At 39.0% G+C, this 123,017-nt stretch overlaps 1 protein-coding gene across 3 annotated transcripts; it reads right to left on the bottom strand.

Moving 5' to 3' along the window:
- Positions 1 to 2,418: 2,418 nt before the first annotated feature.
- On the bottom strand, positions 2,419 to 122,684 carry LGI2 (leucine rich repeat LGI family member 2). 3 transcript variants are annotated; one of them, XM_053704086.1, is made up of 8 exons: positions 122,375 to 122,684; positions 113,088 to 113,159; positions 86,510 to 86,581; positions 75,116 to 75,187; positions 62,064 to 62,135; positions 14,504 to 14,673; positions 5,872 to 6,036; positions 2,419 to 3,854 (listed from the first exon to the last, which is right to left on the bottom strand). In XM_053704086.1, exons 1-8 carry the CDS (start codon positions 122,656 to 122,658, stop codon positions 3,037 to 3,039), a joined length of 1,725 nt encoding a protein of 574 aa, XP_053560061.1. In that variant the 5' UTR covers positions 122,659 to 122,684; the 3' UTR covers positions 2,419 to 3,036. The 3 variants fall into 3 exon arrangements, with proteins under 3 accessions (XP_053560061.1, XP_053560064.1, XP_053560063.1); XM_053704089.1 differs by lacking the exon at positions 86,510 to 86,581; XM_053704088.1 differs by lacking the exon at positions 113,088 to 113,159.
- Positions 122,685 to 123,017: the final 333 nt, after the last annotated feature.

Here is a 123,017-nt window from a genome sequence, read left to right as displayed (position 1 = left end):
TTTTTTGGGGGGGGGTTGGTGGGTGGGGGTTTTTACTGTTAGGGGGGACTTTGTTTATTTTTAATGTAAAAAAGCTGTTTAACTTAGGGCAATGCCCTACAAAAAGCCCTTTTAAGGGCTATTTGTAGTTTAGCATTAGATTAGGGGGTGTTTTTATTTTGTGGGTCTTTTTTTTTTTTCTTAGGGATTAAGTTTAATTTATTTTTTTTGGATAATGTGTTTATTATTTTTTGTAATTAGATTAATCTAATGTAATTTTTTTTGTATTTTTTATTGTAATGTAGTTTATTTTTATTGTAATTAAAGGGGTTAATTTAGGGGGTTTTAGGTTAGGTCAGAGGGCTTAGTCTTTAAATTAGTTTTTTGTGTTGTGGGGGTTGGCGGTGTAGGAGTTAATAGGTAAATTAGGTTTAATTCGTTGTGGGGGTTGGCGGTTTAGGGGTTAATAGATGTATTAGGTAGTTTGCGATGGGGTTTGCGGATTTAGGGGTTAATAATTTTATTAGGTAGTTGTTGTTTTTTCTTAATACTTTGTACGGGCGGTTATTTATTTATTTATTTTTAAATACTTATTGCGGGCGGTTCGTTTAAAAAAAAAAAATACTTATTGAGTGAGGTTAGGTGTTTTTTTTCATACTTATTGCGGGTATTTTTTTCTTTTCTTTTTTTTTTTTTTGTAATGCTCCAATTGCCTTCGCTGCATCCCGGTGGTTTCCGAAAATGCCAGGGTGCCTGCCATTTACAGAATCCACCTGGATGCAGCTTTGCTGCATCCAGGTGAATTATTTTGGCTGCGTTGTGGTGCCAACATTCCTTTAAGGATGCATGCGCAACTGCCGACAGCGACGGACATTACAAACGCAATTATAGTATAGATATGTTGGCATCCAAAATGGGGAACATTATAGATTTTTGTTTTTCATGTATTAAGAAGACATTCCGTTTAATATGTTTGTATATACAAAAATAAAGTCACAAACTACTATTTTTTCTGCGCCCCAGTCTTCTCTGCCTATGTGCTTGGTTTTTGTGCTCTAAAATGCTAATAATAGTCTAGATTTATTTAAAACAACAAATATTACCTTTCTGATTACAGTGCTGTATTATCTTTCAGAGGGAACTATGTATACAAAAGTATTACATATTATATAAACTACCCTTAGGTTACATATATAAGCTGAATTATGAGACCTACATATTGCCTAAATGACATAAGATATTGTTGTTTACACTTGGTTATAAAGTACAAAAGGAAAGAGGAAAGGAAGAGAGGTTATGGGTGCACTAAGTTTCCTAAAACTTAACTTTTACTTGGTAGAATCTGTCAAGTGAAGTAATAAGAGCTTTTGAAAGAAAAATTGGAAAAAGCCCCAAAAGGAACTATAAATCACTTTAGCCTTTCAGGTGGCAAAAAAACACCTTGTTTAGAAGGGCAATCTGCCTAAGCAGACATTTTCTTATAGCACCTTGTGGGAATTATACTATAACCAATGGTTTACACTAGGAAGTGCCAACTTGATTTACCTAAGTTTTTGTTTACACTTGATCCCACCCCTCTCCAAACTGTCCCATTTTCAGAGGCAAATGTTCTAAAATCTAAACTATTCCGAAATCCAAAGCTTTTCTGTTTCAGTTTGGACAAAGGGTATTCTACATACATATATAAATGTAAACATATATAAATATATATATATATATGGGGTTTTTTTGTGGGGTTCTCACCGGTACTGAGTACCACCACCTCTGCCATCTCATAACAGGTAATATTGGTAATCATCATGTAATTCGGGTTCCCCATATAGCTTTATACAAATAGCACTGTCTGGCTCCTAAATATCCTTGTTCACACCTAATTTTTAAACAAATTTGTTGAGCACTGATGTAAATACTCCAGAGGGATTTGCAAAATATATCAAGCTTTGTAAATAACTTTGCTTTTCTCAAAATGAATGAGCACAATATATGAATCAATAATCACTTAGTACTGGTACCTTCTCTTCAATAGGACAATCCTTCGCAATTTTTGTTCCTACAGAGGAGTGGGCCGCACAGCTCTGCACTGGGTGTACCACACACATTGTCATAGAAAAAAAAATATGTTTTACTAGGGGCAGCCAGCTGGTTTACAGAAAGCTATTACTTTTAAAGATATATATATATATATACTCATTAAATATATATGTTGTATGTGTGTAGTGCATAGAGTAATAGAATACTTTTCGAAAGCATTATTTACTATCACTTGACTTGTTTCTGAACAACTGAATCTGCACATGAAAACCATATTGATTTTGTTTTTAAAGACAAGTTTCACAAAAAAAATCTGAGAAAAAAAAAATTACGTAAAGGAGGTAAAATTGGTGAGAACCTATAAAATAAATTGTCCTATTCATTAATGAGACATTAAAATAATCTTCATTATAACTTAAATATTGTCATATATTTTATACGTACCAATGTATATGTTAAAATCATTCAAAAGCAGTGTATCAATATTGAAAATATACTGTACTTGGTCATGCAGTTAACAAAATCTGCTTTTCCTTATGTTATTTTCTTTTAATTCAGACCCTTCCAATCAATATCCAATTTTCTTTAATAGATGCATTCAGGATCTTTTCATTAATCAACATCTTTTCTCTACTTAAAGGAACAGTAAAGTCAAATTTTAAACTTTCATGATTTAGAAAGAGCATGCAATTTTAAACAACTTTCCAATTTACTTCTATCAAATTTACTTTGTTCTGTTAGTAACCTTTGTTGAAGAGCTATCTAGACTTAGGAGCAGCAATCCACTGCTAGAAGCTGCTAGCTGGTGTTTGCTACCCAATCTGTTCAGTTAGCTTCCTCTTCTTCATTTCCTAAGCCTACTTTTCAACAAATGATACTGAGAGAACAAAACTAATTTGATAATAGAAGTAAATTGGAAAGTTATTTCAAATTACATGCATCTAAATAATGAAAGTTTAATTTTGTCTTTACTGTCCCTTTTTATATGTTAGTTCTCACAAGTAGGCCCCTTAAAAAGTTTAGCTTTTACAAACTCAAGTCAACAATAATATGTTCAAAAATTTGTGTGTTTCCCTTGAAGCTTGAAGCAAAAACAAAATCTCTGCGGTCAGTTGACACAGGAGTGAAGGAACGAGGAGCTTGCACATAAATTTCTTTGAATTTCTTGAAAGTATTCTTTTCTGTGTCCCATTGATAAATCTGCGAGAAGGTATAATCACTTCCCAATGCTAAGTAGTGTCTATTTTTAAAGGAGAATGGTTGCAAGGTCATAGCCCCACGAGATGGCAGAGCCTGAATATCTAAGAATTGCTTTCCATTCCACTTCATGACTTTGGAGTCTCCAATAAATCTGGTCAAGGAAATGTAAAGTTCATTTTCCATTCTGAAACTTTTTACAGCCAGAATGTCTTCCATGTTTGGTATATCACTGTGAGGAATGAATTTTTTTGACACGGTGTTCCACTGCAAAATCAATGGGACTTGTGAGCGACTACATAAAATAAGATGAGGTTTATCATCAATCTCAACATACTCGGCATCGGTATCTCTGAACCATTCATGAAGAGACTGATATGAGTAGAATCCTTTGCCATTCCATTTATATACTGTAGTAAGACCAGCTTTTGAGCTGTCTGCAATGACAAAAAATCTTTCACCATCAATTTCAAACAACTCAATATCATTTGGTTTTGAAATCCTTGAGACTTCTATGTCCTGGAACTTGGTAAACTTGGTCCAACTTTCGTCATACTTGTATATATGAGAACCTCCAAACAATTGTGCCACTACCATGAACACTTGTTCTTCTATTAGAATCGCTTTGCATCCGACGATTGATTGGCCTACCAAAAATAATACAGGGATTATATTTATTTTAATCATTGTGTTCACATTTAGTTCATGTATGTTTTGTTAAATTATTAAGGCTGAAGCTTTGATACAGTTTTCTGACATGACACTCCATAAACAATGTCAAATTTACACATCTCATGAGCTTTGTAATTTGCTATAAAACATATTTACCATGTTGATATGTTTCTTCCATTTTGAATTAAATTTATGGCTGTAGGTACAGTATAGTGTAAAATGCTTTATAGTGTAAGATATATTTCCAAGTAGGTAGACTGCAATTTAACAGTAGAACTTTAAACGCTGATATGAGAACATAGTTGTTCTATTCTCATATTTCTCCTATTTCCCAACAGCCTCAAGTAAAAATAGCGCAAACATTGTATGTATAAACCTTGATTTAGCTCAGGGACATACATTTTTTATATTGTTAGACATGCACACACGTATATTACATTGACAAACCTAATAACAAAATATTAGATGCCAACTCAATAACATCCAGGTTCCATTGGCTTAGAATAACTTGATAAATATTGTTCAGTTGCTTAGTTAGTTATTTTTATGTTTAAAGTGTTGGTATCACTATGTGCAAGGAACAAAATGTATATATTTAAAATTACTTTCATATTGTGTTTATGCTCATCCTTTTATGTCTGAGGAATTTGCAGTGTTTGAACATTATACTGGGTCATTGATATTTTAATAGGACAACCTGCCCTCCATATTTCACAGACTTTGTGTCTGGAATCCTGATTAAGGATGTTTTTATTCCCCAGAGTAAAGTCAAATTAAAACTTTCACGATTCAGATAACACATGCATTTATTGTAATTATATATATATATATATATATATATATATTCCACTTTACTTCTATTATTACATTTGATTTGATCTTTTATTGAAGACTAAACCTATTTAGACACAGGGCTATGCACAGGACTAGCATTTTCTAGCAGCAGTGCTTAAAACAACGTATAACATTGTTGTAAACACTACTCCCATAGAGTGCTAAAAAGCATGTAAATCTTTGAGCCTACCTAGTTTTTTTTATTGTATGTTATGTCTAAAGTTTGATTTTAGTTTTTCTGTCCCTTTAATTATCAGGTAACATACAATATAACCTCTGTGGTTTGAGCAGTGTCAAAACTTTAATTGATTGTGTCTGGTTTGGGGCTGGCCACCAAATAGATATACTTTCCTGGAGGGTGGTCTATTAAGTGATCCAAAGATTTAATATTTGTATCACCTTCTTAGTAATTGTCACAACACATCAAGGGATCTTATTTGTCTGCATCTGCTCTTTGTGTGAGGATCACTAAGTTATATAGGTTTTGACAACCTACCTATGGTACATTTTGGTCAATATCTGGCTAAATTACTGTTGTATCTGCTGGCCTCATTCAGTCTGCTAAGTCAGCCTTGTTTGACTGTCTTCTATTACCAGAGTGACTAACATATCCTCAATCTACACTGTTTGTTGGTTGTCCACGTGTTACCACTGCCTCTGTTCTGACTTTAGTCTTATATAGCCTGTTTTTCTTTGGTATTTAGAATTATTTCTGCTTCCCATAGATAAATTTCTGTTATACTTTAACCTCCAAACCGTCAGCATTGGCAAACATTCTTACTTAGATTGTGTAAATTCAATCCTAGAGCCGTTATAGCATATGGAGTATATATATATATAGGTGGAGTTTACTGGCATGCACTAATCCGCTAGGCTAGAAAGAACAAGTTCAATCTAAGAGCAACCTTTAAATAATTAGGTTCAACTTCTGTGGACATCACTAGCAGTGAATTTGTTCTTTCTGATGGTTTATTGAAAACTGCCACAGTTTAATCTCCTCCAGCATGTTATCCTGCTAGCCTGCTTGTTGAACTGTTCTGTTAGCAGTCTGCAACAGCCTTGTACTTCTTGTTCCAGCTACCTTATTTGCTATATTTTGGATTAAGTTTGTATAACCAGATTGCTCCAGCTTTTCAGTACAGTTTGTTTCACTTATACCTGTAATATTGTCATAACTTCTGAAATTCATTTCAATATGATCCCATTCTAGAATCATACAGTTCTCCATGCTCGGCTGTGCAATTGCCACGAAAACATCATTCTTATAGTGAAATGTATCCACTGAAACTGAGTGATAAGGCAAGATCTGAGGAACAACAAAATCTGTAATTGAACAGAGAAAAAGAAACATATAACAAATGTTGATGCCATAGTGTTGCAAATTAACATTCTCAATTATGTTAAAGATTGTTTTGTATTGTTAATTATAACTGATATGGATGTTAGAATTAATCATAGCGTAAATGTTACGGTATAACCCGGATACCAAGGGTTAATACCTGATGAAAGATGCCCTGAATGTGGGATCAGCAACTCACAACACAGCCAATACCCCCCTCAAACATGAGACCAGGCTCCACATTGAAGGTTAAAACAGAATGCACTTTATTGAAGGCTATATGCCCAGTATTTATGCAGGTCTGACCCCAGATGGGGGGTTGAAAGAATATTGTACATTAGATAGAGGGAAAACGCCCTTTAACATGATACAATAGAATTACATTACTTAAGCAGTTAAACAATTTAGTCTTTCTTATCACTTGGGCGTCTGCTCTCTGGATGTGATTAAACAATGTGAATGTTTATCACTAAACTTAATTACAGTACTCAATAGCTGAGGCTAGCAACCTTGTCTTTAGAAAATAGCTTCTTAAAGCTGAACAAAGTTAACTCTTTCAGTACTGACAGAAGGGTCTGTCACATAGCTCCCCCCTTGTGGAACACTCCGGCAGACCCGGCTTGACCCTTTGGCGGGTCAACCTGGGGATGACCGGACTAGGAGGTGGTAGGCATGTCAGTTTGCCGGGACAATCCATCTGTATTCCCGTTATGAGAGAGAATTCCTGCCCGTATAAATAAGGGTTCAACTTCTTCAGTGCCCAGACTAGGGCTAAACAGTCCTTCAAAATCTCATCGGCTTCTTTATGTGGTTTTTGTACCTGCTCTTTATAGGTATCCACAATCCCTTCATACTGACATAGGGTGCCCTTGAGTTGCTGCACCTCACTATGAGCCAGCGTCGGCTTCTCCTCCAGTGTCGCTAAGTTTGTCGTTAATGTTTCATGTTCCACTCTCAAGCTGGTGTTTTCTGCAGTCTGTCGGTGCAGCTTGTCTAGCAGAGATTCACGTTCTAAACGCGCTTTTTCCTCTGCGCTCCTCTTCTCTCCCGCTAGCACTGTTACGTGATTGTTTAACGTGACCATTTCATCCTCTACTTGACTCTTCTCCTTCATCAGCGCATTGTAACGGGACTTCCACGTATCAATAGCGGATAGAGATTTACTGAGCTCAGCGTCCTGGGGCTTAGCAGCAGGTGAGTCAGTCTCTGCTGCAGGATCTGGGCACGGGTAGTCACAGGGTTAACATCAGCGGGACCCATATGAGTGTAGGCAGAAACAAGGGGGGCCAAGTTATTTTTAAGGAGAACATCAGCTGGTAAGTCCTTCATGATAGCACCAGTATCCCATAGACCACTGACCTCCTTCCCATTCACTTTAACCAGTTGCCGGTTATTCCGGTGGGCAGCTTGCACAAGGTCTGCTTCATGTAGGATGCCCCAGCATTCTTCCACCTCTACGCAGTGGGCCGCAGGCTGAGGGTTACGTGGGATTCCGCCGGCGGGTCTTCTCCAGGACTGTGCTTGGTTCGCTGCATTTAGGGGACACTCTGGTCTTTTGTGCCCAAGTTGCTTACATCCAAAGCACCGAATAGGCTGTGAGTAGCCCCGTGAATTGAACCAGACTCTCTGAGGGTAGTTCGTGGCGGAAGGCGATGTGGTATAGCGGTGGCCTTACATGCCCACTCGACGTAGGAATCACCAGCTAATTTAACAGTGACTCTGAACCGCCTCCGGTATGCCTCCGGTGTAACCGCATACCTGGAGAGCAGAGCCTCTTTTACAGTATTATAATCCCCGACTTCCTCATCTGGAATGGCCCGAAAAGCCTCGCTTGCCCGGCCGGATAATTTTCCGGATAATATCGTGACCCAGTCCTCTGCGGGTACCTTGTGTAGTGCACATTGCCTCTCAAAATCCGCAAGGTACCCATCAATCTCTCCTTCTGTTTCCAGGAAGTTTTTAAAAGCTGCAAAATTTACTTTTCCCTTTTCCACTGGGGTTGCTGTGACTTGGGCTGCTGCTGCGCCACTTTGGCGAAGTAGGTTTGCCTCCACAGCTGCTATGACCCGGTCGATAATTTCGGTAGATGGGTTGGGGCCATAATATGCCAGTCTTATTTTAACCGCCCGATCAAAGCTTACTTCTTCGGGGGTTCTGTCTGATATGCTGGGCCCATTGGTTCCTTCGGTCCCTGGTACTCCTTCCATCTTAGTCAGTGTTGTAATAATCCCCCTCTTCCTGAGGTTACTGGCTTGTGTAGTTGCTCTTCTGGGCGATAAGGATCATCCCGTCGCTTGCCACAAATGTTACGGTATAACCCGGATACCAAGGGTTAATACCTGATGAAAGATGCCCTGAATGTGGGATCAGCAACTCACAACCCAGCCAATACCCCCCTCAAACATGAGACCAGGCTCCACATTGAAGGTTAAAACAGAATGCACTTTATTGAAGGCTATATGCCCAGTATTTATGCAGGTCTGACCCCAGATGGGGGGTTGAAAGAATATTGTACATTAGATAGAGGGAAAACGCCCTTTGACATGATACAATAGAATTACATTACTTAAGCAGATAAACAATTTAGTCTTTCTTATCACTTGGGCGTCTGCTCTCTGGATGTGATTAAACAATGTGAATGTTTATCACTAAACTTAATTACAGTACACAATAGCTGAGGCTAGCAACCTTGTCTTTAGAAAATAGCTTCTTAAAGCTGAACAAAGTTAACTCTTTCAGTACTGACAGAAGGGTCTGTCACAATATTCATATACTATCTGTCTAGATTCACTAAACCTTATTAAAACTCGTGACTTAAAGTGAACTGTAAATATATGCTACAAACTGTGCAAAAACACTGCTGCTACCTAGTGCTCAAAACTGTATGATAATGTTAAAATCATTGATGCAAACCCACTGCCATATATTTCTACAGACATATGCATGCTCACGAGCCTACCTAGGTATGCTATTCAACAAAAGATAAAGTAAGTTTGATAAGAGAAGTCAATTAGTAATGCAGTAATGACTCCTAGTTTACCTAGGTATGCTTTTCAACAAAGGACATAAAGAGACCAGAGCAAATAGATAATAGAAGGAAATTGGAAAGTTTTTTAAAACTGCATGATCTATCTGAATCATGAAAGGTTCATTTTAACTCCTAAATAAGTTAAATGTGCATTTTGTTACAAATGTTGTTTAATTCTGTTGTGTGTGGTTAATTTACATGTGATTAAAATATGAATTTAAGTGAAATAAAATTGGTGTGTGATATACACAGTAGTGTATTTAAAATATAATTGATGTATTTTGCAATGTAAATGTGTTGTAAAGGTATTATGATATATAAAATGCAGTTCTTTTATGTCATTGACATTGATCTGATTTGGATCTTAAAGGGGCAATGTGCTGAAAAATTGTGTTCCCTTTAATGTGTTCCCAGTGATTAATTTTACCTGGTGTAGAGTATTAAATTGTTAACAAATAGCTTATTTACCTTTATTTTTGTTGCTTGAAAGAGCTACGTGCATTACAATTTCAGTACTGCAGTGTTGTCTATAAAAAACTGTGTAAACAAAAGGCAGCAGCAGAAATACACCTCCCATTGGTGGTTGGAAAGAGAGCCCAGCCCATATGAAAGAGTGTTCCTGCAGCAGCATTGAATACAATTAACTCTTATTAGTTGCTTGCTTCCCTAGTAGAACACCAATCTGACACAAATACATCTAGCACTGTCAAGGCTACTCTATAGTTAATAGTGATATATTAGTATTATTATGATGATGATGATGATTATTATCAAAACAGCAACAATAACATCTTATACAGCTTTTCTCCGAGAAGCGCCCCTTTGAAGCATGGGCGTCCGCAGAAATTTTGCCAGAGGGAGGCAAAAAAAAATAAACTACCCTAAGGATAATAATATTAGTGGCAACATGTGAAGCAGACAGAGTTGCTTGTTGTACACATTAGCTGCACATCATTTTAATCATGTTAGCTCATTGGTGTCAAAAGAGTGACTCAAGTGAGTGCTTATACTTAAAGGGACACTGTACCCAAATTTTTTCTTTTGTAATTTAGAAAGAGCATGCAATTTTTAAGCAACTTTCTAATTTACTCCTATTATCAATTTTTCTTCGTTCTCTTGCTATCATTATTTGAAAAAAAAGGCATCTAAGCTTTTTTTTTGGTTTCAGTACTATGGACAGCACTTTTTTTATTGGTGGATGGATTTATCCACTAATCAGCAAGGACAACCCAGGTTGTTCACCAAAAATGGGCCGGCATCTAAACTTACATTCTTGCATTTCAAATAAAGATACCAAGAGAATGAAGAAAATGTGATAATAGGAGTAAATTAGAAAGTTGCTTAAAATTTCATGCTCAATCTGAATCACAAAAGAAAACTTTTGGGTACAGTGTCCCTTTAAATATAAGACAGAGTGGCCGACGGCGGTGGTGGGAGCGGCGGGTTACATCTCATGGCAAATCGATGTTTTAAATGGCACCAGGCAGGGGTGCCCCTTGTCACCCCTGCTGTTTGCTATATGTATAGAGCCACTTGCCGCATATATTAGGAACTCGAGGGACATATCGGGAGTTCAGTTGGCATCCTCGGAATATAAATTGATGCTATTTGCTGACGATGTTTTATTAACATTAACCAAACCTTTGAACTCGTTAACACACTTATACAAGATATTGAAGGAGTTTTCAGATATGTCAGGGTATAAGATTAATAACACAAAATGTGAAGCATTGTCCATTGGTCTGCCATCACACACGAAAAAAGCGATAGAGATAAATTTTGAAATTACATGGGCTAAAAGTTACATAACATATTTAGGGATTAAATTGAGCGACAATGTATCAAATCTATACAAAATAAACTATACCCCTATTTATAAAATTATTAGAAATGACTTAGGGAGGTGGAAGAAAGGTAATTTCTCGTGGTACGGGAGACTTATGTCAATAAAAATGAATGTCCTTCCGAGGTTAATGTATCTTTTTCGAGCTATCCCAATAAGTATTCCTATTCAGGAACTAGAGGCCTTGCAGGGTGACTTGGTGACTTAGTGAAATTTTTGAGAGGAGATGGGAAGACAAGGATAGCGACACAGCTGTTGAAGCAACACAGACAGGTAGGGGGGGTGGGGGTTCCGAATTTAGTTGAATATTACCAGGCATCGAGATTAGCTCAGGTGGTACTCCTAGCGAAAAGGGACTGCAAACTGGTTTGGCCAAAAATAGAGGTGGACTTAGCGGGAAGTAATAAGGCAGCAGACATCATATGGGACTCAGGGTACCTCATAAAAACAAATGATTTTAAGTCACCAATAACTGTGGAAGCAGTCAGACTATGGAATAGAATCACGAGAGGGCTGAAACTGTGTGGGAAGGATTCCTTGCTAACACCCATAACATTTTTACTCTCTAGGGAGTTGAGAGGGCAACTGGGTAAGTGGGAAAATAAGGGGCTGTATAGGGTGGCGGATTTCTTATGTAACTCAAAATTGTTCACATACAACCAGGTTAAAGAGAGAGTGGAACCGGAACACCTACATTGGTATTTGTATTTGCAGGTCAGTTCTGCAATAAATGCATTCATGTCACGTAGGCAGTCCTATCCACTCACAGACCTCGAGAGAATGCTGAATGCCCCGTTCAGAGGGAAAGGGTTGATGTCCCGAATCTATTTAATGATTCAAAAAGCTAAATGTCAGACTAAGTCACCATTGATGGAAAGGTGGGAAAGGGATATTGGGGATGTAAAGGAGAAAGGGGAATGGGAGGACCTGCTGTGGGACACCAGTAAGGGGTTGGTTAGCGCAGATTTGAGGGAGAACGCTATCAAGGTAGCGTTTAGATGGTACCTGACACCTGTTAGAACAGCACACTATGCTTTAGCGCACGATGGAAAATGCTATAGAGGTTGCAATGAAAAGGGGACATTCAGACACATGTGGTGGGATTGCCTGAGGGTTCAGACTCTATGGAAGAGACTTTCAGATATGATAGGGAACCTGTTGGATGGGAACATAACACTCACAATCACACAAGCACTATTGCATGATAGGGTGAGACCATTTAACAAGACAATCAACTGGCTTATCAGAATTCTCTGCACATGCTTGAGAGTCTGTGTCGCCAGACACTGGAAAGTGGGGACTCCCACCTGGCAGGAAGTGGTGGATAAAATAGAAGATACTTATAATTTGTCAGAAATAGCAGCATGGTCACAAGGACAGTCAGAACAGTTTCAAAAGGTCTGGTTGATTGGATTTTAAAGAGGGTGGAACTACGAACAGTGGCAGTACAGGATTGACAGAAGGTGACATGGGGGTGACAGCAGCTTTCCACGAGCAGGGTAGAGAAACTATGAGGTAGAAATATTACCCAGACTATTTCTTGAAACACTTAGCGAAAGATTTGTACTCAGGCATATTTTCTTTTCACTATATTAATAATCTTGAAGAGAATTCTGTCGGCACTACCTGGGGGGGGGGGGGGGGGTTTCCAAAAGGAGGGGGGGTCATTTAAGTTCTTGGTTTTATTTTGTTATATGTACAGGACGGAAGATGTAAGGGAATACGGTACCACTGACCAAAGATATTCAACATTCAATGTAAACTGGAACAAATGTTGTATCGTCTTACATATACAAAAGATGTGAAAAGTTTATATCCGTGCATCCATGTTTGTACAAAAGACAATAAAAATTATTTCAAATAAATATAAGACAGGGCATTAGAAATTCAATTTGAAAACTAGGGCTGCAATATGATGAGAGAACATTTTATTTACATATATATATAAATATATATAAAAAAGATAGAAAGTCTGGCACTCTCTTGCAAGCACACAGCTAGATTAAAGGGACAGTCAACACCAGAATTTTTGTTGTTTGAAAAGATAGATAATCCCTTTATTACCCATTCCCCAGTTTTGCATAACCAACACAGTTATAATAATACACATTTTACCTCTGTAATTACCTTGTATATAAGCCTCTGCAGACTGTCCCCTTATTTCAGTTAATTTGACAGACAGTAAATTCACGTGCGTGAGCTCAATTTTATCTATGTGAAACACATGAACTAATGCCCTCTAGTGGTGAGAAACTGTCAAAATGCTTTCAGATTAAAGGCGGCCTTCAAGGTCTAAGAAATTAGCTTATAACCCTCAGGTTTAGCTTTTAACTAAGAATACCAAGAGAACAAAGCAAAATTAGTTAGTTTAGCCAAATGGTGAAAGGCCTAGGGCCACGTCAAGAATCCTTCCTCCCTGGGTCTCTAGCCTAGAACCACATAATACATGCTTTTAATCAGACACACTAAGATAGACAATTAAATAATTTGTTTAACAAAAATAGTAGCAATGATTTGCCAGCTATAGGTGCAAGTAATAGTTTACATCACATATATGCTATTCCATACCTTTTCATGCCCCTGTAGCCCAATTTGTGCAAAATATACATTCAAATGAGACATCAGCTCAGCAGTATGCTCTAATGAGAGATCGGGTCCGATACATGGCTGCTGGACAGCCTAAATTAGATAGCTGAACAGATGCATGGTCTTAGTAGCCCCCTTTATTGCTGCTATATAACAAGTTAAGACCTAATATTCATTCTTTGAATCTTGCAGGCCGCCACTTTATGCCAGCTCTGTGCCCAATGAGATCTGAGATCAGATACATAGTCTCTGTGGACCCATCATGCCACCTATATACCAAAATTTGAGTTCAGATCAGAGGCATAACTTCTGAATATTCTTCATAGCCAATATATGCCCAAATGACATTTTAGATCATGTACACCACCCCTGTAGCACCCAGCATTCTCTTACTCCAGTCAGTCAGGCCCAGGAGTCTTAGGCACACAGGTAGATGTACTGGCTCCTTTAAAAAAAATCCCAATCTAAACACTGCAACCCAGTTTTGCAATATATGCTTCTTACAACATCCACAAGGCACACGTTTGCTCACACAGACACTCAGGAACAAAAACACACTTTATTACCCATGCCCCAGTTTTGCATAACCAACACGGTTATATTAATATACTTATTACCTCTGTGATTACCAGCCTGCCCCTTATCTCAGAGTTATTTACATACTTACATTTTAGCCAGTTAGTGTTGACTCATGAGTAACTCCACAGGAGTGAGCACAATGATATCTATATGGCACACATGAACTAACCGTGTTTTGCTATGAAAAGCTGTCTGTAGTGGATTAGAAACAAGCAAAAATTTAGAGGTTTAAAGGTTAAAGTATTTTATTATAACAATGTTGGTTTTGCAAAACTGGGGTAGTAAAGGCGTTATCTATCTTTTTAAACTATAACAATTGTAGAATAGACTGCCCCTTTAACAAACATTTAGCCAAAGCAAAAATATTCCTTAACTCATTGTGCATGTAATATCTTTTGCAAATATTAAGACATACCTGTGGTTATACACTCAGAGTCAAAACTCATTACTCCATATAACTTTTTCCCTTGGTATTCAGGGGGCCCAAGACACAATACATCAGATACAGTACAATTGGTCGTCTTCAGCCAGGAAAACAGCCACTTAGCTTTGCAGTCACACTCAAACCTGTTGCCTCGTAAGTCTCTGAAAAATAAATCAGACAAGCAAGTGTAAATCCAATGGAGACCTGTAGTGGCCAATCAAAGCTTTTACCTTTCTAATTGTGCACACGATTTCTTTAATTGCGCAATTAAAAAAAATAAATCACAAAGTGGTCACTTCAGGCTCCAGAAAATACAGTCAAAGCAAAGAGAACTTGACAACACACGTGAGGTTTACATTAATAGTAAGGGGGCAAGTGCTAAGAATTAACAGGTAATAATTACCACAATTGGTAAAACAATTAAAAACATAATTTATGCTTACCTGATTAATTTCTTTCATGGTGGTGAGAGTCCACGATCCACTACTCCTGGGAATTACTCTTCCCTGCTACTAGGAGGAGGCAAAGGTTCTCAAACCCCAAGAGTTCTATAAAACCCCTCCTACCTCACTTGGTAACTCAGTCTAACATTTAGACAAGCAAAAAAGGTAGGTAAAAAGAACAGCCAATAGAATGCAAGCTCAATCCTATTGGCTGATTGGATCAGCCAGTAGGATTGAACTTCAATCCTATTGGCTGATTGCATCAGCCAATAGGATTTTTCCTACCTTAATTCCGATTGGCTGATAGAATTCTATCAGCCAATCGGAATTGAAGGGATGCCATCTTGGATGACGTCACTTAACCCCTTAACGACATGCGTCGTACAGGGTATGTCTTGCACAAACTGGTCTTTAAAGACCAGCGACATACCCTGTACGACGTTGGGGATTAAAGGGGCTGTAAGCGATCCTGAACGCTTCCAGCCGCTTTATGGTTATTGTAGTGATGCCTCGATATCGAGGCATCCTGCAATAAAAATTTTCCCCCATCCGATGCAGAGAGAGCCACTCTGTGGCCCTCTCTGCACCGGCATCGATGGCCGCAATCGTTGGTGGGTGGGAGCCGACGTGGGAGGCGGGTGGGCGGCCATCAATGGAAGACTGAAGAGAGAGGGGGCGGGGGGGGTGTGGTTGTCGGGAGCATGCACGGGCGCGCGCGGGCATGTGCACGGGGAGGGAGCGGGTGGGAACCGCTATACACAGAAAATGTGGATTAATAAGTGGGAGAAAGAGGGGGAAACAACAGAAAATGAGCATTGTAAGGGATCTGGGAGGGGGTGGTGGTTGGTCTATGGGGGGGAAGCTACACTACAGAAAAAAATAATAATAATAAAAAAAAAAAGGTATTTTTTTCTAAAATGGGTACTGGGAGACAGCTGCCAGTACCCAAGATGGCTCCCAGTAAGGTAGAGTTGGAGGGTTATAGAGCTGTTTGGGGGATCAGGGAGGTTGGGGGCAAGGGGGGGATCCTACACAGCAGCATATGTAAATATGCTATACAATTTTTTTTTTTTTACAAATATACATTTTATTTTAGTACTGGCAGACTTTCTGCCAGTACTTAAGATGGTGGGACAATTGTGGGATGGGGAGGGAAGAGAGCTGTTTGGGAGGGATTCTGGGGTGTGATGTGTCAGGTGGGAGGCTGATCTCTACGCTAAACCTAAAATTAACCCTGCAAGCTCCCTACAAGCTACTTAATTAACCCCTTCACTGCTGGGCATAATATATTTGTGGTGCGCAGCAGCATTTAGCGGCCTTCTAATTACCAAAAAGCAACGCCAAAGCCATATATGTCTGCTATTTATGAACAAAGGGGATCCCAGATAAGCATTTACAATCACTTATGCCATACTTGCAAAAGTTGTTTGTAAATAATTTCAGTGAGAAACCTAAAATTGTGAAACATTTTACGTTTTTTTTTTAATTTGATCACATTTAGCGGTGAAATGGTAGCATGAAATATACCAAGATGGGCCTAGATCAATACTCGGGGTTGTCTACTACACTACACTAAAGCTAAAATTAACCCTAGACGCTCCCTACATGCTCCATAATTAACCCTTTCACTGCTGGACATAATACACGTGTGATGCGCAGTGGCATTTAGCGGCCTTCTAATTACCAAAAAGCAACACCAAAGTCATATATTTCTGCTATTTCTGAACAAAGGGGATCCCAGAGAAGCATTTAGAACCATTTATGCCATAATTGCACAAGTTGTTTGCAAATAATTTCAGTGAGAAACCTAAAGTTTGTGAAAATATTTGGGAAAAAGTGAACAATTTATTTTTATTTGATCGCATTTGGCGGTGAAATGGTGGCATGAAATATACCAAAATGGGCCTAGATCAATACTTTGGGATGTCTTCTAAAAAAAAATATACATGTCAAGGGATATTCAGGGATTCCTGAAAGATATCAGTGTCCCAATGTAACTAGCGCTAATTTTGAAAAAAAAAAGTGGTTTGGAAATAGCAAAGTGCTACTTGTATTTATTGCCCTATAACTTGCAAAAAAAGCAAAGAACGTTGGGTATTTCCAAACTCAGGACAAAATTTAGAAACTATTTAGTATGGTTGTAGATGTGTAACAGATTGTGGGGGTCAAAGTTAGAAAAAGTGTGTTTTTTTCCATTTTTTCCTCATATTTTATCATTTTTTTTATAGTAAATGATAAGATATGATGAAAAAAATGATATCTTTAGAAAGTCCATTTAATGGCGAGAAAAACGGTATATAATATGTGTGGGTACAGTAAATGAGTAAGAGGAAAATTACAGCTAAACACAAACACAGCAGAAATGTAAAAATAGCCCTGGTCCTTCAGGGAAAGCAATTGAAAAATGTCCTTGTCCTTAAGGGGTTAAAGGAATCATCATTGTTCAAGAAGACGTCGGATGAAGAGGATGCTCCGCGTTGGATGTCTAGAAGATGGAGCCGCTCCGTGCCGGATGGATGAAGATAGAAGATGCCGTCTGGATGAAGACTTCTGCCCGTCTGGAGGACCACTTCTGCCCATCTGGAGGACCACTTCTGCCCGTCTGGAGGACCACTTCTGCCGGATTCGTTGAGGACTTCGGGCTGGTGGGATTGGGTGGGTTTTAGAGTAGGGTTGGTTGTGTGGGTGGTGGGTTTTAATGTTGGGGGGGGGGGTTGTAATTTTTTTTTACAGGTAAAAGAGCTGATTACTTTGGGGCAATGCCCCGCAAAAGGCCCTTTTAAGGGCTATTTGTAATTTAGTGTAGGGTAGGGATTTTTTTTATTTTGGGGGGCTTTTTTATTTTGTTAGGGGGAATAGATTAGGTGTAATTAGTTTAAAAATCTTGTAATTTGTTTATTATTTTCTGTAATTTAGTGTTTGTTGTTTTTTGTACTTTAGATAATTTTATTTAATTGTATTTAGTTTAGGGAATTCATTTAATTATAATGTAGTGTTAGGTGTAATTGTAACTTAGGTTAGGTTTTATTTTCCAGGTATATTTGTATTTATTTTAACTAGGAAGTTATTAAAAAGTTAATAACTATTTCATAACTATTGTATTAAAAATAAATACAAACTTGCCTGTAAAATAAAAATAAACCCTTAAAGGGACAGTCTAGGCCAAAATAAACTTTCATGATTCAGATAGAGCATGTAATTTTAAACAATTTTCCAATTTACTTTTATCACCAATTTTGCTTTGTTCTCTTGGTATTCTTAGTTGAAAGCTTAACCTAGGAGGTTCATATGCTAATTTCTTAGACCTTGAAGCCCACTTCTTTCAGATTGCATTTTAACAGTTTTTCACCACTAGAGGGTGTTAGTTCACGTATTTCATATAGATAACACTGTGCTCGTGCACGAGAAGTTATCTGGGAGCAGGCACTGATTGGCTAGACTGCAAGTCTATCAAAAGAACTGAAAAAAGGGGCAGTTTGCAGAGGCTTAGATACAAGATAATCACAGAGGTTAAAAGTATATTATTATAACTGTGTTGGTTATGCAAAACTGGGAAATGGGTAATAAAGGGATTATCTATCTTTTAAAACAATAAAAATTCTGGTGTAGACTGTCCCTTTAAGCTAGATACAATGTAACTATTAGTTATATTGTAGCTAGCTTAGGGTTTATTTCATAGGTAAGTATTTAGTTTTAAATAGGAATAATTTATTTAAGGATAGGAATATTTATTTAGATTTATTTAAATTATATTTAAATTAGGGGGTGTTAGGGTTAGACTTAGGTTTAGGGGTTAATAAATTTAATATAGTGGCGGCGGTGTAGGGGGGTAGATTAGCGGTTAATAAATATAATGTAGGTGGCAGCAGTGTATGGGGGGCAGATTAGGGGTTAATAAATATAATGTAGGTGGCGGTGGTGGTGGGCTCCGGGAGCGGCGGTTTAGGGGTTAAACACTTTATTTCTCCAACATTGGTGTGTCCGGTCTACGGCGTCATCCTTACTTGTGGGAATATCTCTTCCCCAACAGGAAATGGCAAAGAGTCCCAGCAAAGCTGGCCATATAGTCCCTCCTAGGCTCCGCCCACCCCAGTCATTCTCTTTGCCGTTGCACAGGCAACATCTCCACGGAGATGGTTAAGAGTTTTTGGTGTTTAAATGTAGTTTTTTATTCTTCTATCAAGTGTTTGTTATTTTAAAATAGTGCTGGTATGTACTATTTACTCTGAAACAGAAAAGGATGAAGATTTCTGTTTGTGAGAGGAAGATGATTTTAGCAGACAGTAACTAAAATCGATTGCTGTTTCCACATAGGACTGTTGAGATGAAGTAACTTCAGTTGGGGGAAACAGTTAGCAGACTTTTCTGCTTAAGGTATGACTAGCCATATTTCTAACAAGACTGTGCAATGCTGGAAGGCTGTCATTTCCCCTCATGGGGACCGGTAAGCCATTTTCTTAGTCTCAAACAGAATAAAGGGCTTAATATGGGCTATAAAACTGGTAGACATTTTTATGGGCTAAATCGATTGCTTTATTTGGACATTTTATACATGTTTATGCTGATAATTCACATTTATAAACTTGGGGAACGTTTTTTAACGGCAGGCACTATGTTAGACACCTTTTCCAGTCAGGGAGGGCCTTCCCATTTGTAGGCTGAGCCTCATTTTCGCGCCATTACTGCGCAGTTGTTTTTGAGAGCAAGACATGCAGATGCATGTGTGAGGATCTGAAAGTAGCTGGAAAAGTTTCTAGAAGGCGTCATTTGGTATCGTATTCCCCTCTGGGCTTGGTTAGGTCTCAGCAAAGGCTGTAGCTGGGACTGTATAGGGGTTAAATTTGTAAACGGCTCCGGTTCCGTTATTTTAAGGGTTAAAGCTCTGAAAATTGGTGTGCAATACTCTTAATGCTTTAAGACACTGTGGTGAAATTTTGGTAATTTTTGAACAATTCCTTCATACTTTTTCACATATTCAGTAATAAAGTGTTTCTGTTTAAAATTTAAAGAGACAGTAACGGTTTTGTTTTAAAACGTTTTTTGTGCTTTATTGACAAGTTTACGCCTGTTTAACATGTCTGTGCCTTCGGATAAGCTATGTTCTATATGTATGAAAGCCAATGTGTCTCCCCATTTAAATTTGTGTGATAATTGTGCCATAGCGTCCAAACAAAGTAAGGACAGTACTGCCACAGATAATGAAATTGCCCAAGATGATTCCTCAGATGAGGGGAGTAGACATGATACTACATCATCTCCTATTGTGTCTACACCAGTTTTGCCCACGCAGGAGGCCCCTAGTACATCTAGCGCGCCAATGCTTATTACCATGCAACAATTGACGGCTGTAATGGATAACTCCATAGCAAATATTTTATCCAAAATGCCTGCATATCAGAGAAAGCGCGATTGCTCTGTTTTAAACACTTAAGAGCAGGAGGGCGCTGATGATAATTGTTCTGTCATTCCCTCACACCAATCTGAAGTGGCCAAGAGGGAGGTTTTGTCAGATGGGGAAATTTCAGATTCAGGAAAAATTTCTCAACAAGCTGAACCTGATGTTGTGACATTTAAATTTAAATTAGAGCATCTCCGCGCACTGCTTAAGGAGGTGTTATCTACTCTGGATGATTTTGACAACTTGGTCATTCCAGAGAAATTATGCAAGATGGACAAGTTTCTAGAGGTTCCGGTGCACCCCGACGCTTTTCCTATACCCAAGCGGGTGGCGGACATAGTGAATAAGGAGTGGGAGAAGCCCGGCATACCTTTTTGTTCCCCCCCCTATATTTAAGAAATTATTTCCTATGGTCGACCCCAGAAAGGACTTATGGCAGACAGTCCCTAAGGTCGAGGGGGCAGTTTCTACTCTAAACAAGCGCACTACTATTCCTATCGAGGATAGTTGTGCTTTCAAAGATCCTATGGATAAAAAATTGGAAGGTTTGCTTAAAAAGATTTTTGTACAGCAAGGTTACCTTCTACAACCCATTTTGTGCATTGTTCCTGTCACTACAGCAGCGTGGTTCTGGTTCGAGGATCTAGAAAAGTCGCTCAGTAGAGAGACTCCATATGAGGAGGTTATGGACAGAGTTCACGCACTTAAGTTGGCTAACTCTTTTATTTTAGATGCCACTTTGCAATTAGCTAGATTAGCGGCGAAAAATTCAGGGTTTGCAATTGTGGCGCGCAGAGCGCTTTGGCTAAAGTCTTGGTCAGCGGATGTATCATCCAAGACAAAATTGCTTAACATCCCTTTCAAAGGTAAAACTCTATTTGGACCAGAATTGAAAGAGATTATCTCAGACATCACTGGGGGAAAGGGCCACGCCCTTCATCAAGATAGGCCTTTCAAGGCCAAGAATAAGTCTAATTTTCGTTCCTTTCGCAATTTCAGGAACGGACCGGCCTCTAATTCTGCATCCTCTAAGCAACAGGGTAATGCCTCACAGCCCAAACCAGCCTGGAAGCCTATGCAAGGCTGGAACAAGGGTAAGCAGGCCAAGAAGCCTGCTGCTGCTAACAAAACAGCATGAAGGAGTAGCCCCCGATCCGGGACCGGATCTAGTGGGGGGCAGACTCTCTCTCTTTGCTCAGGCTTGGGCAAGAGATGTTCAGGATCCCTGGGCACTAGAAATAGTTTCTCAGGGTTATCTTCTGGAATTCAGGGAACTACCCCCAAAGGGAAGGTTCCACATGTCTCACTTATCCTTAAACCAAATAAAGAGACAGGCGTTCTTACATTGTGTAGAAGACCTGTTAAAGATGGGAGTGATACACCCAGTTCCAATAAAGGAACAAGGAATGGGATTTTATTCAAATCTGTTCGTAGTTCCCAAAAAAGAGGGAACTTTCAGACCAATTTTGGATTTGAAGATCCTAAACAAATTTCTCAGGGTACCATCGTTCAAGATGGAAACCATTCGAACGATTCTACCCACTATCCAGGAAGGTCAATTTAGGACTACCGTGGATCTAAAGGATGCGTACCTACATATTCCTATCTACAAAGAACATCATCAGTTCCTAAGGTTCGCCTTTCTGGACAAACATTACCAGTTTGTGGCCCTCCCATTCGGGTTAGCCACTGCTCCAAGGATTTTCACAAAGGTACTAGGGTCCCTTCTAGCGGTTCTAAGACCGAGGGGCATTGTAGTAGTACCATACTTGGACGACATTCTAATACAAGCATCGTCCCTGTCAAAAGCAAAGGCTCATACAGACATCGTTCTGGCCTTTCTCAGATCACACGGATGGAAGGTGAACATTGAAAAAAGTTCTCTGTCTCCGTCAACAAGAGTTCCCTTCTTGGGAACAATAATAGATTCCTTAGAAATGAGGATTTTTCTGACAGAGGTCAGAAAGTCAAAACTTCTAAGCACTTGTCAAGTTCTTCATTCTGTTCCACGTCCTTCCATAGCGCAGTGCATGGAAGTAGTAGGGTTGATGGTTGCAGCAATGGACATAGTTCCTTTTGCACAAATTCATCTAAGACCATTACAACTGTGCATGCTCAAACAGTGGAATGGGGACTATACAGACTTGTCTCCAATGATTCAAGTAGATCAGAAGACCAGAGATTCACTCCGTTGGTGGCTGACCCTGGACCATCTATCCCAGGGAATGAGCTTCCGCAGACCGGAGTGGGTCATTGTCACGACCGACGCCAGTCTAGTGGGCTGGGGCGCGGTCTGGGAATCCCTGAAAGCTCAGGGACTATGGTCTCGGGAAGAGTCTCTTCTCCCGATAAACATTCTGGAACTGAGAGCGATCTTCAATGCTCTCAGGGCTTGGCCTCAGCTAGCAAAGATTCATAAGATTCCAATCAGACAACATGACGACCGTTGCGTATATCAATCATCAGGGGGGAACAAGGAGTTCCCTGGCGATGAAAGAAGTGACCAAAATAATTCAATGGGCGGAGGATCACTCCTGCCACCTATCTGCGATCCACATCCCAGGTGTGGAAAACTGGGAAGCGGATTATCTGAGTCGTCAGACATTCCATCCAGGGGAGTGGGAACTCCACCCGGAGATCTTTGCCCAACTAACTCAATTATGGGGCATTCCAGATATGGATCTGATGGCGTCTTGTCAGAACTTCAAGGTTCCTTGCTACGGGTCCAGATCCAGGGATCCCAAGGCGACTCTAGTAGATGCACTAGTAGCACCTTGGACCTTCAACCTAGCTTATGTATTTCCACCGTTTCCTCTCATTCCCAGGCTGGTAGCCAGGATCAAACAGGAGAGGGCCTCGGTGATCTTGATAGCTCCTGCGTGGCCACGCAGGACTTGGTATGCAGACCTGGTGAATATGTCATCGGCTCCACCATGGAAGCTACCTTTGAGACAGGACCTTCTTGTTCAGGGTCCATTCGAACATCCAAATCTGGTCTCCCTCCAGCTGACGGCTTGGAGATTGAACGCTTGATTCTATCAAAGCGTGGGTTTTCAGATTCTGTGATAGATACTCTGGTTCAGGCCAGAGAACCGGTAACTAGAAAAATTTACCATAAAATATGGAAAAGATATATCTGTTGGTGTGAATCCAAAGGATTCCCATGGAATAAGATAAATATTCCTAAGATTCTCTCCTTTCTACAAGAAGGTTTGGAGAAAGGATTATCTGCAAGTTCTCTTAAGGGACAGATCTCTGCTTTATCTGTCTTACTACACAAAAGACTGGCAGCTGTGCCAGATGTTCAAGCATTTGTTCAGGCTCTGGTTAGGATCAAGCCTGTTTACAGACCTTTGACTCCTCCCTGGAGTCTAAATCTAGTTCTTTCAGTTCTTCAAGGGGTTCCGTTTGAACCTTTACATTCCATAGATATTAAGTTACTATCTTGGAAAGTTTTGTTTTTGGTTGCTATTTCTTCTGCTAGAAGAGTTTCAGAGTTATCTGCTCTGCAGTGTTCTCCGCCCTATCTGGTGTTCCATGCAGATAAGGTGGTTTTGCGTACTAAGCCTGGTTTTCTTCCAAAGGTTGTTTCTAACAAGAATATTAACCAGGAGATAGTTGTACCTTCTTTATGTCCGAATCCAGTTTCAAAGAAGGAACGTTTGTTACACAATTTGGACGTAGTCCGTGCTCTAAAATTCTATTTAGAGGCTACAAAAGATTTCAGACAAACATCTTCTTTGTTTGTTGTCTATTCTGGTAAAAGGAGAGGTCAAAAAGCGACTTCTACCTCTCTTTCCTTTTGGCTTAAAAGCATCATCCGATTGGCTTATGAGACTGCCGGACGGCAGCCTCCTGAAAGAATCACAGCTCACTCCACTAGGGCTGTGGCTTCCACATGGGCCTTCAAGAACGAGGCTTCTGTTGACCAGATATGTAAGGCAGCGACTTGGTCTTCACTGCACACTTTTGCCAAATTTTACAAATTTGATACTTTTGCTTCTTCGTAGGCTATTTTTGGGAGAAAGGTTTTGCAAGCCGTGGTGCCTTCCGTTTAGGTAACCTGATTTGCTCCCTCCCTTCATCCGTGTCCTAAAGCTTTGGTATTGGTTCCCACAAGTAAGGATGACGCCGTGGACCGGACACACCAATGTTGGAGAAAACAGAATTTATGCTTACCTGATAAATTACTTTCTCCAACGGTGTGTCCGGTCCACGGCCCGCCCTGGTTTTTTACTCAGGTCTGATGAATTATTTTCTCTAACTACAGTCACCACGGTACCATATGGTTTCTCCTATATTTTTCCTCCTGTCCGTCGGTGGGGTGGGCGGAGCCTAGGAGGGACTATATGGCCAGCTTTGCTGGGACTCTTTGCCATTTCCTGTTGGGGAAGAGATATTCCCACAAGTAAGGATGACGCCGTGGACCGGACACACCGTTGGAGAAAGTAATTTATCAGTTAAGCATAAATTCTGTTTTAGTTGCGGTGGGCTCCGGGAGCAGCGGTATAGGGGGTAAAACAGTATAGTATAGTGTGGGTGTTTAGTGACAGGGTACCAATAAAGCTGTGAAAAAGCCGAAGAGCAGCGAGATCAATGACTGTTAGTTAACAACAGTCTGCTGCTCATCGCCCCGTACATGGTGCGCGGCTTTTTGACAGCTTTTTTGGTAACTTTGGAGAACGTATTCAGGTCCACAGCAGCAATGTTAGGCGATCTTAGGCGAGCGTATTGGTGCCGTCGAATGCAAGTAAGTTGACGGGTTGATAAATAGATGCCATAGAGGGCACAGAGAAACTAATTCCACAACCGCAAACAAACCCAAAGGGCAAAAATCAGCCGACAGACAGAAGAAGCAAAAACATAGAAATATTAGAATTTAGTAAAAGTATGCAAAGAAGACCAAGTAGCTTCCTTGCAAATATTGGTCATCAGAAGCCTCATTCTTAAAAGTGCTACAGTGTAAGACTTAGAAAGTGGAAAGAGAAAGCAATTCCACATAAAGAATGCACATACAGCACTCTATGCCAAGACTATATGGCAGAAAAATGGCTATATAGGGTAAAACATAACTTTTAATTAAAAATTTTTTTAGCAAAGGTTACATTTTACCTTATATAGCCATTTTTCTGCCATATAGTCCGGACATAGGGGCCTAATTATAAATGTCCGACATGATAAGCTGTAGCGATCATGTCTGACAGGCATTGCTGAATTTAACATTGCACAAGCACTTCTGAAGGCTCGCGCGGAAACAGGGGCATCAGGGGCCATTCAGCCCATAATAAATCGGCCCCATAGAGTGCTTTATGTGGAATTGCTTTATCTTTCCACTTTCTATCTGTTATTTATTAAAGGGCATAGCACCACTCCCTATCAAAGATTATTAATTAGTATTTATATAATGAGCACTGATACTAATATTATTTATATAGGGGGATTGCCTTTGATAGTGCCATTGATTGTTGGTCTTTGTAGTTATATTATACTGTGTGTGTGTGTGGGGGGTGTTGTAGGAGAGTGTGTGCGGTGCGTGTGTTATATTAGTGTGTGTGGAGTGTGTGTTGTAGGAAAGTGTGTGTGGTGCGTGTGTTATATTACAGTGTGTGTGGGGTGTGTGTTGTAGGAGAGTGTTTGTGCTGCGTGTGTTATATTACAGTGTGTGTGGGGTGTGTGTTGTAGGAGAGTGTGTGTGGTGCGTGTGTTATATTGCAGTTTGTGTGAGGTTTGTGTTGTAGGAGAGTGTGTGTGGTACGTGTGATATATTACAGCGTGTGTGGGGTTTGTGTTGTAGGAGAGTGTGTGTGGTGCGTGTTTTATATTACAGTGTGTGTGGGGTGTGTGTTGTAGGAGAGTGTGTGTGCTGCGTGTGTTATATTACAGTGTGTGTGGGGTGTGTGTTGTAGGAGAGTGTGTGTGCTGCGTGTGTTATATTACAGTGTGTGTGGGGTATGTGTTGTAGGAGAGTGTGTGTGGTGCGTGTGTTATATTACAGTGTGTGTGGGGTATGTGTTGTAGGAGAGTGTGTGTGGTGCGTGTGTTATATTACAGTGTGTGTGGGGTATGTGTTGTAGGAGAGTGTGTGTGGTGCGTGTGTTATATTACAGTGTATGTGGGGTATGTGTTGTAGGAGAGTGTGTGTGCTGCGTGTGTTATATTACAGTGTGTGTGGAGTATGTGTTGTAGGAGAGTGTGTGTGGTGCGTGTGTTATATTACAGTGTGTGTGGGGTTTGTGTTGTAGGAAAGTGTGTGTGGTGCCTGTGTTATATTACAGTGTGTGGGGTGTTTGTGTTGTAGGAAAGTGTGTGGTGCGTGTGTTATATTACAGTGTGTGTGGGGTTTGTGTTGTAGGAAAGTGTGTGTGGTGCGTGTGTTATATTACAGTGTGTGTGGGGTTTGTGTTGTAGGAAAGTGTGTGTGGTGCGTGTGTTATATTACAGTGTGTGTGGGGTTTGTGTTGTAGGAAAGTGTGTGTGGTGCATGTGTTGTATTACAGTGTGTGTGTTGTAGGAGATTGTGTGTGGTGCATGTATTATATGAGTGTGTGTGTTGTAGGAAAGTCTGTGTGGTTGGTGTGTTGTAGGAGGTTGTGTGTGGTGCATGTATTGTATGAGTGTGTGTGTGGTTGGTGTGTTGTAGGAGAGTGTGTGTGGTGTGTGCCTTATATGAGAGTATGTGTGGTGTGTGTGTGTTATATGAAAGTGTGGGGTGCGTGTGTGGTAGGAGAGTGTATGGTGACAGTGTTTGTGTTGTATAAGAGTGTGGTGTGTGTTATTACCTTTTACAACACTTTCAAGTTTGACTACAATCAGGTATAAAGTACACACACACAATAGTCACTTTGCCTAAAATTGCAGCTATCTTCTTATATTACTTCCGAATTTTTCAGAACAAGCATAAAAATAGGGTGCTGAAGGTATGTGGTATCATTGTACTGGGTCTTGAGAAAAAATGTTTGAAGAAACCTTGTCTAAAAAACATTGCATGAACGTGCCTGCCTTATTGGAACACCCTCTTCTTTATTGTGTTTTGTATTTTATTAGATAAAATTGTATTTTACTAAGGGTCAGTTGATCTTTTTCTAATTGTCAAATTGTACTTAGGTATAAGCTTTATATGCCCCACTTGGGGCAGGTTCTTATATGCTCCTATTGAGACCTTTGTGTCACCCTCCCCCATCTCCCAACCAAGAGTAGCTGACAGCTGATGAGGCCATGAAATCTATAGCTCATGGTTAAAACAATGGCTTCTATTCACTGTGTTCACTAGAAGAACGTCACAAAGCCAACATTACATTGACTTTAATTCATCACAATCAAAATGAATACTTTGATGTTTCCATGTTGACAACAGTAAATGAGCTTTTCCTTTCCGATAACATTTTGTCATTATTTATATGAGAAGATGGTGACACCTTTTATTCACATGACTTATTTAATGCCGTGGATGGATCTGAAATCAAGAGGTGACGCACATGGACATTTTAAGGTATGAATGAAGTCAGCAAGTGGGATTTCTAAATGCTAATTAGTTCCCTGTGACTCTCTTTTTTCCATACTACCAAAATAACATTGTTAGTGTCAATGTAAAAACAAATGTAAGAAAAAGAAACAATGAATATTTTTTATTGTGAAATGAATTTCTCATTTACAAACCATATTTTGAATTCCCACATACAAGGGGAAGGGAATAAATGAGTTTCACATCTGGTTAAAGGCTTGGGACACATGTTGGTCTCCTTTGTTTTGTGCTACTTGCTTGCTTCCAGCCTAAACCTAATTTCTCCTCCCCTTTTTCTTTTGGATTCTAATCATGATTTTATATAAAACACAAAAACAAATATTTTGCTTTGTCTTTCTTAACTGCTAAAATGCAACCATTTTAAAGCAATGAAATAAAGAATGAAATAACAAACAACTTTAGAGACAGTAAGTACCTTGTACTTAGAAGATTTTCTGCAATCTTGCAATATATTTGCATACTATGTGAATGTTTTCTTGTATAAGGGGCGTGAAACCCAAATGACTCAGCCAGAGCATACCATTTTAAACAACTTTCTAATTTATTTCTGTTCTCAAACTTTCTTTATTCTTTTAGTATAATTTGTTGAAGGAGCAGCACTCCACTAGTGGGAACTAGCTGAACACACATCAGGTGAGCCAATGGCAAAATGCATATTTTTGCATCCACCAATCAGCAGCTAGCTCCTAGTATTACATTGCAGATCCTGAGCGTACCTAGGTATTCTTGTTAACAAAGGATACCAAGAGAACAGAGCAAATTAGATAATAGAAGTACATTTCAATTTTTTTTTTTTAAATGTGCATGTTCTTTCTGAAGCATTACAAGTTAATTTTGACTTCCTCAGTTCATACAATAATCTTAAATTTGCCCATTTAATTTGGACAGTTCACCCAAACATTTCTCCCCTTTAAATTATTCCCAATGATCCTTTTTACCTGCTAGAGTGTATTAAATTGGTTACAAGTAGCTCCTTTACTCCTATTTCAGCATTTTTAGCCTGTGGTATAGCCACCTATTCTGAAAGTTTTGATTCTGGAGTATATGCTATTTACAAGCCTAAGTAAACACAGCCAGCAGAAGAAGTTACACTCTCAGTGGGATGCAGGATAGTTAAGTAATAAAATGATACATTTTCTATTGTTCTCTTTAAGGATTGAGCTTTGGTGTTCCAGACAAATATAAGATAAGGAAGCAAGCGTGTTTACACAAAGTTATAACATAATGATATCTGATATTACCTTTAAATTCAACCCATTGTAATAGGCTGTGGTTTCAACGCACAAAACCAGCTACTTCATATAAACAAATAAACCTGAAAATGCAATTTCTCAAATATTTTATACACTGCAGCTGGAAAAACAATGTTACAGTGTACCGTCCCTTTAATATCACATGCACTGGTGTTGGCATACTGACTGCAAATACTATTATGAAAAATTTAATTATATTTGTAATAAGAGTTGTTACTAAATTGTAATAAACTCTAACCTTAAAAAGCTAAAAAAAAATAAAAAAAATTCTAGGGCAAGATTACATATGCGGCGCAGGTTTCAGCGCAACTGCTGAAACCTGCATCGCCCGTAAGTTCACCTCGCACATCCGGTGAATCACATATAGGGCGCTGTCCAATCATAAACTGCCGGCGCATAAGTAAAAAACAAAAACATGTTACATCGACCATAAAAGTCTGACCCGCCTCCCAAAAATGAATCTGACACGTCAAAAACCCTATATCCATCATCCTCCCACATCGCAACTAATAATAAAAATTATTAACCCCTAATCCACCATCTCCCCCAGTGCAAAACTCCTAAGTAAACTATTATCCCCTAATCCACCATCCCCCCACAACGCAATAAACCTAATAAATGTATTAATCCTAAACCGCCATCCCCCAAAACGAAATAAACCTAATTAACCCCTAAACCGCCATCCCCCCACAATGCAAAGAACTAATCTAATCACTAACACCCCTAAACAAACCTTATTACATAAAATAAAAAAATACTAAGTTAAAATTAAAATAAAAAATATTAACATTAAAAAAAAACATAGGTAATCTCGCCCCTAAAATTTACAATTTGTCACATGATCATGAATAACCAATCCACTTGATACTTAAAATATTGAGATTTACAAGAAATTCCCCCATCCCTTCTTTTCTTAACTTTCCCAATCCCCTTCCTCTACTTCTTTGCAAGCAGCGTATCAGTAGATAACAATGATACTACTGAGGACAGTATCTATTTGAAAATATTGTTGTTGACAAGTAACTCTCTCTAATCCTTTAGACACTTTTTTCTACCACCAATGCACTTACAGCTGAAGGACCCACGACCCAGACTTTATAACGTGATCGAGTATTATTTGTTATTTACGCTTTTCATGTTCATTGTTTATTCTGTAATAATTTTGCACCCTTGAAAATATTGATACACACTGAATGTCACATAGACACATATTGTTACCTTCTCTTGTATCATTAAAAAGAATAAATAATAAAATAAAAAAAAATATTGAGATTTTACAAAGGGTAGGATAAAGTGGCTTATTTGTGTGGGAAAAGTTTTGTCTGTGTCTTTAATAAATCAAGATTAAACCATTGCATAGTTAGTAAAATCATAATTTTATTACAAGAGCTTAGTTTAAAGGACAAAAATCTAAAATGAATGTGACAAATTTCAGTGAAATCTTTTAAAATAAGACAGATAAGTCAAATTGGAAGACCAATTTCCTGAATTATAAATACATTGTAAAGAAGACTCAAGAAACCCCTGACGGAAAAAAATAGAGAAAAAAATGTCTGTCGTCCCATCATTCGAGTTACTCAGATGGCAGAAGTCATAGCCAGTGGCTATATTTGAAAGATATTCTGCTTTAACCAGGATGCCTCTGTCTAAATATTGGTGACTAAAGGGCTCAATGTACTTATCAGCGTAAGCTGCTTTTGAGCTCTTGCGGGGCAGTCTGCTTCCTTCAATGTAAGAAACAGCAGTCATCTGAGGTCACTCAGGGTGAATGACAACCCCCTCCCTCATGCAACCAATCACGATGGCAGCATTACACACTCAAGCAAGGCAAAGACACCTGGACAGGTTCGCAAGTTGTGAACCTTGTCTGCACGGCCGTTAGTATATGGGGCCCAAAGTCTTTGGTAATGTCTGACAAGTTTTTGAATTTGGTGCTGCAAAAAGGACTGAGGCAGACAAAATACTCATGCATAAAAATATGATGTTTGAATTTTACAAAGCTGTAGATAAACTAAAAGGGAAAAAGTAAACTGACAAAAAGTTTGATACTAAAAGGAATATCTGGTGATCCCTGTGCATCAATACAGTCAGATAAGCATTTGCCAAATCCAATCTTTAAGGGACTTTAAACATCTTGTAATTACTATATACTATAGTTGCTATAGTAGCGGCGTATTAACAGTGACGTGTGGTAAGGTCAGATGCTGGTGAGACACTCACGCCCAAGAAACACACACATATATATATATATATACTGTAGATATATACACACACATAAATACATTCAGCTAGATTTAGAGTTTGGCGTTAGCAGTCAAAACCAGCGTTAGAGGTTCCTAACGCTGGTTTTGGGCTACCGCTGGTATTTAGAGTCAGTCAGGAAAGGGTCTAACGCTCACTTTGCAGCCGCGACTTTTCCATACCGCAGATCCCCCTACGCCATTTGCGTATCCTATCTTTTCAATGGGATCTTTCTAACGCCGGTATTTAGAGTCTTGGCTGAAGTGAGCGTTAGAAATCTAACGACAAAACTCCAGCCGCAGAAAAACGTCAGGAGTTAAGAGCTTTCTGGGCTAACGCCGGTTCATAAAGCTCTTAACTACTGTGCTCTAAAGTACACTAACACCCATAAACTACCTATGTACCCCTAAACCGAGGCCCCCCACATCGCTGCCACTCTAATACATTTTTTTAACCCCTAATCTGCCGACCGCACACCGCCGCAACCTACATTATCCCTATGTACCCCTAATCTGCTGCCCCTAACACCGCCGACCCCTATATTATATTTATTAACCCCTAATCTGCCGCCACCAACGTCGCTGCTACCTTCCCTACAATTATTAACCCCTAATCTGCCGCCACCAACGTCGCTTCTACCTTCCCTACAATTATTAACCCCTAATCTGCCGACCGGACCTCACCGCTACTATAATAAAGTTATTAACCCCTAATCTGCCTCACTCCCGCCTCAATAACCCTATAATAAATAGTATTAACCCCTAATCTGCCCTCCCTAACATCGCCGACACCTAACTTCAAGTATTAACCCCTAATCTGCCGACCGGACCTCACCGCTACTATAATAAATGTATTAACCCCTAAAGCTAAGTCTAACCCTAACACTAACACCCCCCTAAGTTAAATATAATTTTTATCTAACGAAATAAATTAACTCTTATTAAATAAATTAATCCTATTTAAAGCTAAATACTTACCTGTAAAATAAACCCTAATATAGCTACAATATTTTAGGATTTATATTTATTTTACAGGCAACTTTGTATTTATTTTAACCAGGTACAATAGCTATTAAATAGTTGAGAACTATTTAATAGCTACCTAGTTAAAATAATTACAAAATTACCTGTAAAATAAATCCTAACCTAAATTACAATTAAACCTAACACTACACTATCAATAAATTAATTAAATAAAATACCTACAATTAAATCTAACACTACACTATCAATAAATTAATTACATACAATACCTACAAATAACTACAATTAAACCTAACACTACACTATCAATAAATTAATTACATGAAATACCTACAAATAAATACAATTAAATAAACTAACTAAAGTACAAAAAATAAAAAAAGCTAAGTTACAAAAAATAAAAAAATTAATTACAAACATAATAAAAATATTACAACAATTTTAAGCTAATTACACCTACTCTAAGCCCCCTAATAAAATAACAAAGCCCCCCAAAATAAAAAAAATACCCTACCCTATTCTAAAATTAAAATAGAAAAGCTCTTTTACCTTACCAGCCATTAAAAGGGCCTTTTGCTGGGCATGCCCCAAAGAATTCAGCTCTTTTGCCTGTAAAAATAAACACAATACCCCCCCCCAACATTACAACCCACCACCCACATACCCCTAATCTAACCCAAACCCCCTTTAAATAAACCTAACACTAAGCCCCTGAAGATCTTCCTACCTTATCTTCACCACACCGGGTATCACTGATCCGTCCAGGCTCCGAAATCTTCATCCAAGCCCAAGAGGGGGCTGGAGATCCATCATCCGGCTGAAGTCTTCTATCAAGCGGCAAGAAGAAGTCCAGAAGAGGCTCCAAAGTCTTCATCCTATCTGGGCAGAAGAGGAGATCCTGACCGGCAACCATCTTCATCCAAGCGGCATCTTCTATCTTCATCCGATGACGAGCGGCTCCATCTTGAAGATCTCCGGCACGGATCCATCCTCTTCTTCCGACGTCCTAAGTCCGAATGAAGGTTCCTTTAAATGACGTCATCCAAGATGGCGTCCCTCAAATTCCGATTGGCTGATAGGATTCTATCAGCCAATCGGAATTAAGGTAGGGAAAATCTGATTGGCTGTTCGGATCAGCCAATAGAATGCAAGCTCAATCTGATTGGATCAGCCAATCGGGTTGAACTTGAATCTGATTAGCTTAAAATTGTTGTAATATTTTTATTATGTTTGTAATTAATTTTTTTATTTTTTGTAACTTAGCTTTTTTAATTTTTTGTACTTTAGATAGTTTATTTATTTGTATTTATTTGTAGGTATTTGATTTAATTTATTTATTGATAGTGTAGTGTTAGATTTAATTGTAGATAATTGTAGGTATTTTATTTAATTTATTTAATGATAGTGTAGTGTTAGGTTTAATTGTAACTTAGGTTAGGATTTATTTTACAGGTAATTTTGTAATTATTTTAACTAGGTAGCTATTAAATAGTTATTAACTATTTAATAGCTATTGTACCTGGTTAAAATAAATACAAAGTTGCCTGTAAAATAAATATTATTCCTAAAATAGCTACAATATAATTATAATTTATATTGTAGCTATATTAGGGTTTATTTTACAGGTAAGTATTTAGCTTTAAATAGGAATAATTTATTTAATAAGAGTTAATTTATTTCGTTAGATTTAAATTATATTTAACTTAGGGGGGTGTTAGTGTTAGGGTTAGACTTAGCTTTAGGGGTTATTACATTTATGAGAGTAGCGGTGAGGTCCGGTCGGCAGATTAGGGGTTAATACTTGAAGTTAGGTGTCAGCGATGTTAGGGAGGGCAGATTAGGGTTTAATACTATTTATTATAGGGTTAGTGAGGCGAATTAGGGGTTAATACATTTATTATAGTAGCGGGGAGGTCCGGTCGGCAGATTAGGGGTTAATTATTGTAGGTAGCTGGCGACGTTGTGGGGGGCAGATTAGGGGTTAATAAATAAATAAATGGTGTTAGGGGCAGCAGATTAGGGGTACATAGGGATAATGTAGGTTGCGGCGGTGTACGGGGGTCAGCGATAGCGGGGGCGGCAGATTAGGGGTTAATAAGTGTAAGGTTAGGGGTGTTTAGACTCGGGGTACATGTTAGAGTGTTAGGTGCAGACTTAGAAACTGTTTCCCCATAGGAAACAATGGGGCTGCGTTAAGCGCTGAACGCTGCTTTTTTGCAGGTGTTAGTGTTTTTTTCAGCTCAAACTGCCCCATTGTTTACTATGGGGGAATCATGCACGAGCACGTTTTTGAAGCTGGCAGCGTCCGTAAGCACCGCTGGTATTGAGAGTTGCAATGGCGGTAAATATGCTCTATGCTCCCTTTTTGGAGCCTAACGCAGCCCTTCTGTGAACTCTAAATACCAGCGGTATTTAAAAGGTGCGGGGGGAAAAAAGCCAGCGTTAGCTACACGGGTCGTTGCCGACAAAACTCTAAATCTAGCCGATTGATTTCACTAAATTACAGGCACCAACAAGTATTCAGCAACTAAAAAAAGAGTTATGTCAAACTCTACCACATAACACAAGTACAGGATATCCCATGACCCTGCAAAACTCACCCACAGACATACACACTCTAACACACTCACACTCTCTAACTCTAATACACTCTCACATACTGTCTCAAACTCACTTTAACACTTTCATACACACTCTCATTAATACACACTCGCTCTAACACTCACACACACTGTCACATACTCTCACACACTTAACACCCTCTCACACCCAATCTAACTGTAGCACACTCATGCAATCATACACACACTCAATTATAAAGCACTTACTGTAACACACACACATACACACTAGAGAAATTTTAATTGGTAGCAAATTCCAGCAGTGAAGAAGTTAGAAACTGGCATCCAGGGAGAACAAACTCTTAAGAACAGTTAAAAGACTGTATGCCACATTTTAATATAAATTAAAGGTCAAAGTATATGTTTAAGACAAATTCTAATGACACATTTCAGCCATTAAGAGGGGGCTCCAATATTACTTTTATCCGTTTCAAACACACAATTGAGATTTAAAAGAAAAATGCAAACAAATCCTTTTTAGTCCTGGCTAAGCTGACTTAGCCAGACTTGTCTTCAGTCAATCCCGTAACTCACCACAGTCCACTGTGATTTTTTTTTTTTTTTTTTGTAAGCAGCATGCTTCAACTATCAACTGCCAAACAGCTAGTGACAGTCACGCACCACTTCTCTCCATGACATCCGGATCGAGTATCACCGATTTTCAGTTTCTCCATGGCCGCAGAGAGGTTGTGCTAGTTCTAGCACCAGTGCATTGTATAGTGCTTGACATTACCCGCTGTTGCACGGCGCAGTTTGTAGGATCCGATTACAAGTAAACTCAGTGAGACCTGAGAATGCAGTGCAAAGAAGGGCTAGTAGTACAGTACTCAGTGAGACCTGAGAATGCAGTGCAAAGAAGGGCTAGTAGTGCAGTACTCAGTGAGACCTGAGAATGCAGTGCAAAGAAGGGCTAGTAGTACAGTACTCAGTGAGACCTGAGAATGCAGTGCAAAGAAGGGCTAGTAGTACAGTACTCAGTGAGACCCGAGAATGCAGTGCAAAGAAGGGCTAGTAGTACAGTACTCAGTGAGACCTGAGAATGCAGTGCAAGAAGTGCTAGTAGTACAGTACTCAGTGAGACCTGAGAATGCAGTGCAAAGAAGGGCTAGTAGTACGGTACTCAGTGAGACCTGAGAATGCAGTGCAAGAAGGGCTAGTAGTACAGTACTCAGTGAGACCTGAGAATGCAGTGCAAAGAAGGGCTAGTAGTACAGTACTCAGTGAGACCTGAGAATGCAGTGCAAAGAAGGGCTAGTAGTACAGTACTCAGTGAGACCTGAGAATGCAGTGCAAGAAGGGCTAGTAGTACAGTACTCAGTGAGACCTGAGAATGCAGTGCAAGAAGGGCTAGTAGTACAGTACTCAGTGAGACCTGAGAATGCAGTGCAAAGAAGGGCTAGTAGTACAGTACTCAGTGAGACCTGAGAATGCAGTGCAAAGAAGGGCTAGTAGTACAGTACTCAGTGAGACCTGAGAATGCAGTGCAAAGAAGGGCTAGTAGTACAGTACTCAGTGAGACCTGAGAATGCAGTTCAAAGAAGGGCTAGTAGTACAGTAAAAGGGTACCACCAGCCAGGGCATATGCTCTGAGACATATCGAAAGCCCATTTCAGGCAACTCATTGCTGCACGCTGCTAGTTGCCACCCACAGGGAGTATTCAAGGGGTTGCCAAGGGTCAATTTATTCGATTAAAAAGAAACTGCAGTGAGTCTTGTACTTATGAGAACCAAGCGGATGATCTCACTGAGAGACTCCGAGATAGGGGGTATAGAACTTCTGTCATAAATAGTGCCAGAAATAGTGTGAGGAATATCCCTAGGATCAAACTTTTAGAACCCAACAAGGTTGGAACCAAGAAAAAAGGTCCTAGTGAGGGTCCAGTGGATAGGGTCACTTTTCTAACTGAATACTCCAGGCAGTACCGGGCCACCTGTAACATAGTAGGTAAACACTTTGGATTATTGGCAGCAGACGACAATCTACAGGGGGTGATAGGAAGGGGCATCAGGTGTTCCTATAGAAAGAATAAATCTATTGGCAACCTAGTTGCTCCCACTAGGTTGAAAAGGACAGAGGGAGTAACATCGTCATGGCTAAGTGTCAAGGGCACATTCCGTTGTCACCATCGGACGTGTGTGGCCTGTGAGAGACTTGTGACAGGGGATAAATTTTATTCCCTCAACACTGGACAAGAGTTCAAGATAAATTGTTGCCTTAATTGTAGGTCCACATTCATTATTTACGTGATTAGTTGTGAAGCATGCTCTGTCCAATACGTAGGGCTCACCACGAGAGAGGCCAGAACTCGCATAAAGGAACATCTTGCAGACATTAGGGCAGGTGTCCTTACCACCCCGCTTGTAAACCATTTCTCAGGTTTCCATTCAAAAGATGTCTCAACATTCACTTGGACCATCATTGAACGGGTACCTCCATTAAAGGGGGGACAGGATAGAAATCGGAAGTTGGGGGAGAGGGAGGTCTTCTGGATCTTTAAGCTTAAAACTAGAGTTCCAGGAGGCCTCAATTCTGAGTATGACCTCATCAACTTTTGGTGACACTTTAGCGTCATCATGACTGTCCTCCTCCCATACTTCACTGACTTATCTTTCTCTGTACCCTCCTTTAATTTAATTTAGTTAACGTTATCCTTAACTGCCACTCTCTCTAATACATTAGCTTAATCGCCCCCCACCCTGGGCAACCCATAACTGGGCAATTTTTGCCCAGGGGGGACATGTACGTATACATTCATGTACACTTATATATATAAAAATAACGATGGTCTGTGGGTAGTTAACACATTTGTAATTCCCGACTACCCCCAGAATAGGGTCCTAGGGCTTTATGGGCGTATCTAATTTATAGGCGCATCTAATATATAGCTCATATTGTACTAAGAAATGACAACTTGCTATCAATGATCTAATTGTTTGAATCTTTTTATACAGGAGATCCTACTGTCCTCTGAAGCTTTTGCTCCATGGAGGAAGTTCCATGTCGTCAGCACCTAAATAATATAATATACATTCTGTATGTTGTCTATTCAAAATCCCGCTATACTAATCATGTATTTATTTATTGATGTGTAATTTGTCTACTCATATAGTTATTCAGGTATATGTATAACTTAGTTAAATTGAGATTGATCAAAATTCTCATGCGAAGTTAGCATTGGCTGACAGGTGATAATTTGAGGATAGTGGAGATAAACACGTTCATGTTTAATTTATATTTATATTCATATTTCTATTTTTGATTCCATTTTGCTGTGCCTTATATAATTTCCACACTTTATTTCTAGGAGCATTTTATTTTATTTAATAACAATTCTAATTATTATTGTTGTTCTTAGCATAGAAATTAATTTATCAGTATTCCTCTGCTAGCACATAACGCAACGCTGTTTGTTTACTTTGCACCAAGGGGCTGGCTTCCTACTAAGGAATCTATTGGTCAAGTTAAGGAGGAGGGCGTGTACCCTCTGACCAATGAGAGTCTGGGCTGATGGTTTTATAGTGCACAGTATACTATTTTTAGATTAGGTAATGAGTAAGGCTACACGCTGAAACGCGTTTACCTGACATTATTCAGCCCTTGCATTCTTATGTTTTCCGTGTTTAACCCGGGGTGTTTATCCCCTCCACATTACTTATTGTGAACTATTGTAGTTGTTGTTTTGATTTGTCTACTCTCATGCCGCGCTACGGCGCCAGGTTTAAATAAACCTAATTTTATTTGCATTCCACCCGGTTTGTGCTCCTCCATTTTTTCTTTTCACTGTACTAGTAGTACAGTACTCAGTGAGACCTGAGAATGCAGTGCAAAGAAGGGCTAGTAGTACAGTACCCAGTGAGTACTGTACTACTAGCTCATCTTTGTGCTGCATCCTTACCAAACCCATTTGCATGTTCGGTCCTGGCTTAGCTTCAAACCTAGGAACTTACATGGAAACATGGACTGTCTGGGTCATTCCCAGACAGGTGGCAACCCTAGCCATAGCTGCAAATTATATGAGGCCCTGGCACTGGGCACACTGGGCAGGGGTGTGGAATTTAAAAAATCTACTTGCCAATGGACTAAAATGGTAGTCCAATCTACTTGTCCCTCATTACACTTTAATTGTCCTGACACAACAAATATATAAATAAATCAATAATAAATAATAATCAATTATAAATAATCACACAAAAAATCTAAATTGAGTCTGCATGGACAATCAGCGAATGTATTTGATAAATCTATGCCCCAATGATGCACCTAGAGAATTGAGAAATGCCTGAACATGTATTTTATTTTTTGTTTGGGGGGGTTAAAGCAAAACTATTATTATTGGTAAGCTTCTGATAGCTTGTCATTCAAACCAACACAAACTGTTTAAACTTACAGTCAGGTCAACAATTTGAGAGAAGATAGCCATACAGAAATACCAATTAAAATGATAAATGTCTCCTTATATGATCAGATAGGCAGTAAGCTGTGTCAAACAGTAAATGCAGTGCTCCTTACTGTTTAAATTGATTGTCATCTGGTCAGTATAAAAACTGTTATAATTGGTTTGCATAGGTAGTATGTGTATTGGTATGTTTAACAACAAGGGGTGGCAATATAAAGACATAGCAGGGCAAATTTACAAGCACGCAGGCCATCCTATTGTTAAAGAAAACCTTAGAACGTTTAGCGCCTTGGATAACTGGCATCTGTCTGTGCTGAAGAATATTGTATAACGTTATCACCGCATGTGCAGACAATTACATGTTAGGAACATGATAATTAACTAAAATGCAATATTTATAACAGATTTAAAATTATAGTTTGTACAGCTGGCAGACCCATCTTGCATCTACAGCTGCCTGTCTCATGCCATAAGTTTGAGTAACTTTGTGAACGCGACAGTAAAGGGAATTGTATGACTGCAGCCCATAAAATTAGTAATGCACTCACCTTACAGCTGTCTTTGAGTCCCAAGGTCACAAAGTTACTCAAACTTATGGCACAAGCTCTAACTGCAACATGGGTCCGTTAGGAGATCATGTGCCAGCACATACCATGTCAGCTGGGTAAGAAATGACACATAGAACCTGAGCTTTTCCAAACAGTGTTTTAGGTCTTCCACAAGCTGTACACTCAGAAGCTGCTACTGCTGGAAGGAACCACTGCTCATCAGCCCTATTTGATGCCGATGTTGGAAGCTAGTACAGCAATAGTAAGAACAGGATATTCAGGGTATGAGAATTGGCCCCTGAGGAAAAGGGAGGTCCCCTGTAACGCTCTGGTTGTAGATCTCAAGGAACATAGAAGAAACAGCTGTGAGGTGCTACCGCAGCACTTACCTTACTAATTTAATCCTCCAGTTGTCTTCTTCAAAATGTTTGGTCAGCTGCCGCCTCCCCTCAGCACTAGTGTTTTCTGGCTGTCTCTAATTAGTCACTGCCGACCGAGTCCACAGGCACTTGAGTCTTGACCACTTCTACGGCACGATATGATCAGCGCAGGGCAGGCACGCCACGCACTTGCACTCAGCAGCTCCCTCCTGTACTGAGACTCTTCCCGCCTGAAGTCTGTGTCACGACGCGCAACATAAATCTGACGTCACCCACACTCTGTCACTCAGCAGCCCAGCAGGCACGCCTCCCCGGCAGCGCTGATGCTGATTGGCTGTGTGATCTAGCTCCATCATGGAGGTTTTGAGAACCGCCTCTATTGAAGCTTGTATGGGGCCCAGCGAGACACCACTGGGTAGCGCTAGCTCTAAGTGAGCAGTGAGAACTAATTCAGATCCATGTTGCGCAATTAATGGAGGGCAGTGGACCGGCTCACTGCCTCCTTATTGCGCAACATGGATGATGAATTTCATTGGCAGCAGTAAGAAATATTAAAATAATGATGATGTGGGTAATCGCCAGCGGGGATGGGGGGGTACCCTTGGGGGGGGACGTGGCCAAAAAAAGACCAAAAATACATTTTTTTTTAATTAATATTATTTCAAATCTTTTTTTTCTCTGCTGCCTCCCCTGCTTCCTATTACTGCACGTCACTGCGTATTAATGGATAGGCCAACAAGACCGGTGCCTAGGTCCGTAAATTTTGGGGGGGCGGCACTTCTCCGTTGGCACCAATTATTCATTCAGTATTTTTAAAAAAATTAATTTTTAATTTTGACAGGGCAGTGGTCACGTGACATTTTAGAACATCTGCCCCGCCTTCCTGTCTGTTGGTCTCCGCACATGGATGGTGGGAGTCGCGCACGTGATCTCCCAGGCCGCGATGCGAAGTGGAGTTGACGAGTCACGCAAGTGATCGGTGGAGCGGCGTAGCAGAGCCTAGGGAAGAATTTCACTGGAGAGTGGAGGGGGTTGACTGAAGTACTAAACTCAGGTAGGGAAGGGCACCAAGCCAAAATATCTCCGACTCACGCTGATAGAGTCAGAGGACTCAGTGTGAGACGAAGTGTTGTACTTGTCTTGTCTTTGTTGAGGCATGTGCTGTATTAGCTGTGTCAGTGCAGTGTGGCTTTATCTAATGCTGACTTCCCTCCGCCTCTGCTCTGCTATTTTATTGGCAATGCCTAGGCCCTACAGTAAGTTACACAGTTGTACTAGTCTTTGCTGAGGCGCGCGCTGTATTAGCTGTGTCAGACGTCAGTGCACTGTGGCAGTGTGGCTTAATCTAATGTCTGCCGCCCTCCTCTTCTGCTATTTTATTGGCAATACCTACAGTAAGTTACACACACACTTGTGTGTGTGTAAAACAAACTGATATCAAGAACAGACAGTATTGAGGGAGGGTTACACCTGGACTGCTATCATAAGAATAAGACATCATAAGAATAAGACAGGAACATGAAACACATGAGAGGAATATATAACTAAGTTCCAGAAGTCACTAAAATCCCCAGTACCAAGATACGAATCATAGAATTGTCAGCAAAAGACTTTTGTGTAATAATGTAGGGGCAAAAGATGACTGGAGAGAGAGATACAAAATAATGTTACAAAGGCTGCCTAAGGTTAGTATCAGAGGGGGAGTAGGCATTCAGGAATCACAAAGGAGTACCAAGAAACATATACAAATATATATATATATATATATATATATTTGTGTGTGTGTATTGGTGTATATATATATAGCCAATTGGCTTGAGCTTGCATTCTATTGGCTGTTCTAATCAGCCAATAGAATGCAAGCTCAATCCTATTAGCTGATTGGATCAGCCAATATAATTAAAACTCAATCCAATTGGCTGATTGCATGAATTCTATAAGCCAATCGGAATTCAAGGGACGCCATCTTGGATGATGTCATTTAATGTGGACATGTCCCTTGTAAGGGCTGTACTTGTATTACAGTTACTAACACATTTTCTTCAAATATTACTAAACAGACTTTTCAAATAAGAGACAGGATAGACTGCAATTCCATATTTGTGATCTACTTGATCAACTGCCTATTTTGCTCAAGTCAGTATGTAGGCATCACGACCCGTCCATTAAAGGAAAGGATCCGAGAACATTTACGTTCTCTAGATGAGAAAGAACCAAAAACACCAGTGGCTAAACATTTTAGAACTCATGGTATAGGCCCTAAATATTTTTCGTTTATTGGTATAGACACCATAAAACAACACCCCCGAGGGGGAGATAGAGGAAAAACTCTTCGCAAAAAGGAAATATTTTGGATAGTAAAATTACACACTAGGGCCCCAGAGGGAATGAATAAGAGGATGGACGTTGATCTCTTTACTGAATAGTTTAGAATATTTACATCTCTATATGACTGTAGAGAATTTTATTTCTCTGAATAGACAAGAAAGTAGTGAATGAAAAAGCCCTGATGGTGGGAGATATACTTTCAACCAAAAAATCTTTCAAAAAACAAATTTTGAGAGAAGTAATCACTAATAAATATTATAACTCTCACGCATAATCAAATATAAAATCCATAATACAATGTAAATTACATAATACAAAAGTAAAATCTCTCTCTTCTATATTTGGTTTCCTTACTTGAATCTAACTTACTGTTTGAACAAACTCTAATTTGATCCTTAAGTGATCAGTGGGACTAATTCCCCTCCTCCAAGACTTACATACCCTTGTTCATATCTACCATATCCTTTATATTGCACTATCTACAGCTTATGGCCGATTGAATATGTCTTTAAAACTTCTATTGGATATTAGATTGTCTCAGTATGATTTAGTACAGATAATTGAGTACCATTACTTTATCCCTAGGCACAGTCTTATAAGGTTTTTAAACTATAGAATTAAACCCATAGCAGGGATATAGCACAAAATAATATATGCTCTATCTGTACTACTAGACCATACAATCCATTAACACAGGATGTGGTCTTTTCAAGCGACCTGTGATAAAACAATAAAGTTTTTCCTAACCCATTGGTGCTTATTATGAGTTACCTATATCGAAGGTCCTTTTGTTTTGAATACCATTAATAATTTAGAACTGAGACATCACTTACAATAATTATTATTATTTGTTTTATATGTTATAACATTTATTAAGACTTTATTTTTAAACTTGTTTTTATTTTCTATTATCTTTTTAGTTGTGTTCCTTTTATTCTAACAATATTATATTACTTAGATGACATATTTAAATATATTGATTTATATATGGTTTTTTTTAACTAAAATCAAACAGTCAACATGTTATTATTTCTTCATATGTCACAGTAATTGGAAACTGATACTGTTGTTTTTTTGAAATAAGCAATAGATCCATTATTGTATCACGTTATTTTATCTTAGTTTTTATTGTTAGGATTTGTTATTGTGTGCTCTGTTGGATATGAACAATATATCTTGCGAGACCTATTAGGGGGCAGGTAACCTCTCACAAACAATTAATCAACCATTACCTGCACATTTGCAATTCGCAAACTGACTGTTGATTGGCTACAGGCCCCAATATAGGTCTTGCTTCACAAAAAACTCATTAGCCTCTGATGAAGCGCATGTACGCATGCGCGAAACGCGTCAGGTGTCTACCTGTACTTGCACCTGCCATTTGGCCGTCTGGCTGAACTAAAGAATAAAAGATTTATATATCTTGTTTGCTGTCTCCGGGTCTCCTCCTTCATTCCCCCTGGTGGGACTTACCCTTTCTATATATTTGTGTGTGTGTATTGGTGTATATATATATAGCCAATTGGCTTGAGCTTGCATTCTATTGGCTGTTCTAATCAGCCAATAGAATGCAAGCTCAATCCTATTAGCTGATTGGATCAGCCAATATAATTAAAACTCAATCCAATTGGCTGATTGCATGAATTCTATAAGCCAATCGGAATTCAAGGGACGCCATCTTGGATGATGTCATTTAAAGGGAAACTTCATTCTCCAATAGCCATCGAAAGAAGAGGATGCTCCGAGCCGGATGTCTTGAAGATGGAGCAGCTCCGCGTCGGAAAGATGAAGATAGAAGATGCCGTCTGGATCAAGACTTCTTGCTGCTTGGATGAAGACTTCACCCGGCTTCGTTGAGGATTTATTGCTGCTTGGATGAAGACTTCTCCCGGCTGGATGAGGATGGATGTCCGGTTTTCAAAAACTGTAAGTGGATCTTTGGGGGTTAGTCTTAGGTTTTTTTAAGAGTTTATTGGGTGGGTTTTATTTTTAGCTTAGGGTTTGGGCAATGTAAAAGAGCTAAATGCCCCTTTAAGGGCAATGTCCATCCAAATGCCCTTTTCAGGGCAATGGGGAGCTTAGGTTTTTTAGGTAGGTTTTTATTTGGGGGGGGGGTTGTGTTGGTGGTGGGTTTTACTGTTGGGGGGTTGTTTGCATTTTTTTTTTAACAGGTAAAAGAGCTGATTTCTTTGGAGCAATGCAATGCCCAGCAAAAGGCCCTTTTAAGGGCTATTGGCTGTTTAGTTTAGGCTAGGGGTTTTATTATTTTGGGGGGGCTTTTTTATTTTGATAGGGCTATTAGATTAGGAGTAATTCGGTTTTATTTTTGATCATTTCTTTTTTTATTTTGTGTAATTTAGTGTTTATTATTTTTTGTAATTTAGATAAATGTATTTTTTAATTTATTTAATTTTAGTATATTGTTAGGTATTAGTGTAACTCAGGTTAGGTTTTATTTTAGTTTTATTTTAGAGGTAAATTTGAATTTATTTTAACTATGGAAGTCCCATTGAAAAAGGACTTTTTGAAAGGTGCGGTAGTTACGTTGCGTGACGGACAAAAAAGTGTGCGGTATAGCTGTACCTACAAGACTCGTAATAGCAGCGGTAGTGAAAAAGCAGCGTTATGAAGCTTTTTCACTCATAACTCAAAACTCGTAATCTAGCCATGAGTTAGATTCAGAATAAAGGGTTTATGCAAATAAATAATGATACATTGTAGAGTTTTATTGCATAATTTAAACATTATATATTAGAATCTCCTTTAACCCAATATTCGTAGAACCTGCACCTCTTTTGTAATAATTCCATTAACTTAATACCCATCACTGAAATAAAATACTGGTCTATTAACTCCCATTAACTCAATACCCATCACTGAAATAAAATACTGGTCTATTAACTCCCATTAACTCAATACCCATCACTGAAATAAAATACTGGTCTATTAACTCCCATTAACTCAATACCCATCACTGAAATAAAATACTGGTCTATTAACTCCCATTAACTCAATACCCACCACTGAAATAAAATACTGGTCTATTAACTCCCATTAACTCAATACCCACCACTGAAATAAAATACTGGTCTATTAACTCCCATTAACTCAATACCCACCACTGAAATAAAATACTGGTCTATTAACTCCCATTAACTCAATACCCACCACTGAAATAAAATACTGGTCTATTAACTCCCATTAACTCAATACCCACCACTGAAATAAAATACTGGTCTATTAACTCCCATTAACTCAATACCCACCACTGAAATAAAATACTGGCTATGACCATCCTACCCTGACCACACAGAACTTCATAGTTGCAGCAGTTTTGACTGTTGCTCCCATCCTGCAAAACGAGTGACCCTTTCCAACTGTTAAAGGGACAGTGTAGTCTGCTAAGAAGCACCAGCATCCAGTACTGTAAAACAAACTAGTATTATTGATTACATTTTGAATTATTTAACTAGAATTGCCATATTTTAAACTTTTCATACAGTACTGAATGGTCACCCATAAAAATGGGCTAAGCATCCATGAAGTGCAAACCTGCCCCACACCAAATCCAATTGCATGTTCTAATTTTATGTGAGTATGCATGCAAGTTCATATGTGTGTAAATGCAAAGCTATATTGGTTGTTATGGAAACTAGTCACATGACTGCAGTGGCTGCTGCCATAGTGCTTGACGTTTTAAACAGAATTCTGTCATCGGCTTGCAGAGCAGGTGCACTGGCAATACTGGCTATATGCAGACAAAAGCACTTAAATGGACATGAAACCCAACATTTTTCTTTCCCGAAAAACTATCTTTCAATTTACTTTTATCTATTGTGCTTCATTCTCTTGGTATCCTTTGTTGTAGAAGCAACAATGCATTACCAGGAGATAGTTAACATATTGGGTGAGCAATAACATCCCATAGCCACCAATCAGCAGCTCCTGATCCTACCTAGGTATTCTCAACAAAGGATACAGAGAGAACAAACCAAATGAGATAATTGAAGTAAACTGGAAAGATGATTAAAATCACAAGCTCTATCTTTATCATGAAAGACAAAATGTGATTTTCATATCCCTTTAACAAATTTGACTTGTTCTTTTGGTGTTCTTTGCTGAAATGCACTACTTGGAGCTAACTGTGGATTGGTGGGTACACATATGCCTGTTGTCATTGGCTCATTAGACATGTTCAGCTAGCTCCCTGTAGTTCATTGCTGCTCCTTCAACAAAGGATACCAAGAGAATTAAGCAACTTTGATAATAGAAGTTGGAAAGTTGTTTAAACTTACTTGTTCTATCTGAATCATTAAAGAAAATCTTTGGGTTCCTTTAAGATTTACAAAAAAAACTTTACTGTTCTTGCATTATTTATTTACAAATATGTAACTAATTACACACTGTTCTATCAGATTAAATGGTTTTGTTTGATTCATATTGTCAGCTAAAACTTTGCACTGAATAGCTATTTAAGTCCACCTACAAATGAATAGCATGGCTAGTATTTATATTAATTGTTGAGTATCTATTCATCTTACTGTCCCTAGAACTAAAACTCATATAATTTACACCTAATTAACAATTATGTACTGAAATTGGACAGCATTGCTTTGAGTGAAATATTAAGCTGGGAAAATAATTCAGAGTCAAATGAAATCCTACAAGCTGCTTATTGGAAGAAAAAAAAAAAAGCTTAGCATAATAATGTTGAAATCCTAAGAGACCAACATGTTCACCTACTATCAGCAAGTATTTGCAAGAAACGCAAAGCTCAGCTCCATTATTTACAAGACCTCAAGAAATGGTATATCACTGCATTAAGAGTATTGTTACAATATATCACATCACATGCAGTATTAGACTTGATAGAGAATGTAATATGTGAATGCTAAAAAAAACTGTGAGAGGAGTTAAAATATAAATAAAATAATTTAAATTAGTAAAGGGGGCAGCATTAAAGGAACATTAAACACAAATTGTAAACTACATGGTTATGAACCTTCATATACAAGAATAATTTTGCAATGAAAACTGCAGCTCTCTTTTGTCAAATGAGTATATTGTTTTATGTTTATTCTTTTCACTGATTTCCCTGTCCCCCAGAACGAAAGAAACCCTTCTAACCAATCACAATCTAATAATTATATATAGCACAATCTCTGTTTGCACATGTGTAGACTGGGGTAGCTTGCCCTCTTGTATCCCTTAAGGTGGTTTAGGACTAATTTAACTTAGTTACTATTGCAAGTAATGATTTTCCTATCATGATTGTTGATGCAAAACTGATAATCCACCTTTTAAAAGCATGACACCATAGAAACTTAGGTAAGGAGGGAAAAGTAAACAAAAGCTCACATAAATTGCCTAAATGTATTAACCCAAGTGTCCCTGTGAGAAAGTGAAACAAGCACACATTTTAGATGTATTTAACAGCAAAAGGCTGCAAAATAAATAATGAATATATATTGTACTAATGTTTCACTTGCGATAATGAAACAATGTATGCCTTGTTGAAATGTCAATTTTAATCCACCCGCCCCTCTCAGCAAGCCAAAACGGTTTCATTTCTAGAAATTCTAATAGAAATGTTCTCTGTGTCATGTGCACAAATGCTTACAACTTGGGAAATAAATTACCTGAATTTACTTCATTAATGACTAGGGAAAATTTGTTTTTTGTTACACAATCATAGTACAATGACTGGGAGATAGTCATACCTGGATACAAGTTATTTAAAAAGAATACAGTACAAGGTGATGGAGTTGCTCTGTAAGTGAAAGAAAATATAAATTGTATAAACTAATGATGGTGTGTAAAGTATTTTATTGACAGTGGAAACTGGAAAGACAAATGTGTTTAGAAGAGGAGTTGTATTTAGGCAGGGCGTTAAATTTCCCGTATTCCACTAGTCCCGGACAAGTAAGAAATTGGACCTTTTCCTATCTTTAAAGGGACACTGTGAACTTTTTCATTGCATAAATGTTTTGTAGATGACCCATTTATATAGCCCATCTGGGAGTGTTTTGTTTAACAATGTACAGGGAGTGCAGAATTATTAGGCAAGTTGTATTTTTGAGGATTAATTTTATTATTGAACAACAACCATGTTCTCAATGAACCCAAAAAACTCATTAATATCAAAGCTGAATAGTTTTGGAAGTAGTTTTTAGTTTGTTTTTAGTTATAGCTATTTTAGGGGGATATCTGTGTGTGCAGGTGACTATTACTGTGCATAATTATTAGGCAACTTAACAAAAAACAAATATATACCCATTTCAATTATTTATTTTTACCAGTGAAACCAATATAACATCTCAACATTCACAAATATACATTTCTGACATTCAAAAACAAAACAAAAACAAATCAGTGACCAATATAGCCACCTTTCTTTGCAAGGACACTGAAAAGCCTGCCATCCATGGATTCTGTCAGTGTTTTGATCTGTTCACCATCAACATTGCGTGCAGCAGCAACCACAGCCTCCCAGACACTGTTCAGAGAGGTGTACTGTTTTCCCTCCTTGTAAATCTCACATTTGATGATGGACCACAGGTTCTCAATGGGGTTCAGATCAGGTGAACAAGGAGGCCATGTCATTAGATTTTCTTCTTTTATACCCTTTCTTGCCAGCCACGCTGTGGAGTACTTGGACGAGTGTGATGGAGCATTGTCCTGCATGAAAATCATGTTTTTCTTGAAGGATGCAGACTTCTTCCTGTACCACTGCTTGAAGAAGGTGTCTTCCAGAAACTGGCAGTAGGACTGGGAGTTGAGCTTGACTCCATCCTCAACCCGAAAAGGCCCCACAAGCTCATCTTTGATGATACCAGCCCAAACCAGTACTCCACCTCCACCTTGCTGGCGTCTGAGTCGGACTGGAGCTCTCTGCCCTTTACCAATCCAGCCACGGGCCCATCCATCTGGCCCATCAAGACTCACTCTCATTTCATCAGTCCATAAAACCTTAGAAAAATCAGTCTTGAGATATTTCTTGGCCCAGTCTTGACGTTTCAGCTTGTGTGTCTTGTTCAGTGGTGGTCGTCTTTCAGCCTTTCTTACCTTGGCCATGTCTCTGAGTATTGCACACCTTGTGATTTTGGGCACTCCAGTGATGTTGCAGCTCTGAAATATGGCCAAACTGGTGGCAAGTGGCATCTTGGCAGCTGCACGCTTGACTTTTCTCAGTTCATGGGCAGTTATTTTGCGCCTTGGTTTTTCCACACGCTTCTTGCGACCCTGTTGACTATTTTGAATGAAACGCTTGATTGTTCGATGATCACGCTTCAGAAGCTTTGCAATTTTAAGAGTGCTGCATCCCTCTGGAAGATATCTCACTATTTTTGACTTTTCTGAGCCTGTCAAGTCCTTCTTTTGACCCATTTTGCCAAAGGAAAGGAAGTTGCCTAATAATTATGCACACCTGATATAGGGTGTTGATGTCATTAGACCACACCCCTTCTCATTACAGAGATGCACATCACCTAATATGCTTAATTGGTAGTAGGCTTTCGAGCCTATACAGCTTGGAGTAAGACAACATTCATAAAGAGGATGATGTGGTCAAAATACTCATTTGCCTAATAATTCTGCACTCCCTGTATATTTTTAAAAACAAACAAGCACAATCGATCTTATGTTACAAACACAACAGATGGTGCCAAATAGGGGCACCTACCAATATTACAATATAGTAATAAAATTAATATATAATATGGTCAGGAAAATTCCTATAAAAGCACTCCAAAACATACAAAGTACATGAAGCAAGTAGAACAGTCTATATAACCTGTATTTTTCAGGCAAAACAAGCAGACCGAATCTCTAAAGCGTAGTTATACGTCTTCTCCTGCAGCTAAGGATCAAAGCCAATAATAAAATGCTCGGTTGTAAGCTGAGCTGCTCTAAGCCTGATGAAACAGTTGTTACTGAGAAACACGTTGCTTATTTGATACTTTGAGGCCCATTTATCAAGCTCCGTATGGAGTTGAGGGCCCGTGTTTCTGGTGAGTCTTCAGACTCGCCAGAAACAGCAATTATGAAGCAGCGGTCTAAAGACCGCTGCTCCATAACCCTGTCCACCTGCTCTAATGAGTTTGACAGACATCGCCGGAATTCAACCCGATTGAGTACGATTGGGTTGATTGACACCCCCTGCTGGCGGCGAGTTTGCAGGGGGCGGCGTTGCACCAGCAGCTCTTGTGAGCTTCTGGTGCATTGCTGGATACGGAGAGCGTATTGCTCTCCACATTCAGCGATGTCTGTCGGACCTGATCCGCACTGTCGGATCCAGTCCGACAGACATTTGATAAATTGGCCTCTATGTGTTTTGTCAAATAAACACTTTTTAATTTTTACTCTACCTTACTAAGTTTTTGACCTGCTCAGCTTACATCTGAGCATCACAACATTGGATTTGATCCCTAGCGGCTGGAGAAGACTTATAACTACGCTTCAGAGACGGGAGTCGAGTTAGCTCGTGACTCTAAGGGGCATATTTATCAAGCTCCGTATGGAGCTTGATGCCCCGTGTTTCTGGTGAGCCTTCAGGCTCGCTGGAAACACAAGTTATGAAGCAGCAGTCTAAAGACCGCTGCTCCATAACCTGTCTGCCTGCTCTGAGGCGGCAGACAGACATCGCCAGAAATCAATACGATCGGGTTGATTGACACCCCCTGCTAGCGGCCGATTGGCCGCAAATCTACAGGCGGGGGCATTGCACCAGCAGTTCACAAGAACTGCTGGTGCAATAATAAATGCCAACAGCGCATGCTGTCTGCATTTATGGATGTGCAGCGGACATAATCCGCTATATTGGATCATATCCGCTCGCACAATGATAATTTGGCTCCAAAGGATCCGGTCTGCTTGTTTTGCACATATATGTGCTTTTCTAAATGTGAGTACATTTAATCTGTCTGCATTTATGGTGCAATTGGCAGTTTAAAACTATGAGGAGCCTTCTCTGATTTTTTCCTAATGTATATTTTTGTTTATTTTTTAATAACGTACTGATTTTTACACTGCTAAACAAGCCCTAAAGTATCAGACTCTTGATTGCTCCGGTTTGTGTAATGAGTCTGCTGCTCTTTCTGCTTTCTCAGCCCCTTTCAGTGGGTGTCCAAGACTAAACTCATCAACAATGCTAAACTGGGAGGTTATAAGTAAGTTTTTAAAAGGTTTCATATTTGATTTTTAGATTAGAATCCGTGCATATTATTCTTTATAGTAGTATCTGTTACATGCAGTTATATTAAAACTGGTGTATACTGTGCCTTTAACATAGAGTGATTTAGTAACTTTTTCCTTATGGGCAAGTAGGTTTCAACCCATAACTAGTAAACTATAGTTATATTTTCCACCCCTGGGGTCTCCATTACATGATGAAACACTGCACAATTTGTTAACAGAAGAAATAACCAAATGACCATGAAGGGTAAGGTTATAGTAATTTGCCAGATATAGACTGGGAGATACTCATTGCTAGATCAGATAGAGGCAGGTATATTATTGAATCCTTACAAGGGGAATCACTTGAGCAATTGGCTAAGGGACTTGAAAGAAAGTTAGATTTAATATGCACAAACAGTAATACAGTATCAGATGCATCTGTGGGTGAGAACTTAGGGTCCAGTGATCATCAATCTGTTTGGTTTAGTATTTATTTGCAGACACTGTCCACCCAGACTAAAACAAGAGTTTTAGACTTTAGAAAGGCTGACTTTTTTTACATGGTAGAATACCTAAACAACTCTGTATAATCTCTTATTACGGGGGCACATGAGCAGTGGGAATTTTTGAAGGATGCCACTTTAGATACAACAACTCACTGTATTAGAGGGACTGTAAATATGATGTAAAAAGAAATATAAATATGATGTTCCAAAAAAAGTAGCACATGCTGTAACGATAAAAAAAGAAACTTATAAAAAAAATACAGGCAAACGCAGTCAGATGGTGATATACAAATATGGTGAGTCCAACTATAGCACAGTCAGTGAGACATTGGGACAGATAAGTATAGATATATCAGTAATAGAAGAAAAACTAATGTTAGAATAGTAAAAATGAAAACAGTATAATGTTTAATTGACTTTATCAAAAAAGTCCTGAAAATACCGATCTATGATTTTTTTAAATGTTCTTTGATTAAACAGATGAGTTAATAAGGCATCTAGCACAAATCAATCACTATTGACTGGAGTTGTTCCAGAATATTGGAGAATAGTGAATGTAGTGCCTCAATAAATAAGGCAGTAGGGAAGACTCTGGCCACAACAGGCCAGTCAATTTAACTTAAAGGGACATTGTACTCTGAAATGACTTCCCTTCAATGTGTTCCCAATGGTCTATTTTACCTGCTAGCTTGTATTTGTTTGCAAACAGCTACTTTATTTGGTATTTTATTATTACTTTTGCCTGTTGTATCCCCACCTACACTGAAAATATGACTACCAAATGTCTGTACAAAAGCTATAAAAAAAGGAGACAGTATCACTGAATAATCTCTATAGGGTGAGGGGTATGAGAAAGATTTTGTATAAGAAATAGCTGCTTGTGTTTATTCAACCCCTCTGCCATAATTAGTATTTCAATATCTAAAATAAATAACATTAGCAGGTCTGCTTAACTTGAAGGCACAACCCATTGTTATGGCATGTCTTATGTGATGGTCGTGATGGCAGACTTATTGTGCATATGGTTCCTATGTTAATAAATTGAGTGCATTCAGCAAAGGGGGCAATTACTAGTGGTGTTCCTCAGGGGTCAGTTCTGAGGCCTGTTTTGTCTAACATATTTATTAGTGATATCAACAATACGTTACAGAGGAAGGTGTGTATTTTTGCAGAGTATACAAAAATTTGTAATAGAGCTGATGTTCGGCAGTTGGGGGCTGGATCAAATGAGAAGTGATATTAAAAAACAAACTGGAGGGCTGGACATATTAACGGGATCTAAAGTTTAACATCACAAAGTGCAAAATTATGCATTTAGGAAAGAAAAATACAAAGGTAATTAAAGACTTTGGGGGCTACTTATCAAGCCGTCTACTTTTCTGGCTTCGCCGGCCCAATACGTCCGCCTAAGCTCGCCTACCTTCGCCGCCGCGGACCTTGAATACGTTCGCCTAAGTTATCAAATAAAGCTGTCAAAAAGCCGCGGGGCGATGAGCAGCGGACTGTGACAGTTATCACTCATCCGATCTCGCTGCCCTTCGGCTTTTTCCCAGCTTTCTTGCTAGCCTGTCACTAAGCACTCACACTAAACTACACTGTTATATCCCCTATACCGGCGCCCCCGGAGGCCCCCGCAACTAAATAAAGTTACTAACCCCTAAACCGCCGCTCCTAGACCCCGCCGCAAGTCTTATAAATGTATTAACCCCTAAACCGCCGCTCCTAGACCCCGCCGCAAGTCTTATAAATGTATTAACCCCTAAACCGCCGCTCCCGGACACCGCTGCCACCTACATTATACCTAGTAACCCCTATCCTGCCCCCCTATACCGTCGCCCTCTATTATTAAATTATTAACCCCTATCCTGCTGATCCCGCACCTCTCCGCAACTAAATAAATAGTTTAACCCCTAAACCGGCGCTCCATGAACCCGCCGCAACCTATAATAAATTTATTAACCCCTATCCTGCCCCCCACTACGCCGCCGCCACTGTAATAAAATGATTAACCCCTAAACCTAAGTCTAACCCTAACCATAACGCCCCCCTAACTTAAATATTAATTAAATAAATCTAAATAAATTAACTCTTATTAACTAAATGAATCCTATTTAAAACTAAATACTTACCTTTAAAATAAACCCTAATATAGCTACAATATAAATAATAATTATATTCTAGCTATCTTAGGATTTATTTTTATTTTACAGGTACCTTTCAATTTATTTTAACCATGTACAATAGCTATTAAATAGTTATTAACTATTTAATAGCTTATCTAGCTAAAATAAAGAGAAATGTACCTGTGAAATAAATCCTAACCTAAGTTACAATTACACCTAACACTACACTATACTTTAATAAATTATTCCTATTTAAAAATAAATACTTACCTGTAAAATAAACCCTAAGATAGCTACAATGTAATTAATAATTATATTATAGCTATCTTAGGATTTATATTTATTTTACAGGTAACTTTGTATTTATTTTAGCTAGTTAGAATAGTTATTAAATAGTTATTAACTATTTAATAACTACCTAGCTAAAAGAAATACAAAATTACCTGTAAAATAAATCCTAACTTAAGTTACAATTAAACCTAATACTACACTATCATTAAATTAATTAAATAAACTACCTACAAAGAACTACAATTAAATACAATTACATAAACTAACTAAAGTACAAAAAATAAAAAAAGCTAAGTTACAAAAAATAAAAAATTAAGTTACAAACATGTTAAAAATATTACAACAATTTTAAGCTACTTACACCTAATCTAAGCCCCCTAATAAAATAACAAACCCCCCCAAAATAAAAAAAATCCCTACCCTATTCTAAATTACATAAATTTCAAAGCTCTTTTACCTTACCAGCCCTTAAAAGGGCCATTTGTGGGGGCATGCCCCAAAAAGTTCAGCTCTTTTGCCTGTAAAATAAAAATACAACCCCCCCCCCAACATTAAAACCCACCACCCACATACCCCTAATCTAACCCAAACCCCCCTTACAAAAACCTAACACTAATCCCCTGAAGATCATCCTACCTTGAGTCGTCTTCACTCTGCCGAGCCACCGATGGAACTGAAGAGGACATCCGGAGCGGAAGAAGTTAATCCTCCAAGCGGCGCTGAAGAAATCTTCCATCCGATGAAGTCATCATCCAGGCGGCGCTGAAGAAGTCTTCGATCCGGCCGATGTCATCTTCAAAGAGGCGCTGAAGAGGTCTTCTATCCGGGCGAAGTCATCTTCCAAGCCGGGTCTTCAATCTTCCTTCCGCCGACGCGGAACCACCTTCTTCACCGACGGACTACGACGAATGACGGCTCCTTTAAGGGACGTCATCCAAGATGGCGTCCCCTCAATTCCGATTGGCTGATAGGATTCTATCAGCCAATCGGAATTAAGGTAGGAAAATCTGATTGGCTGATGGAATCAGCCAATCAGATTCCAGTTCAATCCGATTGGCTGATCCAATCAGCCAATCAGATTGAGCTCGCATTCTATTGGCTGATCGGAACATCTGGAGTGACGTAAGAATCGATCTGTGTCGGACTGAGTCCGGCGGATCGAAGCTGACGTCACAAAATTCTACTTTTGCCAGTCTCGAGCCTTTGATAACTAAGGCGTATCAGCCTCGCCACAAATACGCTGCGGAATACGCAGCGTATTTGAGGTTGACGGCTTGATAACTACCCCCCTTTGTGATACTTTACTGACTATTACAACAGAGGGACAGGGCATAAGAATTATTTCAGATTATATGAAATTTGGTTAACAATTTAATATTGCAGTGAGTAAGGTCCGTAGAATGCTTCGGTAGAGGTATTTGCAGCAGAAATAGTAAGATTCTTATGCCACTTTACAGATCACTAGTTAGGCCTCATATTTGGTATTGTGTGCAGTTATTAAGCCATATCTCCAGAAGGATATAAATAAATTGGAATCTGTTCTTAGGAGACCTACTAAAATGGTACAAAGTCTAAAAAAATAAAAATTACCAGCAAAGGCTCAATGACCTAAATATGTATGTCTAGTGGAGAGAAGGGAAAGAGGTGACATGATAGAATTTTTAAAGTTTATGAAAGGGCTTAATAAAACTGAGGCTGTAAGTATTTTCTTAAAATTCAAAGCAAGGGGTTATGATTTCAAGTTGAAGTGTAGTAGGTTCAGGAGTAATTTGTGGAATCATTTTCACAAAAAGGGTGTTTGATTCATGGAATAAACTTCCATTAGAGGTGGTAAGGGAAAACAATGTGGGAGACTTAAAGAATGTATGGGATAAGTATAAGGCTATCCTATGAACTAAATAACCAAACAATTGATAGAAAATCAAATCTATGTTTATTTTCTGGAAGAAGAACATTTAAAACAACAAGTGGCTGTAAAATTACATATTTGGTTTGCATTTCAGGGCTCAAAATTTCCAGTCCTAACCTACTAGCCAGGCCAAAATGTCACTTACCACTTCTGATCCCACCCACTATCTGCCCACACCACACCCACTACTCCACCCCCTCTTTGCATATGTTTAGCCATTGTAAAACACCTTATTCTGCAGTAATATTATTAATTTTATTTTATACCATAACAAATTAAATAATGCCACTGAGAGCGTGTATAATAAAAGTGCTGGAAGGTCATAGCAGACCTCGAGTTTTTGTTCTAATAATTATAACTCCCTTTTCTCTCTTAACTCTTTGTCCACCCCCTCCTCTCTTCATTTTCTTTTTTTACCCTCTCCTTTCTCGCTCAAGCAATATCTTCTCTTTCCCCTCTCTCATATCTCTTCTCTCTGTCTTTTTTTCTCTCCACCCTCTCTTAACTCTATTTTCTTCTCCACTTTCACTTTTCCTCTCCAATTTCTCTCTCTCTGCACCTGTTTACCCTTTTCAGAAGTAACAGTCTAAGCACTAATGGGGTATTTACAGCCATAGGGGAATAACATACATATAGGAGGTGGGAATACCCGGGGAGAGCATTCTGCTCAGTTAAGGTGGGAGCTTCCCAGAAAAGCTCTTAAACACAAGGCTGGAAAGATGGAGGGTGCGTCTGGATTCCAGCAAAACAGCCAGTTTAGTTCTTTTAGCATTTATTATTATTATTATTATACTTTATTTATTAAGCGCCAACATATTCCGCAGCGCTGTCCATGGATACAATTCATTTAAGTAAGACAATACAAGACTTGTAAAATACAGGACAACATTTACAAACACATACAGGAGGGATTGAGGGCCCTATTCCTGTGGGAATTTACAATCTAGAAGGGTAGGAGATTGAGAAACAGGAGGTGAGGACTGCAAGATTGAGAAGGATGTTAATACAGAGTTAGATGAGGGAAATGTTAGGTAAGTGAAATTAATTTATTATTGAGTTGGGTGGTAGGCTTCCCTGAACAGAAAAGTCTTCAGGGAACATTTAAAGGAAGAAAGATTAGGGCAAAGCCTGACAGCACAAGGGAGAGTGTTCCAGAGGGTAGGTGCTGCACGAAAGAAGTCCTGCAATCTAGCATGAGAGGAGGTGATAGTTGCGGATGCAAGGAGCAGGTCATTGTTGGATCTTAGTGGACGGGCTGGAGTATACTTGTGTATTAGAGAGGATAGGTAGAGGGGAGCGGCGTTGGTGAGAGCTTTGTATGTAAGGGTGAGAATTTTGAATTTAATTCTGCTGTGAATGGGGAGCCAATGAAGGGACTCACAGAGAGGTGCAGCAGATACAGATCGACGGGAAAGGTGGATCAGCCTGGCAGAGGCATTTAGGATGGATTGAAGGGGGGAGAGGCGGGAAAGAGTAAGGCCAGCGAGTAGGTTATTGCAATAGTCAAGTCGGGAGATAACAAGGGAGTGGATTATTTGCTTTGTGGTGTCAGCACTCAGAAAAGGGTGAATTTTGGAAATATTGCGTAGATGATTGCGGCAGGATGTAGAAAACGATTGGATATGGGGGATGAAGGATAGGTTTGAGTCAAGTGTAACTCCGAGGCAGTGGACTTGGGTCGATGGGGAAATGGTGATGCCGTCAACAGGGATAGAGAAGTCAGAAGTCAGCATAGAGCTTGAGGGGGGATAAGAAGGAGCTCAGTCTTGGACATGTTAATCTTTAGGTGGTGAGAGACCATCCAGGAAGAAATACCAGATAAGCAGTTGCTGACATGATAGAGGACAGAGGGAGAGAGAGCAGGGGTGGAGAGGTAGATCTGGGTGTCATCAGCATAGAGGTGATATTTGAAGCCGTAACTGTTGATAAGTTTACCCAGCGAAGAAGTATAGATGGAGAAGAGTAGAGGACCCAGAACAGATCCTTGAGGCACTCCAACAGACAGAGACATAGGAGAGGAGGAGTCGCCGGCAAATGACACCGAAAAAGACCTGTGAGAAAGATAGGAGTGAATCCAGGAAAGAGCAGTGTCACAGAGGCCAAAAGTGCTAAGGGTCTGTAGGAGCAGGGGGTGGTCAACTGTGTCGAAGGCAGCTGAGAGGTCAAGTAAGATGAGTATAGAGTAGTGGCCAATATTTTTAGCAGAGAGAAGATCGTTTGCGACCTTGGTAAGGGCAGTCTAAGTTGAGTGTTTTGGGCGGAATCCGGATTGAAGAGGGTCAAGCAAGGAGTTGGTGGTTAGGAAGTGGGTTAGGCGATTGTAAACTAGTTTTTCAAGGAGTTTTGATGTTAGTGGAAGCAGTGATATGGGGCGGTAGCTTTCAGGAGAATTAGGGTAGAGGGAGGGTTTTTTAAGTATGGGAGTGACTTTTGCGTGTTTGAAAGAAGATGGGAATGAGCCGGTAGAGAGAGATAGGTTAAAGATGTGGGTAAGAGCAGGAGTGAGGGTGGAAGATAGGGAGGGTATTAGATGGGAAGGGATAGGGTCGAGTGGGCAGGTAGTGAGCCGTGAGGAAGATAGTAAGGAAGAAACAATGGTGGGTCCTGTAATTACATTGTAGCACAAATCGGCAGAATGAGTTATACAATGTATTAAGTTTTTTAAGGTTAGTTTGCGGTGCAGGTACATATACTACATCCCCATAATTAATGATTGGCATCAGCATTTGCTGTACAATCTTTTCCTTTACTGTAGGACTGAGGCAGGATTTGTTTCTGTACAGGGCACCTAGTTTTGGATAAAGTTTAGATGCAAGTTTTTCTATGTGGAGGCCAAAAGATAGATTAGGGTCTAACAACGAACCCAAGTATTTGAAAGATTGGACTGCGGTCAGTGTGCAATTTGATTTTGTTTTGATGCATAGATGGGAATTTTGTAGTTTGTGTAGTTTTAGGTCCCGTTCTAAAGATCATTGTGACAGTTTTGTCAGTGTTTAGAAAGAGTTTGTTTTTTGAGATCCACTTTTATACCTCCTGTGAAATGGTCTTGGAGCACTTCTTCAAGCTGCGGTAGATCGGATTTGCTTGCATAGATTACTGTGTTGTCTGCGTACATGTGTACAGTTGAGGATTTGCAGACATTAGGCAGAGCATTTATAAATAATGTGAATAGTAGGGAGCCGAAAATGGAACCTAGGGGAACACCACACATGACTGGGAGAGGGAGGGAGTCGCTGTCAAAAATGGAGACGTATTGTGATCGATCCGATACATATGATCGAAACCAGGTTAGCGGACGATCACAAATACCTGAGTTTTTTAGTTTGAGCCGTAGAATGTTGTGGTCTACTGTGTCAAAGGCTTTTGCAAAATCAAGGAAAATAGCTCCAGTTTCCTTGTTCCCTGCCAGTTTGGATGTTGTTGCAAACTTTTAGGAGGGCAGTAGTAGTGGAGTGATTCGGATGAAAACCTGATTGAACAGGGGTCAGATAGTTAGATTGTTGGTAATACTCACATAATTTATATTTTTATAAGATTTTGGACAATACTGGGAGCAATGATATTGGGCGATAGTTAGAAACTAAGTTTATCTCACCACTTTTATGGATAGGCACTACTCTTGCAGTCTTCAAAAGTTTGGGTATGTATCCAGACACCAAGGATTCGTTAATTAGGGTTGTGACAGGTTTAGTAATTGCCGGCGCACTGAGCTTCAAAAGCATTGCTGGGATTTGATCAGGTCCAGACTGGTTTTTCATTTTTAGATTATTAAGGTGTTTCTTAATCACCTTAATGGGTACAGGTCTAAAATTTAACTTCTCTATCTTGGGTCTTTGCAGATTTAGTGGGGCCTGATCCACATTTGTAGTTTCAGGATGTGTGTCATTTATTAGTTTGTCAATCAGGGTGGTGGAGCAGCTGACAAAATAATTTTTAAAGGCATTTGCTACTTCTAAGGGAAGTTGCAGGGTTTAGTTATCCACTTTGATAGTGGAGGGTTGGGAGTGGATTGGTGGAGATTGTAAGTTATTTATGACTTTCCAAAACTTTCTAGGGTTTGATATGTTTTTGTTCAGATTTTCACAGAAATATTGGGCCTTGGCCAATTTTGTTTGTTTAGTGCATATATTTCGCCATTGTCTATATACTCAGTGATCATTCATAGAGCCAGTATGCTTGAACTTTGACCACAATGAATCAAAAAACTGTTACATTTAAAGAGGTCAGCTGTGATCCAATTCAAATGTGCTCCTTTTACTCTCATCTTACGCAGCAGGGCATGCAAATTCCAAACTTGCAGGAGTTCAGACTGAAAGAATTCAACTGCAGAGTCTAAATCTGGGATTAGGTTTAATCTGTGCCAGCGGAGGTTCTTGATGTCATTTAGAAATGATTGAAGATTAAATTTTTTGAAGGACCTGGTGATTTTAACCTTGGGAGAGGATTTAGTAGCCTTTATTTTGTGCACACAGTACACTAAGCAGTGGTCACTGAAACTGTTAGGAAGAACACCTGCCTCTTGGATTCGGTCAGGAGAAGTGGAGAGAATCCAATCGTGGAAATTGTGGAAATACAATGTGTTAACTTTGCTTCTTATATCACGCCACCAAAAACATTCATTTACTATCTTTCACTCGCCACTGTTAAATTTCCACTTGCCAATGGCTAATGGACAAGTGGAAATTCTGAGCACTGATTATATAATAACATTCTAAACACTTAGAGCCAGATTAAGAGTGGAGCGCAAATGTTTGCATTCGAGCGATAAGGGGTTTCTCACAGGTCTTTCGGGTTTATCACTCATATTACAAGTTGAAAGTAAAGCGACCACTTGAGCGCAATTCAAGTTAACGCTCGTCGGGTTAGCACATCCTTACAGCTCTGGTTAAAAAGACATTGTACACTAGATTTTTCTTTTCATAAATGTTTTGTAGATGATCCATTTATATAGCCCATCTGGTTTGTTTTTTCATAAAAATGTATAGTTTTTGCTTATTTTTTAATAACGTACTAAACTGGGAGCTTCTAAGTACATTTTTAAAAGGTTTTATACTGGATTTTTAGATCAGCATCTTTGCAAATTATTCTTTATAGTAGTGCCTATTGCATGCAGTTATATGAAAATTGTTGTATACTGTCCCCTTAAAGCTTTACTGCAAATAAAATACTACAACCCCAATTCCAAAAACAGTTGGGACAGTATGGAAAATGCAAAAAACAAAAAGAGTCATTTGAAAATGCAATTCACCCTGTTCTATATTGAAAACACATTATTAACACATTATTTGACGTTTTACTTTGTGAATTTAATGTATTTTTTAAAATATACACTCATGTCAAATCCGATCACTGCAACACGTTGCAAAAAAGTTCCCACATAACCTACACAAGACCAAGACTAATGGATCAACTTGGAAAGGATTGTGGTACTTACAGTTCAATGAGTGAATGTAAATCACTGAAGATATCTCTTGGCAAAGTCTTAATCTGGTTATTGGCCAAGGACCTATAAATGTAAGAGAGTAATTTAATTTACTGTAAGAGAACTTATAAAACAGTAAGTGCAGACAAAAAATGATGCAGAGGTTCAACTACGAGAATATTATTATAATAATATTTAACCTCTGCATAAATTATTTAGACCTCTGGTAGCAAAGGGTTAAAGGAAAATAGTCATGTGATAAAGTTTTATATTAGCTCTGTGCACATAGTTTCAATATGCATGTTAGAAACTCTAGAGTAACCATGTTCCGTCCTCCTTTATTATTTAGGTGTTTGTCCTAAACCATTAGAATAAATGTGCCAAATATATTGTATGACTGTTTGTGGTTTTAAAATTAAAGGCCATGGGGCCTATTTAACAAAGGTCTATTGGACCTGATCCGACAGTGCGGATCAGGTCCGACAGACCTCGCTGAATGCGGAGAGCAATACGCTCTCTGTATTCAGCATTGCACCAGCAGCTCTTGTGAGCTGTTGGTGAAACGCCGCCCCCTGCAGATTTGAGGCCAATCGTCCGCCAGAAGGGAGGTGTCAATCAACCTGATCGTACTCGATTGGGTTGAATTGTGGCGATGTCTGTCCGCCTGCTCAGAGCAGGCGGACAGGTTATGGAGCAGCGGTCTTTAGACCGCTGTTTCATAACTGGTGTTTCTAGCGAGCCTGCAGAAACACGGGCCCTTCAAGCTCCATCCGGAACTTGATAAATGGGCCCCCATGCCTGGTCATTACAAGACTTTGTTCTTGTGGTTTTCTAGTGGCTTTTCACCACATTAAAAAGGACATCAACGTCAAAATTTAAATTGAACTAATCAGCACACAATTTGAAAAAAAGTTCCAATTTACTTCTATTATCAAATATATTTTGTTCTATTGGTATCCTTTCTTGAAGAGCAAAGCCATGTTTTTAAAAATGTTATATACATTGTTGAGCACTATATGGCAGCAATGTAAAAGATAGTTAAAAACACTGCTGCCTTATTGTACTCAAGACACCTGCATGCTCTGTCTGAATCATAAAAGTTTAATGCTGATTGTCATGTTCCTTTAACACCAACAACAATTCTTAAAGTGAATGTAAATTATATGCGTTCTAATATACAGTACGAATTCTCAATATACTTGCAATGTAAACCGCAATGTTATTTTTTTTAAAAATAATGAACTTATGATATTATAATTTATATTATAACTTAGCGACGTCTTGAACGATAACTCCTCCCATCCTTCACTTCCGGTATTCGGAATCCATCACGTATAGAGCAGTCCCTCCTGCTCTCTTACGTAGCACTGAAGCGCGCTCCAGAAGAGAATTAAATTTGCGCATGCGTTTTCAAACTGCAGTTAATATGCGCATGCGTGCCCTGATCCGTTTCTAATCGTACTCTTCAATCTATTAGTCATTGCGTGAACGAGCATGGATTGTCAATGACGATTTGTTAGGGAACTCATGTTTGATCGCGTGAGGTTTGAAAAAAGGGGCTGGACGCCACGGGGTATGATCTATTATTCGTTAAAGGAAATGTCAATCAAATTAGAAACGAGGGACAAGATGGCGGGCGGAGGAAGAAAGTAAGCGAAATAGGGTTATAAATCGTTCCATTATGATTTATTATTACATTTTAAAAAAATGATGACTTAAACTAACGTTTATTTTATGAAATTAACAAGATGATGAAGAGAGTGACCGTGACTTTACATTCACTTTAAAGGGACACTGAACCCAAATTTTTTCTTTCATGATTCAGATAGAGCATGCAATTTTAAGCAACTTTCTAATTTACTCCTATTATCAATTTTTCTTTGTTCTCTTGCTATCTTTATTTGAAAAAGAAGGCATCTAAGCTTTTTTTTGTTGGCTCAGAACTCTGGAAAGCACTTTTTTTATTGGTGGATGAATTTATCCACCAATCAGCAAGAACAACCCAGGTTGTTCACAAAAAATGGGCCGGCATCTAAACTTACATTTTTGCATTTCAAATAAATATACCAAGAGAATGGAAAAAAAAATTGATAATAGGAGTAAATGAGAAAGTTCCTTAAAAGGTCATGCTCTACCTGAATCACAAAAGAAAAAATTTGGGTTCAGTGTCCCTTTAATACATATGACAGTTTCCTTATTTAATATTAGGTTAGCATACAGCTCAAATAATTGAAAAATTACAAGTTCTAAATTCTGGATGCCATTTAAGACTATGGACCCTGCACTATTGTGTGTTTAACGCCCGCAAAACGAGTGAAACACACAGTTGAAATGTTGCTCAGGAGCCGCAAAGCACTGCTGGTCCCAAGGGCAAACCACTGATGATCCAATCAGCAGCACTAGTTACACAGTTGAATAATGCAACTAGCGCAGTCCTTTGCTGGAGTTAAAGGGACAATGAACCCACATTTTTTTCTTTCCTGATTCAGATACAGAATGCAATTTTAAGCAACTTTCTAATTTTACTCCTATTATCAAATTGTCTTCATTCTCTTGCTTTATTTGCAAAGCAAGAATGTAAGTTTAGAAGCTGGCCCATTTCTTCTGTTAAGTGTGATCAGTCCACGGGTCATCATTACTTCTGGGATATTACTCCTCCCCAACAGGAAGTGCAAGAGGATTCACCCAGCAGAGCTGCATATAGCTCCTCCCCTCTACGTCACTCCCAGTCATTCTCTTGCACCCAACGACTAGATAGGATGTGTGAGAGGACTATGGTGATTATACTTAGTTTTATATCTTCAATCAAAAGTTTGTTTTTTTAAAATAGCACCGGAGTGTGTTATTATCTCTCTGGCAGAGTTTGAAGAAGAATCTACCAGAGTTTTTGTTATGATTTTAGCCGGAGTAGTTAAGATCATATTGCTGTTTCTCGGCCATCTGAGGAGAGGTAAACTTCAGATCAGGGGACAGCGGGCAGATGAATCTGCATAGAGGTATGTAGCAGTTTTTATTTTCTGACAATGGAATTGATGAGAAAATCCTGCCATACCGATATAATGTCATGTATGTATACTTTACACTTCAGTATTCTGGGGAATGGTACTTCACTAGAATTACACTGTAAGAAATACATAAAGCTGTTTAATAACTAGATTATGTTTAACGTTTTTGCTGGAATGTAAAATCGTTTTCATTTGCTGAGGTACTGAGTGAATAAATGTTTGGGCACTATTTTTCCACTTGGCAGTTGCTTAATCTGTTTTCTGACAGTTTCTGTTCTCCCTCACTGCTGTGTGTGAGGGGGAGGGGCCGTTTTTTTGGCGCTTTTACTATGCATCAAATATTTCAGTCAGCAACTCATTGTATTCCCTGCATGATCCGGTTCATCTCTACAGAGCTCAGGGGTCTTCAAAACTTATTTTGAGGGAGGTAATTTCTCTCAGCAGAGCTGTGAGAATTATAGTTTGACTGAGATAAAAAACGTTTATTCTGTAATTTGTTTCCTGCTTTCAGAATTTGTTATCTTTGCTAATGGGATTAAACCTTTGCTAAAGTTGTGTTGTTTACAAGGATTGAGGCTATAACTGTTTCAATTTATTAATTTTCAACTGTCATAGATCTTCTGTGCTTCTTAAAGGCACAGTACGTTTTAATATTATTCTAATTGAATTGTATTTCCAAGTTGCAAGTTTATTTGCTAGTGTGTTAAACATGTCTGATTCAGAGGATGATACCTGTGTCATTTGTTGCAATGCCAAAGTGGAGCCCAATAGAAATTTATGTACTAACTGTATTGATGCTACTTTAAATAAAAATCAATCTGTACAAATTGAACAAATTTCACCAAACAACGAGGGGAGAGTTATGCCGACTAACTCGCCTCACGTGTCAGTACCTACATCTCCCGCTCAGAGGGAGGTGCGTGATATTGTAGCGCCGAGTACATCTGGGCGGCCATTACAAATCACATTACAGGATATGGCTACTGTTATGACTGAGGTTTTGGCTAAATTACCAGAACTAAGAGGTAAGCGTGATCACTCTGGGGTGAGAACAGAGTGCGCTGATAATATTAGGGCCATGTCAGACACTGCGTCACAGGTGGCAGAACATGAGGACGGAGAACTTCATTCTGTGGGTGACGGTTCTGATCCAAACAGACTGGATTCAGATATTTCAAATTTTAAATTTAAACTGGAAAACCTCCGTGTATTACTAGGGGAGGTGTTAGCGGCTCTGAATGATTGTAACACAGTTGCAATACCAGAGAAAATGTGTAGGTTGGATAAATATTTTGCGGTACCGACGAGTACTGAGGTTTTTCCTATACCTAAGAGACTTACTGAAATTGTTACTAAGGAGTGGGATAGACCCGGTGTGCCGTTCTCACCCCCTCCGATATTTAGAAAAATGTTTCCAATAGACGCCACCACAAGGGACTTATGGCAAACGGTCCCTAAGGTGGAGGGAGCAGTTTCTACCTTAGCTAAGCGTACCACTATCCCGGTGGAGGATAGCTGTGCTTTTTCAGATCCAATGGATAAAAAGTTAGAGGGTTACCTTAAGAAAATGTTTGTTCAACAAGGTTTTATATTGCAACCCCTTGCATGCATTGCGCCGATCACGGCTGCAGCGGCATTCTGGATTGAGTCTCTGGAAGAGAACATTGGTTCAGCTACTCTGGACGACATTACGGACAGGCTTAGAGTCCTTAAACTAGCTAATTCATTCATTTCGGAGGCCGTAGTACATCTTACTAAACTTACGGCGAAGAATTCAGGATTCGCCATTCAGGCACGCAGGGCGCTGTGGCTAAAATCCTGGTCAGCTGATGTTACTTCTAAGTCTAAATTGCTTAATATACCTTTCAAAGGGCAGACCTTATTCGGGCCCGGGTTGAAAGAGATTATCGCTGACATTACAGGAGGTAAAGGCCATGCCCTGCCTCAGGACAAAGCCAAAGCCAAGACTAGACAGTCTAATTTTCGTTCCTTTCGTAATTTCAAAGCAGGAGCAGCATCAACTTCCTCTGCACCAAAACAGGAAGGAGCTGTTGCTCGCTACAGACAAGGCTGGAAACCTAACCAGTCCTGGAACAAGGGCAAGCAGACTAGGAAACCTGCTGCTGCCCCTAAAACAGCATGAATTGAGGGCCCCCGATCCGGGATCGGATCTAGTGGGGGGCAGACTTTCTCTCTTCGCCCAGGCTTGGGCAAGAGATGTTCAGGATCCCTGGGCGCTAGAGATAATATCTCAGGGATACCTTCTGGACTTCAAATACTCTCCTCCAAGAGAGAGATTTCATCTGTCAAGATTGTCAACAATCCAGACAAAGAAAGAGGCGTTTCTACGCTGCGTACAAGAGCTCTTGTTAATGGGAGTAATCCATCCAGTTCCACGATCAGAACAGGGACAGGGGTTTTACTCAAATCTGTTTGTGGTTCCCAAAAAAGAGGGAACTTTCAGACCAATCCTGGACTTAAAGATCCTAAACAAATTCCTAAGAGTTCCATCGTTCAAGATGGAGACTATTCGGACAATTTTACCTATGATCCAAGAAGGTCAGTACATGACCACTGTAGATTTAAAAGATGCTTACCTTCACATACCGATTCACAAAGATCATTATCGGTACCTAAGGTTTGCCTTCCTAGACAGGCATTACCAGTTTGTGGCTCTTCCATTCGGATTGGCTACAGCTCCAAGAATCTTCACAAAGGTTCTGGGTGCTCTTCTGGCGGTACTAAGACCGCGGGGAATCTCGGTAGCTCCATACCTAGACGACATTCTGATACAAGCTTCAAGCTTTCAAACTGCCAAGTCTCATACAGAGTTAGTGCTGGCATTTCTAAGGTCACATGGATGGAAGGTGAACGAAAAGAAAAGTTCACTCGTTCCACTCACAAGAGTTCCCTTCCTGGGGACTCTTATAGATTCTGTAGAAATGAAGATTTACCTGACAGAGGACAGGCTAACAAGACTTCAAAGTGCTTGCCGCACCCTTCATTCCATTCAACACCCGTCAGTGGCTCAATGCATGGAGGTAATCGGCTTAATGGTAGCGGCAATGGACATAGTACCCTTTGCACGCTTACACCTCAGACCACTGCAACTGTGCATGCTAAGTCAGTGGAATGGGGATTACTCAGACTTATCCCCTTCTCTGAATCTGGATCAAGAGACCAGAAATTCTCTTCTATGGTGGCTTTCTCGGCCACATCTGTCCAGGGGGATGCCATTCAGCAGACCAGACTGGACAATTGTAACAACAGACGCCAGCCTTCTAGGTTGGGGTGCCGTCTGGAATTCTCTGAAGGCTCAGGGACAATGGAGTCAGGAGGAGAGTCTCCTGCCAATAAACATTCTGGAATTGAGAGCAGTTCTCAATGCCCTCCTGGCTTGGCCCCAGTTGACAACTCGGGGGTTCATCAGGTTTCAGTCGGACAACATCACGACTGTAGCTTACATCAACCATCAGGGAGGGACAAGAAGTTCCCTAGCTATGATGGAAGTATCAAGGATAATTCGCTGGGCAGAGTCTCACTCTTGCCACCTGTCAGCAATCCACATCCCGGGAGTGGAGAACTGGGAGGCGGATTTCTTAAGTCGTCAGACTTTTCATCCGTACAAATTGAACAAATTTCACCAAACAACGAGGGGAGAGTTATGCCGACTAACTCGCCTCACGTGTCAGTACCTACATCTCCCGCTCAGAGGGAGGTGCGTGATATTGTAGCGCCGAGTACATCTGGGCGGCCATTACAAATCACATTACAGGATATGGCTACTGTTATGACTGAGGTTTTGGCTAAATTACCAGAACTAAGAGGTAAGCGTGATCACTCTGGGGTGAGAACAGAGTGCGCTGATAATATTAGGGCCATGTCAGACACTGCGTCACAGGTGGCAGAACATGAGGACGGAGAACTTCATTCTGTGGGTGACGGTTCTGATCCAAACAGACTGGATTCAGATATTTCAAATTTTAAATTTAAACTGGAAAACCTCCGTGTATTACTAGGGGAGGTGTTAGCGGCTCTGAATGATTGTAACACAGTTGCAATACCAGAGAAAATGTGTAGGTTGGATAAATATTTTGCGGTACCGACGAGTACTGAGGTTTTTCCTATACCTAAGAGACTTACTGAAATTGTTACTAAGGAGTGGGATAGACCCGGTGTGCCGTTCTCACCCCCTCCGATATTTAGAAAAATGTTTCCAATAGACGCCACCACAAGGGACTTATGGCAAACGGTCCCTAAGGTGGAGGGAGCAGTTTCTACCTTAGTTAAGCGTACCACTATCCCGGTGGAGGATAGCTGTGCTTTTTCAGATCCAATGGATAAAAAGTTAGAGGGTTACCTTAAGAAAATGTTTGTTCAACAAGGTTTTATATTGCAACCCCTTGCATGCATTGCGCCGATCACGGCTGCAGCGGCATTCTGGATTGAGTCTCTGGAAGAGAACATTGGTTCAGCTACTCTGGACGACATTACGGACAGGCTTAGAGTCCTTAAACTAGCTAATTCATTCATTTCGGAGGCCGTAGTACATCTTACTAAACTTACGGCGAAGAATTCAGGATTCGCCATTCAGGCACGCAGGGCGCTGTGGCTAAAATCCTGGTCAGCTGATGTTACTTCTAAGTCTAAATTGCTTAATATACCTTTCAAAGGGCAGACCTTATTCGGGCCCGGGTTGAAAGAGATTATCGCTGACATTACAGGAGGTAAAGGCCATGCCCTGCCTCAGGACAAAGCCAAAGCCAAGACTAGACAGTCTAATTTTCGTTCCTTTCGTAATTTCAAAGCAGGAGCAGCATCAACTTCCTCTGCACCAAAACAGGAAGGAGCTGTTGCTCGCTACAGACAAGGCTGGAAACCTAACCAGTCCTGGAACAAGGGCAAGCAGACTAGGAAACCTGCTGCTGCCCCTAAAACAGCATGAATTGAGGGCCCCCGATCCGGGATCGGATCTAGTGGGGGGCAGACTTTCTCTCTTCGCCCAGGCTTGGGCAAGAGATGTTCAGGATCCCTGGGCGCTAGAGATAATATCTCAGGGATACCTTCTGGACTTCAAATACTCTCCTCCAAGAGAGAGATTTCATCTGTCAAGATTGTCAACAATCCAGACAAAGAAAGAGGCGTTTCTACGCTGCGTACAAGAGCTCTTGTTAATGGGAGTAATCCATCCAGTTCCACGATCAGAACAGGGACAGGGGTTTTACTCAAATCTGTTTGTGGTTCCCAAAAAAGAGGGAACTTTCAGACCAATCCTGGACTTAAAGATCCTAAACAAATTCCTAAGAGTTCCATCGTTCAAGATGGAGACTATTCGGACAATTTTACCTATGATCCAAGAAGGTCAGTACATGACCACTGTAGATTTAAAAGATGCTTACCTTCACATACCGATTCACAAAGATCATTATCGGTACCTAAGGTTTGCCTTCCTAGACAGGCATTACCAGTTTGTGGCTCTTCCATTCGGATTGGCTACAGCTCCAAGAATCTTCACAAAGGTTCTGGGTGCTCTTCTGGCGGTACTAAGACCGCGGGGAATCTCGGTAGCTCCATACCTAGACGACATTCTGATACAAGCTTCAAGCTTTCAAACTGCCAAGTCTCATACAGAGTTAGTGCTGGCATTTCTAAGGTCACATGGATGGAAGGTGAACGAAAAGAAAAGTTCACTCGTTCCACTCACAAGAGTTCCCTTCCTGGGGACTCTTATAGAATCTGTAGAAATGAAGATTTACCTGACAGAGGACAGGCTAACAAGACTTCAAAGTGCTTGCCGCACCCTTCATTCCATTCAACACCCGTCAGTGGCTCAATGCATGGAGGTAATCGGCTTAATGGTAGCGGCAATGGACATAGTACCCTTTGCACGCTTACACCTCAGACCACTGCAACTGTGCATGCTAAGTCAGTGGAATGGGGATTACTCAGACTTATCCCCTTCTCTGAATCTGGATCAAGAGACCAGAAATTCTCTTCTATGGTGGCTTTCTCGGCCACATCTGTCCAGGGGGATGCCATTCAGCAGACCAGACTGGACAATTGTAACAACAGACGCCAGCCTTCTAGGTTGGGGTGCCGTCTGGAATTCTCTGAAGGCTCAGGGACAATGGAGTCAGGAGGAGAGTCTCCTGCCAATAAACATTCTGGAATTGAGAGCAGTTCTCAATGCCCTCCTGGCTTGGCCCCATTTGACAACTCGGGGGTTCATCAGGTTTCAGTCGGACAACATCACGACTGTAGCTTACATCAACCATCAGGGAGGGACAAGAAGTTCCCTAGCTATGATGGAAGTATCAAGGATAATTCGCTGGGCAGAGTCTCACTCTTGCCACCTGTCAGCAATCCACATCCCGGGAATGGAGAACTGGGAGGCGGATTTCTTAAGTCGTCAGACTTTTCATCCGGGGGAGTGGGAACTTCATCCGGAGGTCTTTGCCCAAATACTTCGACGTTGGGGCAAACCAGAGATAGATCTCATGGCGTCTCGACAGAACGCCAAGCTTCCTCGTTACGGGTCCAGATCCAGGGATCCAGGAGCAGTCCTGATAGATGCTCTGACAGCACCTTGGGACTTCAGGATGGCTTACGTGTTTCCACCCTTCCCGTTGCTTCCTCGATTGATTGCCAGAATCAAACAAGAGAGAGCATCAGTGATTCTAATAGCACCTGCGTGGCCACGCAGGACTTGGTATGCAGACCTGGTGGACATGTCATCCTGTCCACCTTGGTCTCTACCTCTGAAACAGGACCTTCTGATACAGGGTCCCTTCAAACATCAAAATCTAACTTCTCTGAAGCTGACTGCTTGGAAATTGAACGCTTGATTTTATCAAGACGTGGGTTTTCTGAGTCAGTTATTGATACCTTAATACAGGCTAGGAAACCTGTTACCAGAAAGATTTACCATAAGATATGGCGTAAATACCTATATTGGTGTGAATCCAAAGGTTACTCTTGGAGTAAGGTTAGGATTCCTAGGATATTGTCTTTTCTACAAGAAGGTTTAGAAAAGGGTTTATCTGCTAGTTCTTTAAAGGGACAGATCTCAGCTCTGTCCATTCTGTTACACAAACGTCTGTCAGAAGTTCCTGACGTCCAGGCTTTTTGTCAGGCTTTGGCCAGGATTAAGCCTGTGTTTAAAACTGTTGCTCCACCATGGAGTTTAAACCTTGTTCTTAATGTTTTACAGGGCGTTCCGTTTGAACCCCTTCATTCCATTGATATAAAGTTGTTATCTTGGAAAGTTCTATTTTTAATGGCTATTTCCTCGGCTCGAAGAGTCTCTGAATTATCAGCCTTACATTGTGATTCTCCTTATTTGATTTTTCATTCGGATAAGGTAGTCCTGCGTACTAAACCTGGGTTCTTACCTAAGGTAGTTACTAACAGGAATATCAATCAAGAGATTGTTGTTCCTTCTTTATGCCCAAATCCTTCTTCAAAGAAGGAACGTCTACTGCACAACCTGGATGTAGTCCGTGCTCTAAAATTTTACTTACAGGCAACTAAGGATTTTCGACAAACGTCTTCTCTGTTTGTCATTTACTCTGGGCAGAGGAGAGGTCAAAAAGCTTCCGCTACCTCTCTTTCTTTTTGGCTTCGTAGCATAATTCGTTTAGCTTATGAGACTGCTGGACAGCAGCCTCCTGAAAGAATTACAGCTCATTCTACTAGAGCTGTGGCTTCCACTTGGGCCTTCAAGAATGAGGCCTCTGTTGAACAGATTTGCAAGGCTGCAACTTGGTCTTCGCTTCATACTTTTTCCAAATTTTACAAATTTGACACTTTTGCTTCATCGGAGGCTATTTTTGGGAGAAAGGTTCTTCAGGCAGTGGTTCCTTCTGTATAAAGAGCCTGCCTATCCCTCCCGTCATCCGTGTACTTTTGCTTTGGTATTGGGTATCCCAGAAGTAATGATGACCCGTGGACTGATCACACTTAACAGAAGAAAACATAATTTATGCTTACCTGATAAATTCCTTTCTTCTGTAGTGTGATCAGTCCACGGCCCGCCCTGTTTTTAAGGCAGGTAAATATTTTTTAATTTATACTCCAGTCACCACTTCACCCTTGGCTTTTCCTTTCTCGTTGGTCCTTGTTCGAATGACTGGGAGTGACGTAGAGGGGAGGAGCTATATGCAGCTCTGCTGGGTGAATCCTCTTGCACTTCCTGTTGGGGAGGAGTAATATCCCAGAAGTAATGATGACCCGTGGACTGATCACACTACAGAAGAAAGGAATTTATCAGGTAAGCATAAATTATGTTTTTTGGTTCGCATCCTGGATTATGCTTCCTGATTGGTGGCTAAATGCACCCACCAATAAACAAGTGCTGAACCAAACATTGGCTGGCTCCTTAGCTTAGATGCCTTATTTTTCAAATAAAGAGAACAAATAAAAATTGATAATAGGAGGAAATTAGAAAGTTGCTTAAAATTGCCTGCTCTATCTGAATCAGGAAAGAAAAAAATTGGGTTTAGTGTCCCTTTAAACACAGCAGTGCAGGGATAGTCTGAAAATGACTCAACATATAACAAATTAGAGCATGTAATTTTCCGACTGTAATGGCCCTTTAAATGTGATCATCTGAATGCTCATTAAAGGAAAATGCTGTAATGTGTTATATGCAAGCACCAGTGCAATAACAAAAAGTTCTAACCGTGGGGTTGATCGCAATCCTTTAGAAAAGTTTATGATTGTTCTACAAAATTAACCCTTTAAGTCTGTGGGGATTTTTGTAGATAAATCATATAATAAGCTTTCATTTTTTTTCTTTAAGGATTTTGATTGACCCCTATGTGCTTAACCTCTGCAAAATTATAGTCAGCTCCAGGCAGCAGTGCACTACTGGGAGCTAGCTGTACACACCAGGTCAGACAATGACAAGAGGCTTATGTGTGTAGCTACTAATAATGAGTCCGCTCCCAATAGTTCACTGCTATTCCTGAGACTTTCTAGGTGTGCTTTTCTACAAAGGATACCAAGAGAATTAATTAAATTTAAATATTTGTAGATTTTGTGCCTTTATAATTATGCAATTAATGTTCATTTTACATTGATGTAAAATGACATAATATTGATAATTAATGATATCACAAATTGATATTATTGGTTAAGAGAAAACATCTATACTGAATGAATCAGGTTTTACTTCTGTTTATTTTTCCTCAGCAAAGTCTGCACCATTCCTTATGAATTGTCCTTTTCTTATTGGTTTTCATGTGCTTAAAGGGACATGAACCCCAAATTTTTTTCTTTCATAATTCAGACAAAACATGCATTTTTAAACATATTTCCAATGTACTTATATAATCAAATTTTCTTTGTTTTCTTGTTATCCTTTGTTGAAAAGCAGGAAGGTAACATGAGAACTAAGCACATTTAATAATAGAAGTAAATTGGAAACTTTTTTTAAAATTGTATTCTCCATCTGAATCATGGGTTTCATGTCCCTTTAACCAGCTTTTCCTTTGACGTATTATCTGTAACACAGCTGGGTCTACTAATTTAAACATCTCTTGCTCTAATGGATTGGGTCTATCTTTTTGAGACAGATATATTTCAAGGGACATGAAAGCCAAAAAAATGATTTCATAATTCAGATAGATAAGTTTCCAACTAACTTCTATGATCAAATTAGCTTTGTTCTCTTGTTATTCTTTGTTGAAGAGATATCTAGATAAGTAGCATGCACATGCCTTAGGCACTACATGACAGGCAATAGAGCTGCCATCTAGTGCTCCTGCTAATTTATAACATTGTTGCAAAACTGCTGCAAAATAGTACTGCAGTCATGTGCACACTCCTGAATTTGCTTTCCTGCTTTTCAACAAAGGATAACAAGAAAACAAATACATACATTTTTTTATTTATCATAATCATGAGTAAGCAAATATGCTAGCTAATACATGACTTGTCTGTGCAGGAGCAGACAAAATATAAATAATACCATTTAAATCTAAGTCATGCTCATATGAGCTGTAATTATTTGCATATCTAAAGAATACTGTAGTTAATAAAATAGAATTTCAGACTTACAGATGAGTTAGATCTCGTAGCCCCCTGAATGCATGTCTTGAAAGGTTCTCTATTTTATTTCCTTCGATAAATCTATGTAGAAAACAGTAATTTAAATATAGCATTCAATACAACATTAGCATTTGTCAGCTGGATGATTTATTTGTACGGTGTAATAGGAGTGCTGAAATGCACAGTGTTTACATTCTTAAGGTATATACTTCTTACTGTGTTACATATGCAGAAGAACATTGCTCATGTCAGCTGAATTCAACAGAAAAAAAATAACAACAAACTGTAAAGAGCCAAGAGGAATAATGCACAGCTATTGCTTATTTAAATAAACAAGAAATACATGTTTGTGCACAGATTGCTCATTGGCTGACTTGTTGAAATCCTCCATTTTAAATTTAACAAATAAATATAATGTAATGCCACTTCATTTTCACTTTTTTTTAGCTAAATTTATTATTTCAAAGCATCCGCTGTGCATTACGACTTAGACCTGCTGAGTGGCTAGTTACAATTTACAATAAAGTGTTCAGTTAAAGGGTTGACATTAATTAAAGGGACACTGAACACAAATTTTTTATTTTGTGATTCAGATAGAGCATACAATTTTAAGCAACTTTCTAATTTACTCCTATTATCAAATGCTCTTCATTCTGTTGGTATTTTTATTTGAAGAGCAAGAATGTAAGTTTAGATGCCGGCCCATTTTTGATGAACAACCTGGGTTGTTCTTGCTAATTGGTGGATAAATTCCTCCACCAATAAACAAGTGCTTTCCAGGGTTCTGGACTTTCTTTTTCAAATAAAGATAGCAAGAGAACAAAGAAAAATTGCTAATATGAGTAAATTAGAAAGTTGCTTACAATTGCATGTTCTATCTGAATCACAAAAGAAAAAATTGGGTTCAGTGTCCCTTTAAGTACAATTATATTTGTAGCTGGAAGACACATAAATACAAAATCATGTGATACTGTGGGCTAAATGTCAAATGCATCTTGGCCTTACGTTTTGTTTATGTTTCTTTCAGCCTATTTTTTATTGTTTTGCAGCAGACACACAAGAAGCATAACATTATAATCTCATTTTTTATCGTTTTGTCTGTTATTTAATATGTGTAATGTGTTTAACTGCAAATAGATCATATTTTATACCTCCTAACATTTGTGCCTAGGAATTAGGTACTTGGGAGGTTGAAGGTGGCTGTCACCGTTTTGTGGGTGAGACTGTGTTGGAAGGGGGCAGGTGGATAGTGTGCAGGATTCTTGGGGGTGATTGGATAGTCAGTGAGCGTATCTGGGCAGTTTGTGGGCATATGGGCAGTCTCTGGGCGGGTGTAAGGGACATTTGGCTGTCTCAGTGGGACAAAGCTCATAAATAGGGACTATCCCTCTCAAATAGGGGCAGTTGGGAGGTAGAAAGTAAACAATATTTGAGTTAAGCCTTGTTTATTTATCACAATAATGTATTTGTTTTGTGTCTGTTAAACTTCTTGTGCAACTTTTAAGAGCACCAACAACAAATATGGAGGTTTTCTGCAAGCTCATATACTATACCTTTGCTTAAACATTTTTCATGACTTAATAATTAGTTCATATCTACCATATTATCAGCTATAATGCAGCGTCTAGCCCCTTCTAGACTGTTCAGTGGATGCTTCTCAGATCAGTTTGTTGAGATGTCATCTATCCTGAATTTGTTTCTGTATCAGTGCAATGTGAGGTATGAGAAACTCATCTGCTGACTTCCTCAAACACATCCAAATGGTTTATACTTACACCTCCCAGTTGTTTCCCTTTTTTTTATTTTTTTACAGGACGGTCTAGGTTTGTGATCCGCTGCTCATTCTGCTCTGCATTCCCCATATATATGCCCTTTTAACTCTATGAAACTGAGGAACACGTCCTGCCACACAAAAGTGCCAGGATTTGCACCCATACTGCCTAATCACACCCACAACTAACCCTCGCCTAGATTTAGAGTTGGGCGGTAGAGGCTCCTAACGCTGGTTTTTACCGCCCGCTGGTATTTGGAGTCAGTCAGGAAAGGGTCTAACGCTCACTTTCCAGCCGCAACTTTTCCATACCGCAGATCCCCCTACGCCATTTGCGTATCCTATCTTTTCAATGGGATCTTTCTAACGCCGGTATTTAGAGTCTTGGCTGAAGTGAGCTTTAGAACTCTAACGACAAGACTCCAGCCGCAGAAAAAAAACAGGAGTTAAGAGCTTTTTGGGCTAACGCCGGTTCTTAAAGCTCTTAACTACTGTGGTCTAAAGTACACTAACACCCATAAACTACCTATGCACCCCTAAACTGAGGTCCCCCCACATCGCCGCCACTCGATTAAAATTTTTAACCCCTAATCTGCCGCTCCGTATACCGCCGCCATCTACGTTATCCCTATGAACCCCTAATCTGCTGCCCCTAACACCGCCGACCCCTATATTATATTTATTAACCCCCAATCTGCCCCCCCCAACGTCGCCGCCACCTACCTACAATTATTAACCCCTAATCTGCCGACCGCACCTCACCGCTACTATAATAAAGTTATTAACCCCTAATCCGCCTCACTCCCGCCTCACTAACCCTATAAGAAATAGTATTAACCCCTAATCTGCCCTCCCTAACATCGCAGACACCTAACTTCAATTATTAACCCCTAATCTGCCGATCGCACCTCACCGCTACTATAATAAATGGATTAACCCCTAAAGCTAAGTCTAACACTAACAACCCCCTAAATTAAATATAATTTAAATCTAACAAAAAAATTAACTCTTATTAAATAAATTATTCCTATTTAAAGATAAATACTTACCTGTAAAATAAACCCTAATATAGCTACAATATAACGAATAATTATATTGTAGCTATTTTAGGATTAATATTTATTTTACAGGCAACTTTGTATTTATTTTAACCAGGTACAATAGCTATTAAATAGTTATTAACTATTTAATAGCTAAAATAGTTAAAATAATTACAAAATTACCTGTAAAATAAATTCTAACCTAAGTTACAATTAAACCTAACACTACACTATCAATAAATTAATTAAATAAAATACCTACAATTATCTACAATTAAACCTAACACTACACTATCAACAAATTAATTAAATACAATACCTACAAATAACTACAATTAAATAAACTAACTAAAGTACAAAAAATAAAAAAGAACTAAGTTACAAAAAATAAAAAAATATTTACAAACATTAGAAAAATATTACAACAATTTTAAACGAATTACACCTACTCTAAGCCTCCTAATAAAATAACAAAGACCCCCAAAATAAAAAAATGCCCTACCCTATTCTAAATTAAAAAAGTTCAAAGCTCTTTTACCTTACCAGCCCAGAAAAGGGCCATTTGCGGGGCATGCCCCAAATAATTCAGCTCTTTTGCCTGTAAAAAAAGAAATACAATCCCCCCCCCCAACATTACAACCCACCACCCACATACCCCTAATCTAACCCAAACCCCCCTTAAATAAACCTAACACTAAGCCCCTGAAGATCTTCCTATCTTATCTTCACCATACCAGGTTCACCGATCCGTCCTACGAAATCTTCATCCAAGCCCAAGCGGGGGCTGGCGATCCATAATCCGGCTGAAGTCTTCTATCAAGCGGCGGCTGAAGAGGTCCAGAAGAGGCTCCAAAGTCTTCATTCTATCCGGGAAGAAGAGTAGATCCGGACCGGCAACCATCTTGATCCAAGCGGCATCTTCTATCTTCATCCGATGACGAACGGCTCCATGTTGAAGACCTCCGACGCGAATCCATCCTCTTCTTCCGACGTCCAACTGAAGAATGAAGGTTCCTTTAAGGGACGTCATCAAAGATGGCGTCCCTCAAATTCCGATTGAGCTCGCATTCTATTGGCTGATCGGAACAGCCAATAGAATGCAAGCTCAATCTGATTGGCTGATCCAATCAGCCAATCGGATTGAACTTGAATCTGATTGGCTGATTCCATCAGCCAATCAGAATTTTCCTACCTTAATTCCGATTGGCTGATAGAATCCTATCAGCCAATCGGAATTCAAGGGACGCCATCTTGGATGACGTCCCTTAAAGGAACCTTCATTCTTCAGTTGGACGTCGGAAGAAGAGGACGGATCCGCGTCTGAGGTCTTCAACATGGAGCCGTTCGTCATCGGATGAAGATAGAAGATGCCGCTTGGATCAAGATGGTTGCCGGTCCAGATCTACTCTTCTTCCCGGATAGGATGAAGACTTTGGAGCCTCTTCTGGACCTCTTCAGCCGCCGCTTGATAGAAGACTTCAGCCGGATTATGGATCGCCAGCCCCCGCTTGGGCTTGGATGAAGATTTCGTAGGACGGATCGGTGAACCTGGTATGGTGAAGACAAGGTAGGAAGATCTTCAGGGGCTTAGTGTTAGGTTTATTTAAGGGGGGTTTGGGTTAGATTAGGGGTATGTGGGTGGTGGGTTGTAATGTTGGGGGGGGGATTGTATTTCTTTTTTTACAGGCAAAAGAGCTGAATTATTTGGGGCATGCCCCGCAAATGGCCCTTTTCAGGGCTGGTAAGGTAAAAGAGCTTTGAACTTTTTTTAATTTAGAATAGGGTAGGGCATTTTTTATTTTGGGGGTCTTTGTTATTTTATTAGGGGGCTTAGAGTAGGTGTAATTAGTTTAAAATTGTTGTAATAGTTTTCTAATGTTTGTAAATATTTTTTTATTTTTTGTAACTTAGTTCTTTTTTAATTTTTTGTACTTTAGTTAGTTTATTTAATTGTAGTTATTTGTAGGTATTGTATTTAATTAATTTGTTGATAGTGTAGTGTTAGGTTTAATTGTAGATAATTGTAGGTATTTTATTTAATTAATTTATTGATAGTGTAGTGTTAGGTTTAATTGTAACTTAGGTTAGGATTTATTTTACAGGTAATTTTGTAATTATTTTAACTATTTTAGCTATTAAATAGTTAATAACTATTTAATAGCTATTGTACCTGGTTAAAATAAATACAAAGTTGCCTGTAAAAAAAATATTAATCCTAAACTCGCTACAATATAATTATAATTTATATTGTAGCTATATTAGGGTTTATTTTACAGGTAAGTATTTAGCTTTAAATAGGAATAATTTATTTAATAAGAGTTAATGTTTTTCGTTAGATTTAAATTATATTTAACTTAGGGGGGTGTTAGTGTTAGGGTTAGACTTAGCTTTAGGGGTTAATCCATTTATTATAGTAGCGGTGAGGTGCGATCGGCAGATTAGGGGTTAATAATTGAAGTTAGGTGTCTGCGATGTTAGGGAGGGCAGATTAGGGGTTAATACTATTTCTTATAGGGTTATTGAGGCGGGAGTGAGGTGGATTAGGGGTTAATAACTTTATTATAATAGCGGTGAGGTGCGATTGGCAGATTAGGGGTTAATTATTGTATATAGTTTGCGGCGACGTTGTGGGGGGCAGATTAGGGGTTACTAAATATAATATGGGGGTCGGCGGTGTTAGGGGCAGCAGATTAGGGGTACATAGGAATAATGTAGGTAGCGGCGGTGTCCGGAGCGGCAGATTAGGGATTAATTGTGTAATGCAGGGGTCAGCGATAGCGGGGGCGGCAGATTAGGGGTTAATAAATGTCAGGTTAGGGGTGTTTAGAACTCGGGGGTACATGTTAGGGTGTTAGGTGCAGACTTAGGAAGTGTTTCCCCATAGGAAACAATGGGGCCGCGTTAGGAGCTGAACGCTGCTTTTTTGCAGGTGTTAGTTTTTTTTTTCAGCTCAAACTGCCCCATTGTTTCCTATGGGGGAATCGTGCACAAGCACGTTTTTGAAGCTGGCCGCGTCCGTAAGCACCGCTGGTATCGAGAGTTGAAGTGGCGGTAAATTATGCTCTACGCTCCTTTTTTGGAGCCTAACGCAGCCATTCTGTGAACTCTAAATACCAGCGGTATTTAAAAGGTGCGGCCAGAAAAAAGCATGCGTAGCTAACGCACCCCTTCTAACGCAAAACTCCAAATCTAGGCCCCTGTTTCCTCCCAGGCCAGGACCGGAATCCACCCATAGCTTATCAGTAGGCCTCCCCACCAATGCACACTACAGTTTCATAGAAACTCTCTGCTACTGTTAAAATGTAGGGCATATTATTTTACAAGGATATGTTATCCTGATTTTGGGAGCTATATATAAAAAATATAATTTATGCTTACCTGATAAATTCACTTCTTTCAAGATGGTGAGAGTCCACGATCTATTACTCTTTGGAATTACTCTTCCTGGCCACTAGGAGGAGGCAAAGATTCATAAACCCCTGGAGCTTTATAAAACCCCTCCCACCTTACTGGTAACTAGTCTGACATATAGCCAAGCAAGAAAGGTAGGAAAAGGAATGAGCAAAAAAAGGAGGAGGGAAAAAGGTGTATAAAATTAAAAAAAAGAGGTGAATTAAAGAAAAAACTATCAGAAAAAAAATTACATGCTGGGGTCTCTTAGACTCTCACCACCAAGAAATAAATACATTTATTCATTACTGTCTGAAGGATTTCCTACCAAAGGCTGATTTGGAAAAATGAAACAACATCCAAAATGAAAAAAATAAAACAAAGTATGCAAAGAAAAACCAGATAGCTGTCTAGCAAATTAGGTCAACAGAAGCTTAATTAAAAAAATATTTTTTTTTTAGCAACTAACCTGGAAAAAAAGGGCAGTATTCCAATAAGGAGGAGACTGACCCTTCCCCCCAAAAAGCCTTATGAATTAAAAAAAAGCTTAAACCAAGAAGCCAAAGACCCAGCCGTAGCTATCTTGTTCTTTTCAAAGATAAGGAAAAAAGAACAAACAGACTAGAGGATTATCTGAAATCCTAAATATAGCCTGCAGAAAAAAACCACAAAGCCAAATTATGGCGAATCTTCTCCTTAGAAATCTAAGGGCAAAAAAAAGGAACAACCATTTCCAATTTATATTGTCCACTTTAGGCAAAGAATCAAACTTAGCAATTAAAACTGCCTTATTCTGATGAAAAAACAAGATAAGAAGAGACACAAGAGAGAGCAGACAACTCAGAGGGGTAGATTTAACAAGGGCTGAATGGCCCTTGTTTCCGTGTGAGCCTTCAGGCTCTCCGGAAATTGCAGTTATGACTAAAGACCGCTGCTCTATAACTTGTCCGCTGCCTCTGAGAAGGCAGTCTTCAATCCGCCCGATCCTATACGATCGGGCTGATTGACACCCCCTGCTAGCGGCCGCAAATCTGCAGGGGGCAGCATTGCACAAGCAGTTCTGGTGAACTGCTTGTGTAATGATAAATGCCAACAGCGTATGCTGTCGGCATTCAGCAATGTCTGCTACAGTGTATCATGTCGGCCAGACATTGGTAAATCTACCCCAGAGACTCTCCTAACAAAAACAAATTGCCAAAAGAAACAAAAGTTTCCTAAACAAAAGGACATATGCATAGGCTCAAAAATGAGGACCCTGCAAAAACCCTTAGAATAAAATAGAAGTACCAAGGAGGAAGAAAATGGCTTAATGATAGGCTTAATCCTAACTAAAGCCTGAACAAAACATAGAATGTCAAGAAGATTAGAAATCTTCTTGTGAAACAAAAACAGAAAGAGACGAAAACTAACCCTTAAAAGAACTGGCGGATAAATCCAAACAAACCTGAAGAAAATACAGATTCCTAGGATTCCTAAAAGAAAAATAGGAAAAACAATAAATCATACACCAGAAAATAAAGGTCTTCCATATCTTATGGAAAACCTTCCTGATCACAGGTTAGCAAGCCTAAAACAAAGATTCAACTACAAAAACAGAAGAAACCTCTCTTTTTAAGAACTAGCCATTCAATCTCTAAACCATCATGCTTAGAAACTTGAGATCCTGAAAAAAGAAACAGATTTTGAGGCAGATTATCCTAGCTGCAGAGAAAGAAGCCATGGAGGACAACTGGACAACTGTACTAGATCTACAAATCAGATTCTATGAGGCCAAGCTGCAGAAAATAGAATCAGAGATGATTTAGCCTGCCTGATCCTAGTAATTACTTTTGGAAAAAGAACCAAAGGAGAAAAATTATATAATCTAAAGGAAAAAAACTAAGGAGCTATTAGAGCATTCACAAACTCTCCCTAAGGATTTTATAATCCTATTGGGTATCTTCTGTTCCTCCGCCCCCTTCATTTCCTCTTTTGATTTTCTAAGGGCTGGACTTCAAGAGTGTCATATGACACACACACTGATTGAATGTTCATTGGAATTGTCATTAAAAAAAAGAGTTAATTCCACTGGGCCGGCAATACATTGTAATATAAACTTTCCTATAGGCATGGATTGAGTCATTTTCATGGATAGATAAAAAAAAAGTACACATATACTTTTTTTGTAATGTAAAAGATTACATATATTGCATTTGATTAGCTAAAGTTTACCAACAATTTAACCTAGAAGATGGCAATTATAGCATCACAAATTAACGCATTAGCAGATTTAAACAAAGCCAAAGGATACAGAACATCTTTACTAGCATAAAGGTTATTACACGAAATTGAAGAGGCTGCAACTAGACAGGCAATACTGCATTACTAGCCTGAAAAGAAAACCTACTTCCTTAAAAGCTTTCCTATGAAGGGATTCCAGCTACCAACAAAAGAATGATGGTTCATACAGCCAAATTAGAAATAGCCCCATCCATTTTAGGGACAGACTCTCAAAGATGAAAAATAGAGGCTGGCACAGAAAAAAATCTCTTAAAACCTTGCCAAAGGGCGGAAAAAATACCTGGCTTAGACCACTCCTAGAAACTATCTCAGAGACAGCATCAGAAACTAAAAAAAAAAATCTGAAAATGTAGCAATCCAAAAATGTAAACAGACTTATCCTCAGATACCTTAAGATCTTGAAACCCCAAAATACCTTATACCTCTTTTAACATTAGAATGAAGATGATACATTTTCAACAAAAAATAGGATAGCTCTATATCCTGATCAGAGACAGACTCCAGATCACCAGATAAAATCTCACCCACCGAGGACAAATCAGCTGAACCAGGATCAGAAACATTGTCTAATACAGACTTAGAATTAGTAGAAGAAAAATATAGAACTGAACTTTAATGCTTAGATAAAGAAGGCATAGCCACCAGCATCATAGGCACAGTAGAGTGTATGAAATTCTTAAATCCTGTAGCAAAATATGGAGAACTCCCCTGTATGGAACAAGCAGAAGGAGGGCAGATACATTTAGAAGCAAAATCTGCATTAGACAGATTAAAATGTATAATAACATTTAACAAGGTCTGCACAGCTGAGGGCGGGAAAACCAGAAAGGAAAAACGCGATAACGTGCTCAAAACGAAAAGGGAATGAGAGCGTAAACAGACGTGAGTAAAAAAAACTAAAGCGCACAAAAAAATAACTGCATGTGAAAACCCGATGCACACAAAAAATGACTTGTGCTATCCCCGATTGCCCAACTTACACTAGCCCAATAGGCCAACATGCGCAACCTGACAGCTGGCAAGCACAAACCCAACGTACAGAAATAACATGCGCAAAAATATTTACAGAATAGAGCCTTAAAAATAAAAAGAACATACTAAACAAATACATAAAAAATACATATTAAATACTGTCCCCAGGCTACAAAGTAAAAACATATATAGCCCCACTGGCTTAATGAGTCTCCCTAAATAAAAAATGTACTTATCCATAGGCACCCAACTACTGGACATCTTCTAACTGTGATCCAATAGATAGCTAAACCAGTACTGAAACATAACAGCAGAGTATATGGAATAGGTGTATACCAACGACCCAACAGGAAGAGGCTAAGGCACGTTCTGCCGACACTTGTAAAAGGCTTGTGACTAATTGTAATTGTGCCACTACTACATACTCCGAATACATCCCTCCATCTAAAAGCAGCACTATGGGGGAAAAATGGGCCACAAATCAGTTGGAGAACCCCTTTTACAGAAGAACATCTGGAGCACCTTCATTCTTCACCATCCTCCTGGGGATGGAAAGACAAGACCACTAAGGTGAGATGGGTTTTATAGAGCTCTTGGGGTTTAGGAATCATTGCCTCCTCCTAGTGGCCATGAAGAGTAATTCCCAGGAGTAATGGACTGTAATATCACCACCTATACCACCTATATGAAATAAATATATCTTTTTTATCTTTTCATTTTCTGTCTGTGTTCAATATTTGTACTTCCAGCTCTTACATTCAAACTATCTTGTAGATATAAATCAGTGATGGTCAACTTCCTAACACATGGGGCCACAGATCAGTAGTTTAGAAGCTTTAAGGGCCGTGGATCAATACTTTAGAACCCTTAAAGGCAGTATTTAAATGTATAGCTACGCGCAAATAATAATAATATATTTTGTTAAAAAGCCCAGTGGCATATGACCTGATTTAAGGTTTCCGGGTATCCTCTGTCTGCTGTTCTCCCCATCCAGATGGCTCTTTTGACTTGCGTCCACCACCAGAAATCTCTAAACTCCACATTTTTAGTTCCCCTTTTTATTAGGGCCACAAAATCTATAGCGCACATTCTTAATTTTACTTTTCCAGGGGCTGCAAAAACTAGTGCAGAGGTCCAGATGTTGTCTATACCTGATATAGAGTATTCTTTGGCAGTAAGTCAATTATATCCTTATATATCTGATAAACATACAGAGCTGCTGATTAACAATCAATCACAAATTGTCAGGAATCACTGCCCCCTGTGATTGGTTGACAATAATATGCTCATGTCGTGAATGGGCAAAGGTGACTCCCCATTCTTTATTCCCATGCTTATTTAAAATGTTAGATTAGCATTGGCACATTTATCAGCTTGCAAAACCCACACTGCTGATTAGTAAGGTATTGAGGAATCCCTTTAAAATTGGGTAGGGAAGACAGTGCTATTATAAAATATTATATTAAGATGTTTTTATTAAGACACATCAGTAGAAAATATTAAGGAAAGCCAAAAATAAAGATATTTTACATAAATAAGTTAAATGCAATAAATACCTCAAGCAAACCAGCAAAAAAATGGTGGAAAATAAAAAACAAACCACACTGGAGTTGCCTTGTTAGTGTGATAAGTCAAAATCTATAGCGCAAAGTATGTAGTAATTCATTTTTATTGGCCTCATGTTTTGTAATAAAGTACTAAACTAATAAAATACTCGTTTTTGAGAGCTTCCTTTCTTGATGTGCAAGTTCAGTTGTCAGTCACTTTAATATGAAATGGCAGGCAAATAAAAAGGTGTCAATACATTCTGCAATGCTCTTATTTCCCCAGCTATAAAACAAAAAGAGATCTTTGTTGATTACATAATTATAGATCTTAGCAAAATAAAAAATATACAAGCTCTAGTTGACAGGACAGGAGTAAACTTAACATATAAAGTAGAGCACTTACAGGTACTCGAGGTGAAAGAGACCGGCAAAGGCATCATCTCGAATGACAGTAAATGAGTTAGAATTCAGCAAGCTGAAAATGAAGACAGCAGGTTAGAACCTGAGATTGCCATGCTTAGAATTAGTCAAGCAGAATTTATTTACTGTTGCGACAACATATTGACAACTGTAGTTATTGGCTTATAGCTTGTAAAGACGATGCCTAGTTTTTAGAAGACTACAAAAGAACTCCTTTAGTAAAAACAAATATGTTAATTCAAAGTAAACTAAAAATAAACAGATTGTGTTAAAAAAAATTATATAGACAATTTTTTTAGATAAAGAAAAATAACATTCTAGGGTGCATTGCCTGTTTAGACAGAAAAGAATGAAAATCAAGAGCTTCTTTAATGACAAATTACTCTGCATGATGGGAGGATCTAGAATACATCAATGTCTCTGTAAATATATTCTCAATGCAATAATATACTTCTAGAAAATGTGCCAGAAAATAAGACTTTCAAATAAATTAAAAGGATTTAAATATTTTACAGAACATACGATGAGAAAACAAATAGGAGGAAAACATGTCTATTAATGATGTCAGTTTTAAGGCTGAGGTTTATTAAAGTGCATTACATCACATATTACATCATACATATTATATCATAAAACCCTCTACAAAAGCATATTATAGCATAAAACCCTTTACTGAAATGTAAGCTGGGTCAGGTTTTATCTGTATAGGTGTTTGATGTTAAACACTTAGAACTTTTTTGTTTTGACTAAATGTTTACAATAATCTTCTAATGGTCACTGCAGAACAGTACTAGAGGAAATCTCGCTGTTCTGCTAAATTCTTGCATTATATATTTACTCTGTGTTTAAAAAATACAAACCCCCAAGCTAATTTTACTATCCAAAATAACAAATTTAAACCTAAACTAATACCCCTAATCTAAACCTAAACTAATACCCCTATAAAAATAACCCCCCTCCCAAAATTAAAACACCCCCTAATCTAATACTAAACTACCAATAGCCCTAAGTTAAGAAAAGGGTGTTGTCTCACAAACTTATAACAAAAACAGAATAACTGCCTACCCACTGATCATACTTCTCACAGAGTACGATCCAAATGAAGATTCAGTGTAGGGTAGGGTGTGGGTGGCGCCTTTGGGCTGTCTGTTTACAAAGTGACCTTATTGGAATAAGAATAATATTAATAGTCCTTTATTCTAATATTTTTAAAAAACATGTGATTCCAACATTCAATTGGCACTGAGAGCTCTAATTGTCATCATACATGTGTGTCACTGATAAGTAACCAATCACAACATCTTGTGTTCATAAAAATCAATAAAATATTTTAATATCACAATTTAAAAACAATATTACTGCCACCGTTTCAATATCAATTATAAACTTATGTTGCAACTAAATGAGACAAACTTACAGGGTGTTTCAAAGCAGTTCTTCTATCCTAAATGTCCGTATCTGAACAAATACTGGGAGCAGTTATTATTAATAATTAGAAGACTTTTGCTCCTCTGTAACTTTATACCCAAATTTTTTACTTATGTTTTCTGGAAATTACTTGGTTTTAAAAGACTTGTTCTCATATGATGGCAGTCTGTGTAATTAGGAAAATCCTTAAGTATGACATTTTCGGTATATAATTGAATCCTGCGACAGTCAAAGAAGTAACTGTTACAATGTCAATATACGTGGTAATGAATATATTAGACCACAAAATAATGTTAAATTTAAGCAACACCTGTTTGTAAATGTTGCACCTTTTAGGTCGAAAATAGGTTTTTCAGTTATTGTGTTGTACTCACTGTTTCTTCGGCGTCCTCCGCCAGTCTGCACGCCCCTGTGCTCATACGTTGCGTATTTGTAGTAACCAATCGTTGACAATTTCTTAGAGTGCGCACTCTTTTGAATATACTTGTGTATCTTCAAACTCCTACCGCTTCGTTCTTAGAAGTATTTTCAACACTGCGGTTATGGGAGTCAATCCAGGATCTCAATTCAGGAGCTGTGAAAAAAATAGAACGTCTACGCGTTTCAGCTGCTCAGAGCCTTTGTCAATATGATCTTTCTTTCATGCTCCTCCTCTATATAGGGCTAGATGTTAACCCTTCATTTGCTTTGATTGTAGCTGTAATCTTCTCAAGCCAAATTTGGGTTGTTTAAATCTTCACAATAATAGCATAAGGATATTCTTTCTGGCTTATTCATAACTATTTATTTCTTGGGTTTTTCAATTATTAATATGCAAAACTGCTCCTCAGTTCTTTTAGAACAATAATAAAATTCTATGCTGCATATATATATATATATATATATATATATATATATATATATATATATATATATATATATATATATATATTTTATTTTTATTTATACATATAATATATGAGTTTTAATTCAATAGTCCTATCAGATTGTCATTGGGATTTTTTATATTATTATTTTGTTAACAGTGTACAGATATACAACACACAATCATATTGACATATCTTTGTTTTTTTGTTTAGAAAGGTCTATTATTATTTTAACCCTTTCTATACAGACTTCTATTTCATTTTAAAATTCAAGTCTAATTCACTATTAAGGCCTGCAGGCGATAGTGTTCCAAAATCATAGATAAGCTCTGCTTCCTGTCTTAATAATTTCTCTTCCATATTACCCCTTCTACCATCATGTGTTGTGAATTTTACTGTTAGGGGGGACTTTTTACTGTTAGGGGGACTTAGTATTTTTTTAAATGTAAAAGAGCTGTTTAACTTAGGGAAATGCCCTACAAATGGCCCTTTTAAGGGCTATTGGTAGTTTAGTTTAGATTAGGGGTGTTTTTATTTGGGGGGGGCTTTTTTATTTTCATAGGGATTAGGTTTAATTTATTTTATTTTTGATCATTTTGTTTATTTTTTTCTGTAATGTTAGACTTTTTTTATTTTTTTGTAATGTTAGATATTTTTTTTGTAATTTAATGTTAGGATTTTTTATTTTAAATGTAATTTAGTAGTAATTGGGGTTAATTTAGGGGGTGTTAGGTTAGGAGGCTTAGTAATTAAATTAGTTATTTGCATTGTGTGGGGTTGGCGGTTTAGGAGTTAATGGGTTAATTAGGTTTATTGCGATGTGAGGCGTTGGCGGTTTAGGGGTTAATAGGTTAATTAGGTTTTTTGCAATGTGGGGGGTTTGTCGGTTTACGGCTTAATAGTATAATTAGCTAGTTGGCGTTGTAGGGTTTGGCAGTTTAGGGGTTAATATTGCAATTTATTTTGTTGCCGTTGTGGGGGGTTGGTGGTAGTTTCTGTTGTGGGAGTTTAGCGATTTAAGGATTAGGTTTTTTTTGCTAATATTTAGTAAAGGTGGTTATGTATCTTAATACTTTGCGTGGGTGGTTATTTTTTTTTTTTAACACTTCATGCGGGCAGTTAGTTTTATTTTTTTTATACTTCGTGCAGCATTTTTTGGGGGGGTTATTATTTCTTGCGGGCGGTTACGTGTTTTTTCCTTTGAGGATGCGTGCGCTACTAGCGATGGATGTGTTACAAACGCGATTATAGTATAGCTGCAATGCTACTAATCCTCTGCCCTCTACCTCTCTCCAAGCAAAACTACTTTGTAACACTCATCTATGTCCTACAATCCTAAGGATCTTTTCTTCCCTTTTAATACCCTCCTGTGTCCACCATCTCCTCCCATTACCACTTTTCTCACTGCAGACGACTTCTCAATATATTTCAAAACTAAAATTGACTCCATCTGACATGAAATAACCTCCTACCAAAACATTAATATCCTCTCCTCACATATCACTGCAAACTTTCAAACTCAGCCTAGCCAAAAACTCAACACGTTAACTCCTGTTATAGAGGTTTCTGCTCTCCTTTCATCTTCCCATACTTGCCCTCTTGTTCTCTCACAACTTACCTTCCCTTTCCCTTACACTCATCCTCTCACATATATTCAACCTCTCTCTTAAATCTGGTACATTTTTATCATTCCTTAAACATGCTCTAATTACATCTGTTCTCAAAAAAAGTCGCCAGATCCAGCATCTCTTGCAACTATTGCCCAATCTCTCTTTTTCACCGTCATCTCTAAACTTCTTGAGCAGATTGTTTAGAAACGCTTATCACACTTTCTCTCATATAACCATATTCTCGACCCTTTGCAATTTGGCTTTTATCCCCAACAGTCTACTGAAACTGTTATAACCAAGGTGACAAATGACCTGCTTACTGCCGAGTCTAATGGTCACTACTCTATGCTGATCCTTTTAAACCTATCTAGAGCCTCTCTATTAAGGTAATGGTTAGGTAATCATTATTTTTCTTCTTCCTGTACAGCTGAAAGGTTTATTAAAATGTTTATGATTAACCTATTAAACTGACAATAGCTCACCTCCCAATAATTTAATTCATTTCAATGAGTTATCTATGCATATCTAATAATATATAGCCAAAACAGTAATGGTCTGATGTAACAAGAAAAATAGTCTGAAAAGTTATTATTCTAAAAAGAAAAACTATGATTTAAATCAATGTAAATCGTAAATAGCGCTGATGACACTCAAATATTCATTTGTCACCAGCTGCCTATGTAATATCTCATCCTGGATGGCTTCTCCCTGCCTAAAGCTGGCCCTCTCTAAAACTGAGTTCCTTCTATCTCCTTCCTCTACCAATCTCCCAGATCACCAAATCTCACTTACTGTGGACAACTCTGCCATTACCTCTACACCTCGGGCCCACTGCTTTTGGGTCCTCACATTAAGTCCTTAGCTAAATTCCTGCTGCTTTCTCCTTAAAAATATCTCTAATCTTAATTGTGTATTCCTCAGTAAAGACACAATTAAGTTTCTTATCCACTCACTTATCATATCCTGCCTTGCCTACTGTAATTCTGTATTCTCTGGTCTCCAAAACCACTGCCTGTCCCCACTGCAATCCAACATAAACACCTCTGATAGGCTCATCTTCTTTAAAGGGTCAGTCCACTCTGAATATAAACTTACATTATTTTAAAGATTCCCCCTAGAGTATGCAATTGCATCTTGGACCGCTTTTAAAAGATTATTTCAAACAAAACTGCAAATCGATTGCAGGCATTCTCTTAAACAAAATGGCCTCCAAACTCCTCCCATAGTTTATGTGCTCACATGTTTGCACATAACCATTGAGACGTGATCACAGCGATTAGCGCATGTGCATTTGCTATTCTGCACATCCACATCTTAAAATGCAGAACCTCAGTAAGGACAATATTTATAACTTCAGGAAAGGACATTGGAGGTCCATTCCTGTAAAAAGTGCCCTGCCTTTCAAGCAATGCAGGTCATGCATTACACATGCACAATTCAATCCAACTATGTCATGCTCTGAATCAGGAACGAGAATCTGTAAAAAAAACTAAAACAACAAAAGCACGTAGGAGGAGGAGTGAGGAGTTTGGCGTTCATTTAGTTTTGGAGAATGCCGCAAAAGATTTGCAGTTTTGTTTGAAATACTCTGAGGAGAATCATTAAAACAGGTAAGTTTATATTCAGTGTAGACATCGTTCCACAGCTGCTGTACCACTCTGCCACTACCTCCACTGGCTTCCCTTAGACTCAAGAATAAAATTCAAAATTTTTACCCAAAAAGCCATCACCAACACTGCACCCTGCTATAATTCTGCCCTTGTCTACAAATACTCAACAACCCCTTCCACTCAAGACCTTCTTCTCTCTTCATGTCTCATTTCTTCCTCACACTCTCGCCTGCAAGATTTGTCTAGTACTGCACCTATCATATAAATCGCCTTGTATCACTCAGTCATACTTGCCTCTAGTCTCCAAAGCTTCAAGCATTCCATAAAAACATATCTGTTCAGGGATGCATAAAACTTACTTTAAGATTGATTTGCTGCTTTTGTTCCCTTTCCCTCAACGGCCCCATGCACTTCCTTAAAGGGACACTGAACCCAAATTTTTTCTTTTGTGATTCAGATAGAGCATGGCATTTTAAGCAACTTTCTAATTTACTGCTATTATCAGATTTTCTTCATTCTCTTGGTATCTTTATTTGAAATGCAAGAATGTAAGTTTAGATGCCGGACCATTTTTGGTGAACAACCTGGGTTGTTCTTTCTGATTGGTGGATAAATTTATCCACCAATTAAAAAGTGCTGTCTATAGTTCTGAACATCAAAAAAAGCTTAGATGCCTTCTTTTTCAAATAAAGATAGCAAGAGAACAAAGAAAAATTAATAATAGGAGTAAATTAGAAAGTTGCTTAAAATGTCATGCTCTTTCTGAATCACAAAAGAAAAACTGTGGGTTCAGTGTCCCTTTAAGAATGTTAGGTCACAAGTACACCTGTCCTGGTGATGGTTTTAGGTACAGATGGTTTACAGATTACAGTGACTAATGGGCTGGGCCCTTTACCCTTATGATATATGTAACTATCTTCTAATTATTGAACTCTACTACCGTACACTTAATTTTACAGCACTGTGTAATATGTTGGCGCTTTATAACTAAACTTATTATTAATAATAATAAATTACAATCTCAAAATGTAATTTACCTTTAAAAAAGACTCTGTGTAATCAAATAACATAAATTGTGTACTTAAAAGTCTCATATAAAAGAATGTTAAGGTCCAGAAATTAGGCCCTGAATTTATGAAATTATAGGCTGAATAAGTAGAGAATGACGTGTTACAAGACCTCTGTGTGCAGTAAATTCTCTTATGCATCTCTGTAATATAAAATGGTTTGATGAATAAACAGCTATACTATCGATTTCATTTGTAAAGTCTTAAAGGGACATAAAACCCAAAATTTTTCTTTCATGATTCAGAAGGAGCAGCAATGCACTACCGGGAGCTAGTTGAACACATTGTATGAGCCAATTACAAGAGGCATATATGTGCAGCCACTTATCAGGAGTAGCTTCCAGCAGAGCCTACCTAGGCATGATTTTCAACAAAGGATACTAAGAAAATAAAGCATTGGCTTTCCCAATCTGTTAGAAGAAATCTATGGGCTGCTTCCACACCTTTTTTTTAAATCTGAGTCATTCCAATCAAGTTCTAAACTATTTTTTGCATGGTTTACCTAAATGAAATGTCCAACCCTTTGTAAAACCCATGTTGGTCTGTTTTACAGCTTTGTTTACTTATTATTAAAAAAATGTAAATTAAATGGTCTTTCATGGCTGTAATTCAAATTTTGGATGTTTTCAAAATATAATTTATGTACCGTAACTTTTTCAATCAGCCACACTTCTATTGGATTGGAATGTCATAGAATTTAGAAGCGACTCCAGAGTTGAACTCAAAACTTTTGCACAGCAAACATTAATAGATTATAATGAAGTTTATGGGGCATATCTATCAAGCTCCAGATATAGCTTGAGGCCCATGTTTCTGGTGAGCCTGCAGGCTCGCAACATCAGTTATGAAGCAGTGGTCTAAAGACCGCTGCTCGATAACTTGTCCGCCTGCTCTGAGCAGGCGGACAGACATCGCCGCAATTCAACCCGATCGAGTATGATCGGGTTGATTGACACCCTCCTGCTGGCGGCCGATTGGCCATGATTCTGCAGGGGGCGGCGTTACACCAGCAGCTCTTGTGAGCTGCTGGTGCAATGCTGAATACGGAGAGCGTATTGCTCTCCGTATTCAGCGAGGTCTGTCGGACCTGATCCGCACTGTCAGATCAGGTCCGCCAGACTTTGATAAATAGAGGCCATTGCCTGGATAGTAAAAATATCTAAACCCATACTGCATTTTTTAAAAAGTCAATGTGCCATCAATTTACACAAACTTATCCACTAGTACCTAAAAAATGTGAAATTAATCGTTTTGGAAAGTCAAGAGAAAAAAAAGCAACTGTTTTTAATATGATTATCTAGAGTTGAGAAATGTAGAGATATTTTGGGCTATGCTAGCGATATCGGATTTTCATGTTTGTTTGCGTGCAAGATAAATTCCGCTCATATTGCAAGTTGAAAGTAAACGCAATCTATTGAGCAAAACTGAAGTTAACGTGTATCGGGTTAAAATACATCAAAAATACATTACATAATACAGTTACTCATAATAACACAATCTAATAAAAATTATTTAAAGGGACACTCAATAAAAATTCAACTTTCATTATTTAGGTAGAGAATGCCATTTTAAACAACTTTCCAATTTACTTCAATTAAGTAAATGTACACAGGCTTTTTACATTTAAACTTTTTGAGTCACCAGCTCCTACTGAGCATGTGCAAGAATAAGTGTGTATGCATTTGTGAATGGCTGATGGCTGTCACATGGTACGTGTATGCATTTGTTATTGGCTGATGGCTGTCACATGGTACAGGAGGAGTGGAAAAAGACATAACTTTTTAAATTGTCAGAAAAAAATCTACTACTCATTTGAAGTTCAGACTAAGTGCTATTGCATTGTCTTGTTATCTTGCATTTGTTGATTATGCAAATCTACTGTGTTGACTGGTCCTTTAAAAAACATATTGCACAAAAAGTTATAAGAGCTCAAAGATATGAGGTCTCAGGTGTTTAAAAAAAGGCTTCAAAGAGATTTAACATAGAGATACAAACATATACATGTCTAAAGAAATATATATATATATATATATATATATATATATATATATATAAATGCCTATATATATTTATATGCTTGCATATGTAATTATATGTGTATTTATGTATTCTGAGACATATATACACATATCACCAATAAATACATATGTACACATATATAAATATATATAAAACATAAAGAATATTTCATTCCTATGAGAGTCCACGATTCACTCCAATTACTAGTGGGATATTCACTCCTGGCCAGCAGGAGGCGGCAAAGAGCACCTCAGCAAAGCTGTTAAGTATCACTACCTTTATCCATATCCCCCAGTCATTCTCTTTGCCTTGATCACAGGAGGATGGGGAAGAAGGTGTCTGAAGATATTAAATCATTTAAATGGACACTGAACTCAAATTCTTTCTTTCGTGATTCAGATAGAGCATGCATTTTTAAGCAACTTTCTAATTTACTCCTATTATCAAATTTTCTTCGTTCTCTTGCTATTTTTATTTGAAAAAGAAGGCATTTAAGCTTTTTTTATTGGCTCAGAACTCTCAACAGCACTTTTTTGTTGGTGAATGAATTTATCCACCAATCAGCATGAACAACCCAGGTTGTTCACCAAAAATGGGCCGGCATCTAAACTTACATTCTTGCATTTCAAATAAAGATACCAAGAGAATGAAGAAAATGTGATAATTGGAGTAAGTTAGAAAGTTGCTTAAAATGTCATGCTCTATCTGAATCACGAAAGAAAACATTGGGTTCAGTGTCCCTTTAATGGGTACTTTTCCCTGCAAGCAAAAATTTGGGGCTATGCTGTGTCCATGTCAATCTCCTTAGTAAGAGTAATGGTGGCTTTTAGTAGTAGAAGGTGGTGAGGTAGTCCTTGCTTTATTTCTAACATGCGATCGTCCGCTGCACACTGAAGATTGAATGCAAGGTACCCCATATTTATTGGGGTACCTTGCATTCCTTTTGGCTGAAATTTTTTAAATCGGCCAATAGGATGAGAGCTACTGAAATGTTATTGGCTGTTTTGAACAGCCAATAGGACTTAAGTAGCTCTAATCCTATTGGCTGATTTCAAAATGTCAGCCAATAGGAATGCAAGATACCCCAAATTGGATGTGGTACCTTGCATTCAATCTTCAGTTTACGACTGACATTGGATGAAGAGGAGCCTCCATGCCGCCAAGCAACGCCACCGAGGACTGCCACCGTTGAGGCCCTCTGCTGAGGATTCAGGCATTGGGAACACACCTCCGCTCCATGCTGCCTTCACTCCGGATGAAGATCGAAGATGATGGATCCATCTGGAATAAGACCTTCTCCGCCAGACTTCAGGAACAGTGAGTACCTATTTGGGGCTTAGGTTTAGGCTTTTTATTTTAATTTTTGGGGTGTTTTTTTTAGATTAGGGTTTTTTTGGGCTAGAAAAAGAGCTGATTGCCCTTTTAAGGGCAATGCCCATACAAATGCCCCTTTAGGGGCAATGAGTAGTATAGTTTTTTTTTAGTGTCAGGCTTTTTTATTTTGTGGGGTTTGGTAGGTGGGTGTTTTTTACTGTTAGGGGGGGACGTAGTATTTTTTAGAGGTAAAAGAGCTGTTTAACTTAGAGCAATGCCCTACAAAGGCCCTTGTAAGGGCTATTGGTAGTTTAGTATTAGATTAGGGGGTGTTTTTATTTTGGAGGGGATTTTTTATTTTTATAGGGGTATTAGTTTAGGTTTACATTTTTTATTTTGGATAGCATTATTTATTTTATTCTGTCATTTTACTTTTTTTGTTTTTTCTAAATTTAGCTTGGGGGTTTGTATTTTTTCAACATAGACTGCCCTCTGGCTTATCGCCTAGTGTATGGATATATATATCAGATAGAAATATGTTTTTATAAATAAACAGAACATATTCTGCTATATGAATAACATTGGAATGTGAAATATTAATATTTTCATGTCAGGTTTCTCTCTTACATCTCTGTCTCATGGTATCTGAAGTAGACTGAAATGTTATGCAACCCAGTATTGGCCCCCTTGCTAATCCAATTTAGTTTGCTGTGTGAAAACATATAACTTCCTTTTTTATGGCATCCAGTCCATTAAAAGACATTGAATTTGAATCAGTTAAAGAGACAACAAATTCTGTAAAACAGAAAACCCCTGCAGGTAAATAAAATACTGACTTGTGTGATATGGAGTAAAATGCTGATGTCAGGTAAATGTAATGAAGGGGGGTGGGTTTTTTTTTTTTTTTTTTTACACAGTTTACTGTCACTTTAAGCAGCCCCATTTACACCTTAAAATGAATATGCCCAAGACTGAGCTCCTTCTAATCCCCCCCTCTAATTCTACCCCGGTTCCTAACTTTTCAATCACTGTTGGTGACACCACTATCTCCCCATCACCCCAAGTCTGCTGCCTAGGAGTTACACTTGACTCTAATCTGTCCTTCATACCCCACATCAAATTGCTCTCTTCCTCCTGTCGCAACCACCTACGCAATATCTCCAAAATTCGTCCGTTTCTTAATGCTGAAACTACTAAACAGCTAATCCACTCCCTGGTAATCTCCCGACTTGACTACTGTAATAACCTACTAACTGGCCTTCCTCTCTCCTGCATCTCCCCTCTTCAATCCATCCTAAATGCCTCTGCTAGGCTAATCCACCTCTCCTGACACTCTGTATCTGCTGCACCTCTCTGCGAGTCCCTTCACTGGCTCCCCATTCACAGCAGAATTAAATTCAAAATTCTCATCCTGACCTACAAAGCCCTCACCAATGCTGCCCCACCCTACCTGTCCTCACTCATCAACAAATACACTCCAGCCCTCCCCTAAGATCCAACAATGACCTGCTCCTTGCATCTTCTACCATCACCTCCTCCCATGCTAGGCTACAGGACTTCTCTCGTGCGGCACCAACCATCTGGAATGCACTTCCCAGAGCTGTTAGACTTTCCCCTAACCTTTCCTCCTTTAAACGCTCCCTAAAGACCTTTCTGTTCAGGGAAGCCTATCTCTAAATCAGTAACAAATTAATTACACTTGCCTAATTGCTGCCCCCATCTAACTCCACACTAACATCATTCTCACCTTTGCAGTCCCCACCTCCTGTTTCTTACCCTCCTACCCATCTAGATTGTAAGTTCCCACGGGAAAAAGGCCCTCAATTCCCCCTGTATTTGTTTGTTAAACTTTGTCTGGTGTCTTTTATATTGTATTGTACTGTACTTTTATTTTTGTACCCATGGACAGCACTGTGGAATCTGTTGGCGCTTTATAAATAAAGAAGAATAATAATAATATACAGTAGTGCACATAAGTTTACATACTCTAGCAGAATTTATCATTTCTTGGCCATTTTTCAGAGAATATGAATGATAACACAAAAACTTTTCTTTCACTCATGGTTAGTGTTTGGCTGAAGCCATTTATTATCAATCAACTGTGTTTACTCTTTTTAAATCATAATAACAACAGAAACTACCCAAATGACCCTGATCAAAAGTTTACGTACCCTGGTGATTTTGGCCTGATAACATGCACACAAGTTGACACAAAAGGGTTATAATGGCTATTAAAGGTAACCATCCTCACCTGTAATCTGTTTGCTTGTAATTAGTGTGTGTTTATAAAAGGTCAATGAGTTTCTGGACTCCTGACAGACCCTTGGATATTTCATCCAGTGCTGCACTGACGTTTCTGGATTTTGAGTCATGGGGAAAGCAAAAGAATTGTCAAAGGATCTGCGGGAAAAGGTAGTTGAACTGTATAAAACAGGAAAGGGATATAAAAAGATATCCAAGGAATTGAGAATGCAAATCAGAAGTGTTCAAACTCTAATCAAGAAGTGGAAAATGAGGGGTTCTGTTTGATAACATACTGCATTCATCTTGCCATCAATTCTGACCAAATTTCCTGTGCCTTTGTAGCTCACACATTCCAAAAACATCAGCGATCCACCTCCGTGTTTTACAGTAGGAATGGTGTACCTTTCATCATAGGCCTTGTTGACTCCTCTCCAAATGTAGCGTTTATGGTTGTGGCCAAAAAGCTCAATTTTGGTCTTATCACTCCAAATGACTTTGTGCCAGATGATTTGAGGCTTGTCTCTGTGCTGTTTGGTGTATTGTAAGAGGGAAAATTTGTGGCATTTCCGTAGTAATGGCTTTCTTCTGGCGACTCGACCATGCAGCCCATCTTTCTTCCAGTGCCTCCTTATTGTGCATCTTGAAACAGCCACACCACATTTTTTCAGAGAGTCCTGTATTTCAGGATCCAGAAACTTCAGCGCAGCACTGGATGAAAGATGCAAGGGTCTGTCAGGAGTCCAGAAGCCCATTGACCTTTTCTACACACACACTAATTACAAGCAAACAGATCACAGGTGAGGATGGTTATCTTTAATAGCCAACTTGTGTGCATGTTATCAGGCCAAGATCACCAGGGTATGTAAACTTTTGATCAGGGTCATTTGGGTAGTTTCTGTTGTCATTATGATTTAAAAAGAGTAAACAGTAGATTGATAATAAATGGCTTCAGCCAAACACTAACCATGAGTGAAAGAAAAGTTTTTGTGTTATCATTCATATTCTTTGAAAAATGGACAAGAAATAATAAATTCTGCCAGGGTATGTAAACTTATGAGCACAACTGTAACAAGAAAATAACAGATTGGGTAAAAAAAATTATATGGCTTTTTGTGTCGTTTTCACTGAGTTTCCAGGAAGCAAATGATGTGAAAGTAAAACATGGAGCCCATTTGACTCAGTATTTATAATGACGCTCTAACTGATCTCAATGCAGGTTTCTTAACTTATAATGACATCAAACTTTAAAAGAGCATGCTCTAATATGTCAAAACAATGTATTATTGCCCTGCTGGTTGCATATAACTGTGTTTAACCACTGCAAAGTTGTATGGTATGGGCATGTGTGTAGCCAATCACCAGCTAGCTCCCAGAAGTGCATTGCTGCTTCTGAACCTAGTTATGCTTTTCAACAAAGGACACCAAAATAACAAAGTATGTGCTTAAAGAAGCAACCTGGAAAGTTTCTTACAAAAGCATGCTTTACCAGAATCAAGAATGCTTAAATTTGTCTTTTAAAGGGACAGTCTACACCAGAATTGTTATTGTTCTAAAATATAGATAATCCCTTTTTTTACCCATTCCCCAGTTTTGCATAACCAACACAGTTATATTTATATATTTTTACCTCTGTGATTATCTTGTATCTAAGCCTCTGCAAGCTGCCCCTTTATTTCAGTTCTTTTGACAGCCTTGCAGTTTAGCCAATCAGTGATGGTTCCCAGGTAACTTCATGTGCATGAGCACAGTGTTATCTATATGAAAAACATGAACTAACACCCTCTAGTGGTGAAAAACCTGTTAAAATGCATTCTTAAGATGCATTCTGTAAACATTTAATCATATAATGACAACTTTTTGGACCATTCTTTTCACTTAGCCATATTTCTAACATGCAGTCAAGCGTGACACCAAACCCCTAGCCAGTTCAGGTATTTCATGTGTTCTAGCTCAAGCACACCTGGTGCAATTAATGCAGCTCTGGAAAAAAAATAAGAGACAGCAGCAACATTATCAGTTTCTGTGCATTTACTGTTTACGGGTATGTTTTTGAGTAAAATAAACATTTATCTTGAAGCAACCCCAGATCATCACCGAAACTTCCCAAATTTTCACAGTGGGTTCCAGACAGTGTGGCTTGTAGGCCTCTCCAGGTCTCCATCTAACCTTTAGACTACCAGGTGTTGGGCAAAGCTTAAAATTAAGCTTATCAGAGAAGATGACCTGGAATTGGGCAAATTATATCTTTTGTGAAGAGAAAATAATAATCAAGCCACGTACAAAGTTATCCTGAAAGAAAACTTTATTCCTTCTGCTCTGACAATGTTCCACAACTCTGAGGATTGTTTTTTCCAGCAGGACAATGCTCCATGCCACATGGCCAGGTCAATCAAAGAGGGGCTGGAGGACCACCAGATCAAGACCCTGTCATGGCTAGCCCAATATCCAGACCTGCACCCAATTGAAAACCACTATAATGTGACTTTTTGCGCCAGGAGTGGCATAAAGTCACCCAACAACAATGTGAAAGACTGGTGGAGAGCATGCCAAGACACATGCAAACTGTGATTGAAAATTAGGATTATTCAAACAAATATTGATTTCTGAACTCTTGCTAAGTTATAGCGTTAGTATTGTGTTGTTTAAACATGAATATGAACTTGTTTTCTTTGCATTATTCGAGGTCTGGAAGCACTGCATCATTTTTGTTATTTTGACCTTTTCTGCAAATAAATGCTCTAAATGACAATATTTTTATTTGGAATTTTGGAGCAATGTCAGTAGTTTATAGAATAAAACAAAAATGTTCATTTTACTCAAACACATATGAAAAGTAAAACCAGAGAAACTAATAATTTTGTAGTGATTTTTTTTCCAGAGCTGTATATATAATTGGGCTCTGTGACTCTGTCTAAAGAAGAGACCCCAGGACTTAGAAAGCTTTTTGTTCTCTTAGCCTACTAAATGCAAGATTGTCTCCATTTTTCAATAAAATATTAATAACAGTGTTCAATATTCAGTAGCAAACATTATGCAATCATATAGGGAAATTAATCCCATTCACATTTAAACATCAGCCCTTCCGCATATTGATTTCAGCTATGTACTCTGCAGTTTACTAATAGATGAATAAGATTCTACAGCTACCCAAGTAGAATTAATCACCTTATTTCACTCAAATACTGCCTGTGAATCAAGGTGGTGTATGATGATGAAACGTTCTCTCGCATGTGGTTTTGGAAAAAATGTGTCTACTTAAAGGGACAGTCTGTACCAGAATTTGTATTGTTTAAAAAGATAGATAATGCCTTTATTAGCCATTCACTAGTTTTGCACAACCAACACAGTTATATAAATACACTTTTTAACTCTATGATTAACCTTGTATCTAAGCCTCTGCAAACTGCCCCCTTATTTCAGTTCTTTTGACAGACATCCATTTTAACCAATCAGAGCTGTCTCACCTGAACTCCACGTGCATGAGCACAGTGTTATCTATATGACACACATGAACTAACACCCTCTAGTGGGGAAAAACTATCAAAATGCCCTGAGAGAAGAGGCGGCCTTCAAGGGCTTAGAAATTAGCATATGAACCTCCTAGGTTTAGCTTTCAACTAAGAATACAAAGAGAACAAAGCAAAATTGGTGATAAAAGTAAATTGAAAAATTATTTAAAATTACATTCTCTATCTGAAAATCATGAAAGTTTATTTTGGACTAGACTGTCCCTTTAATGATAATCAGCCTTTGATAAACTTAACCCATGCCTAAAACATCTAAGACTTTTTGTGAGTTTCTAAAGATTGTTTCCTCCAGTTCTGGCTTACAAATAAAAACAAATATACACAGAAAAGGAATTGTTAAATATCAGATTCTAAAGAAAGTAACAACTTTTATATATATGTGTGTATATATATATATATATATATATAATATATTAATAATTGGAAGTGCCGAAGCAATCGCTCTTTATTCACAGGGAAACTTTAATGAAGGGGAGAGTTTCCCAAAATGTTATATGTTAAATTTCTGAGAGAAGACCGTTTAATTCAAATAACTATGATACCAATTTCAAATGTACAAAAATACGTAGCAAATTAAATAAAAATAAAAAACCAACAAAAAAACACTCTCTTTAAAGGGATAGTCTAGTCCAAAATAAACTTTCATGATTCAGATAGGGCATGTCATTTTTTTTTTATTTTTTTTTAAATTAATTTTTATTGAAATTTTGCAAAGGTACAATATATTCTGATCGACAGTACAAATAAGATTTTCCAGAGGGGTACAACTTTACCACTCAAATATTCAGAGAAGCTCCATTATAGAACATACACATGGATGAGAGAGAATTAAAGTGTAAAAAAACCAAACGTATTACATATTCTTCACACTCTTCATAGAAGAGTGGACAGTAGAGTCATCATTATACATATAGCCCACACTGGGGCAATCCCTGAGAATTATATGTAAAGACAAACAATAAATGTACTGCGTAAACATAAGGTAAACAAAGCGGTAAGGTTTACTAACTGAAAAAAAGAAAAGGGAAGATGAAGAGAGGATTGGGGAAGGAGGATAAGTGGGAGAAGGGGGCTGGAAGGAAAAAAGAGAAGAGAAGAAAAAAAAAACTTTGGGGGAAAATTTACTGTTGTCAGATGGGATGTATTCTTAACATGTTATCCAACTAACTGGTTCTGCTGCGGAGATAAGTGCAATCAATGACAGATTTTGGCTAAGAACATGAGTTCCCTCCTGGCTTCAGAATTTGTCTCCAGAGCTCCCAACTCAAGCAATGAATGTCAATTTTGTTGTTGGCTGCAAAAATGGGGCATTCCATTGATTCCATGTGTATCATAATTGCCAGGACTTGAGACCACCCAGGGCTTTTAGATTGACTCCATGACCTGGCTATTGCCAACTTAACTGCAGTGAACAGATATATACACAAATTGAGGACTTGGGCTGAAAGCTTCTCGGAGAACATATGAAAGAGACCCTTCTGGGGATGTCCTCCCCAACTTACTCAAAATCTCCTGCTGCACAGAAGAGCCCTGGTCCAGAGCTTTTGAATTTGGGGCACTCCCACCATATATGAGCTGCGGATCCAATTCTTCCACAACCCCTTCAGCACAGGGGGAAGTGAATGTGGGCACTTGAAATAGTCTAAGAGGGGTTAGATGCCATTGAAATAAAATTTTGTGGAATAGCTCCAAGTAAGTGACACTCTGGATAGCACTTTTGGTGTGCAGAATGGCTCTGGACCAAGACTCCTCCGGCGCCTCAAATCTAAACACTCTCTCCCACTGTTTTATATGAGGCGTTCTACAAAAGACGGGCGTATTTAAAATATCCATGTAGGCCATTGAAAATATTCTGGAGATGTGTGTCGCCGGACTCCATCTCTTCTCCCATTTAGTGCATGATCTAAGGGGAGCATTAAGGAACCCCCAAGATCGTAGGAAGCTTTTAAGCCTGAAGAATTCAAATTGAAAGAGGGGCCTATGGGGGAACTTGTTTTGGAATGCAGCTTCTGACAGGGGCAACTCGCTAACCCATAGATCTGCCACAGTCAAGAACCCCTGCTCCTCCCAACATTCTGGATGTGAGTTCAGTAAGGCACACAAAAGGCCAGCTAGGGAATGTATCAGTGAGGGGTGCGGGGAGATACAAGCAGAATGACGAATTTTGGCCCAGAATCAGGTTTGCCTGAACTATGTAGTTCCCAGAAATAATCAGGTGTCTAACGTGTTTGGGAATCCATATTAAGTGTTGTAAAGAAATGCCTGAGGGTATGAAGTTTTGTTCTATAACGGTCCATCTACAGGAGGACGTAAGGTCCCCCCATGCCGAAAGGTGAGCTAGTCTCGCTGCCTCATGATATTTAATAATGTTGGGAAGAGCAGCCCCCCCGCCAAAACCGGATTGTATAGGTATTTCACCGCTATTCTCAACCGCTTCCCCTTCCAAATGAAAAAATTACAAGCCCTCTGGTTTGGGAATAGGTATTGGTAAGCAGCGGAATAAATACATTATTTTGGGGAGTAAATTCATCTTTACTGCAGCTATTCGTCCCCACCAGGATAAGAAAGGTGAGTCCCATTATTTTAATAGATTCTTAAGTTTCTGTAAGAGGGGGGCAAAATTGCTAGAAATTACCATGGGAATGTCATGGGAAAGGTAGACACCCAGATGTTGCATCCTTTCTGTAGACCATTGGAAGGGGAACCGGCCTTTCAACCTCTGAACATCTGTTACCGGGATATTTAACGCAAACAGAATTACTTTATGCAAACTGCCCGAAATGTTGACTCCCTCAACCTCCGGAGAGCTCCTAATTCTTTCTGCAAGAGGCTCTATCGCAAGGACAAAGAGCAAAAAGCTTTCTCAGCGTGGAGAGATAAAGTGACACATGATTGACAGAGCCGATTGGCCTCCAAAAAGATGTTGAGAAGCCTCCTGGTATTATCCGGGCCCTCACGGCCCAACGTGAATCCGACCTGGTCGGGGTCTATTAATTGGGGAATAATTGTGTTCATACGGTTAGCTAGCACCTTGGCGTATACTTTGGTGTCAACATTCAATAAAGAAATGGGCCTGAAATTGGGACAAATATCCAGGATTTTGCCCAGTTTTGGCAGGATGACGATTGTGGCTTGCAAGAATTCCTCTGGGAAAGAGCCTTTGACTCCTGCCTCATTGAATACTCTCAACAAGATAGGAGAAATCTGATATATAAAGGACCTATAAAAGAGAGAGGTATACCTGTCCGGCCAGGAACTTTGCGATTTTTCAGCTTTAAGATCGCTGAGGTAATTTCATCAACCGTGAATGGAGATTCAAACATTTCTATCTGCTCCCGTGATAAACTTGGGAGGCTCAATCCAGACAAAAATTCCTGAATAGAGTCACTGCAGGGCGTATTTTGGGGCTGCTCTACCCGCAAATTATATAATTATGAGTAGTACCTGGCAAACTTTTCCCCTATATCTTTTGGGTTAGTAATCTTAGCCCCCCCTTGTTCAGATAGGGAATTCGCGATTGGGCCGTACGGTTTCTTAATTTTCTTGCTAAAAGAAAGTCTGGTTTATTCCCTTTGTTGTAGAAAAGACGCTTACTAGCCCGAAGACATTCCTGCACCTTTTGGTTTTCCAATAGCCTGATAGAATTCCTAGTGGTTTCAATGAGGGGTATGAGGGAAGGGTTTAGCGTGGTCATATGTTGGCTGATGAGAGATCTAAGGGTCTTATGTAGCTGAGCTAGGGACGCAGCAGATTTTTTACGAGTTTGGCTTTGTATTTTATTAAACAGACCCCTAAGGGAGGCTTTTAAGGAGCCTCATAAACAAAAATCACCTACTTCGCCTGTGTCATTATGCTGCAGAAAATGAAAAATGTCCTCGGAAATAGTATTTTTAAGGCCTGGGATGGAGAGAAGAGAGTCCTGGAGACGCCATGGGGGCCTAGATTGAGTAATCTGTGCTAGCGGGAGTTAAATAGCAGACCATGTACAACTACTTATTTGGACTTTTGATATCTGATCTAAGAGTCAAGAGCTACAGAAAAAAGAAGTCAATCCTAAAATAAGAATTGTGAACTGGGGAATAAAAGGTAAAATCTTTGTCCACAGAATGTAGGGTGCGCCACACATCAAAAAGCTCTGCCTGAGCCAGGAGGGAAAAAAATTGTTTTGAGGTAACAAAAGAGGCTTTGTCTAAACTGCACCCCTGGGGAATGCGTTTATCCATATTGGGGTCCAGGACCATATTAAAGTCACCTGCCACCAGCAGTGATCCTTTTTTAATTTTGTGTAACCTGACGAGAAATTTTCTGAGATGTCGAATTTGTTTCGTATTGGGGCTATAGTAAGAAGCTAACGTGTATATCGCTCCATCAAGTTTAAAAACTAAAATAATAAAGTGACCTTGAGGGTCGGCGTCTATGTGAATTTGTTCAAAAGAGATATCTTTGTGGACCAGGATGGCAACCCCCCTTGACTTTTTAGTAAAAGATGCTGTAAGGACATTCGGATATAGGTGGGATCGTAGCATTAGTGGTTTATCCGCTACCCCGTGGGTCTCCTGAAAAAAACTATCCTAGCCTGCAAAAACTTTAGGGAGTGGAGGACTAAACACCTTTTCGCGGGGGAATTAAGGCCTCTCACATTATGGGATGCGCACATAATGGGCATCATGTCTCAAAAAAAAAAGGGGGGAGGGGAAGGTGAAAGGAACAGAAAGCAAATAGGAAGGGAAGGAAGAGAGAGGGGTTAGAGGGAAAAGAGAGAGAAGAAAGTTAGTGAAGAGTAGGTGTCAAGAGAATACTCAAGTCAAGATAATACTCAAGTCAAGACAAACCTGGGTGAGATATTTATTTGTAGGGATATTTAAGTAATGGGAGCCACAGCAACTGAGTCAACTTAGTACATGAGGCTTCTGACAAAAATTCTAGCTTAAAACATCAGAAAGTTAGGTTGTATATTAAATTCAGGCCTAATTGGGGGGAGACTAGAAGGAACCAGCCGGGCCAGAAGTAAGAAAAAGGGAGAAGAAAAGGAAGAACCCCGCTTCGCAATCAACTGCTAGGCAGGCAAGGCAAAAAAGTAGGGAAATTAGTAGGTAGATAGGGGGAGAGATACAGAGGGATCCAGGGGCTTTGGGACCCTGAATATCCGGGTTATGCATGGTTATGGAAATGGATGCGAGTAAATTGTAACTACAGGAGTAAATCAACATCACACACAGATGAAACATCACTATAAACAAAGTGAAAAACATAGTAAAACATATAACCAGCAGATATAAACGTTTTCTTGGTCAGAGAGAACTGCAGGATTAACTAATGATTATTAGAATGAGTGTAGCATCAACCATCGGCCTAACTGAAAATACTCAATAAGAGTTCTGAGTCTGCCATGAGGTAGTAGAAATGAAAAGTGGGCAATAGGCTCTAGTGCATTCAAGCCACACTGGTCGTACTGTGAGTTATATCGAAATATAGTTTTATATTAAATATAGGAAACCTTAAATTAATGGGCTTGCTGAAGGTGCATTGTGATGAGGCGAAATTATAAGCGGTTGACATTTTTAAAATAAACCTGTACAGTCAGTGAATAAAATAGACAATATGCATTAGGAGAAGAATGCGTTAAACAAAATCAGATGTTTAGTAAGTTTGGTGGGTTTGACGCCTACTTCATACATTATCAGGTGTGGCATACGGTACAAAATGTGTGCATAGTTAGGAACAACATTATTTAACATAAAAGGAGTGGTTGTGCTCAGAGGTCTTAAAACAAAGTCTTATGGACAAGAAATAAGTTCAAAAATGATGTTAGCTTGCAAATGTTCTCTTCCTTCTTGGAGGGGGTAAAAGTCAGTGCCCACATTGCAAAACGCTATGTGGATTCAGGAAGAGAAACAACACATATTGAACTCAAACTGTATATAACAAGAAAAACAGCAAAATAAGTAACATAATACTCATCTGAAGCACACTGCTTAAGATAAAATAATTAAAAGTTCACTGCTCCAGCCAGAGTTAAGATAGTGTAGCAGGCACCTCTATGGGATATCCAGGAATTTATGAACTGTTAATCATTCCCTGAACCAAGATACATTAGGGCCCAAGAGATCCCTCTCTCCACTCCCCCATAGGTGCTATTTAATCCTCTATGATATTCTGGTATGGGGTGTCCCAAAAAGACACAAGGGCCTTCTGTGTGTGCCCCAAGACTGCAGTGTATAAGGCTCGTTGCAGCACTGACACTCACTGACCTCCCAAACACCTCCGTTTTCAACTTTACAGCCCCAGGAGTTTCAGGTCGCCACGTGGGCGTAAAGACTGAGTCTCTGTAGTACAGGGATATTGGCTGCCCACCGGATCTATCTAGGGAAGTCCCCTCATCTTCCTCTCCCACCTTACCACTTCAGAGGATCTGTAGGAAAGCTGCGTATCACTGGGAAAGACCGCATCTGCGACCGGTATAGCGCAGCACACAAGCTCCAAGATGGTTGCTGGAGCACCTCAGCAGAAGCCACACACAGCATGTGCAGCGGTAAAGGACCGTTCTCTGTAGCCCTAAAAGTTGGAAGCCGGTTATCTTGTCCATGTAGCTCCTGGATCGATCTGGCACTTGTAAGAGTGAGTGTACTCCCCATATTGACCTAATAGATATGGGCACAAAGTAAAGCAGTACGGAGCTCTTTGAAAATATGTGCGCTCACTAGCCCGGCTGGCTCCGCCCCAGGGCATGTAATTTTAAACATCTTTCTAATTTACTTTTATTACCAATTTTGCTTTGTTCTCTTGGTATTATTAATTGAAAGCTAAACCTAGGTAGGCTCATATGCTAATTTCTTAGACCAATTGCTTGACTCTAGGGTCTGATCACAGGTTTTGGGCATATAGCTGGTCAGAGCTGCATGGGCCTGGTTTCTGATCTATGGGCCTCTATTTATCAAGGTCTGTCGGACCTGATCCGACAGTGCGGATCAGGTCCGACAGACCTCACTGAACATGGCGAGCAATACGCTCGCCGTATTCAGTATTGCACCAGCAACACCGCCCCTTGCAGACTCGCGGCCAATGGGTCGAGTACGATCGGGTTGATTTCCGGCGATGTCTGTCCGCCTGCTCAGAGCAAGCGGACAGGGTATGGAGCAGCGATCTTTGTGACCGCTGCTTCATAACTGCTGTTTCTGGCGAGCCTGCATCAGACTGGGCATATTATATATACACTATAAGGCCAAAAGTATGTGGACACCAATACTAATGATTGAGTTCAAGTTTTTTAGCCACACTTATTGTTCACAGGTGCATACAATTCACATTGCCATGAAATATCCACAGACAAACATTGGCAGTACAATGGGTCGTACTGAAAAGCTCAGTGTCTTTAAACATGGCACTTTCATAGGATGGCACCTTTGTCACAAGTCAATTTGTGAAATTTCTGTCCTTGTAGATTTGCCCCAGTCAATTGTGAGTGATATTATTATGAAGTGGAAGACCCTAGGAGGAACAACAACCAAGCCAAAAAGTGGTAGACTACACAAATTCACAGAGCTTGGCTGCCGAGTGCTGAAGAGAGTATTGAACAAAAATCACTGATCGCTTGCTGCATCACTCACTACAGAGTTCCAAATTGCTTCTAGAAGTAACATTAGCATAAGAACTGTATATCTGGAGCTTCATAAAAAATGAGCAGCTGTACAGAAGCCTCATATCAACATGTGCAATAATAAAGCATTGTATGTAGTGATGTAAAGCCCCCCACCAGCCACCACTGGAGCAGTGGTAAGTTCACTGGAGTGACGAATCATGCTTTATTATAATGCTATCTACTGAAATGCTTAGTGCCTAGTGTAAAGTTTGGTGGAGGAGGGAGAATGATTTTGGTATTTTTATAGGGTTTCGGCTAGGCCCCTTACTTCCAGTAAAAGTTATTTTAATGTTAAAGGATAAAAAGACATTTAAGATAATTGGGTGCTTTCTAACTTTGATGCAACAGTTTGGGGAAAGGCCCTGTCCTGTTCCTGCATGACTCTGCTGTTGTGCACAAAGCAAGACCCATTAATACATGGTTTTACATGATTGTTGTTGAGGAACTCCAATGGTCTACACAGAGCCCTTACTTTAACCCCAACAAACACCTCTGGGTTGAATTGGAACACTGATTGCAAGACAGACCTTCTCCTCATCAGTGCCTGATCTCACAAATACTCTTTTGGCTGAAAAGGCACAAATTCCTACAGACACATCCCAAAATATTGTGTTAAGCCTTCCAAGAAGAATAGTAACTGTTATAGCCACAAAGGGTGAGGGCAATTCCATATAAATGCTTATGGTTTTGAAATAGGATGTCCAACAAGCTCATATAGGTGTGATGGTCAGGTGTCCAAATACTTTTGTGTATTTTAGGCCTCCACAGTGTGAGAGATGTGGATATCTTGTAGAAGTCAAATTTAGTAAAATAGCTACTTTAAATGCTAGCAGAGGTTTAGTGGCTGTTAGATGCAGTGACACAGCTATGAAAAAAATAAAGAATTTGTAGTTGTCTGAAGGGGGAAACAATAGGGAACAAGTATTGCGCCACCTACACCCCAGAAATGTCTTCCTTATACCTAGCATAAGCATCTGCTTGAGTCACAATTTTGATGCCGAGTGGCCATTTTTAATATGATTTACAGATTGTATAAATGTGTATACAACAAGCAACTCTCTCCTGCTGCACACTGCACTGATTAAAATTATGTTCAGCAAGTTTCCACCATCTCTCCAATAGAAAGAAATACATTTTACGAAATTAGGTTTCATACATGGTCTGACTGTCTGACTATTAAAGGGACATGATATTCAAAAAGTTTTTCTGTTCCAATTTAATTCTGTTATCAATTTTGCTTCATGCTCTTGGTATCCAAAAGCAAATTAGATAACAGAAGTAAATTGTAAAGTTGTTAAAAATGGAATGCTCTATCTGAATCATGAAATAATATTTTTGGGTTTCATGTCCCTTTAAGTTGCACTACTGGAATATTCAAGTTCTGCTCCATATTAGGATATTACGAGTGATTGGAGCATAAACATGTATATATGCTTCTCATTTGCTCACAAACTGTATCCTTATCTGATGAGGCAGAGGAATACAAATGTGACTATGGGACCGATTTGTTAAAGTGCAAGCAGACATGATACGATGTAGTGTATCATGTCCGCCGCACATCGCTAAATGTTGACAGCATACGCTGTCGGCATTTATCATTGCACAAGCAGTTCTTGTGAACTGCTTTATCAATGCCGCCCCATGCAGATTCGCTAGCAGGAGGTGTCAATCAGCCCGATCATATAGGATCGGGCTGATTGATGTCCGCAGCCTCAGAGCAGCTCCATTCGAAACTTGATAATTTGGCCCCTATGTATTTAACCTTTTTTCAAGGGTTAAACACTGCAAAAATAACAAGAAATATTTAACACTCTTTTAATTTTACACTAGAATGTTCATTAAACTCTATAGTGAGAAACAGTCGTAATAAAATATTTTTCTAATGCACTAGAACAGTGTTTCCCAACCGCGGTCCTCAAGTACCCCCAACAGGCCTGTTTTTCATTATAGCTGAACCAGTGCACAGGTGAAGTAATCAGCTGATCACTACCCAACCTGCTCTCATCCATCAGCTGATTATTTCACCTGTGCTCTAGTTCAGCTATAATGAAAACCAGGACTGTTGGGGGTACTTGAGGACCGTGGTTGGGAAACACTGCACTAGAAAATCACTTTTCATTTGTTTTCTTCATGTGTAACTGAAATTGTTAATAGTTTTAATATGTATCTAAATGATATTGACTAAGATAATAACTTTGTTATTTAAAGAGACATGAAACCCAAGATTGTTCTTTCATGATTCAGATAGAGCAGACACTTTAAAGGGACATTAAATACTTTATATAAAAATAAACTCTGCAATATACTTTCATTATTTATTTTGTTCCCCTTTCTTGTAAATCTATTCTAAAAATGTGAGCTTTTCAGTCCCTGTTAGAAATGGAAGTGCAGAACACTGTTATATTCCACAAAGCCATTGGCTGCACACTTTAGTGACCTATTTATAACTGTCCTTAATTGGCCACAGCAGAGAAAGAAACCTAAGTTACAACATGGCAGCGTCCATTGCTTTAAAGACACTAAAACTTTACAATTATTTTGTCAACATTTAAACAACTAATGAAACTTTAAAAAATACATCCACATGTTATTCTCAGACTAATATTTTCTTTGAATGCATCATTCTATCTAGCATTTATTTAGTGTTTAGTGTCCCTTTAAAAAACAAATTTCCACTTTCCATCTATGATCAAATTTGCTTCATTCTCTTTGTATACTTTGTTGAAGAGCAGCAAAACACTACTGGGAGCTATCTGAGCCAATTACAAGAGGCATATATGTGCAGCCACCAATCACAAGTTATGCATTGCTGATCTACCTATGTATGCTTTTCATCAAAGGATACAAAGAGAATGAAGCAAATTAGATAATAACACTAATTTGGAAAGTTGTTTAAAATGGTATGCTCTATCTGAAATATGACTGAAATATTTTGGTTTTCATGTCCCTTTAATATTAACTGATGCTGCAGGTTCGAAGTTTCAAAATGTTGCTGCCAGATTTTGTAATTTCTTCACACAGAAGTGAGACAAATTTATGTATTTACAGGCTGAAAATTAGAAAACTACATTTGACAAACAGTGAAACTGAATAACAGAGAGAGAAGCCAGCTAGAATGTTTTTCAAACACACAATTTCCAGTGATGTGTTTGGAATGGTAATGATGCTCTGTGCCAAAAGGAATACAAGAAGCTTCAGTCAGAAAAAAGGGTTTTGTGTTAAGCTAAAAAAACTTACAGCAACTGCAGAGAGGGCAGATGGGAAAACATTCTGTCCTTAATTTCTGTAAATGTCCCATTGACCAGACTCCTACAAAAGAAAGCAGAAACAAGGGATATAAAGTGTTTGTGCACAACAAGATCTTACACATGTCAGGGAGAGGAATTTATGACATAGAAAGTAAAACAGGCTGCATATTTATCTGTAAATAAGTGGAGTTATAAAAGTATTATGTTTACAATGAAGTTCTGTCCTGCTAGCCTGCAAACCAAGTGATACCAGTCAGATATTGTGACCTACCATAATAGTATATTTTTGTGTGCATAAAGCTGTATTTTATGATATGTTTGTATGGTTTATTATTCGGTTGATTAAAGGGACAGTCTACACCAGAATTTGTATTGTTTTAAAAGATAGATAATCCCTTTATTACCCATTCCCCAGTTTTGCATAACCAACACAGTTATATTAATATACTTTTAACCTCTGTGATTATCTTGTATCTAAGCCTCTGCAAACTGCCCCCTTATTTCAGTTCTTTTGACAGACTTGCAGTTTAGCCAATCAGTGCCTGCTCCCAGATAACTTCACGTGCACGAGCGCAGTGTTATCTATATGAAATACATGAACTAACACCCTCTAGTGGTGAAAAACTGTTACAATGTATTCTGAAAAGAGGTGGCCTTCAAGGTCTAAGAAATTAGCATACGAACCTCCTAGGTTAAGCTTTCAACTAAGAATACCAAGAGAACAGAGCAAAATTGGTGATACAAGTAAATTGGGAAGTTGTTTAAAATTACATGGTCTATTTGAATCATGAAAGTTTTTTTTGGCCTAGACTGTCCCTTTAAGTTAAATGCTGCTTGCATATAACCAGTGTCAATGCACTTCTGGGACCTAGCTGAACACATTAGCCAATAACAAGAAGCCTATTTGCATAGCCACCAATCACCAGCCAGCTTCCAGTAGTGCATTGTTGCTCCTGGGTCTACCTAGGCATGCTTTTCAACAAAGGATACCAAGAAAATTAAGTAATTTAGATAATAGAAGTACATTGAAACATTTCTTAAAATTGCATAATCTGAAACATACCTCCTAACATTTGAAAATTCAAAAGAGGGACAGCCCGCCCCAAAACGGCAAAAGTTTGATATGTGGTGGGCAAGAGCAGGGATGAGGCTTAAAAAAAATCACAAGACCAAAGTAATATAAATAAAATTCTAAACAAAGTCATATTTTAATACTCTTATGTAGCAAATCAAACACAAACCACTGGTATAGCTATGTGAGCACTGTATTTAATTAGAACAAGAGAATGAACAAAACTGTAGAACAAGATGACCAATATTGGCTATCAGCTAAGAAAATATTGAGAAAGTTCCAAGGGCACTTAAATGCACCTGGTATTACAGTCACCCAAGATAAGTCAAACTTAAGTAAGTGTAATATGTAGATGTCCAACAAAACAAGGGATCCTGTTGACAAGTAACCACAAGTAGAAAAGGTATCAGGAAACTGACAGTTCAAGTCCCCTTATTTATCCAGGAGGTTAAAAGTTAACCAAATTGTGGTTCAAGTAATATAGTAATACTTAGCTTAGCTCCGCTTAGACTGTGTAGTAAGAGTCCTAGTGGACAGGTAAGCCTCTGATGAAGCGCATGTGCGCATGCGCAAAACGCGTCAGGTGATCCTTGTGTTATCCACCTTGAACCTGTCAACTTCTGCTGAATAAACTTGTTTCCAAGCCTTGAGTCTCCGGTTTCCGACTTCTCCTTTTGGAACTTTGCCATCTGTATTTAATTAGCCTTTGCAGAGACAGCGCAAAATATTTCTATCTTAGTTGGACATTTAATAATAGATTCTTTAAAAATACTCTCTGCGTTCCCCATTAATTTTCTAGATTCTGGCCTTTAAAGTCAGCAAAAATGCACTGTAACACAAGCTACACATATTATTGTACACACACTCAAATACACAGAAACACACACTACATAGCATACACCTACACATGCAGATATACACACACACACACTACATAGCATACACTTATAAATGCAGATACACACACACACACACTACATAGCAAACACTTATATAGGCAGATACACACACACTACACAGCATACACTTATACATGCAGATACACAGATACTACATAGTATACATTTATACATGCAGATACACACACACTACATAGCATACACTTATACAGGCAGCAGATACCAACATGCACACACACTACATAGCTTACACGTATACAGGCAGATACACACATGCAGACACTACATAGTATACACTTATACAGGCAGCAGTTACACATACAGTACATCATATATGGCTAACTGTAATTCATTGTATGGGGTCCTGGGGTTGGCAAGCACATTAGCTGGCAGTCTGAGGCTGCCACTGTTCGTTACCCTGGTGTTAGCACTGCTCATCCTATAAAACTGAAGGCATGCTAGTATTATCACCAGGGGTTAGACGTCATCACTACCAGAGGTTAGAGGTCACCATTACCTAAGATCAGAGGGTATACAGCCTTCTTATTCCTGCTTAACCCACACACCATTCCTTTTCCACAGTCAATGCTACAATGTAAAGTGGTGAGTGTACAGCCTGCATAACAGCGCTGCCCCCTCAAAATAACCCAACACACATCCATTAATGTCTAAACCGTTGGGAAAAAAAGTGAGTACACCCCTAAGTTGAAATGTCCAAATTGGGCCCAAAGTGTCAATATTTTGTGTGGCCACCATTATTTTCCAGCACTGCTTTAACCCTCTTGGGCATGAAGTTCACCAGAGCTTCACAGGTTGCCACTGGAGTCCTCTTGCACTCGTCCATGACAACATCACAGAGCTGGTGGATGTTAGAGACCTTGTACTCCCCCACCTTTCCGTTTGAGGATGCCCCACAGATGCTCAATAGTGTTTAGGTCTGTAGACATGGTTGGCCAGTCCATCACCTTTACCCTCAGCTTCTTTAGCAAGGCAGTGGTCGTCTTGGAGGTGTGTTTGGGGTTGTTATCATGTTGGAATACTGCCCTGTGGCCCAGTCTCTGAAGGGAGGGGATCATGCTCTGCTTCAGTATGTCACAGTACATGTTGGCATTCATGGTTCCCTCAATGAACTGTAGCTCCCCAGTGTCGGAAGCACTCATGCAGGCCCAGACCATGACACTCCCACCACCATGCTTGACTGTAGGCAAGACACACTTGTTTTTGTACTCCTCACCTGGTTGCCACCACACTGCTTGACACCATCTGAACCAAATAAGATTATCTTGGTCTCATTGGACCACAGGACATGATTACAGTAATCCATGTCCTTAATCTGCTTGTCTTCCGCAAACTGTTTGCGGACTTTCTTGTGCATCATCTTTAGAAGAGGCTTCCTTCTGGGACAACAACCATGCTAACCAATTTGATGCAGTGTGTGGCGTATGGTCTGAGCACTGACAGGCTGACGCCCCACCCCTTCAACCTCTGCAGCAATGCTGGCAGTACTCATACGTCTATTTCCCAAAGACAACCTCTGAATATTACGCTGAGCACATGCACTCAACTTCTTTGGTCGACCATGGCGAGGCCTGTTCTGAGTGGAACCTGTCCTGTGAAACCGCTGTCTGGTCTTGCCCACTGTGCTGCAGCTCAGTTTCAGGGTCTTGGCAATCTTCTTATAGCCTAGGCCATCTTAATGTAGAGCAACAATTCTTTTTTTCAGATCTTCAGAGAGTTTTTTGCCATGAGGTGCCATGTTGAACTTCCAGTGACTAGTATGAGAGCGTGTGAGAGCGATAACACTAAATTTAACACACCTGCTCCCCATTTACACCTTAGACCTTGTAACACTAACGAGTCACATGACACCAGGAGGGAAAATGGCTAATTGAACCCAATTTGGACATTTCCATTTAGGGGTGTACTCACTTTTGTTGCCAACGGTTTAGACATTAACCTCTTAAGGACATATGACAGAATTTTTCCATCATAAAACAATTGAGCAAGCTGTGTCCTTAAAGGGTTAATGGCTGTGTGTTGAGTTATTTTGAGGGGACAGTAAATTTACACTGTTATACAGGCTGTACACTAACTACTTTACATTGTAGCAAAGTTTAATTTCTTCAGTGTTGTCACATTAAAAGATATAATAAAATATTTACAAAAATGTGAGGGGTGTACTCACTTTTGTGGCATACTGAATATCTGATGTTATTTTGGTACAATATCTATATATATATATCTATCTATACATATATATATATATATATATATATATATATATATATATATATATATATATGTACAAATACATATACATATGATTATATATAGGTAAAGATATATACAGATATTTATATATAGGAATATCTATTTATAAATACATAGAAAATATTCCCCTATATGAAGAACATTATAGTAAATACACAGTATAATACTTTATTAAATATGAATATTGCATGAATATGCTTTTAAATGTTTTCATCTACTTAACTGCAAAAGGCTCCAATATATATATACCGTATTGTTCCGCATATAGGCCACACCTGATTATAGGCTGCACCCTTAAAGTTTGGTGCCATTTTAAAGACATTAGAAAAATTAACAGCCTGCATTTGTTAATAGGAGCAGCCTGAAAAGCAATGTTCAAGTGAATGGATCTGCATGGAGTGAGATTTGTGTTTAGACTGTGAGATAAGCAGCATATTAGCATATGCAGATCTGCTCACATGGTGACCTCCCAAAATGTATAAGCAATGCGTCCCAATGCAGAGTGCCAGTGGATCCTTTTCCACTTCCCCAAGAGTATAGAATCAAACAAAGGAAAGATGCTGCACTCCTTAGTAATTTCAAAAGTGAAAAAAAACTTTATTCAGCCATTACAGCAGTAATGGCTGAATAAAGGCTATTTTCACATTTTAAATTACCGGTACTAAGAAGTGCAGCATCTTTCCTTTGCTATTTTTATGTACATTTTTAGGTTTAGCAGGTATGCTGTGGGTGGGGAAGCGATTTCTTACCAGACAATATCAGTACGTTGCAGCAAGTGACTCACATGGGAGATCATGTGCTCCACCCACTTTCTCATTCATAAGCCTGTGCGCAACATCACACTACCATATCTTTAAACATCTTCACAGCAGTGGCTCTACCATATCTTCAAACACCTTCACAGCTGTGGCTCCTGCATTTGAGCGTCCTTAGGGTTGCCACTTTCAATACAGAAAAATAAGGACGCCTGCCGCAGCAGGGGAAACACCCCTCGGGGGCGGGGCCACAATGACCACAGGCCTGATGACGTGCCAGTGGTGGTAAATCACAACTTAAAACATGTTTTCATAAAAATATTAAGATTGATACATTGACATCTGCTATTGAAATCAGTGTGAACAGATGCTCTCAGTCTCTCTCTATCAGAACTCAAGTGGTCATATCGTCATAGCTGAATACACAGCTATGACGGTAATAAACATAGGCCAACAAAGTCTGACATTGTTTCTCAATTGGTGGGTATGTTTCTTGATTGGTGAGTATGTTTCTCAATTGGTGGGTATGTATATTGATTGGTGGGTATGTTTCTTGATTGGTGGGTTACGGGTATGTTTATTGATTGGTGGGTATGTTTATCAATTGGTGGGTATGTTTATTGATTAGTGGGTATGTTTCTTGATTGGTGAGTATGTTTATCAATTAGTGGGTATGTTTATTGATTGGTGGGTATGTTTCTTGATTGATGGTTTACGGGTATGTTTATTGATTGGTCGGTATGTTTATTGATTTGTGGGTATGTTTGATTGGTGGGTATGTTTATTGATTGGTGGGTATTTTTATTGATGGGTGGGTATGTTTATAACTGTAACTGTAAATTAATTTGTGCACTGTTTGTACACTGTTCTACGCAATCATAGTTTAGTAGATAAGTATCTGGCTCAAACATTGTACAGTAAATTTAGGTTTCAGAATTAGCCTTTCCATGGAGGTTGGGACAATAATAATTTTGACAGCAAAGCAATGTATTTAAAAGAAAAAACAAGCAAATAAATAAATATATATGGTTTGCAATCCATTCTAGTTATTCATAGCACAAAACTTTGCAATCTCACTGGAGTAAAACAAGCTGAGGGCCCACAGACTGGCAAAGGTTGAGGTGAGCACAAGCTGAGGGCACATTGTAAGAACAAGCTGAGGGAACATGCATGTCACTGACCATCACATAACGCCAGTCCCGTTCTCGGTCACACAAGTTGCTTCTCGGGGCTTCGCACTCAGTGCTGCACTCCCGCACCCGCCACCAGCACAATCCGGGGTCTCAGGAGAGGCCTATTTGCCCACCCAGTATCCGGCAATATTGAGCCCACCCCGGACTTAGCGACACTACCCCGGGGAGAGAAAAAAAGTGACTGTGGTCACCTCGACTAGGCTGAGGAAGCGAAGATTGGGAGGTTGGACATCTAATACAAACAACCAATAATCACATTGTAAACGGTAGTACTGTATTGATTAAAGTGGACTTTCAGCCAATTAGCAGGCAAGCATTTTAGCAGGAGGGCGTGTCATTTTGGGGTTGCCATAAGAAAGGGTGTGATGAATTCTTGCAATGTAATACAAGTGTCTGATAGGCTGAGGGGTAAAGCCTGGGATTGGCTAATATATCTCTGTAAGCAATGACAGTGAGTGTGGAAAGTGCCGGTGATGGGAAAACACACAGGGGCGGGTGAAAACGAGTGACACAGCCCAAGAACAGTGTTCCAGTAGAAAATACGGGACAAACCCCGTCCCGTATTGATTCAAAATTCAAAAAAGTGCTATTTTCTTCTCAAATACGGGACGTTTCCATATTTTAAGGGACGGGTGGCAACCCTAAGCGTCCTGCTCATCAGCCAAACCATTGCAATCCTACTCAACATACCCAACTCCAGCGGACTACAATCCCCATAAGGCCACAGGGTGCACTGGAAGTTCAGCTGTACTGTGCATGTATGATATTGCCAAAAGCACCCGATTCTAGGCAGCACTCCACATATAGGGCACCGCAAATTTAAAGCTACAAACCAAGGGGAAAAAGTGTGGCCTATATGCGGAACAATACGGTATATGTGTGTATATGTGTACATATGTATTTATGTGTATATATATATATATATATATATATATAGTGTATATATATGTCTGTAAATACATATATACACATATATAATACATAATTATATACACACACATATATATATATATATATATATATTAATATTTAGACAAGGGCATGTATGTATCTCTATGTTAAAGCCCTTTGCAGTATTTTTTTTCTCTAACGCCTGAGACCTCATAACTTTGAGCCCTTATAACTTTTTTGTGCAATTTTTTAAAATAATTTTATTAGACAGTGTTATTATGAGTGTAACTGTACTTTGTAATGTATTTTTGATGTGTTATGTGTGAAACTATTTTGTTTTATGAAACCAGAGCTCTGAGGACACGATAATCGTTCTAGTGTAAATCGTGATTGTTCTCACGCATTCGCATTTACTTTCAACTTGTAATACGAGCGGTAAACCATATGTACACAAACATCCACGATAAACCCCTTTTCGCTCGAGTGTAACAGTTAACGTGCCACTCGTAATCTGGCCCTTAATACCCTAATAGAAAAACACATGCATACAAAAACAGGGTTTGCTAAATTCCATGATATCCAAAAGTAGTTGTTTTAAAATAAAAGTTCAAAGGCAAAACAACCTTTTCTTTTCAGGCTTATGGGCCTGTCCCTGTCCATCAATAAAAGCATGAGTACAACGAAAATTACTTGTGTACATAACTATATTGTCGGTAAGCTTTTTAAGTTTACACAACTTTGACTAAATATACAATATCAATATATTTTTCATACACCTTTTAAATTTGCTGATTAAAGTGATAGTAAATCCTAGCGTTTGTGAAACACTAGGATTTACCAGTGCAACAAATATAAATAATATTTCATGCTGAAAGTTCCTGTATTAGCCTGCAGTGTTTGCCACGCTGAGCACCTCTTAGCCAATAGCCGTACGGCCCAGCTGGCATTATGCCGGATAGCTAGCACGCTATTGGCTAAGATCACCCTCACTGAAAAATAGCTTTCTGCCGTGGGTGGCCTGAGGTGCTCAACGCGGCTAACGATGCAGACAAATACAGAAACTTTCAGCATGAAGTATTTTATACTTCATGACTGAAAGTCCGCTTTATTTGTTGCACTTTTAAATCCTAGCGTTTCAAAAACGCTAGAATTTACCATCACTTTAAATGTGTGATTTCTATTTCCCTTAACCAATGGACTAAGCACGAAAGGGACAGTGTACTGTATAATTTTCTACCCTTTCATTTGTTTCCTATTTTACCTGCTGGAGTATATTAAATTGTTTACAAATAGCTTCTTTACCTTTTATTTTGACATTTGAAATAGCTGATTTTCCTGAGGTATCCCCACCTATACTGAACATTTCAATACTTAAGTATAGGCTATAGAAAAGCTATGTAAACATAGCAAGCAGAAGAATATACACTCCCAGTGGGAGGTAGGAGAAATAAGTAATAACATGTTAATTTTCAATTGTTCTTTCAAAGTATTGGGTGTTGTTATACGCATATAGATTAGATAAGAAAGCATTTGTGTGTATAGAACGTAATAAAATATGAACATCTGATTTCCCAGCAAGCTCCGTCCATTTTAATAGGTTGTGGTATTAAAGATCAAAACAAGCTATTTCATGTATACAAATAAACCAAAATAGCAATATCTCATACTTTTTATTCTCTGCAGCTGTCATTAAAAACACATGGGTAAAACAATGTTACAGTACACTGTATCTTGAATTACGTTCCTTAGTTAAACTTATTTTATAACAATGAGACCTAAAATATATTGTACTGTTTCAACATCTGCAAATTCAGGAAAATGTCCCTTTTTACTAAAAATTTAAAAAGAGAACTTGATTTAAAATATTAAAAAATTGTCTCTATGTTTAAATAAAACAAGCTATGTAAAAACATTACATGTAGTTTTAAATTCCAGAAAATAATTAAAAATGTAACATATTATATTGTTACAGTATATTTACAATGATAAAAGCATGCACATTTCCCTAGCAGTTGACTAAATGAATGCAATGATTAATCCTCTTATCTGAACCTGAACAACTTTGGTCCATAGACTGCAAAATCCTTATTCCTGTTAGCTGAGCAAGTCTCTGCATCAAATGAAGCTGCAGGAACTGTTCAGAATACAAAATTCCTCATCCAAGAAACAACTTTTGCAGCTGATGTTTCACTTACAAGGACGTGATGTCGCTGGGGACGATTTTTGGGATCCAGGAAGATCCGACACAAATGATTGATTCTTTTGTGCAGCTGCATGTGGTGGGGCATCTCACCGCTTTTCTGGGCTGTGCAATATGCAGCGTAAATCCAAGTAAAACAATAATCAGGAATGGTCCCTTAATAAGAGCCATGAGCCTAAATCCCAGCTTGTGTATATGTGTGTGCACACTGGGATACTGAGCAGCAAAGCTTAGGAAGGAACTGGCTGGCATGCATTCCTCATTCTGACTCTGCACCATACTATACTGCACTCTCCTCCTGACATCAGCAATTCAGCTGCAGCCTGCTTTTTTTTCCCCCCATGAATAATTTATTAAACACTCCTTTCGGGTGAGTTTAAAAATAATCCCCTCTGAGTAGCAAAGGTTCTTACTCGGTTTCACCATGCTTCTTGCTCATTGAACATGAGGAGAACAGATCAGAAGATGACCTTGCTGAAGGCTGGAAAGTGATGTCTGTTTTGAACAAACGCAGTGTTGCCCTGGGTGATATGTCACATACAGTGACCTAGGGTTTGACTCATAGTGATCCTGACAAATGTTACCTTAAGGCATATCACTTTGCAAAATCTTCACTTTATTTTTGGTAGTGAAGAGGA

This window comes from Bombina bombina, chromosome 2 (genome assembly GCF_027579735.1).
Source record: "Bombina bombina isolate aBomBom1 chromosome 2, aBomBom1.pri, whole genome shotgun sequence".
In the NCBI taxonomy this organism is placed as follows: Eukaryota; Metazoa; Chordata; class Amphibia; order Anura; family Bombinatoridae; genus Bombina; species Bombina bombina.
Note: the sequence above shows the minus strand (reverse complement) of the source record. Positions and strands in the feature narration are given on the sequence as shown.

Excerpts from the sequence above, each read along its gene's own strand:
- LGI2 (XM_053704086.1), bottom strand. The coding sequence starts at position 122,658 with ATGGTGCAGAGTCAGAATGAGGAATGCATGCCAGCCAGTTCCTTCCTA. Across the intron at positions 75,188-86,509 it reads CTCTTTCACCTCGAGTACCT|ATTTATCGAAGGAAATAAAA; the intron begins GTAAGTGCTCTA and ends TTTTCTACATAG. Across the intron at positions 6,037-14,503 it reads CTCTGAGTGTATAACCACAG|ATTTTGTTGTTCCTCAGATC; the intron begins GTATGTCTTAAT and ends GTTCAATTACAG.